Source organism: Dasypus novemcinctus, chromosome 20 (genome assembly GCF_030445035.2).
Source record: "Dasypus novemcinctus isolate mDasNov1 chromosome 20, mDasNov1.1.hap2, whole genome shotgun sequence".
NCBI classification, from domain to species: Eukaryota; Metazoa; Chordata; class Mammalia; order Cingulata; family Dasypodidae; genus Dasypus; species Dasypus novemcinctus.
Genome location: NC_080692.1, coordinates 30428988 through 30560300, shown reverse-complemented (window position 1 = coordinate 30560300; position 131313 = coordinate 30428988). Strand labels below are relative to the sequence as shown.

At 37.8% G+C, this 131313-nt stretch overlaps 1 protein-coding gene across 2 annotated transcripts; it reads left to right on the top strand.

Moving 5' to 3' along the window:
* The first annotated feature begins 34372 nt into the window (after positions 1–34372).
* Positions 34373–96971, top strand: LOC111762876 (ovostatin-like). 2 transcript variants are annotated; one of them, XM_058282765.1, is made up of 35 exons: positions 34373–34508; positions 35126–35309; positions 35771–35927; positions 38541–38593; positions 42443–42463; positions 42974–43142; positions 43812–43896; positions 46463–46580; positions 48884–48998; positions 51339–51448; positions 55610–55768; positions 56117–56350; positions 59996–60056; positions 60615–60760; positions 61097–61246; positions 61942–62109; positions 62739–62832; positions 66155–66269; positions 67429–67657; positions 70256–70382; positions 70753–70871; positions 71373–71424; positions 72631–72714; positions 75735–75911; positions 76106–76187; positions 77509–77665; positions 79836–79907; positions 80242–80407; positions 80579–80796; positions 82577–82792; positions 85430–85554; positions 86492–86582; positions 87090–87158; positions 87354–87456; positions 96410–96971. In XM_058282765.1, the coding sequence occupies exons 1-35, from the start codon at positions 34441–34443 to the stop codon at positions 96463–96465; spliced, it is 4350 nt and encodes a 1449-aa protein (XP_058138748.1). In that variant the 5' UTR covers positions 34373–34440; the 3' UTR covers positions 96466–96971. The 2 variants fall into 2 exon arrangements, with proteins under 2 accessions (XP_058138748.1, XP_058138749.1); XM_058282766.1 differs by lacking the exon at positions 72631–72714.
* The last annotated feature ends 34342 nt before the right edge of the window (positions 96972–131313 follow it).

Here is a 131313-nt window from a genome sequence, read left to right as displayed (position 1 = left end):
CATACACCTCTGTTACTTGCTCTTTTCATTGTAACTTTTTGGACAAAGAATCAAAGTTATTTACCACTTCCCAATTTAAATAGGAAATGAGACATAATAAATATTCTATTTAGGAGATTTGAATGGGAAATGCTAATTTTATGTAATTGTGTGAGGTGTATGTCTGTGCATATGTAGGTGTGTGTTTATAAAGAGGGCTTTAGTAAACTAGACAGTCAGGGAAAATTTCATAGCGGTTGTATAATTGATTTGGATGAAGCTTGTATTATCAAAGCATCATAGAGAAATTTTTTGTTGACCCTACCCTTTTCATGCAAAAGTATTTTTTTGAATGTATTTTTTATTCTTTCTAAGATTCTTAGTTACATAAAAAAATATAAGGGACTCCCACATACCCCACTCCTCCCATCTCCCACCCTTCCCCACATTAACAATTTTTTTCAATAGCGTGGTATATTCATTGCAATTGATGAACACTTTGGAGCACTGCCATTAAGCATGGACGATACTTTACACTGTAGTTTACACTCTCTCCCACTCAGTTCCATATGTTATGGCAGAATTTATAATGGTCTGTATCTGTCATTGCAATGTCATCTAGGACTATTCCAAGTCCTGAAAATGTCCCCAGGTTACACTTCTTTTTTCCCTCTTCCAGCAAGGGTATCCATGCAAAAGTATTTTGGACAAAAGGAAGAGTTCCTTCTTTGGTACATTTTTAAATAATAGTGCCGTGATCTGCACAGGTGAATTGACAACCTGAGGGGAGGCGATGAGAGCTGAAGAAAGACACATAGAGACAAAGACAAGATTAGAGGGGGCCAGGTGGTCCAGGGCTAGCTGATGGCAAAGCCAGGGCCCTGAGCTGGCACTACAAACTTTATTTAAATCAGTTAACTAGGTCATTCTTCTCAGAGCAGGGGCTATCAGGTATGAAGTTCTTTGAGGAGAGTTTTCGTAGAGTTTCTTCTTATCAGGATAGAAGCTCCTTTCTGTTTACTTACAGGTACAGTCATGTTTGACCACACCCTCACCACTCTGCACACATTGATTCTCCCTAGAAACATAGCTTGAGCCCTGCACATTACTTGAGGGACCCCTACAAATAGTCACAATTTTCTTTTGCATTTGACATGAATTATATATCCTTTTCACAAGTACTGGAACACTTAACACTAACTGACATCCATCATCTTCTAGAAATCTCATCCCAGTTGGCCTCCTCAGTGACCTCCTTCCATTAATTCCCCCAAGATGGCTCCCTCGTCTGTTTGCTCATTGTTTTTGCTTGTTGTTTGTGCTCATTTTTTTTCTCATCATCTGCTCATTGTTTTTCACTAATTGTCTTCTCATTGTCTGTTTTTTACTTTAGGAGACACCAGGAACCAAACCTGGGATCTCCCATGTAAGAGGTCAGAGCTCAACTGCTTGAGTCACATTCACTGCCTGCTCTTTTTTGGTGTTTTGTGTGGGGTTTTTTGTCTGTTGTATGCTCATTGATTTTTGGTTTTTGTTTTTGTCTTCTTTAGGAGCCAATGGGAAACGAACCCAGGACCTCCCATATTGGAGTGGGTGCTTAACTGCTTGAACCACATCCGATCCCCCACATTCTATTTAGTTTTGTCTTTTTCTCTTCTCTTTAACCCCAACCTCTTTCCTCTTATTGTTTTATTTTGGTTTTCTCCCTTGCATCCTAGCTTAAAGATGTAGAATTCTCTCCCATAATATACACTCTTTCCTTCTCCATTTTCCCTTCTTTTTTTCTGGCTCCTTTTTCTTTTCCTAAACATTAAATTTTTTTCTTGAAGATTCTGTTGCAAGCTGTTTCCTCCTCTCACTCTACACTAAAAACCTTGTGACTTAAATTACTCATTACTCTATGTTTATAATTCCTTTATATTGCCTCTCTATGTGCATTTCAGTCCCATACACCCCACTGCCTACTCTATTTTTATGATCAAATGTTCCACAGGCATCTCAGTCAGATCCATCATCTACCCCAAACCAGCTCCTCCTGCTGAGTTCTCTATCTCAGTATATAGTTATATAATCATGCCTTGCCTCTCTCTATTCTATTAACCACTAAGTCATGGTGATCTACCTCCTGAAAAATTCTTGGAACCACATGCTTTTATTTGGCACTGTTATACTGCTGTTGTTCAGACCTGCCATCTTGAGTGCCTCCATACGGCAAGCACTGCTCTAGGTGTTTGGCATATATCAGCCCTATGGAAGAAGATTCTAATGGGAGTAAACAAACAATACATATAATGCGACCGACATGGTAGATAAGTAAAACATAGAAAATTAGAACATAATAAATGCTATAGAAATAATTTTTTTATTTAATTTTTTTAAAAAAGAAGAGGGTAGGAGCACAGCCATTAACCAATTGCCTCCAGTTAAGCCATTTCCTTTGGAAAATATCTCTGTTCCCTGTAGATAATAACTGCTGACTACAAGGTTTTTAACTGTAAATGTTTAGTTTGCTTCTATTACATTCCTTGTTATCTTACATCTTGCAACATTACTGTAACTGGTAACTATATATTTACCCCACCTTGCTTTTTATGTGTCTTTATTTTTTTAATATTACATTCAAAAAATATGAGGTCCCTATATACTCCCCATACCCTCACCCCACTCCTCCCCCCATAACAACAATCTCCTCCATCATCATGAGACATTCATTGCATTTGGTCAATACATCTCTGAGCATCGATGCACCTCATGGTCAATGTCCACACCATAGCCCACACTCTCCCACATTCCCTCCAGTGGGCCAGGGGAGGACATACAATGTCCGGTAACTGTCCCTGCAGCACCACCCAGGACAACTCCAAGTCCCGATAACCTCACCTTGCTTTTGTCAGATCTTGTAGGCCTTTTGATTAACTTAGTTTCCTGATTTATCTTCTGTTAATTGAACTATTTTACCACTCTGCTGTCCTGTAACTACATGTTTGCCCAGATTGTCACCAGATTTTGTCTAGGTTCTTGACTATGCTACAGAAATGAATTTCAAGAACACATCAGGTTAGTTAGGCCGGTAATTTATTAAGGTAGGGAGGGAAGAGAAATGGGAAAAAATAACAGATCTTGGGTACCAGGTAGAGAGGAAGGAGCTGAAAAGTGATCAAGTAGGCTGACTGACAGACTAGAATGTCCCATTATAGATTATAAGTGCCCAGATTTTACTGTATTGATCCAGGTGGGGATGAAGAAGGCCAGAACGGGGGCCTCAAGGCAAGAGAGCACAAGAGCTAGGTTTGTCCTTTGCCCTTGCTTTTTGAACCATTAATTATCCTGTGCTTTTGCTAATGGCATGGGAGGAGTTTCAGCTATTTGCTGTTTTGATTGATTATGTCACCCATCAATCCCCCAGGAGGGCCCAATAATAAGGCCCCTGGAGAATACCCAGGGCTTCTCCTGCTTCCAGAGGAAATCTCAATCCACACTGGATTTCTCACAAGTATCTTCCAGCAGCCATCTTGGGGGAGGGGTACCAAATAATACGTGGATTTCCAGATCCATCTATTGATTCCCTATCTTACTAGCCTGCTTCAAGATGGCTTCGTTTTTTTGAGATCTCATAGCCCATTTGTTTAGCTTTGTTTCCTTACTTGTTCTCATATGTTAATTGAAGTATTTACAACCTTGTTGTAACCTGCAATGCAATGCTTATCCCAGCTGGCTTTTGTCAATCTTTTAGAGCTCCTGGGGTCTGCACTTACACACTTCCAATTAAACAAAATCAATCAATATCCATTAAAGTAACTATCTCCACCTCCTTTTGCTTAAATCCCATAAAAAACTCTGAATTCATTAGAATGGTAGAGACAGATTTGAACTTGTTCATTTAGCTCCTGTCTAATTAGCAGGAATGGAATAAATCTCTTTTTCTATTCAAAACCTTGGTGTCACAGAATTGATTTTTTTTAAAGATTTATTTTTTTATTTCTCTGCCCTCCCTCCCCCTTGTTGTTTGCACTCACTGTCTGCTCTCTGTGTTCATTCATTATGTGCTCACCTTTTTTATTTTTTAGGCAGCACTGGGAACCAAAGCCGGGACCTCCCATGTGGGAAGGAGGGGTCCAACTGCTCCCCAGTTGTGTCTCTTGTTGTGTCTTTTCATTGTGCTATCTTGTTGTGTCAGCTTACCACACCAGCCCATTGCACCAGTCCACTGTCTTGCTCATCTTCTTTAGGAGGCACTGGGTTCCAAATCTAGAACTTCCATGTAGCAAGTGGGCACCCAACTGCTTGAGCCACATCCACTTCCCAGAATTGATTTCTTCTGCATGCCAGGCAGTGAACTCATTTTGTCTGGCTGTTGTAGAAGTTGAGAGGTTTAATTATTTGTGTATAGAAAGGCCAGGACTCAGGAATAATTTTGGGGAAGGAAAAATAATTTATTTATGATTTTATTTATGAGTCAGGCTGGAGCTTCTTTCCAAAATCCGAGCCCTGAACAAGATTTTTGAGTTCCTTTTAAACAAAGGAAGGGTCAAATGTTATTTTGTTTCAGTGCTCAATAGGCTTGAATTAGCATATATCTTTCACATCCTCGGCAAACTTTTAGCATGGACTTTATACATTTTAGATAAGCTTTTGGCACATTTGGTTTGTATTTTCCCTGAATATTTAAAGTTTATAGTGTTTGCGTTGCTAAACTGTTTCTCTAGGACTGAAGTTGTTGTCATAGTTACCAAGGGCATTTCTCACTGTTGCAAACACACTGCTCAGAAAACACACAGCTCAGTTATTTACGAAAATATGAAGAGCGCCCTCCCCCATAGCCCAAATTATTGCCCCTCTTATGCCAAAGCTTAACAAGTTAACAAGTTAAGCTTTGGCATAATTATTGTTGGAGGTATGAGGTGGATGACTATTTTCATAGATTACTTCACTTATTAATATTTAGTGAGGACCTAAAGACAAAGTTTCTAGGTAGCATTCAGGGTTTATTTTGTTTTTAGAAGTTTTCGTCCTGGACAGTAGAATAACTGTGGAGGTGGACCCGCCTGCAGTAATTCTGGGGCCAGTAGCACTCATGTGGATTTTCAGTTAGGTTTTAGATTTATTAATTTTATTTTATTTTAAAAGTGTTTATACCTTTAATTTTAAAGGGGTGATGAACGGAGACGGTTTTGTTCGTAAGTATTTTTTGCTGGCCATGGGTTGTAGTTATTACCTAACAAGGTATAAAACCTTTATTTTATTTTGCTGGAGAAAGATGGATTTGGTATTTTGTACGAAGCTAGATGATGTTTTTATATGGTTAATTGAGGGAAGGCCCGACAGTGCAGCCATCCAAGCCATGAGACTTGCAGTACAAGACACAGGACTATGAGTAAACTCATGGATGGTAGTTAAAGTGCTGAGTCATGGGGCAAGGACAAAGCGCATGCGCCAAGCCACCATTTTGTCTAGTAAATCTATAGTTACCATATATAGACATATTGCTGTCCCAACCAAGCAGATAATGTTTCCGCATTCACCCTCTATAACTCCTGTCCACTACCCCCTCCCCGGACTCACTCGCAGACAGCACATAAGCCTGGGCGCCCTGGCTCCCCCGCTTCTGCTAATAAAGCTGTCTACTTCTCCTGGCCAGTGGCTTGCCTGAGTTTGTAGCGCAGTTCCCCTTCACTGACTAGCAGCCCCAGCCAGCAGTCCCCGGCACACAGCTGGTGAGGTGTGTCGACAGCCCGCTGCTCACGAAGACAGTGCGAGGAAGGCTTCTAGCAGCCACTGCAGCCGCAGCAGCGGAGAAAGGGAAACTAACATCCGTGCCAGCAGCACTCCACCCCCCGCCCGCCAGCATATGGCGCCCAAAGTGGGCCCCCCCCCACCTTCTGAACCTTCGCCTCCCATCCTCAGGACCTGGAAGACCCCATTGCCTCATCAATACCGTGTGTTTCGCGTGAGTTGCCCTGCCCGCATCATGGGCAATCTTTCTTCCTCTACTCTCTCTCCCTCTGCGCCACCTGCAGGAGCCTCCGCTTTCTCAGAGTGCCACCCTTCACCTCTAGATGATGATGCTGATTCAGAGACAGACAACACCGTCCCCCTCAAACCCCTGCGCCCAGGGCCTCCTAAGTATGCTTCTGCTGACACATTTGGCCCCCGCCGTCCGACTGTGCTCGTCCATCCGCCCCTCCGCGAGTGCCCCCACCCCGGCACCTGTAACTTCCTCTTCTTCCTCTTCCTCTGGGCGCCGCCTCACCGCCCCACACCGCCATGTCTATCCGGTAGTTACTGCTGTAGATGCTGAGCATCCTATAAAATGGACCCCTCACCACTCGGAAACTATTTCCACCCTGCGTAAGGCAGTTCAAGAGGACGGTCTACACAGTCCTTATGTTCAAATGCTTTTAGACAATATCGCTTTTCAAACTAATTGCCCTATTGACTGGAAAAATATAGCTCGTGCCGTTCTCCGCTCTAGTGACTTTCTCACTTGGAAGGCGCTTTTCTTTGATGAAATGGAGAGCCTTTTCCTCTGTACCAAAGGCAGCAAGTCTAAGATTCCTCTTAATGCACTCGGGGCAAACCTCAACCCTGAGGCCCAAATAAACCAGGATGATAATTGCTTCAGCAAGGTCTGTAATTGTGCTATGGCTGCTTTACATACAATTACTACTCTGTGAGTTCCCTGGACAAACTGTCATTTCCCTCAACATCGGCTTATTGCCAGCTTGCTCACCCTTCCTCTTGCCTCTTTGCCGTTTGCCTTCCCTGCTTCAAAACCCTTTCCCAACCAGCCCGTTGCATTCACAGACGCAAATTCCTCCCGTAGCGCATACATCCTCAAACGATTCGGTCACGAAGATGTTTCCTGGCTGTACCCTCATGTTGGGTCTGTCCAACTCCGAGAGCTCTATGCAGTCTACAACCTCCTCCTACATCATCAGAATATCCCTCTTAACATTTTTTCCGACAGTGCCTATGTCGTCCACACTGTAAAACTCTTGCTGCTTGCTGTCTTTGCCGCCAAACCAAATGCACTTGATTCTCTCCTCCAGGCTACTCAGCTTCTACTTGAAAATAGGAGACGCCCATGGTACATTCAGCATATTTGTTCCCACACAGGACTCCCAGGACCCCTATCCGCCAGAAACAGTGCTGCAGACCATCTCCTCATCGCTTCCATGTCACCTATAAGCCAAGCTGTCTCCTTACACTCTCAGTTTCACATGTCAGCTTCAGCCATTCGCACCTTGTTTCCCCAACTCTCTCATTCTCAGTGCAAACGGGTTGTTCCTGAGTGTGTGCCTCCTGTGCTCCTTTTCTTCCACTAGGTCTGCTCCAGCCCTCTGGCGTCAACCCTCGAGGTCTCAAGCCTAATTCTCTTTGGCAAATGGACGTCACCCACGTCACCCACTTCGGCAAACTAAAGTATGTTCATCTTCTAGTTGACACTTATTCCCACTACACTTATGCTGTTGCTGCTGCAGGCGAAACAGCCTGTCATGCCACATCGGCTCTATTACAGGCAATACTTGTCATGGGCGTTCCTTGGAAACTAAAAACAGACAACGGTCCATGTTACACTTCCAAACCATTGCGTACATTCTGTTCGTCCTGGAACATTTCCCATGTCACTGGCCTCCCTTACAGTCCTCAGGGACAGGCCATCATTGAGTGTGCGCACCTCACCTTTAAAGCCTTGCTTCAAAAGCAAAAGAATAACACATTGGGTATACCTACGCCTACCCCCCACACTGCCATTGCTCATGCTCTTATCACCATGAATCACTTACCCTTCTCAGTCCATGGACAATCACCTGCACAATTACATTGGGCAGGTCTCCAGCCCCCCCATTACTCCTCTCCCACTAGTCCACTGGAAAGACCCACTCTCAGGCGAGTGGAAAGGGCCTCACCCCTTATTAATACAGGGAAGAGGCTATGCATGTGTCTTTCCAGAATCTGCAGATCAATCAATCTGGGTTGCTGCACAGCTCATCCGACCTGCTCCAGTTCAAGCTGATGACCACCAACACCACACCAACCTACACCACGGCGACTCCTCCAACTCAGCAGCTGGCAGCACTGATGCTCAATGACACCAACGACACCACCACACCAGGAGGAGGCCCTGTCCGACAACGCAGATGCCCTTGTCAAAGACAACCACCCCCCTTTTGTCCAACGAGCCTTAGCGAAATTTGCTAGTATGTTCCACCCTGAAACCCTATTCAGTTATCTCATCATTGGTTGCCTTGATTATCTTAGTAATTATCATATGGAGATACTCCCACAAAAAACAAAAAACTCTCCACACCTCCCTCACCAAAATACAACTAATTCAACTTGCTTTATTTAATAAAAAGGAGGGAGATGAGGGAAGGCCCGACAGTGCAGCCATCCAAGCCATGAGACTTGCGCTACAAGACACAGGACTATGAGTAAACTCTAGCCCCCACATGCCCTTGAGTAAACTCAGGGATGGTCTTTAAAGCGCTGAGTCACAGGGCAAGGACAGTGCGCATGTACCGAGCTGCCACTTCATCTCCTTCTGCCATTTTGTCTAGTAAATCTATAGTTACCATATATAGACATATTGCTGTCCCAACCAATCAGATAATGTTTCTGCATTCACCCTCTATAACTCCCATCCACTACCCCCCCCCCAAACTCGCTCGCAGATCGCGCATAAGTCCACGCACCCTGGCTCCCCTGCTTCTGCCAATAAAGCTGTCTACTTCTCCTGGCCAGTGGCTTGCATGAGTTTGTAGCGCGGTCCCCCTTCGCTGACTAGCAGCCCCGGCCAGCAGTCCCGCGAAGGCGGTGGGAGGAAGGCTTCCAGCAGCCACCTCGGAGTCGAAGAAAGTGAAACCAACATCCGTGCTGGCGGCAGCCCCCCCTCCCCCGCCGGCAGTTAATAAGATGTTTATTTTGAAAGAAATAAACTTAATTAAAATTTTGGAATACCCATTTTTAAAAGAGGATATTGGATTACAGAGGTAGACAAGGTTAGGTGCCTATAAAGATGGCACCCTTTTTTAAAAGTTGGTGGGAACAATATATATATATATATTTTTAAGTTATTTATTTTAGAGAAATGGCAACAAATATTTAGCTTTCTTTTGAAGATGCATTTTAGGCTGTTTAAGGATTGGCACTTACGTGCTCTGTTAGATGTTCCTGGTGAACTGGTACCTTTTGGGCAGTTGGTTTTATTCAGGATTAGTGCACTAAGTTGGAATATTTTTTTTGTTTTCAGCTGTGGGAGTGATCAGAATTACAGAATAAAGTTTTTTTGCATTTTGGTTTTATTTGTACAATTTCTGGTAATTTTGACTGTCCCCTAGGTGACCCATTACTAGTAAGTAAGCTTTATTTTTGCTATGCAGTAGAGTATACTAGAATAGGAGGTTGGCTGAGTTTGGCACCAATTAACCAGCTACCTGCAAGGTACTGGTGACCCCATTGTTTTTTAGCTAATACTGTTACCTTATTTTATAGACATGTTTATTAACTATTTAGAAAATGAAGTTACCAGGAATTTAATATGTTTAATGTACTTTTGTACCTGATTCAGAATTGAAAAGATAACATTATAATTATTAGGTATATATTTAGAACAGGAAAATAGTATAGCACTTAATATTAATTAATGTATACTTAATGTGTAGGATTTGTGCTGCAATTAATAGTTTTAAGTTTTAGGTTTGTAATACCTTGTTATTTTTCTGTGGGAGCAGGCTGTAATGCCAATTGTGTTTCAGTTTTACTTACAGTATTTTGGTAATCATGGCTCCACTTAGTATGTTTTTTATACAGTGAGCAAGTTGCAGCATTGTTGATCCTAGGGAGAGTTTTCAGTATTTTACCAGCCTGGTGCATAGTGCTTTTTGGCACTATGGAACAGTGCTAGTCTGAAAGCGATATTTATTGTATGCTTGGATGTACCAAGTTATTATTGGCTACTGCAGGAGCTTGAATTGCAAGTAGTTTTCCTTGACTTTAGGAGCATAATTGGAGGCTGATATAGCAAATATTTTTCTTTGAGGGGTTAGTGACCAGCCTAGCCAATAACTCACATGGACAGGTAACCTGTAATGTATTTAAGGCCTGGTTTGAATGCACAAGACAGTTTGACAACGTTAAAGTTCATTTTTTTGTTTTTATATATTTTAAATATTTTAATGCAACATATTCTATATTAAATGACTTTTGGGTAGTGGACTTGGTGCAGTGGTTAGGGCATCCATCTACCACATGGGAGGTCCACGGTTCAAACCCCGGGCCTCTTTGACCCATGTGGAGCTGGCCCACACACAGTGCTGATGCGCGCAAGGAGGGCCGTGCCACGCAGGGGTGATCCCCACATAGGGGAGTCCACGCACCAGGAGTGCACCCCATAAGGAGAGCCACCAAGAGTGAAAGAAAGTGCAGCCTGCCCAGGAATGGCACTGCACGCATGGAGAACTGACACAGCAAGATGATGCAACAAAAAGAAACACAGATTCCCATGCCACTGACAACAAAAGAAGCTGACAAAGAAGAACATTCCACAAATAGACATAGAGAACAGACAACTGTGGGGGAAGGGGAGAGAAATACATAAATAAATCTTTTTCAAAAAATAAAATAAATGACTTTGTTTACTGATAAAATTTTACCATGAAGATAATAGTAGGTATTTTACTCTAGTAATAAAGGGGAAAGAATTATTTTTCATTGTTAAAATGAAAATGGAAGATTTACAATAGAATTAAGATAAATTTTAATTACCATTTATTTAAATATGCACCTTGCGGTGACCTTTAAATAGGTTTTATTATTATGAAGTTATTTTTTGCCACCTATACCAACCCAGATTTTCAGTTAACAATGACTTTTAGAACTAGAACCATTTAAATGTTTGGCAGATATTTTTACAAACTTTTTATAATTGACTACAACCACATAGACTAGTTACTTTATATTTAAATAAACATTAAATTACAATTACCAACCAAAGAAGTTCCTTTATTTAAGAGAGCATATTTACAATTTTTTAGCTTAATTTTATTAACATAAACTTACAATTTTCATTATATTTTGTACATATAATGTTAATTTATTTAATGGGTAATTTATAAACTAAGGGAGATTACACCTAAGCTAAACAAAATTGAAACCATTATAGTTTATGCAAGGAATTGTTTTTTTATACAAAGTTAAAATGTTTTATGTTGTTTGAGTTCTGATACTGTGAATAATTTTTAAAAGCCTACTGACTACCAGGTTCTGAAACACATTATAATTATATAATTTTTAAAAAATTATATAATTTGTTTAATCATAATCCAGGAAAGATTTTTTCATGGCTTTTATGGACCTTCCTTTTTTTACTTATTGAAATTTGGCAATAGAACTATGAAACACCCTTATTTGAAGGCTGTTAAAAGGTTTAAACTGGGGAATTACAGGGCAAACTGCTTTTTAATTTCCCAGCCTAGTAGATGGAAGATGTCACACCTAGTTCCACCCTCAAAGCTTTTGCAAAGGGAAGATCCTTTTTCAATAGTTCCTATAATCAGATTTTTATATGACCTTCTTATATTGCTTAGTTTAATTTGAGCTCCAGGAGTATTTATTCACATATATAACTGCATAATTAATTTTTAGCAATTTGAATAGAGCTCTTTTAAGACTTTTCATTTGTTAATTTGATATTATTGTCCTGATGTATGAAGATACGCACTGAGCAAGTAGGCAAACACAAATAGAGTTAGACACAAAAACATAATTTATTGATGTTACTTATAATTTGCATTATTTTATATACCTTTCAGGTTAACTTAGGTTTTAGAAATATATATTATGTATATAACTGTATATTTAACCAACAATTTGAGCAAATAGGCAGACATGAATAGTTTGACATAGAAACATAACTTAGTTACTAAAAACTCCTATTTTTTGCAAAACAAGTGTGACTGCAAAATAATTGAAGATTTTTTAAAGGTTTTTTTTTTTTTTTAATTTGCACTATAACTATGCAGTTTGCACAAGAATTTTGTTTTTTAACTAACGGTTTGTAACCAAAATGTTTCCAATGCTTTAATACAATTTTTATTTGTTTGTTTTAGAACCTTATATTTTACTTTGAATTTTATGAGAGAAAGCAGGGTTACTAATACCAATAGGACAGGAGACAGGGATGGTCATGTCTGCTTTCCCTTGGGCTGTAGGGGCAGAAGCTGTTATGAAATAACCATAAGCAAAGGCAAGGGTGAGGCTAAACTAGGCTGGAAGTGACCAAAAACAAAGGTAAGTTTAGTTTAGAATTTGTACTTGCAATGATAGTTTCAGGCTAAATTTATCCAATTATAATTTCAGTTATTATTCTTCTGCTGTTTTGTAATGTAAATGCATCTATAAATGATCTTAACTCTTAGTTACAGTTTTCATTAAGTTTTAACCTTAAGGTGAATTGGATACTTTTATTAATTAAGTTACAAGGATTTTATTAATAACAATCCTGTGAAGTTCTGCCTTTTTCTAGTAAGGGAACAAATTCTCATCTGCAAGTTAAGCATTTAATTCACAATCAAGAGAGTATTGGTATTTGAAGATTCATTTTGAACTATTTTTACCATGAACTTTTAGGCACCAGCAACTGATAAAAGCCAAATACAGATTTAAAAGTTGAGGTTTATCCGTTTTTTGTTTCCTCTGTAGTTTTAAAACCCTGACATTCCCAGTCAGACCACTAAAAAGACTATCAAGTGATTAGAAGTTTATAATTTTCAAGTGATAGCCTCTTTTTTTCTGATAAGTTTACAGTTTAAAACATTATAAAGCATTTTTGTATGGACTCACAGATTTGGAAAAGCAGAACCTGGGCAGGATGCAAATTTATGTTGGCCTATGACACTTTAGGGAGCGAACTTTATTGCATTTATTTCGATTCTGCTTTGCATCCCTTTCACCTCCCCACTTTCAGGCAGTTGGGTGCATAGCGATTAAGTAGGAATGTGGATTATGAATAGAAGGTGTGGACTCACTGGAAAGGGGCAAGCCACTCCCCGTTCCCAGCTTCTTGCTTCCACTATGCCCCCTCCTAAAGGGAGGAGGGGAGAGAAGCAATGGTGGCGAGTTCTAGATTGCTAAAATTCGTCCGAAATTTGAATCCTCCAAATTCGGCGTCTTTCCTGGGGACCCCCTGTCCTGGCAGGGCTATGATTCAAGCCACTGGCTCCATCAGCCACCTGACTGGGCCAGCTCCAACAAACCTGGTGCGTGGGGTGCACACAGACACAGACAATCCCTGAGTTCCCACAAATGGGCCGACCAAGAGAGCCAAGACAGCTGAGCCTGTGCAGACACATTTACGCTGCAGTTTTGCTTCACATACAATCAACTCCCTCCTCCGCCAACCACAAGGGAGGGTTCCAGCTCGACCAAATTCCAACATTCCACACAACCACACAACTCCAACACCAGCACTGAGCTGACAGGCAGAAGCACAAAACCCATTAATTTGACCCACAAGTTTTATATATTATTTTTTCAGCATAGCTGTCCCCACAGCCATTACAAACTTTAGAAAGAGAGATCTCAACATTAACATCTGATATGAAGTTAATTCATTTGAAATTCAGCACCATAACAAAATATTTTAGCTAGACTTTTTTCATTGTTTAACTTTATCTCCAGACCAAGCTTCAGTAGAAAAGCCGATTCATTTTCCTGTAACCAAGTTTTTTAAAATCCAGACCATTTTCCAGGATGTTAGGACTCGAACCTATTAACTTCCTTTTTTAATTATAATCAAGCCTTCACTCTTTTAAAAGAGACAAGACAGATTCTAATGTGCAGTTCGACAAACCAAAACTCCAGGCATTTTCTCTCTTTTTTTCCCTTTTTTCAGACCTAAAGAGAATAGCTTCCCCTCAGATTTCTCGAGGTAGTAGGGCTCTCTTTCTCAGGAGGTGATCGAGCTTGCATCCTAGCAATTAAAGCTGGGATTTTTCTGACTATGCTCCACTGGGAGTCTTAACATTTCTCCATATTTGGAGTCTTTTTGTTCCCAGAATTTTTTGTCTTCAGACCTTCCATTGCCCTTGATTTTTGTTAGGATGATTCTGGTGGAGCTCACATCTTTTGTGGATTAAATTTAAACCAGGGGCACCCAGATTGTGGTTCACCTGAGTTCTCCCAGCTTCCTCAGGGATCTGGAAGGAGCAGCAAAATGCTACCATTTCTGGCTTTAGTTTGCAATCCCAGACGAGCCCCCATTAATGTTGTAGAAGTTGAGCGGTATAATTATTTGCATATAGAAAGGCCAGGACTCAGGAATAATTTTGGGGAAGGAAAAATGATTTATTTATGACCAGCCAAGCTCAGAGCTTTTCATTCCAAAATCTGAGCCCTGAACAAGGTTTTTGAGTTCCTTTTATACAGAGGAAGGGCCAAATGGTTCTTCATTTCTGTGCTCAATAGGCTTGAATTAGCATATATCTTCCACATCCTAGGTAAACTTTTAGCATGAACTTTATACATTTCGGATAAACTTTTGGCACATTTGGTTTGTATTTTCCCTGAATATTTCAAGTTTATAGAGTCTGCATTGCTAAACTGTTTCTCCAGGACTGGAGTTGTTTTCATAGTTACCAGGGGCAGGGCTGCACTTCTCACTGTTCCAAATGCACCGCTCAGAAAACATACAGCTCAGGTTATTTACGAAAATATGAACAGCCCTCCCCCCCCCCCCCCCCCCCCCCGATAGCCTACATTATAGCAAGAGGAGATGTAGAATGTCCTGGTGGATGAGAAGAAAGAGAAGACTAAAGTATTAAATTGGACACAGTGAGACTTGAGCAACATTTTGAAGGAGGTGCAGGCATCAGCAACAGATATCTTAGGGAAGATATTTCTGGTGGAAGGAGCAGCTAGAACAGCAAGGAGCCAGATGATTCTTTGCTAGAGCAGAGAGAGCAAAATGGAGTATATACTGGTAGGTGTTGGGAAGACATAATTAAAAACAAAATCTTTTCACACCCCAGAAGAACCATTCTACAAGAAAGAAAAGCAGTTGTATTATTGAATAAACATTAAAGCAGAATATGATGTATCATAGGCAAGTCACAAACAGATGGCAAAGACAGAAAGAAATCTCACTTTTTTTATGTGGAGAGGCATTATATAACACATTCTATGGCCATTTTGAGGTAGGTTTACAATTTGGAGCCAGGAGCCCCTTGGAAGTAGGTCAATATCTTCTCTGATAACTGAGAGATAAGGGCAGTAAGTCCTTGATTACATTACAAATAAAAGATTTCCTTCCCTCTGTAGAACTTGTAGTGAAATTTACAAGAGGATTATTCAATATTTTGTGTACATTTAAATTTATATACATTTAAAAAGGACAAAGAAAAAGAATTCACAGCTACAGATTTTCTAAAGCAAATGCAAACAGATGGGAAGAAGGAGGAATACTCTTCCTTTATTGGAAAATTAAGGCCTTTATAATTATTATTAAAATTTGTATTTGCCCTTACATAGGTAAGCAGATAAAAATGGCAACAGGAAATAAGATCCTGCAGGGGCTTGAAGGCAGTTGTCAGGGTTTTAACTTTCACCAAGCTTAACTAGGTTCATTGCAGGGTTGGGGAAGGGGAGTTATCTGAAACTAAGATGATCATCTGGCTGCTGAGTTGAAATTAGCTGTAGCAGTGCAGGAGAGGAAGCAAGGATACCTGTGAGAGGTGATTGCAGTAATCCAGGCAAAGATGATGATGTCTTATATCTACTTATGGACTCACGCAGAGGCCCTTCTCAGGCAACTGTTGTAAAAATTTTAAGGGAATATCTACAGGTAGAATTGGAAGATAGAAAAGGAAGTAAATGATGTTTTCCCAAAGATGTTATGAAAGGCTCCAATCCAAAAGAACCACAGCAAAAATGTTGTAGAATTTGAGAGAAGTTCAATTATTTGAGTATAGAGAGGCCAGGACTCAGGAAGGATTTTGAGAAGGAAAAATGATTTATTGATGGCCGGCCGGACTCAGGAACTTCTGTTTGAATCCCGAGCCCTGAACAAGATTTTCAAACGTCTTTTATACAGAGAGGAAGGGCCAAATGGTCCCTTTGTTTCAGTTCTCAAAAGGCTTCAATTAGCATATATCTTCCACATCTTAGGTAAGCTTTTAGCATGGACTCCAGATATTCTAGATAAGCTTTTAGCATATTTACTTTTTGCATTTCCCCTAAATACTTAAAGTTTATAGCCCTTGCATTGTTAAACATTTCCTGGGACTGGAGCCTATTGCCATTTTCCCTAAGGGCAGGACTGCAGCCTCTTACCGTTCCACACTCACAAGTCAAACAGCTTAGTTATCTCTGAAGAGACAAAGAGCCTTCCACCCATAGCCCACATCATCCCCCCCCTTTTTGCCAAAGTTTAACTTGCTAAGCTTTGGCATAATTATTGTTGGAGCTATGAGGTGGATGGCTGTTTGTTGTTTTGATTGATTATTTATCATTCTTTAGTACAGCATCCAGGACTGTTTTTAAAAGGTTAGAACTTTTCATTCTGGACAGCAGAATCTTGGGCAGGGGCCTTCTGCAGTTATTCTGCTGCCACTGGCACTCACGTGGATTTCCAGTCAGGTTCCAGATCCATCTATTACTTTTTTTTACTCTTAAAGAGTTACACCTTTAATTTAAAAGGGGTGCTGAAGGGAGACGATCTCTTTTCTGTAACTGCTTCCTGCTGGCCATGGGCTGTAGTCATTGCCTAATAAGGTGTAAAACTCTTAATTTATTCTAACTGGAGGAAGATGGATCTGGCATTCCATACGAAGTTGGATGAAGTTTTCATATGGTTAATAAGGTGTTCACTCTGAAAGAAACAAACTTAATTAAAAATTTGGAATACCCGTTTTTAAAAGAGGACCCATTGGATTACAGAGGTAGACAAGGTTAGATGCCTATAAAGATGGCACTCCTTAAATGCTGGTGGGAACAGCACATATATTCTTTTTTAAGTTATCCATCTTTAGAGATAAATTGCAAGAGACACTTAGCTTTGTCTGAAGACACATTCCAAGCTGTTCAATGATTAACACTCATTCGCTCCGTCAGATGCTCCTGGTGAACTGGCACTCCTTGGGCAACTGGCTTCACTCAGGATTAGAACACTAATTTGGAAATACTCTTAGTTTTCACCTGTGGGAGTGATCAGAACTACAGAATAAAGATTTTTACACCTTGGTTTTCATTGTCCAATTTCTAGCAATTTGACTTGTTCAATAGGTGACTCACCATCAGCAAGCAAGCCTCACTTTTGCTACACAGCTGAGTACAGCAGAATATAGAAGTTGACTGAGACTGGCTGAGACTGCCACCTTATTCTATAGACATGTTATTAACTGTTTAGAAAATGATTTTACCAGGAATTTAACATATCTAATATACTTCTGCATTTGAGCCAAAATAGAAAAGATAACATTACAATTATTAGGCATATATTTAGTACAGGATAAAAGTACAGCACTTAATATTAACTAATGTATTACTTAATGCATAAGGATTCAGAGTTGCAATTATTAGTTTTGAGTTTCAGGTTTGTAATACCTTACATGTTATCTCTCCATGAGAGCAGGCCATAATGCCAATTGTGTTTAAGTTTCACTTACAGTATCCTGGTATCATGGCTCCACTTAGCATGTTCTTCAACGCAGTGAGCAAGTTGCAGCATCCTTCATCTTAGAGAGATTTTCCAGTATTCCACTAGCCTGGTGCATAGTGCTCTCTGGCACTATGGAACAGTGCCAGTCTGGAGGCGATATCCATTGTACACTTGGCTGTACCGAGTTATTATTGGCTGCTGCAGGAGCTTGAAACTGCAATATAGTTTCCATCGACTTCAGGAGCAGAACCAGAGACTGATACAGCACATATTTTAATTGAGGGGTCAGTGACCAGCCTAGCCAATAACTCACATGGAGAGGCCACCTGTAATGTATTCAAGGCCTGGTTTGAATGCACAAGAGTTTGACAATGTTAAAGTTTATTCCTTGTTTTTATATATATTTTAAACAACTTAACACAACACATATATTAAATGACTGTTTATTTACACAATTTTACTATGAAGATAACTGTAGATACTTTAGTAATAGAGGAAAAAATATTTTTCATTGTTAAAATGAAAACAGAAGACTTCCAATATAATCAAGATAACTTTTTATTACCATTTACTTAAATATGTACTTTGCAGTGGCCTTCAGACAGGTTTATTATTATGAAGTTATTTCTGCTACCAATACCAATCTAAGTTTTTTAGTTAACAATGACTTCTACAACTAGAACTATTTAAACATTTTCAGTTTGGAAGATGTTTTACAAACTCTTTATAATTGACTATAACCACATTGACTAGCCACCTCATGTTTAAATAAACTTACTAAATTACAATTACCAATGAAAGAAATTCACTCTTTATTTAAGAGAGCTTATCTACAGTCGTTTTCCTTTAGCCTAATTTCACTAATGTGAACTTACAATTTTCATTACTCTAAAGATTTCATACATAATGTTAATTTAGTTTATAAATTAACTATGGGAGATTACACTCAAGTTAAATGAAATTGAAACCATAATAGTTTATGCAAGGAATGTTCTCTTTTTCCCTTACAGGAAGCTAAAAACTTCTTTTCTTTAAGTTATGAAAATTATTAATTTAAAAGCATACTGACTACCAGGTTTTAAAACACATGCATACTGACTACCAGGTTTTAAAACACATTACACAATTACTTAATTTTTTAAAAATTATAACCCAGGAAAGATCTCTCCACAGTTTTTATGGACTTTCCTTTACTTACTGAAATTTGTTAATAGAGCCACTAATTACCTTTATTTTGTTGGAAAGAAATCTTCTGGAAGAAAATAAGGCTCACCAGATTGTGGAGAAGAAAATAATTTATTCTCAATCTTGCAAGAAGGGGTGCAGAGCCAGATATGGCTGGTGCCACGAACAAAGAAAAATGACACAATTTATACCCCTAAGCCTAGCATGCAAGCTCTTCCTCTGTTTTTCCATAGATTGGATACTTCAGAAGTTACAGCTTATCTGAGATTTAACTTTCCCACGCAAAAGTTTGATTTAACTGCTTCTTCTATCACATTCCAACTATTTTAGTTTTTACCTGCTCCCCTTTGTCAAATAAGGAATAGAATTAAGTGCTGAAATGGCACCAACTTAGTTAGCTCCTTCTTGGGCATCCTTCCACTGCCCATAGGACTGGCCTAAACTGGTCTCCTCCACTGCTGTCCAACCCAGGAGTGGGAGACTGAGGCAGCAGGCCACCAGGTCACATCAACATTTTTCTTATGTGAAAATTAAACTAATCTTTGTGGGGTTTTTTTGTTTTTTTTTTTTTGCATTTTATGGCTGACAAAGGTTTAAACTGGGAAATTATCAGGCAAACTGATTCTTAATTCCCTAGCCTAGTAGATAGGTTTAATCTGCCACACCTAGTCTTGCCTTAAAACCTCTTGCAAAGAGGAGGCCCTTTCCCAATTGTTTCCATAATCAGATTTCTATGACTTTTTCATCCTGCTTAGTTTAATTTGGGCTTTAAGAATATTTATAAATATAACTGCATATTTAATTTTTAACAATTTGAATAGACCTCTTTTAAGAATTTTTATTTGTTAATTTGATATTATCCTGATGTATGAAGACATACATTGAGCATTTTTTTTAAAATGGGCAGACACAAAGAGTTAGACACAAACACAACTCATTGATATTACTTATAATTTGCATTATTTTATATACTGTTTAGCTTAATTAATTAGGGGTCCAGAAATACATATTACTTATATAACTGCATATTTAACCTCAACAATTTGAGCAAATAGGCAGATATAAATAGTTTGAGACAAAAACATAACTTTAATTACTTTAAACTTCTAATCTTTACAAAACAAGTGTGACTGCAAACATTTCAAAGACTCTTGAAACTCTTCTTAATTTGCACTATGACCATGCAGTTTACCACAAGAATTTTCCTTCTTACTTAATGGATTGTAATAACCAAAATGTTCTCAATGCCTTAGCACCATTTTGTTTTAGAACTTTATATTTTACTTTGAAATTAGCAGAATTTTGGAAAAGCAACAAGATTAATTTTATATATATTTACTGAGGCTATTTGAAGCCTCAAGGAGACAGACTGCTTTCTCTCATGAACTGCCACTCTTAGGAACACTGACCGTCAAGGCAGGAGACTTCTCCCCTTCCACCCCCCTTTTTGATTTTGGAGATAATAAAGCTCCAGTGGTCATTTAACCTTATTCCATCAGGCAGCCATTTATTTAGGTTACACTTGAATTCATGAGAGAAAGGGTTACTAATACCAGGAGAGGAGACAGTGATGTCCCAGCTCTTCTCAATTATGAAATAACCATAGGCAAAGGCAAAGGGTAAGGTTAGGCTTGAAGTAACCATAAACAAAGGAAAGGTTAGTTTAGAATTTACACTTAAATAATAGTTTCAGGCTAAATTCACCCAGGTATAATTTCAGTTATTGTCTTTCCACTGTTTTATAATATAAATGCATTTATAAATGATTTTAACTCTCAGTTACAGTTTTATTAATTTTTTAAAAAAAACCTATTAATTTTATAACACCTTTAAATACCTTTCATTCGACTTATAAAATATTAAATGAACTTAACCATTACTTTAATTTTCCCTTTAAAGTAAAAGAATAAATCTCTTGCAGTTAGTTTGAAATAAAAAGCTACTTTTCAGGATTTGATTTCTAGAACATAAATGTGCTTTTAAAAGAGGTAAGACTCTTGTTTAAACACTGAGGAAATGATGAGGTTAAAGCACAAGAAGCTATTGATAAAAGATTTTCTTTCTATATTGATCTTACTCAATTTTAATCATAAAAATTTTCCTTCCACAAACCTTCTACACTTTCAGTATTCATTCAGGTTCTGTCCCACACTCTACTCTTTCCAATAATCAATCATTTTATCTTAGGACAAAATCATCTTCTGTTTCCTTAACAATAAAAACACACTCCATATATCCCACATACTAAGTTACCAGGCAAACTTCTTACAACATATAATTGCCATTAATACTAAACAAGCTTGTTAAAATAATGAACTTTTCTTCACTTTAAATACTTAGTAGCATGTAATACCAGAAACAGTTCTTTTGGAAGCAAGTTGGCAGGGGAGATTGGCTGCCGAATAAGTTTGTTATAAAATTGCCTTTTATTATTATTATTATCAATTCAGTTTTGTTAAATAATGACTTTCTGCAATTAGCCATTTAAATACCTTAATTTAAACAATGCTTTGTAAAACTTTTATAATTATTTATACCCTTAAGACAAATTTTACCTTCATTGAACACATTCTCTTACTTAAAGTTACTACAATACCTTCTAAGAACCTGAGCAGAATGCAAACGTATTTTGGCTTTGACACCCTAAGGAGGGAAGTTTACTGCATTTATTCTGATTCTGCTTTCCACCCCCTTCACTTTCCCCCCCTTCCAGGCAGTTGGGTGCACAACAAACAGGAATGCGGGTTATGAATAGAAGGGTGGACTCACTGGAAAGGGGCAAGCCGCTCCCCCCTTTCCAGCTTTCAGCCAAAATGGGCAGACAGAACCTACTCAAATTAGAACCTACTCAAATTTGGCAACTCTCCCAGGAACCCAGCCACCCTGACTGGGACATTCCCAACAAACTTGGGTGCTTGGCGCGGACACAGATGGCCTCCAAGCCCCGGCAAAGGGCCAGACCAGAGACAAGACAGCAGAGCATGCACAAACATCTAGACTCCGCAAACATCCAGACTCCTCAGCTTTTGCACCAGAATCATTTCACCCCCTTGCCAATGGCAAGGAAGGGCTCCAGCTCAGCTGTAATTCTACTTTACATAAGGACACAACTCCAACACTAGCATTGAGCTGACACAGACAGAAGAACAAAGGTCACTAATCGGACCCACAAGTTTATATATTTATTTTCACCATGGCTGCCCCCACAGCCATCACAAACCTCAGAACACTTAACATTTGGTATAAAGCGAATTCATTCACAAATTAGCACCATAACAAAAGATTTCAGCTAGACTTTTCCACTGTTTAAACTTTACACCCAGACCAAGCTCCACCAGAAAAGCCAATCCATTTTCCTGTAACCAAGTTTTGTTTTCCTTACTCTAGACCAATTTCCAGGACATTAGGACTTGAACCTATAAATAGCCCTTCCTATTAAAATCGAGACTCCACTCCTTTAGTGGATATAAGACCAGTACCAGATTCTAACATGCAGTTAGACAAACCCAAAACACCAGGGCTTTTCCCCGGTTTTTCTCCTTTTCCCAAGCCTAGAAAGAACGGCTTCCCCCCAGCCTTCTGGGGCTACTAGGGTTCTCTCGGGATGTGATCAGCCTCCCCTTCCTAGCAATTAAAGCTAGGGCCTTCCAGACTGTGCTCACCCGGGGAGTCTTACCTTCTTCCATGTTCGGAGTTCTTTTTCGTTCCCAGAATCTTTCTCTTCAGACCTTCCATTGCCCTCGATTTTTGTCAGGAAGATTCTGGTGGAGCCCACATCTTTTCTGGATTAAATTTAATCCAGGGGCGCCCAGATTTGGGGCTCACCCAAGTCCTCCCGGCTTCCTTGGGGATTTGGAAGGGGCAGCAAAATGCTACCGTCTCTGGCCTTCCTTTGTTGTCCCACCACAGTCGCCAAAAATGTTGTAGAATTTGAGAGAAGTTCAATTATTTGAGTATAGAGAGGCCAGGACTCAGGAATGATTTTGAGAAGGAAAAATGATTTATTGATGGCTGGCCGGACTCGGGAACTTCTGTTTGAATCCCGAGCCCTGAACAAGATTTTCAAACGTCTTTTATACAGAGAGGAAAGGCCAAATGGTCCCTTTGTTTCAGTTCTCAAAAGGCTTCAATTAGCATATATCTTCCACATCTTAGGTAAGCTTTTAGCATGGACTCCAGATATTCTAGATAAGCTTTTAGCATATTTACTTTTTGCATTTCCGCTAAATACTTAAAGTTTATAGCCCTTGCATTGTTAAACATTTCCTGGGACTGGAGCCTGTTGCCATTTTCCCTAAGGGCAGGACTGCAGCCTCTTACCGTTCCACACTCACAAGTCAAACAGCTTAGTTATCTCTGAAGAGACAAAGAGCCTTCCACCCATAGCCCACATCAAAACAACTTCAGTGATTGTTGTGTGTACATCTTACATACTGTAGAGAGCATTTTTTATCATCCAATTCTCAATTTTGAGTTACCAATGAATTTGGCAAACTGGTTTCCTCCTCCAAGAATGAGAACAAAAGAGAGGAAATCTGAAACATAATTTTGAAGCTGTAGGAGGATGACAGCAAAGAAAAAGGGAAGTGAAGCAGGCTAGTAAGATAGGGAATCAATAGACAGATCTGGAACCTCGCAAGAAGTCCACGTGGACATCAATAACCCCAAGACAGCTGCTGGAAGACCCTCCCCAAGATTCTGCCACTCAGGGGAAGACTTCCTCTGGAAGCCAGGAGAAACCCCGGATATCCCCCAAGGACTTTGTCCTTGGGCCCTCATGGGAGAATGATGGGACAGATAATCAATCAAAAGGATACAGCTGGAACTCCCCTGCCATTAACAAAGGGGTGGGATAATTACCAGTTCAAAAGTAGGCAAAGTGAGAACTGAGCTCTCTCTCTCCTGTGCACTTGCTTCTGGACCCCAACTCTGGCTGCCTTCTCCCCCACTTGGACTACTCTACAAATAAACAGGGGGATTTATAACCTATAATGGGGGATTAGAATCTGCAAATCAGCCCTTTTTCTCACTTTTAAGCCCCTCCCTCTCTACCTGGGACCCCTGGTTGTTATTTTCTCCCATTTCTCTTCCCTCTTTACCTTAGTAAAATGCTGGCCTAACTGACCCAACAAGCTCTTCAAATTCATTCCTGCAACATAGTCAAGAACATAGACAAAATCAGGTGACAGAAGCATAAGGACACTTACTCAACAGAAACATTTTTAGGTGAAGGAACAGAACAATATTTCAACAGTATCTTAGACTGACCATTTATATCGTCAGTTCTGCCTTCAGAAATTGAGTGACTTTCATCTTTGACCATAGATAGTAAAAAACTGAGGTGCTGGCTGCTCAGAGTGATTTGGAAATGTTAATGCTTGCATAAATGTCATACAATTAATTCCCGGTGGAGTATGTATTAAGTAAAAGTCTGTAAATATGTCAATGAGGCCACTTTTCCCAGCATTCATAATTTTTTTTCACTTCTTAGGAAGCTTTTGTTATGTATTTTCTGTTAGTAGTATGCGGTCACCCCTCCGGCTGAAGTGTGGTTTGCTGGCCTGGTGAGGGGAGCGGCCGCGGTAGGCCTAATTCCGCTGCCCCCATAATAGGGTGGTTGGTCGGGCCCACCGCCACCCCTGAAGGAAGCTCGGCATGGGTGCAGAATGCCCTCGGGTCTCCCCTTCTCGGCAGCCATGCTTCCGCGGCCGCCCCTCCTCCCGGATGGCGCCACCCGATGCCTTGTGGGGCGGCACCCTTCTTCTTCTTTCTCCCTGCGCAGGCACAGGGCAGAAAATTCCAGTCTGCCCTTTTCCCCTCCCCTGACAGCAGCAACAGCAAGGCGTGGGCGGAAAAATCCAGCCCGCCCTTTTCCCTTCCCCCGACAGCAGCAACAGCCAGGCGTGGGCAGGAAACTCAAGTCTGCCCTCCACCCCAGCAACAGCAGCCACCAATCCCTAAACCCTGCCCCTTCCCCCAGCAACAGCGACAGCCAATCCCTAACTACCACCCCTCCCCCGTCCAGTACCGCCCACTGACCTTTCGCCGGCAACCAATCAGAACAGGGCGTGGTTTCGACCAATCAGCCTTCCCCAGCCCCTATAAAACTGTTGCCTCTCCCTCAGTAAAGTGGACTTGCGTGTTTACCTCGTCTCCACGGTAGTTCTTCTGCCGTGCGCCCTCCAGTCCTGAGAGTCCCCGACAAGGGCCTGGCCTCCCTTGTCCCCAGTTCGTCGCCTGCTTCTCCGGGCGACCCCTTCGTCACCGGCTTCGCCGGGCGACCCCAACAGCCAAACCGCGCAACCCCTGTGAGACCGACCCCTCGTCTGCTGCCGGATCGACCCCTCATCCCAAGTGGGACCGACCCTTCGTCCCAAGCGGGACCGACCCCTCGTCCAGAGCTGGACCGACCCCTCGTCCGCAGCCAGACCCCACCTCTACCGACCGAGCAAGCCGCTGCAGTAGTACTTAAAAGTGCAACTTCTAAACACAAAATAAATAAAAAGAAAATATGTATAGGAAGAAGCAGTTAATTTGATATTCTTTAGTAAATTTGTATTAAATTCCTCAGAGTGTGATATGTTTCATAAGAACATTAAAGTATCCATGATTTAAAAAGAAGTTACCCACAACACATCATATATCAAGATAGATTCCATTTCGTATTCTAGAACCTTTAGCTCAACTGCACTGGATAAGTTATGCTTTCCTTGAGTGGAATGTCCTGGGGTGTTTTTTAAAAATATATGGATGCTGGTATGCTGCTTAGACAAATCAGAATCCCTAAAGCAGTGGCTTCCAAACTTCACCGCGCATCAGCAACTCCCAGATATGAGGTTGCTGGACTCCAAACCCAGAGATTCTGATTCAACAGGCCAGGATGGGGCTCAAGAATTTGCATCTGTAACAGGTTCCAGGAGACACTGACCTTCCTGGGCCCAGCTCCACGCTGGGAGAATTCTTACTCTAAGACAGTGCTTAGGGCATCAAGGTTATTAAAAGCTCCTCGGGTATCTGGTGTTGAACCAGGACTGAAAGCTGCCTCTCCGAGTGTGTGGGCAGAAGAGCAGCAGCAGCAGCCTCACTGGGAACTTGCCGGAAATGCAACATCTCAGGCCCCACCCAAACCTACTGAACCTAATCCACATGTTAACAAGACCCTCAGCTGATGCGCCAGTGAAGCACCGATCAGACCTCTGGTCACTGAACTTTGATAACTCTCAATTCTCTTTACTGAGCCAAAGAACCATATTTCAACATTTTACCTTGCTTATAATCTCCCAAATTTCTGTTCTGCCCCATCCTTCTGATACACTCCAATATTCAAAATAAAATATCTTGAAAAATACAAATTTCCCGGCTTTTACTAGACACTGGTTGCTCACCTAACAACCTTCCTCCTTTCCTTAAATTATAGAACTTGCGGTTTGCTAGACCAAGGCATGCTCTGGATACTGAACAAATGTGGGTCCTTTCCTCTCAGTGTCTTAAAACCAATCCATGGGACAGCTGGGTTTCAAAGAAAGAAAGGTTTCATTTGGTTGCGTAAGCAAAAGAGGTCAGTTGCCTTAGATGGCCCAAAAAGTGTCTCCCTGATCTGCAGACATTCTAATATTTTATAACATCGGGGTGCTAATGATAATTGGGTATAGGTGAACATAGGTTCCTTCATTGAAAAACATTAAGGGGCAGAGCAGCATCAGGATGGACCCCAAACTAGGGACTCACAGAATTACAAACCTTATCAGAGATCAAGGCTCTGGGATACAGCGCCGAGGTCAGTCACAAGGTTCTCCATATGGGTGGTTCTTGGGGGACCAATGAGAGGCCTATTTGAAGCTATCCGGGGCTTCCCCTTGACCCTGGAAAGAGTTCCAAACAGAACCCCATGGCCAGGGTCTTGGTGGGGTCTTTCGGGCTTTGTTTTCAGGAGCAGCTCTCCCCTCAGGGGGGTTCCATGTTCTCTACCAGTACCAGCTGTAACTTGTCTTCCCTTCACCCTGTACTAACCTGCCTGAATTCTTGCCTACAATATGCAAGCTTGTTTAGGAAACATTGTTATATATATAAAAATTGGAGGAAAAGTTATATGGGTATTATTTGGTTAATAGATCTTCTTGTTTGTTTGTTTTTAGCAAGGAAGATATATATAGGAAGCTAAGCTTTAAATATTTGACTTTAATTTAAGAGTAAAGCAACCCTCCCCCTTGGCCCTTTCATTCCTGGTGTCTGAGTTCCCACCTAGGTCTTCTTGCGGTTTTTCCAGGGAGCATCTATGGAAATTCCTTTTCCAGTGTCCTTGGCAATTCCCACATTGACTGGTTCTTAGCTCAACATTTTCCAGTCCCTGGAGGGGTGGAGGTTGACCCCAAGGGTCTTACCTTTTTGAGGCAGTCTTGTTCTGATTGTTTTCAGTCTATTAGAGCTTTGAGTAGAGTCATTCACCTTCTGAAGGGCAGGTTTTCTTTAACTCAGTCCCCAATGTTATAAACGTCATAGGCAGTGTTACCTAAAGTAGAGATGGGTGATGCTAGTTGAGGACCTGAAACTCAAACAGAATAGTACAATAAATAATAAATAAAATAAATAAAAAAGTAAAAGGTGGAGTGGTAACAGCAAGGGAATCATTCTGGAAGGAATTTAAGGGAACTCAAACTGTTGAACTAAATTCCTGATTTCTTTCGACCTTGGTGACCTGCTCACCCAGACAGATGTCTGGACTCAGGGCTGGAACTGTTTCTCTCTCTGAAGCTATTAAGCACTCTTAGGCCCTGGAGTGCCAGCAAGGCAGGAAAAATCGGATTGTCAAACTTTTAGACCAAGAGGGTCTAGCTGCCATAGAAAGCTAAATCACTGTGCTTACCTCGCTCGCTGGAGCCCCAGGACCTCAGACAGTTGGACTCATTCAGGGACCCCTTTGTCCTCAGTTCCACTAGAGTCTCCAAATTGGTACCAAATGAGCACAAAAGGACCAATGGGTCCTTTTCTCCCTATATGTCTTTAAAGCCAATTCTTGAAACACCAGGGTTTCCAAGAGAGGAAGTTTATTTGGTTGTGCAAGCTAAGGGGGTCCCTCTACTTAGATGGCCAAAAACTTGCCTCCCTGCTCTGTAGAAATTTTATAACACTGGGGTGCTAATGAATAACTGGGGTGGAGCTGAACACAGTACCTTCACTAATAAATATTAAGGGCTGAACGGGATTGGGGTGGGCCCCAGACCAGAGACTCACAGAGTTGCAATCATTACCAGAGATCAGGGTTCTGGAATAGGGATGTACAGAACAACGGCCGGTTACAAGGTTTCCCATACAGATATTAAACAGAGGAGGGTGGGAGGTTACCATCCCAATAGCAGGCATAGGCAAGGGTGAACCTAAACCATAAACAAGGATAAGGTCAACTTAAAACTATCATCTCAAAGAAACATACACAAGGGCAACTTTGAGTCTAGAGTAACCAAAAACAGGGGTGAAACCACTCTAGCTGGCTTCACGAATTTCAGGTATTAACCTTTTGCTTTTTCCTAATATAAAGGCATCTATACAAGGATTTAGTAATGCAAATTACTTGTTAATGCTTAACCCTCAATTATACTCATGAGTGAATTATGATTTTTTTAAGCCAATCACATAGTCACATTGTTGACAATGGTCAAGTTCCTTGGAACACAGACTCTTAGATGGAGATTTGTGTGTAGGAAGTTTTTTGGGCAAGACGCTCACCACTGACTCCTGTGAGGGAAGAGGGAAACCAAACTGTGTAGACAGTTCAACTGTAAATGTCACAGGGGATCCAGGGGGGTTCTGGTGCTGGAATGTTGTTCACAGTTGTCATTCCCTAAGGGAGGGGTTCTTAACCTGTTTTGTTCCACAGACCCCTTTGCCACTCAGGTGAATACTAAGGATTCCTAAGTCCACACAATACCGTGTATTATTCAATAAATATATCACACCTGCACCAGCATATCCCCACAGGAACAATGTTATTGTAAATTTAAATTCAAGCTCACGGACCCCTTGTTAAGAACTCTTGCCTTAAGGCAAGAGTGCCAGACTTTTGTATCACTTCAGCAACCATTCTTGGATGTTCAGCTGCCCCAGGGGAGGAGGTGGGACCTGGGGGAAATGTGTTTTCTGATGCCAAGAGCAATTTCTAGAGCTGAATTCAGCTGACGTTCAACAGCCACCAACACCCCCAGAGGCTAGGGTTTTGAGTACCTCTGCCAGGATGGGATATCTAAAGGATATACCATGTCATCCTCTATTTTGGTTTAGCAACAAGAGACATGAACCAGCCTGGCTAAGGAGCTATTTAGGGTTATCTCCTATCTATTGTCTGGAGATGTTGCTCCCCCCAAAAAAGAGAGAGAGAGATGAAGAAGAAAATTCTTTTTCTGCTGATTCCATTTGTATTAGTCAGTCAAAGGGGTACTGATGCAAAATACTATAAATCAGTTGGCTCTTATAAAACGTATTTATTTGGGGTAGATGTATATAATTACCAGTCCATAAAGCGCGAGTTAATACCCTCACCAAAGCCTACTACCTTGTGTGGGAACAAGATGGCTGCTGGCGTCTACCAGGGTTCAGGCTTCCTGGGTTCCTCTCTTCCCAGGGCTTGCCTCTCTTTGGGCTCGGCTGCTCTGCTACCTTCACAAGGCCAGCTGTAGATCATGAGGTGAACAGCTCTGTCTCTCTCCCTGAGCTTGATTCTCTCTGGACTCAGTTGCTCAGCATTCTCCCACGTGTTTACTTACTGGGCTCCAGCTCAAAACTCCAACCTCCCTCTCTGCGGTGCAGTTTCTCTGTCACTCTCCACACACCAAAGGGATGCTACAGCCTATTGAAGTGGCCCAATCAAAGCCCTACTCATAATCTAATCATGCCCAGAGGAACAGTCTAGTTTGCAAACATCATCCAATATCTATTTTGGAATACATAAACAATGCCAAAATGCCACTCTGTTCTTCCAGATTGTAAGTATAAATATCTTTCTTTCTAGGAATCTTTGGCACTTTGTGTACCAAGCTGTGACCAAAATGGGAAATGATGTGGATGCACTGTAGGGGTCCCTGAAGGAATGTGCGGGGCTCAAGCCACCTTGCTAGGGAGGATCAATGTGTGCAGAGTGGTGAGGATGTGGTCAGCCGTGTCTGAACCTGCAAGTAAGCAGAAAGGAGCTGATGTCCTGATAAGAAGAAATTTCAAAAACTCTTTAAAGAATGTCATGCCTGATAGCTCCTGCTCTGAGAACAATGACCTAGTTTACTGCTTTAAATAAAGCTTGTGGTGCCAGCTTGGGACCTTGGCTTTGCCATCAGCTAGCCCTGGCCCACTTGTTCCCTTCTAAACTTGTCTTTGTGTCTGTGTGTCTTTCTTAAGCTCCCGTCACCTCCCCTCAGGTTCTCTGTTCACCCACACAGTTCCCAGCAATGTAGAGTGAAAGGAATGTGAAAAACGCTTTTATGGCTTTGGTGAGCTGCTGCACCACTCCTGTATGAACTTCCTCAGAATCTGTGCTAAATAACATGATCATTGTCTGAATTTTTTTTTAAGAGATACTGATTATTGAACCCAGGACCTCGTCCATGCAAAGCAGGCACTCCACACTGAGCTACACACACTCCCCATTGTCTGATTGTTAAAATCTCAGTTAGGCCTTCCATTACTTGCAGCTAATAAATGTGTTCTTGTCATCAACATTTTTCTTTTTCCTATTTCTTTCTCTTTTCTGCTGTGTTACCTTCAAATAGAACCTGTGCTGTCTTCTTGCCTGAGTTCTTCCTAAATGACTAACTCTAGGAAATCATTTTTGAAAGGTGACAGGACAAGTTGCTGGGCTGTCAGGAACCATCCATTGTTCACAGTAATGTTCTTCATAATATAAGATTTTGGTGTATGTTTGCGTGTGTGTGTATGTGCGTAGTATTCTGTCTCTATAGGAAATTATCCAGTGCCAATTATGTATCAGGCACTGTGCCAATCACTTTAAGTATATTAACTTATTTAAGCTCTACAACAAACCTATTATCTTGTGTTATTAATGACAATTAAGGACAAGGCAAGAGAAACACAGAGGTCTTGAGGGAGAAGACAGATGGGCACAGCTTAACATCCATCTACTGCAGGAAAAATCTGTCTGCTGAGGTTGTGCAGAGTTCTTGTCATGAGCAGGTTATTCAGAGGGGAGGACAAGTTTCTACTGGCTACATTACTATGTGAGCAAATAATGTACCAAGTGAGTTCCTGGAACATTCCTCCAAATATCTTCAGTCTCCATCTAAGAAGAAACTCTATCTAACAATGAATGTTATGCAAAGTGATTTCAATCAGAGGTTTTAAAATGGTTAGAATCTTTCCAAAAGTTTTATATTTTCATAGTATGAAAAATTAAAAATACCACCCAGGCACCTCTTTGAAAGAAAATGAAGTAGGAAAGGTGTTAACAGAAACATATATAAGGGAAGATATCATAAATGTTAGGAACCAGTTGGCAACCCAGAGGATTCTTATTTGGGTGGGCCACTGTAGTAAGCCCAAACGTAGTCACAAACTTACTTACCATAGGGCTATGTATTGAAATATTTAATAATTATGGTTGTCTCCACTAAATCAGGTTGATCAGATTATATGTGTGTATAAATAGAAATTCAAATCACCTTACAAAAGCAAAGTGTTCTAAAAGTTCTTCCTACTCAACAAATTTATATATTTGTAATGATTTGTGTGTGTGCGTTTTTTAATTCCTCACCTTAATTTCCCTGTTCTTGATGATAGCTTTGAGTTTCCAGATTAGTTGATAGTCTTAGAAAGCATTTGACCTCCACTCAATATCACTACTGGTATTATTTATGCTTGGCAATTTGATTAATTAATACAAATGTTCTAAATATAGGCACATAATTGGACTGTGCTCTTCAAATAATAAGTGACCATTTAAGACTCCTGCCTTGGACTGGGTGTTACTGGAAATGGGCATATAACTCCAAAGAATCAGTAATGGACAAACAAAGAGAGGGAGGTTTTTTAAAATAAATTTTTATTGGAGTAGGTCATTTATGCATGAATATTCATAAACAGTAAGTATATAGCAAAACAAACATGCATGTCCTCTAACAAGGCTCCCAACACCACCCCATCACCAACACCTCACATTGCTGTGAGACGTTTGTAACAAATTATGAAAGAACATCGTCAAGGAGAGGGAAGTTTTGTTGTTCCTTTCCATAAAGGGTAACATAAGTGACCAACAATCTAAGACTGTTTCCCATCTGTGATATAAAGAAGAGATCATGGACTAAGGGCATAAAGTCCATATTCTCAGTCAAGTGAATTGGGCCAATTTTCTTTAGACTTGGAGGTAAAGAAGCATACTATATCAAGCTGACTTTTTAGAAAGGAGTAGGTAAAATGCAATACAAAAATACAAATTAATAATCAGTAAATTGACCATACACTGGAAACCAAATGATGATTTATTTAATCCTTTTTAATTCTCTAGAATACGTAAGAGTGGGAAACCAGCAATAGAAAAGTTGAAAGTATGCATCTATTTCGGCATCAAAATATCAAATTCCTTCTTTAGACAAGAGGAGGGCACTCCAGTAATTTTGTTTTCCATACAATTCTGAGGGCCAAGAGGGCTTACTTACCCTTCACATCATAAAGTGGGTTCGGAGAATGCAAAGAAGTCCTCGTCTAGCCAAGAGAGTTATTAAATATTTGAAAAAACATTAGTATTCATTAAGGACCTATATAAGGGCCTATTCCAGACACTGAAAGACCAAACATTAACAATACACACAATCTGTGTCTTCAAGGTTCTCACAGAGAAGTAGCAGACACAACATAAAATAAGTATTTATAGTATAACATGACATTGAATAATAAAGATATGTACCTGAATTATAGAAACTTAAAGGAGTAACAACTAATTTCAAGAGGGGATTCATGAAAGTTTGTGCTGAATCATGAAGAACAAGCAAGAGTTACTACCTGGCAGGAGGGAAGTCATGGAGAGAGACATGCTAGCCAGAGGATTTAACACCTAAATATGCAAAGAAATGAAAGTGTGGCACTTGTTGCAAATTCCTATCATTTTTTTTTAAAGAAAGAAAGAGTGGTTATAGGACACTTTCGACACTGAATTTGAAAGGTAGGTAAGGAATTTCTCAAGAAAAAACTTGTTAAAGAGTAGACAGTCATGAGGTTGTCTTCCAAGAGCGTTTTTATTTTATTTTATTTTTTGAGATACCAGGGCCAGGGATTAAATCGATGACCTCATATGTGGGAAGCAGGAGCTCAACAATTGAGCCTCATCAGCTCCCCTGAGTTGGTTTTTTTGATTGTTTTCTTGTTGTTTGTTTGTTGGTTTTATCAAGAGGCACCTGGAACCGAACCCAGGACTACCCATTTGGGAAGCAGGCACTTGAGCCACATCTGCTTCCCTACCAAGATCCTAACGGGAAAGAAGCACAAAATAGTCGGCAAGGAGATGAAGAAAATGAAATACAACGCAGAACAAAAACTAACAAACAAAAAATGAAAATAATGTTTCAATAAACTTTTCTTCCAAGATATTATTATTTCACAAGCCATGAGACCTTGATCAGGCTGACTTAAGTCTGCTCAGATTCACCTCAAGGAGTTTCGCTGTAAATGTTGGGGATATTTATCTCCCAGCAGTCCTCTTATGTTTCTAAAGGCAAATTGTTCCACCACTTTCCTAAGCTAAGTTTATCAAGGCATAAAAAGAGGTGTGATCTTGAAAAAGTAATGGAAGAGCACTGGGGACCAGCTTGCCTTATGTTTACATAAGTAATATTTCAAGGTAATGATCTATGGATATCTTTAAGATGGCAGCTTCTTTTAGTAAAGAAATTGATAATTAAGTGCCAATTTATTTTGTATCTCACTACAATTGTAAACCATTTAGAGCAATAAATGTTAAGTCTTTTATAATACAGGTTATTAGTTATTTTCTTATCTTTAGTGTTATATTAAATATTTCAGATTTTCAGTTAATTTTTTCTCATGATTTTGAGTTTTGCCAGGAATTTTTTGGCAAACAAAAATACATTATATGGAAAATACAACCTCAGCAATTACTAATAAGAGAGTGCATGAAAATATTTGAATCATTTTTTCAATCTGAGCTTCCTTAAGCATTTTTCTGTCATTATTTTTAGAATTTGCTTCCGACAAAGTAACTGTATGAAACTATTGTCAATCAGAAATGAGTATTGCATTTTCAACACAGATTTAGCTTTCAAGCTGGAAAACATTAGTATAATGAGATAGAAATTCATTTGCAATAACTGAATTTCTTGAAATGAGGTTTAATTTGGGCTAACAAAAACTCACAGCTTCATATTTTAAGTCTGGGAAGTATTGATACTAGACTTCATAAATGAGATGGTGATAATCAAATGACGTGTACAGACATGGGTACTGACATGACTAAAATTAAAAGAATGCGTCCAATTAGGTTATGTTCTGTGACTGGCTCAGGAAATCATGACAAAAACCACCACATGGATATATAGCTGCACAGTTGGCTTTACTGGCCGGTGAGAACGTTGGAGCTCCCAACACGCTGACCTGCATGTGGATCACGGATCATGATGTGGAGGAGACTACTTCTGGGCATTTTCCTCTTCCATCTTTCTCTTTCTCAGTCCCCTGGAGTGTAAGTGATGGCATGGTGTTTTTTTGTTACATGTGGAAGCCAAAGAGAGCTTGGGGTTAAAAATCAAACATTCATTGCGGTGATTTGATGTTTGACAGTATTACCACTTTACAATATGATCCAAAATATGCCGATTTGTACAGGAAATTCCATATTTGAGTGGCACTGATCCTCTCTGCCTAGTAGATATCCAGAATGCTCGTTAAGAGTTATAACCGTGCTGTATTTGTGTTGTGGAAAAGGTGTCAGACTGCTGCTGGGGAAGGAAGCTAGGTAGAGAGTAGACAAATGCCAAGTGACTTGTGTAGTATCAATTCAGGGGCAAATTGTTGGGAAGGCACTGACAGCGTCAATCTTTTTGGAACTAATGACTTAAATTAATTGCTGTTTCGTAATTGAGATTTTCCTTTTGGGTCCAGAAAATTCAATTCATAAACCAGTATCTTCCCATTTCATGCATTGCATGCCCTCAAATTTAGACTTTCGGTGTACTCCTAACATTTTATCATAACACATCTTTCTTAAACTCTAAGAGTCTGCAGTTAACAAAGCAATTGCTAAGTCACTTGACATTTCTTTATACTTTCATGTTTAATGCTCTTGCTTAATTTTTGTAGGCAATATGTTCTGTTGGTCCCTTCCGTTCTACAAGGAGGCTCTTTGGGTAAAGCGTGTGCCCAGCTTTCTAACCTTCCTGAACATGTATTTTTGAATGTCTCCCTCAACTACGCTGAAGTCCAGACCAAAATATTTGAAGAGAATGTTGCAGGAGAGAATTTCTTCAAATGCGTCAGCTTTAAGGTAAAGTACTTCATTCTTCTTTATACGCCAAAGAATGTTGCAGGAACAGAAAAACCACTACATCACTGATTTTATAAGAATGATGATTTTACTGTGTGTGTCAAAGTCTTTTAAGTCTTAAAAGAATAACAATCCTCAGTTTGAGATGATGTAAGTACAGTCCTAAGTGGTGATGTGGGCATAAACTAAACCGTGTGATTTTATGCACAAGTTTTTTGAAGGAAATGAGATACGAAAAGAGAAAGACTGTTATATAGAGGAGAAAAGGATTTTTAAGAAAGATGGAGGAGAATTAATGTAAAAGGTGCAATAAAGTGGCCAAGCAAGAGAATCAGGTTGATCATTCAATAAATAGATATGCTATGTCACGGATTAAAACTTTTAGTGATACCAACACACCGTTAATGGTTGGGATTTCTTGACAAACGCCAGTCTCGTAAGGTATTTAATTTGTTCTCTAGGTTCCTGAGGCCCGCTCTAACCCACTGGGGTTCATTACCTACTCCGCTACAGGAGCCACTCTCAAACTGGGAGAGAGAAGGTCTGTGGCAATCCAGTCCAAGGAAAGTGTGGTCCTCGTGCAGACAAATAAACCTATCTACAAACCTGGAGAGAAAGGTGAGTGTATGGAAATCACATGACTCTCAGCTAATATCATTTCTGAGATATTTAAATGGAAAGTATGCAATACAAGCTCAGCAAATTGAACAAAAAGAAACACAGATTCCCGGTGCCGCTGATAAACATAGAAGTTGTCACAGGAGAACACACAGCGAATGAACACAGAGCAGATGAGGGGGGGCGACAGGGTGGGGGGGGGGGTGGTTGGGAGGGTAAAGGGGGAGAAATAAATAAAAAATAAATCTTAAAAAAAAAATCCATTAGAGAGTTTGCTTACAGAGCAGATCATGTACTCTCAAAGCCAGAGATTTCATTTCTGTAAGTCTAGGATGAGGAGTTTTGGGCACTGTATTTTTAAAGTGCCCCCTACATGTTCTAATACTATCCAAGTTTGGAAATTACTAAGTTTTAGTTAAAGCAAGCTTATGAGCTTCTAGTTGAAATAGAGGTAAAAACGAATTAGAGGTAAAAACGGTGACAAAAATGTGTCAAGGCCATAAGACATAACCCTAGTGACTAGAAAATTTCCCAAGATAGAACGATCAGGATGACATTGAATTAAGCTGAAAAAGCCTCCTCCAATCCACGGGATTGGAAAGGATTGGTGGGCATAGGTACTGACAGTGGAAAGACAGACATTTCTGATCAGATGAACAGCACATGAGAACACACAGGGGTAGAATTAATTTTTAAAACTACGCCTTAAGACGAGAATTGACATAGTTGGTGTGAAGAAAAAAAAAATGAAAGGGAGGAAAATAAGTTGAAGTGAATAGAGTGGTAAAAAGGAAACCCTGGATATGGGGTCCTTTTGCATGCAATCAATTAAATAAGGTCCACCAGGAGTTACAGTAGGTTTGAGGCATAGAGCACGACAACAGTCTGAGGAAGACTATTCAAAACAATCTATTAATATTGCTGAAGTATCTCTCCTGTACTTTTTCTTTCTTTCCTTCATTTTTTTTAAAGAGGTATCAGGGATTGAAACTGGGACCTCATACATGTGAGGCAGACACTCAACCACTGAGCTATGCTCACTCTGCAGCTCTCTGCTATGCTTTTGATCAACAGTCCACCAAGGACAGTGGGCATGAAAATGAGGGGAAAAAATGATATCTTTCTCTACTCCTACTATTCATGGAGGCCTATTTTGGAAAAGAATGAATGAAATTATAAGTATTACTTCTTTTGATTAATGACATGACCAATTTTTTCATTCACTATGCAATTATCTTCAAAGATTCATAGCAACATATGCAATCTAAGAATGGCCACACTGGCTATCATATTCAGGTTTAAATGTTTATTGATGTGCAAAAGTCAATAAATCTGCATGTTTTACTTTTGAGATACATCTTGAAAAAAAACCCATACACTTACACTTTTAAAATTTAGGAAAACACACGAGAAAAGCTGTCTTTGTATAAGTAATTTACACATTTATTTTTACATTTGGTTGAAGGTATTTTTAATACTCGTGTATTAAACACACATACATAGATTACCAACAAAGATTTTAAAAAAATAAGTTTTGAATAAATGAATTGAAGCCAGGAGAGGGTCAATAGCCTGGAATAATGAAGTTAAAGAAAATAAACTTTAAATGAGTATGAAAAAACACATTTCAAGGGTTGTTAATATGTGTAGACAGATGACAAAATAGGATCTGATATCGATGAGTGATTTTTCTCTAAAGTGCAATTGCTCTGGTATAATGATGAACAGATTTTGACATGGATCTTCATTTTCCTTAAAAAGTAAAATGCATATAATATAAAATAGGACACTAACCAGAAAGTAATAGATGACATCAACAAGAATAAAAAGATATTTATTGAAACTGATAACTTCTAAAATAATAATTCCTCGCTTTTGAATTTAAGTGCAAGGAAAATATCTTTAGTCAGAGTTATGAACTTAAGTAGTTAAGGAATCCTCTTTTTGAGCCATGTGGAAGGTGAGAGGTCTTCCCTGGAGAGATCTGGAGGAAAATAGGCACCGTGGAGCAGAAAAGAGTTGGCAAGTGTGTTCTGTGAGAAAAAGAGGGAAATTGCTTCATAAGAGAAGACATTTCCTTGATGGCACAATGACATGGATTCTATAAGGACCATTGGGTTGAGAGTTATTTGGGCATGGGACATCGTAGATGCACCGGGAATGAGAGTGTGAGAGAAAATAGATGACTGCAGAGGATTACACTCTGGATTGGTTTAGGAAAGATAGAAAGGGATATACTGAATTAAGTAAGTAGAAGATTACTGTGGGAAATTATATTAAGAATTATATTATCTGAACTGCCTCCTCAGTCTTTTGCTTCTTTGGCTTGAACATGTTTTATGACCATGCATAGGAGGTGAAGGATAGAAGGAGATACAAACAAAAGAAAGCCAGGAGGTTCTTGACTGCAATCCTTCTTGTTGGCAACATAACGTGTTCAACATGGTAACCCCAATATTTGCAAAAAATGTTATGTAAAATATGTATGTAACTCCTCATCACATACTGCAAATTTATATCACTTTCTAAGTCATCTAAGTCCATCAGTTTAGTGTGAAGGCTGTTATGACACAAAAGATACTGATTTTGCCTCACCTTTATTTCCTCCTCCAGTGATGTTTCGAGTTGTATCTCTTGATGTTAATTTGAAGCCTGTTAAGGAATCGGTAAGTTATAAATGGGAATATGTAAAGGTTTATGGGTGACTTTGCTTTTCATGTCTTAAAATTAGTCAGTGAAAAGAGGCAGGCTGGTTGAAAGTATTGGTTCTGTGTTCCTAATGGCCTAATGACACATTGAACTCCTCACTAAACCAAATTCTTTCCTTTTCTCTTTTCTCTCTTTCTCTCTCTCTTTGATGAACAAACTTGAATGTATTTCCCAATTACATAAAAGTGTGCAATTATTAGTTACATAATTATACGTTATAAAGCCCCGTGCTAGTCACTGAGATCCAAAGATAAAGAAGAAACTCTTTTCAGCCCCTCTCCCTACCCATAGTGGTTGCATTCAAGTAGAGGTGGTTGGAGAAGTACATAAGTGGTTATGATAAAAGTGACATTAGAACATTATAAGCAAAGCACATCACTATATTCTGGACATTTGGAAAAATATCTGGCACGTAGAAGGCTCTTACCATTACAGAATGAGGGAATGAATGAATGATTGAAAACATTATAACCTCTTCATACTGGTGTTATCAGGGGATGTATTATCTTTCCCCAGAACCAGATCCTGAGACAGGGAATAATCAACGAGGGAATTATTAAGAAAGTGCTCCCAAGGGAAACAAATTAGAGACTGGGAAAGCAGGACAGGGAAGGGGAAAGAGCAATGTCATCCCAATGGTCTCCTTAGGATTTTTTTCCCTCTTGTTGTTTTCTAGTTTGTTTTGTTTTTTATTGTCAATAGTCCAGGTAAGATTGTCCAATTCCCAGCTTTAGTAATCACTGCATTTGCTTAGGTACAACAGTATTGATGATCTGTTCCTTAAAAATGTGGGCCTTGGAAAGATTGTTTTCACAGAATGTTTCTGGAGAGGAGTTTCCACAGTGTGGCAAAGTACAGCAGCTTATACACAGCAATCAAAATTGATACAGTATTTCTGAAATGGTGGCAGCTAACAGACTACATGTTTACATATTTCCAGACCCTATTTGTAAGGTCCACAGCTATTTCAGTTTTAAATCCCATTTAAGTAAATGATTCAATATATAATTGGTCTTTTACGAGATCTGGGGAATCAGTAAATTTAACTGAAAAAAAACAAACAACAAAATATTATTTTATGCAAATGGATCCAGCTATGGAGTATGTATGCAGGAGGGTTTTTATTGTCCAAATTTCACATCTTTCTTTTCTGTCCGGTGTACTTACCTTCACTGCTGACTCTGTCTTTCCTCCCCCTTAAGTCAGTTATGTAGCATATTCAAAACATTATTTTTCCAGACAGCTCCATTTATATTAGGAAGTTTCAGATCTTTCCTCAAACTTACCCATAGTCTGGAACTACCTCTCCTCTCAGAGGTCTTAGATATGATCATGTCCCTGATCAGAGAGAGATTTATGAATCAAACTACAGAAGAGCATATAAAGGTGTTGCTTTCTAGGTTCTTGACTGTTATGCAAGATTTAGCTATGGACAGAGTCATTAGTTACTAAGCAGAATCAGCCCTTTTCTAATCTTTGTTTTTGGAGAAAATAAAAAAGTTTAGATCAATGGTAATATAATTTTGCTAGATCCTTGTACACCATGTTTTTGAAGTAGGCTCATCTTTGTAAAACTAGAGGACAAATTTAAGTAACAAAAACTCAATTTGTTGCATGTGCATTGGAAATATCATAATAGATATGAAAAAGGTACAGTACTCTAACTTCATTTCTCATTATTAGAATATTTCCTCTTCCATGGCACTTGTAGAAAATATACTCTTGATTTCCCTCCTGTGAGGGGATCTCACAAAGATGCCTCACCTCTAATAATTGTTGAAAACTATTCAACACCATCTCAACAGTTTATCCAGGAGATGCCATGTTCCCGAATTTGGAGTAACAGATAGAGCTTTCAGTCCAGCTGTTATGTTTTTTTGTTTCAAGAATTCTGAACAAGGATTAAGAACCCTGATCCTATCCCTGTATGTGTGTGTTCTATCAATGAATGAATGTTGCTGTCAGTAGCAGCTTGAGGAGTGAGCAAAGGACCCTAGGGAACCTTTTTTTATCCTGACATACCAGGCTCTGGATTGAACCCTGAACCTTGTATGTGGGAAGCTAGTGCTCAACCACTGAGCTACATTATCTCCCTGGACGCCATTTTGAAAATTGTAATCACCCTGTTCAAGTAAGGATTCTTTCCTTGGGCTTCTGCCTAAATTTATTTACTTGTCTAGTAAGGAAATGTCAGGATATGTGGGAATGTTCAAAAAACAAAGACAATCGAATTAGTGCTGGATACAGAAATCATAGTTTGGAGTATTTCCCAGAAGGGGAATCAGCAATGTTAAACATTATAGCTGTGGGATTGAACACTGACCACAAGGTTTGTCAATAAAGAAGTCATTAATGATCTTTGGGGATAATTTTGTTATATTGGAGAGACCTAAGTTTAAATATCTGAAAAAGGAGAACCAGAGACAACACGTAGTTCTCCTAAGATATTTGGCATTAAAAGAATGATGGGAAATATTGTCACCTTTTTACTTTGCTATGAATTCTTTCTCCTTCTTATACAATTTCATAGCCCTTCACTCCTTCATTCCTTTTTCTCCCTCCCTCCCTTCTTCCTCCCTTCCTCCCTTCCTTCCTTCTTTCCTTCCTCTCTTCCTTCCTTCTTTCTCTCTGTATCTTTCTTTTTCTTTCTGAATTCTTTCTTTTTCCCTCATGTGCATTTGTTTTGCTGCTCCTCACCTGAACGATATAAGCTATTATATACTGCACAGTATTAAGCAGACTGATAGACAAATACAAGAGTATTATAAGATAATACCTCAAAAGAAATAAAATTATACCTTCTGAGGTGGAGGAGATGTCTCTGGGATGGAGCAGCCCAGTACCATGTAATTACATTAACAGTCTAATATTTCATCCAGGATTTAAGCCTCAGGTTGAATATATGCATCCTATTGATTGACCCCTTGCCTGTCTGTGAATGCATGCTTTCAGAGAAACGGTTGAGTATCTTCCACCAGCAACAAATCTAGATTTACCGAGTTCCCCAAATGCTCGACATTGGCATGGGATCAGAAACAGATCCCTTCTTCTTATCCTCGTTCAGTTTTCTTGATGTGTGAGTTGTTGTTGTTGTTTCATTTTATTTTCTTTTAGCAGTTAACTTTCACAAAGTAGTGACCATTTCCAAGGCAACCTTAAAGCAATAAGTGTGTTTGACTTCCTGCCTGTGTGCATTACCTAAAGTGAAGGAAAAAGTTTATTTAATCCACATCCTCAGTGTGCTGAAACCTGTGTTGGAAATCCAAGCAAACACATCAGGGGGTACAATATAATGTTGTCCTTGACTGAGTGGTACAGACCATACATGCTACAGAAGGGCGGTGGAAAAGCACGGCTCAGAAAGGAGGGCATTAAGTAAGGGAGTGGAATGTGGTAAAACAAAACAAAACAAAAACAACCTTGAATAAAGATAAATTAACAGAAACTGGAAGGTAAAAAGGAAAGCATTCTAAGGGGAGAGAGACAACTTGAGCAAAGTCCCAGGCCTGGAAATGAACATGGACTCTTTTAGGGACCATACTAAGACTTGCTTACTGAGACTCCTGGGTGTGTGTTGTGAAAGAGTGGTAAGTAAATGAAAATTCTTGAAAACTAGCCAGAAGATTTTAAGTATGAGCAATAGACATTCTGACTTTCAGTCAGAATCAATATTTCTTTCAAATATTCTAAATTATCTCCTTACGTTTCTTTCCTTAATAATAGATTTTGATCTCTTCACTCAAGGAGAAAACAAAAACAAAAAATCTTGAGGTCACATATTAACATGATTTTTATTTTTCTTTCAGTATCCAGTGATTGCCCTTCAGGTAAGACAACTGTTATTTCAACTATGGTTTTCTCATTTTTTTGACATTCCCTGAAACCTCAAAGTCAAAAATGAAGTTTACAGAGGAAGACAGGCTATATAAATTGTCTCAGAAATATTTATTTCATGTAGCCATCCTCAAGAGGATACAAATATTTTTTCAAACATTTCACAGTAACAGTCACATGTTAAAAGAACTGAACAATAGGCAAGTATGATTTCTTTCAATTGAATGTTTATTTATTGAACATATATTAATGAGCAGTTACTGTTTTATGCACTGGAGATAAAATGACTCACACTTAGGAAATCAGAGATGAGCACAGAAACTCGAATTGGAAAAAATAACTATCCTAAAATATAAGTACTACAGTATGAACCTATGTTCAGATGGGACAGGAATCAGAGGACACACCCATGTTTTGAATGAGTAGGTGAGAATCTCAAGAAGTGGAAAGTTTCTTATTGAAAAAATCCAGCATGCAACAATATGTTCTTTCTTGCTTCTCAGGATCCACGTGGCAATCAAATACAACAGCAGGTGAATGTGACATCTTCAAGAGGGATTTTGGAAGGTTCCTTCCAGTTAACCTTGGAGCCTGTCTTTGGCCAGTATCGCATCATGGTGCAAACCCTCTCTGGAGAGAAAAAGTATAAGTCCTTCCACGTGAATAAACATGGTAAATAAGTGCTATGAAGCTATTATCTGTTAGTGACAAGAAAAACATATTAAAATCTCTCTAGTTTTGCAAGGGCACTGTTATTAAATAGCATATTAAGTATGTATCTGTATGTCTTCCTTACCTTCTTCCTTATACTCTGTTTATTATCCCAGGATTCTCCATACTAATTTATCCCATAATTCTCATGCAACACCCTGATAACCTGGGACCTCTATCCTCTTCCTTTTGTGGCATCTGAAATCTGTTTGTGTTGGTTCCTGGTGTGTTAACTCTCATTTTTTGCCATATTTATGCTTTAAAGCACCTTTGATAATGGGGAAGGAATTAGAATTAGTTATATAAGTTAGTTTATATTAACTCATAAAATCCTCAAAAAATTCCCTTATGATATTATTATTCCCACTCTACTGTTGAAGATATTTAGGTACACTTTCCGTTGCTCAACACATGAGAAGGCACAGATTTAGAATTCAAATCTATATTGTTCTATTCAATTCCAAAACCTAGCTCTTATATATTCTTAATACTATGTATTAACAGCAAACATAAGCATAGAGTCATGATCTGTGAAAGAAATACATAGTTGTATTTATGTTAATACATGTCATACATAGGAATACATAGTTATATTTATGTTAATATGATTTTTTTTCTTTTTATTGACAGTGTTACCCAAATTTCGAATTACTATGGATGCACCAGCAACCATATTAGTTGTGGACCCTGAATTCAAAATAAATGTCTGTGCCTTGTAAGTTTGAATTATGCGCAATAAAATGATGGATTCATAGAAAGAGACTAGAATGGAGTGAAGATAGCTAAAAAGAAGTGACAATTGAAAAGTGTAGAAGGCAAGGGGGGGGTGAAAAGGATTTGCTGGCTTTTGAATTCTTGCTGTATTTCAGTAAATATCTGAGTGCATGTTAGGACATCAGGTTTTAAGTAAGAGTCTTCAGACTTCTGACTACTATCTGACATCACAAGTTAACTCAGTCTTTCATGCCATCCAACATGATAAGCACTAACCACATTTGGCTGTTTTAATTGATTAAAACTAAGCAAAATTTAAAATTCAATTCCTCAGTTGCACTAGTCACATTTCAAGTGCCTACTACTCACATGAGGCTAGTGGTTATTCACTTCTGAAGCGCACAGACATAGAGCATTTCCATCATCACAGAAAGTCCTACTGAGCAGTGCCGGATGAGGAGGAAAATCATATGCTCCCTCTGCCTCTTGATTCATTCTTCATATATTACATGATTAAAGAAGAAAACTATAGTTCAAAATGTATCCTAGGGAAAACTGCCATAAGAGTTGAAAGGAACTTTACGGTAATTCTAATGCACTGGGTGGAAGATTCAAGGGCAGAGGCAAAGGGGTGATGCAGATGTCCTTGGCAGGAGCAGCAGCCAGCCATTTCAAGCTGTCTTCTGCCTCCCTCCTCACTGAGTTAAGCAGCATTAGAGGAGCTCGTGTAATGAGGAGTGACAGCTAGAGCACTCATCAGAACATACTGTCTCCTCAAACCTGATGTGAGAATTGATTCTTTCCCTGGTCACAGGTCAAAGCTCATAGACATTATGTTTCATTGTTTTTCTTTTTCCTCTTGGATATTTTTTTTGGGAAAAAAAGGAAGGAAGGAAGGAAGGGAGGGAGGGAGGGAGGGAGAGAAGGAAGGAAGGAGGAAGAAAGGAAGACCAATAACCTAAATTTCCACACTAAAAGTCCCCCAGCATGTGTCTGCTTTGGACTGGAAGTCTATAATGGAAAGAAAGGGCGTGGCCAGCAATTTGATGCCCCTATCTTGTCTTCCACCTCAAGGTAGAATGGGAGGATGCAAGAAGGTAAGGGACCAGAAAGTTCCAATGCATTTTGGTTGGAAACACAGGGAATTTCCAGGGTAGCTGGCAACAGCCATGATGAATGGAAAGCCCCGAAGCCCAGATGAGCAGGTACTGCCATTCAGGTCCTGTGTCATATTCACTGGAGGGATACTGCTACAAGCAGAAGAGGCACTCTGAGTCAGAACAGCAGGAATCCCCCCTATATAAACATGAATCATCAAACACCTGAAGACTCCAACAATTTGAAACGAGTATTAAATTTTATTAATACTTTATTCCTGAAAAACACAATTAAAGGTCAACAGAATAAAAATTTAGAAAAAAAAGTCAAATTTAAATACTCAGAGGGAGTGAATAGTGCATCTTTTAAGATATAGTCAACGAACATGGAATTCAGCATATTGATTATTAAAATAAATATATGTAGAAGGTCAACTAGAAAAATAAATAGTTCTGAAGAGAGAATTAGTGATTTGGAAGATGAAATGGAGGAATTCTCATAGAATATAGCCGAAAGGAAAAAAGTACATAATGAAAGAAAAGTACAAGTATGTGGCTAGGAGTTCCAGAAGAGAACCCTGAATCAGTCAGATTTATTAATGTCTAGCTTAGGAATCCAAATTTTCAAACCTTTAAAGGAGAGGAATTTGCTGACAGGACTCCCTGGTGAGGTTTGAGAACCAGCATCAGAAGATGGAGCCAAAAGTCAGTTCTAGGACATAGCAAGGACTCCAGTCGAAATTTGCTAGAATCTAACATGCCAGCATATAGCTGCTACTGGCATATTACAAAGAGTATAATCCCTTTTACCCAAACACAAACAGAAAATGAAAAATTTATATATATTTGTATGTATCTATGTCTAAATATATATTGAGAGAGTGAGGGAGAGAGAAGAAAGTATGATTCTTCTCTCCCCTCACTCTCACAATTGGTCAAAGGGGATTTTAAATTTTTATTTGTTGTTTGAGTTTTTAACAATGAAAATGTATTTTTGTACTTCTGTTTAATTAAAAATAAATACAAGTTACCTTGTAAAAGTAAAATGAACAAAAAGTTAATATATGCCCATTGCACAGCATATTTTGAAAACACAGAAATAAATACTATTATATTTATAGACAATGTAAATATACATTAAATAAATATTAACATAAGAAACTAGTCAATAACTGCTCTATATCTTTCCTTTCTATTAATATTGTGTTTGTTTACATTGTATTTTAGTGACATAGATATGTGATTTCTTCTTGTTGATTTTCAACTTTTTAAATTAAGAGCTATCTTTGCTTAAAGTATGCACCTGAATTTTAGTCACTCAAGTTGTTTTAGACTTCCTCAAGAAAATGTTTAAGGATGGCAGTTTGCAGTTGTGGTTGTAGCCACTAAAGAAAGTTTTTAAAATAGCCTAGGCAGATTAAAAACGACATTGATCCCTATAATATTATTGTTGTTTCTCTCTCCCTTTAGGTATAACTATGGCCAACCTGTGGAAGGAAATATTCAACTTAGTGTGTGCAGGGCGTATGCATTTCAACCTGCTTGTCACACTGCTGTGACTTCACGATGTAAAAATTTTACCCATCAGGTAAGAGATGCATCTGCAACTTCATAAATACGCATTACTGTTATATTCACTTTCCACCCACTCTCCTTTCTCCTTGTTACCCTGTATACCTTGAAGATTTTTCCTTTTTTCTACGTTCCTAATCCTATTTGTAAATTCTCTATTTTTCTTTTGTCTTAATCATTTCAGTGGTAAATTTCAGTTCTTAATTAAATGATTCCAGATTGTAACCCACATACTACCAATGTACTAGAAATGTGGTATGTCTTCCATTTTACCTTATGCTTGTGATAGAAGATAAGAAAATGTCCACATGTATTTAAGAATTTTAAATGAGTGATTAAATTATTTTCTCTCAATCAATTCTGACTGGAAATAAATGAATAGGAGTTCCGGAAGGAGCATGCGTCTTGCAGAGTTCTTAACTACTAGCAAGAGGAATTAACTTTTTCAAACTGTCAAAGGAGAGGAATTTGCTGAAGAGACACATTGGGAAGGTTTTAGATCCATTAATTGAAAATGGGCACAAAAAGTCAGTTTTAGGATATAGCAAGAACTCCAGTCAGAATCATGCCAAAGGCTGACTGGCTACTATAGAGTTGCCATTACCATATTGCAATATTACAAACAATGTGATACTATTTATCAACACACATATACACACTCATATACACATGCATACTCATACTTGGCTCTCCCTGAAGATGACTTTTGAATAGAAATAATAACAAATATTCTGGCTCTTAAAATTTTAACTTTATTTATTTATTCAAACACTGAGAGCAACAGCAATAATGATAATAATACTTTTTAATAGATGCTTACCAGGTGACAGGCACTGGGCTAAGTAATTTATATACATTGAATTTTCAAAGCAACCTTATGCTTTGAATTTTTGTTTTATTATTATCACACTTTTACAGATTAAGTAGAGAGAGGTTAAGTAAATTGCTCAAGATCATATATTTTAAAATCTTGAGGGGCTGTATTCTCAGGCACTTCAGGGAACGGAAAATTTTCTCCATTTGTTCATTCGAAAATCAATATTGAGGTCCTTTAAGATGTAAGCATTATTTTATTTAGGGGCTACAATATATAACAAGACAGACTTGGTCCTAATCCTCATGAAGCTTATATTTTATGAAATATTTTCTTTCTAGAAAAAAAACGAACCATGCCAAGTACACAGTGTAGCTAGATTCCAGAATGTATTATCAAAAATATTATATAGCATAGATATATGCTATAGCATAGATTTGAGAGCTCTGACAATTGAGAATACATCGCGTAAAGTACACTGACATGTGGAAAGCAGGAATATCTATTCAATGATTCATCCAATCGTTCACCTTCAAGTCTAGTGAAATGGTTCTGGACCTTTCCACTTGTGGAAATGGCATCAGACCTTGGTGTAGTTTCAGGTGCACTCTGAAGTGGCCATAGGATCTTGACAGACCACCTAGCATCTCTAGGTCTTGTTCTCATCTCATCACAAAATGAAGGAGTTGAAAAAGAATTTAATTTCCCCCAATTTAATATGGACACTTTTCATGACCATACTAGATTGTTTTGCCATATTCACCAATTCCCTCTGCTTAACTTCATTAATTGCGAATTTTAAATATTCTCTCAATGAGGCATTCTAACTTGACCAAATACATTTTGATTGGCATTAAAGAGAATTAAATAATTATAATAATCATAATAATAGTAATAGCTACCATTTTTTTAATGTTTTCTAAGTACTGTGCACTATGCTAATACTTTCCAGGTGTCATCTTACATAATACATACAACTCTCCAAACTCTTTATTAACATCTGCATTTTTTATGAGGTAATAAGTGGCAATCAAGGTTCAAATGCTGGTCTTTAACTCTAAAGCCTGTCTCTTTAACTGCTGTGTAAATTCTAGTTCTGTAAACATCCAATGCATGGTGACTACAAAATAGAACTCAGTTTCAAAACTGAAAAAGAATGTGGAATCAACAAACTTTCAAATATTAGATGTGAATTAGGTGACTAGAGGTAGATTTATTCATTATCTTGTGAATTAACAAAACAATGATACTATGAATTTTTTTTAGTGGACAGTATTGTAAAGGTTAATACCTGTAAAAAAAAAATCAAGTAGAGTCATAGGTAAATACATTAACTGAAATTTTATATTATGAAAGTGCAAGAATTACTTTATAAAATTAGAACTTGGCTAATACAGCTTTATTAAAGTTGCTTCCCAGAAATTACACCTTTTCCCTAAAACTACTATCACAGTCTTTTTCAAATTTAACTTTTCTTTTTACGGTTATATTCATTTATTTTTCAGTTAGGAAACGATGGCTGTTTCTCCCAGGTTGTTGATACTGATGCCTTTGACCTAAATCGGGGTGGATACAGCAGGTATTTGCACGTGCACGCTCTTGTCACAGAAACTGGAACAGGTAATGAACCCAAAGCAGTTAGACCCCAAGGGCTATCGCTGTCCATTTGCATTGCTAGTGGGTGGGCAGCTACACAGTGTTAATCTAGTCATTGTTTTCTGGTGTTTGTCCTCAGTTTCTCAGATCCACAACCTGAATGTTTCACATCGAAATCAAAATTTATTAGATTCCTGCTGATGGATGGTCAAAGATTAACTTCAAAAGAGACTAAACCAGAAGTCAGAAGGCCAATCCATGGATTTGTAACAAAGGCCTCATTTTTCAGATGTCAGCATACTCATTTCCTTTAATGATTCCACCTAGAATTTGAGAAATTTCGTTTTTGACATAAAACGTTTTTGGTGAGCATAAAATCAGAACAAGAGTAGTATAATAGTTTGGGGAGAGTGTTTTACCGAAACTCCAGAAAAATCCAATAAAAATCTCATCTCACAACCAAGAACATTCTTGTAAAGACTGTGTCTCCCTGATCTACTATCCCTTCCTCTCCCTTAAGTACAAAATGATACACTTTATTCCTTAAAATCCTTTTTTTCTGTGCTGCCCACTCCTTTTCTGTGAACAGCATCTTTTTTAACTTATGCATATATTGCTGGTATTTCAGTGAAATTTCTGCTCATGGGATATTAAATTTAATGTATATATATCATTATTCAGAGTTTCAAGCATCTGTCACATCCTCCTGAGGAAATTCAAGTATTAAATAAACATTTAATTGATAAATATATTTGACACATCAAAGTAAATAAAGAAAAAAAGAATCCTTACTAAACGATGATATATACATTCCTAAAAGGACTACTATGCGGCCTTTAAAAATCAAAATGTTTAGAAAGTTATCACAGAATCACAACAGAATGTTAAAAATGATATAAAATTACATATGCATATATACATATAAATGCATGTAGATATGCGTATTTACAACTATATTAATAGAAATATATAGGTTAATAAGTATACCATTTATAGTATAAACATCTAGAAATAAATCAGAAAAATAAGATGCAAGTCTAAAATCATTACTAAATATAATGAATCATTAGTGAATGTATTTTAATATATATACTAAATTCAATTTTGATCAAAATCCAAGAAGTACGTTTATAAAATGCCAGTGTATTCTAAAATATATATAGAAATTAAAACAATTCAAAAGAGCCAGTTAATCTTGAATAAGGAGAATCACTTGGAAAACTTACAATGTCATATTGGTATATTAAAATCTCTAGTAATTAAGGCAGTATGGTATTGAGAAAAAAATAGAAAGAGGAAGATAACAGTCAAGAAATTAATACATGATTTATAACAAAGAATTGTGCAGTTGTGCAGAGTTGTGGAGAAATGATGATCTTTCAATAGATGTAACTAGGTCAAATGAGATGGGAAAAGGTACTCATATAGGTATGTAGTTTCCAACAAAAGAGAAATAATCATGAATATGTGAAGGCCTCATATATATCAGTAACAAATAGACAAAAGTCTTAATAGAATAAATTCAACTAAATTCATAATAATACTTCCATATTTGAATTTGTAACTACAGAGTTGAGTTAACCTCTTCTATAGTACCTACAGTTAACATAACATTTAAGATTAATTTTGAGAATGATTTTACACAGCTTTTGCTCAGCTTTTTTTTTTTTCCTGAGGAGAATTACTTTGAATCATGGCATTTTTTTACTGTTTTAAAGTATGCTAACCAAGTTCTCAACTGGAAATCACTGTATAATTAATATTTTAAAAAATAATTAGTTTATAAGAGTTTTCACTGGGCTTTAGAAATAAATACCATTCTACCAACATTGATAAATGTTCCTAATGAACAATGCAGTGGAATAAAAAACTTAACAAATTGTCTGTCCAATGAATTCATTTTATATATTAAAAAAAAAAACTGATAGGAAATAGCCTAAAGTGTTAATTTTTGTTATCTTTGGTATATCTGAAGTTTGGTCATTTAAAATCTTAAAACTTCTTAATTTCTAATAATGCACATATAATCCTTACTATGATTAGAATAAGTGTGTGTTTTAACCAAGCAGACAACAAAAGAAACATTGATAAACAATTGCTTAAGAATATTGAGAAATGAATGAAGTTACTAAGCCCTCAAAATGGCATGTGAGTGGATTGCGTAATTATCAGCATCACCAAGGGAATGAGAAGCTTTTAGTTTTTTTCCCATCTTTGTTCATTTTCTTTTATAAAAGATATGTATTCAAATTGCTTCGGATGTGGAAACTATTGAAAAGAATGGTGGACGTTTGTGGGTTTTTTCTGTAGCTCTCTTTGGCTGTTGTTTGGTGATATTTTCCTAATAATCTTATTGGACCCTAGGTGTGCAACATACACGGGCTGCATCCATATACATAGAGTCATCAATGGTGAGGATTAGCTTTGAGAATATGGATAGAACCTATAAGCAGGGACTTCCTTATTTCGGTCAGGTAAGAGAAGCAATCATTTCTTTACATGCTCATTCATTAATCCGCTTTCATTCATTTGTTCATTTGTTCATTCATCCACAGCTATTTCCTGAGAAGTTACTCTGTGAGAAGCGCTGGGCTAAGCATATTAGGGTATCCTACATTGTAGGTTTTCACAGGTTTGTCTAGGTTTATGCCTTTTGTCAAGGTGTCATTATTAATACACTGTAAAAATGTTCAGGCTTGGACAAAAGATTCTATGATCCCTGTAAGTATTGCAGATATAAGGGGTATAAGGGATAGCCAGGCACTGTCCATGCCCTCATGGAGTATAGAGTTTAAAAGAGAAAATAGACATAAACTACACAATTTCACAAATAATGATTTAATTCTAGTCATGATAGGTGATATGTCAGGGAAATATTGACCATTTAACGAATCTACATCCAGGTCAGCATTTTCGTTTCCTAGGCTGCTCAAACAAATACCATAAAATGGTTCTGCTTAAGCAATGGGAATTTTTATATGTTCACAATTTTGAGGCTAGAAATGCCCAAATCAAGGCGCCATCAATTTTTATTTTTAAAGCATTATCCTTGTTTCTATTATCACAAAAAAATAATTCCTTGAAGACATTGAAATTTCAAATTCTCCAGTTGTAATTATTAAATATATTTTCAGTTTATTGCAAAAAGATAGAATTAAGGCCCATACATTATATTGGTTGATATATCTCCTAACCCTGTTTAAAATAAATAGGATCTTCTTCCCTCTCTCTTTTGTTATCTTGAAACAAATTTATTGAAGAAATTGTGTAATTTGTTCTGCAGCATTTCTCTAAAGTTAGGTTTTTCTGACTGCATTCCCCTGCTTTCTTTAACACTTTCCTCTGTCCCCTGTATTTCCTGTAAACTAGTGGTTAGGTTTTGAGACTTGATCAAATTCAAGTTCAGTTACCTTGTAGGGGTTGAGATGCACAAGCATACAGGAATAGTGGTATGCACACTTTCTGTCACTCTTTTTGTGTTGTTAGTAGCCATTAAAAAAAAATTACTAAGATTCATCATGTCCCTAAGCCATCATTTCTCAACCTTGGCACTACTGAAATTTTGGGCTAGCTAATGTTTTGTTGTGAGGGCTACCCTGGTAGGATTTTAGCAACCTCCTGGTCTCTACCCACTAAATGCCAGGAGAACCTCTGCACATACACACACACACACACACACACACACACACACACACACGAGAGAGGTGGGAACCAAAAAATGTCTCCAAACATTGTCAAAGGGCCCCTGGGGCCAAACCTTATTAACCAATAAATTAAGAAGTAATAAAAATAGAATATTGCAACTCCTAGAATAGTGGTTCTTAACCAGGGGTGATTTTTGTTTTAAAACGCTACCTCAGTTCCATTGTTCCATCTAAAAAACTAACGTTAATTCCTTAAAATCTTCTAGCCATGCTCCAAACTCAACTCATTGAATTCATTTATGTCTTCTTCTCTAGCACAGGACCTGGGAGCTGGGAATTTATTTTTGTGTGAACCTAAACCCTAATCTCTCAGGCTCAGATCCTTCCCACCTCTTCTGAGAGCTGCTGAACACATAGAGGTGGAGTACTATTTAATCCATGGTCAGGGACTTCAAGACACAGCCTCCTGTAAAGGAGAACTAGGAAAGCCGAATGAAGGGGTTCTAAGTTGTCCTGGAGGTAGGGGGAGAAGGTACCTACATGAATCAGGCATCCTTGGATAAACTAGTCTGCTCTGTCGTAACACAGGTGCAGATACCCAGCCTGGACAGATCTCCGTTTTTAGCCTTTGTGAAAGTTAGATCTTGACAACCAACATAAAGGCTCCAATCTCCTGGATTATTTTAGGGGGACCAATGTCAGCCTTAGGCTGCTACTTTAGTTCAAAACTATGGTAGGTTCTGGATTTAGGGTCTTTTTGTGGTGGCAAAATGCCATTATCACCTCCTGGAGCTGTGCCAATATAAACAAGGCAGTCTCTTTCTCCTTCTGGAAAGGGGGCTGGTTACTCTGCAGTGAAGGAGAGCACTTTGCTAGCTACATTCTCAGAAATTACCGATAATGTATGTGGCCATGAATTCTGTGATAAGGTCAATAAGCACATGGCTCAGCATTGCTAGGTCTTTTGAAGGTTAAGTTTTATTCCCAGAATAGAGGGACTTTCAAGACTCCAGGGGTAATGTCTCCAGAGGTAGCTGTGGACTAACAGGAAAATTTCTTCCTACGTGATAGACACAGCATCAGTGGACGGCTGAAATGATCGTCCATGAGAGTTCAGGACACACAACAAACACACATGCCGCAAGGAACATCCACAGAGTGTGGCATATCTGGTCCCTAAAGACTATCCTGGGCTGGTGCCACTGGTCAACATTATTGGGTATGGGGACAAAGAAAGAAAGGAAAGCCCTTGGGAACCTTGTGGATTTTTCTGTTTCCCAAGATTAGAAAGGGCTCAAAGGAGCTGATTTCTAGCCAAGTTGCAGTAAAATAAGAACCTCTGCGTAGCAGGCTGTCATGACTCCATGGCATGTAGATTGCTGACATATGTCAATTTTTTTTTACAAGATAAGGTCTTGAGATAGAGGTGAATTATTAAGCTAGAAAGATAGTACAAATGAGGCATTAGGCTAAAGATGCCAACCACAAAAAATAAGGGCTTACTCGAACCAATGGGGAAATGATGGGGGTGGGGTGGGCAGGAATAAGAAAGCAGAAGGCTTTCAGCAGAAATCAGCTGAAATGCAAAGAGGGCGTCTAAAATAGCTCTTTAGGATTACTGAAGCCTCAGGTGTTATAAAGAAGGATGCTGTTAAAAATTCCAAACTGGCGCAGACACGGATGCTGATGTGATATTTAGTGCAAATATGCCAATCTGGGGAGGCAACTTTAAAGACTAGCATTGCCTGTACTAGTAAAACAAGGTGAAGATTTCTAGCAAATACCCATGATTTATTACAGTATTCAACAAAAGTTTTAGGGAGAAGAAAGATAAATTAAGCTTTGCATTTCAGGAAATTTGGTTAGTCACCAGTATGGAAAAAGAACAGACAGGGCCAACAGAGAAAAGAGTCATTGGATAGGAGGCAATTAAATGTGACAGGAAACAAACAGGATGACAAATGGACATAAGACAATAGCAATGGCAATTCTGGATAGTTTGCTAGGGCTGCTATGACAAATACCATAAAATGGGTAGGCTTAAACAACGGAATTTATAGTCTTGTGGTTTTGGAAGCTAGAAATTCAAAATGAAGGTCTCATCAGGCTGTGTTTTCTCCCAGTGGGGTACATTCTGGTGCTGGCTTGCTGTAATCCTTCCACTTCCTTGGCTTGCCTCTCTGCCTCTGCCACGTGGTCGCTTCCTTTGGCTTTCTCTAACTGTGTTTGAACTTCCTCTGCTTTATAAGGACTTCAATGATGTGATTTAAGGTTCACCCTGATTCAATTTCACCTAATAGTATCTTCAAAAATCCTATTCACGTAGAAGTCCATACCTTAACAAATAATAATATCTTCGAAGATCCTATTCACAAATAAGTACACACCTTAACAAATAATATCTTCAAAGAGCCTAATCACAAATAAGTTCTCACCCACAGGAAGGCAGATTAAGACTAGAACAAGTCTTTTAGTGGGGTACATGACTCAATCCCAAAGGCAATGAATATGGTCAATTGGAAACAGAAGATGTTAAAAATAATAATAAAATTGAGAGTACTTTTTCAACAACTAAAAATGTGGTGAAAGAAAAGAACTAGGATATCCCTGAATTGTTGAATTGGTAGCTAAATGAATGAATGGTTGGGTTAATCCCTGAGATTAATGAGAAAGAAAGAAGGGACGATTGAACAGATAGGTAATTCAATTTTGAGGATTTCTTAAATATTTTTATTATAAAATTTTGAGGATGCAAGTAAAGATATCAGCCTGAGTTTCAAGAGAACTTTACGGGTGTGAGAAATAAAGTTAGGGCCATTAATATTTTTATAGTATCTTAACTGTCACATACTTGACAACAGTAGATGAAACTAGCCAGAAAGTACACACACGACAAGGAAAGAGGAATGTTGACACCAGAACCTCGGCTTATGAAGAAAAAAATGATTCCCAACTTTAGTAAATGCTTCAAAAATTTCTTTTCTTTCTCAGATTAAATTGCTTCTTCCAGATTACTCTCCTGTCCCAAATCAAGTTGTCCAGTTGCACCTGAAGAACAAAATTGTTGGCAACTATACCACAGATGTAAATGGCATTGCCCAGTTTTCCTTGGATACATCTGAGATGACATGGCCAAATATGACTTTGGGAGTAAGTTAGCTAAAAGCAAGTTGAAAAGGAAACACTGTATTTTGCTATCTAATATTTAGGTCTATGTTAAAGGATATTTATGGAGCAAAAATGGAAATTGTAGGACAGAAAAGAGTAAAAATTTTAGAGAAATAATATTAAGTGATAACTTTGTGAAAGCCATATACTGGTCACTCTAGAATATGACTACAAAGTAGGAATGGGGAATTAGGTTAAACTGAATGTAGAAGAACCAAGAAATTTTCATGTAGAGAGAGAGCAGCATGATGATAAACCATCTTCTAAAATATTGTTTGACTTCTCTTTCTCTTTATCCCATAATGTCTCTAAATTTGACACTTTATCTAGGCAACCTACAAAACCAGGGAATACTGTTATGCTCATGGCTGGGTGTTGTGGCCTTATTACCCAAAGGCAGAGTTCTTGGTTCGCCGATTTTACTCCAAGTTTAATAGCTTCCTAAAGATTGTCCCTGTAACAGAAAAACTGAAATGCAACCAGAAGAATCACGTGGCAGTGCACTACCTTATGAATACGAATAACCTTCAAGACAAAGCCTACACAGCAACCTTCAATTATCTGGTATGTGCTAAAAATATTCTTCCACAACAAAAATAATTTCTTGATTTTCAAACTTCTTGGAACTTAATGTAAACCTTATATCATGGTAAATTTCAAAGTAAATGCAAAACATATAACTGACAGAACTGAAGTTTCTGTTTAAAAACTATACAAGACAGGCCAAGTCATCATACTCTCATCCACTTCATTTTTCTCACCATACTTTTTCCATAGTCTGTCATTTCCATTTTAACATATCTGAGATCAAATCATGCTTTAACCTCTAGAGAACTTTAATTTTTTAGTCTAATGAAAATAATCTAATCAGAGGGATGTTAAGAGAATTAAATGCAATAATACATATAAAAGCCCTTTGGACAATGCCTTGTCCATGAAAAGTGCTCATTAATTATTATAATGAAGTATATTTTATTATTTTATGTTGTCTAACTGGATGCATGGTCCTTTATTAAGATTGATAAGGATGATGTAAAATTTAAGAAACATGAATTAATTCAATCAACAAACATCATTAGAAGCTTTTCATGGCTCTGGGAATAGAAACAGAGAAAGTGCAGTTGGAGACAAAACATTAAATTATAATGACATAAATGCAACAAATGAAATGTGTGCAGTCAGAAGGGTGATACAGAAGAATCAATGCTTAACTCTAGCTAGGACAATGATCCCCAAGTTAGGGCATCATCCTGAACTAGGGATGGGTTTAGAAATGCAGATTATCAGGTCCCACCCTGGACCTACAGGCTCAGAATCTCTGGGGTGATACCCAGCAATTTTGTTTTAACAGATGATTCTAATGTATACAAAAGTTTGGGAATTACGCTTAGGAAATATGCATAGATTTCCTCATACATACGAGTGAGGATATGCCTAACCAGGGTTTGGTAAGGAGAAGTAGGAGTCTCCCTAGCTGACATGGAGGCAAATTTAGGTTTGTTGGAGAAAATAACATATGAAAGGTCATAGAGGTCTGAAGTACATTGTAGTTCTGGGAACTAATAGTGTTTGGATAGATCTACATGCAGTGTGAACGTAGTACAACAAAATTTCTCCTGTTTATCAAACTTGGAATCTTAGAAAAACCTTTGACACTTCTCTTTTCACCCTATTTACTGAATCACCATATCCTGCCAAGTTTTCTTTATATTCCCTCTCACTTTTTTGCTGTTCATTCATCAAGTCCATATATAATAAAATACTTCAAATCAGTTTGGTATGGGCACCAAGCAGGCAAAATAGACCAGTCATAACTCCATTAAAGCCCTTTGCTAGGCCTGGTGTGGCCTATTTAGCTTGCGGGACAGAGGAGTCTATTGGGGTGAGTCCAAGGGAAGTAGGGTGTGGGTCTGGGGAACTAAGGTTCTTTACCACCAATACTGAAATACTTCACTATTTTAACAACACTATTGCCATAGTGCTGAGTGAGGAGCACCAAGCATCCTTGGGAAGAGAAGCTGAATCTAATTAGTCTTTAGAAGACATCCAGCCTCCCAGAGTTAGGTTCCTCCCCTCCCCTCCTTCTACCCCTGCCCACCTAGGTATCCCATATCTCCCACTTCTGAGCAGAGCCATTCTGCAGTTCCATGGGCTGAATTGAGTTGTCATCAGCTTCCTCTTGAAATAGCTTATGTTTATTTTTTCTCTTCTCCTATAAGGGCTTAACAATTACTTCACCTGATTTCTATTTTAAAAGATAGCGCAGGGTTACCTCTGTTTCCTAATGTAATTAAACAAGGAGTTTGTCCTTCTTTCCCTCCTCTACCTCCCTCCCTCCTTCCTCACTTTCTTCCTTTCTCTCTTCCTCTTCCTTTCTCACTTTCCCTTCCTTCCTTTATTCTCTCCTTTCTTTCCTTCTTTCCTCCTTTTCTTCTCCTTCCTTCCTTTTAAGTTTTTGTTTTTCTTGCTCTTTCCAAGGCCTTTTATAGAAAAGAGAACACAGAACTCTTAAATCTGGAAATCTAGACTAATTTCTTCCCAAAGCAACAGGGATTATTTCACTCCCCTAATTGAAATACATTCAGTGGCTTCCTATTACTATTAAAATAAATCCCAAACTCCTTGTCCTTGCCTGCCAGGCTTTACCTCTCTGTCTCTTGGAAAACTTGCCAGTGCCATTTGGCATTATTCTGCACTGTGACTTTCTTCTTTGCAGACACAGTGGTCTTTCATGTTTATGGACAGACAAGCTCTTTTCTGTCTCAGGAGCTTCCCACATTCTTTTCCTTATGCCCATCATACTCTTCCTTCCCAACTGCACCACTACCACCCCAACTGCCTACACTCTATTTGCTTAGATGATCCTCTTCATCATTCGATTCTTGGCTTCAATGAAACTCTCTAAGGAAACCTTCTCTGCTCACCCAGACAATTCAAGTCATTGTACTGTTCAGCTCTACATATCCTTTCCTAATCAATTGGCTTGTTTCTCCTCACATTACTTATCAAAGTCTGTGCTCATGTCTTTGTTTATGTGATTGCTTGCAAATTGCCTCTCACTCTTCTGTAACCTCTAGGAGGTCAAGGACTGGGTTTGGAGAGTGCACAACATCAAGGACATAAAAGTACAGTATTTCAAAATGAATTCTTTATTATGCTTTTAAAAGGCAGCATAACTGTGTGAACGTGGGTAAATACCTTTACCTCTTCGTTCTTCCTCAGTTTCCCCATCTGTTATAATATCTTACTGTTTTGAGGAGTCAAAGAGTTAATATACACAACAGTATTCAGAACTGTGGCCAAAAGGCTTATTAAATATTGAGTCTCCATTCCTCTTTGCACTCTTACATTACCAAATACAGTATCTTACAATTAGCAGAGACTCAATTTTCCTTTAGGATTTAATTACCAAAACAACGCACTCCAGATAGTTAAAGCAATTTGAGAGTTCAGTGAAATATTGACAATAGTAGGATTACCTGGTCCTGCAGTTTCAGGTTATATGATTTTATAGAAATTTAAATTTTCTCCGAATTTCAGCATCTCTTTAGATAATACTCTGAGACTTTACTCTGAAATACAATGGTTTTCTTAACAGAGGTCACATCTCCAGCCTTTGTTTGTACTTTAGAGATTACAAGTAAAGCGTGTTGATGTAAATTTGCACAAGGTTGTTGATAAAAGCGAAGTGAGAGAAGCTTTCTTCTGTGACACCCCCTCCTTTTTTATTTTTCTTCTTAAATTTTGATTGGAGATGGATGAGCATTCCTTACTTACACCGTTTGGGTCAAACAAATCCATCACCCAGAAAGACCTTTCAAGCACTGGGAGACTCTTGATAATGTATTTGTGTAGTTTTGTTTTATTAAAGTAAATGCATTTAATTATTAATATAATTCAATACTTTCAAATATGAGTGGAAATTTTTTCACGTATAGGAAACAAACCAGTATATAACAAACATAGGGAATTGTTTGTTTTGGAATGTGGGATATTAAATTGCTTTAGAGAAATGTATCCAAGATGCCTAAATTCTGTTGAATATAATTATTAGGGTTATAAGCTCATTTACAGGTATCCTATTTCACACATGAACTTGTTCAATTTTATTGTTCAGACCAAATAAAGAGGTAAATGACAGAAGTCTATAATGAAATTAAATTATGTTACTTTTGCCTCAAGTTTATTATAATATTTTCATTCTTCTAGGTAATTGCGAAAGGTGTAATCGTGCTTCATGGACAATATAAAGCCCAGATCAGTGATAATGGTGAGGTCCATCATTTTAGCATAGAATTTAATGCAACTAGAATGTTTTAATGTGGGTGTATATTACATTTTTCTTTAAAATCATAGCCCCTCATTTTTAGGGTTGTTTACTGCCCCAAATCAATGTTTGAGAATGTGTAAAAACATATGAATATGAATAGGCTTAATTTCAAAGAAAAAATGTATTAGTTAATAAATATTTATATTAATTATAACTAAAGCACTATTGTAAGGGACAGGGTCACTGACCCTTTCCTTTCTCTTCCAAGAAAAACAGTATCTTTACATTGAAACAAGGAAGAATTTTAAAAGTGAAACAAAGTAAGACTTTGAATTTGAAACATTAAGGAATGCCCAGCTGTCATTTTCTTTTATAATTTATTAAAGAGTTGGGTGACCTCCTTCTGGAAATGCTTTATGAATTAGTTTGTTAGATTAGGTATCCTCTTGTTCGCTGGCAGTGGGTGAGACGGCTAGAAATTCATCGAGGGTTTTGCTAGCTAAAGGAGTCGGCAATTTTTCTAAGACACTTTTCTAATTTGATCTTCTCTTTTCACAGCCAAAACTGGCACATTTTCCATCTCTATAGAAGTTAGCACTAAGTTATTTCCCTCTGCAGTTATGCTTGTCTACAGTTTACATCCTGGAGCAGAAATGATGACCGACAGTACCAGACTGAAAATGGAAAAATGCTTCAATAATAAGGTGAGGGGGAAAAATTCCCCTTCAGAATTGTTCAAGTGTTGGAAAACTGAGGAGAATTTGGAACATGTTGGCTTGAGAAAATTCCCAATTTCTCTGAGAACTGGAAAAGAAAACTAGTATGGTAAAGTTAATACACTGGGGGATTAAAGAATACCAGGATTACGGCCTCCACTTTGAAAGTTGTTCCCTTTCTTCTAAGTTCCAGATGCCATTTGGAGGGTAACTCGATTAGAAGACATACCTAAATGGTATGTGCATTTGAAAAAACTAAGGGTAGTCTGAAAGAATCTCATATGGCTTCCCATCCCTTGTTCTTTGTTCTATTATCATTTTCAGGTCGACTTAAATTTCTCTGAAGAAAAAAGTTTACCGGGATCCAGTATCAGCCTTCAAGTCTCAGCTGCGCCAAACTCTCTTTGTGCCCTTTTGGCTCTAGACCAAAGTATATTGCTACATAGGGCTCATGATCAGCTATCAGAACAAAGTGTAAGTGATTGAAACTACTTTTATTTACCATCCACTCTAAGTTTTATGTCTTTACCTCAGATAAAAATGGGAAAACTTAAATAAACGAGGGAACCAAGAAATTGGCAAAAGTCCACTTGGAATAAAAAGTATTTTAGGTTGGAAATCATGTGAAATGAACTACACTAATTCTCTTGTGGTAAAAGGAAGCAACACTTTTAAAAACAAATATTGACTGAACGTTTTCTATTCATAGCCATGCTACTGAGTATTCTGAAATACATTATTTCCTTTTATTTTTATATTAACTCTATGGAGTTGAAATTATATTTCCACTTTGACTAATGAATAATCTTAGGCTCAGGGAGATTTAATAAATTAACCAAGGGCGTTGTATGACAATGTCCTTGAATGATGACTCATCAAAGAATGTTGTGCTATCCCTTTATATGAAGTTCTTAAAATCCAGTTGATTCTCATCATTCTTTATTGGTTTTAATATGATTAAGCCAGTAATTGTGCAATTGATTATATGACAAATCAAAGTATTGATAGCCCTGTGATCCTATACTTTCCGAGTAGGTATTTTGTATAGATAAGATGACAATTTTCCTTAGGAATTTTACGATTGTATAGAAGATATATATATTTCTTGTGGGAAGAAAGGTAAATTATTATCCATTAAAAATACATCATTGATTTTTCTCTACCATTAGATATATAATCAGCTATATCATAGGGAACTGAGTGGCTATAATTTCAAAGGACATAACTTAGAAGATGTCCAAAAAGAACCATGTCTCGATGCTCAAATCCTTTACAAAGGAATTTATTATGAACCAACATCAGCTGACTTTGGAGAAGATGCCTATGACCTTGTGAGGGTAAGAAAATCATTAGTTAAAATGGTTAATACATGTGACAAAATCAAAATAAGAATACTAGAATGAAAACAGCAAGGAAATATTTAGAATGTGTCTTCATTAATCTAAGAATTCTCAGAGTATTGGTTTACAATGCAAGATAAAGAATATCTAAGAAAATTACCAGTTTTCCTGACACAATGTTGCCTGCATTATGTACTGGGTATCTAATATAAATTCCCAAACACTTTTCTCCTACCCCTACTCCCCAAATTGAAATTCTGTACTATCAATATATATATATGTTTAAAGTGTTTCCAAGTGGGCTTTTGTTCTAGTCCAACATAAAATGCCAAATTCAAGGCAGCAAATGTACAGTATAAGATTTTTTTTCATTCTTTCTCATTTAAAGATTTTCATCAACAGATGTTAGTATTAAGGAAAAAGGGAGCAAAAGTCATTATAATCGGAGGAAATAAAGGAATTGAAAACATGGAATTTGGAAAATGCCTGTGAATTATGTCTAAATATATGACAATTAGAATTGGAAAAGTAAATAAAAGGGAATAAATATGTAAGGAAAACAAAAACTTGGTCTAAACTGCTAGTCTGTATTGTCATATGATCTAAAACTGATCTTGCTTTGCAAGGCAATGGGATTAAAAGTCTTTACCAACTCTCATCTCCGGAAACCAGTTCTGTGCAAGAAATCCAGATATCGTTATGATGGTCAAAGTTATTCAGGTGAGTCTTGATATAACATAGAGGACAGGTGATAGATTGTAATTTCTTAATTTTGCAAAGCATTTTTGGGAAAAAGGAGAGGTTTTTTGTTTGTTGTATTTATTTTCCCCTGATACAGAATATTGGTGACATAGTGACAATATAGAGTATATGTAAAGGATATATTGAGACTATAGCAGGAGAATCTTTATATTCAGGAAGTTTACATTGAAGTGGGCTACAGACAATTCATAGAAACATAATTTCAGGTGGTAATAAGTGCTCTGATCATTGGTATTTCTTAAATAGTTACTCCAGTTTAATGATGAGGAAAATGATGCACAGAGATTACCTAACTTGCCCAGTGCAGCAGATAATTATTGGAAGAGACAGGATTGTAATCAAGGCACTCTGACCCCAAAGTACATGTTTTTTACCATTATATTGTACTCTTTCCAAAGAATTGCTATGGAGAAAATAAAACAAGAAAAAAGAAAAGAGCAGAACATGAGCATGCCATTTTAAATAAGATAGTCATAGAACACCTCTATGAAGAAGTGATTTTTGATTAGAAATCTAGAAGATGTCAAGGACCATACAAAAAAATTTTTGAAAAAATTGAAAAATAGAGAAAATATATGAAGGCATGATACAAAGGAGGGGAAACAAATAGGTAAAAACTGTATGAAGAGATATTTAACATCACTAGTAATATCATAAAAAAATAAAGGAACATCAAGAAATGAATTAACATATACACCAATTTCAAAAGGTTTAATTTCCTAGCTGCTAAAATAAATGCCATGTAGTGGATTGACTTAACAGTAACTTATTGGCTCATGGTTTCAGAAGTATTTTAGTTTGCAAAAGGCTGCCATGGCAGTGTGCCAGAAATGGGTTGGCTTTTACAATGGGAATCTATTAACTTAGAAGCTTACAATTTTGAGGCTGAGGTAAATGTCCAAATCAAAGTTTCATTAGGTGATGCTGTTTACCCTGAGGACTGGCTTCAGTGGTCCTGGATTCCTCTCTAATCTGGCAAGGCACCAGATGAGGCAAACAGCAGCATCTGCTGGTCTCTGCCTTCTGCTGTAGGCGTGGTTACTTTCTGATCAGTCTGTGGCTTCCTCTCTCCTGGGTTCCAATGATTTCAACTTCTGGCTTCCAGGACTTTCTCTCTTAGCTTTGTGGAGTTTCTCTTTGTCTCTGCAGCCTTGCCAATTCTAGTGTATAAAGGACTCCAGCAAGAGGATTAAGACCCACCCTGGGCTACAGCTTTCCTTAAGTAACCTAATCACATGACCCTTAACCAAATCTACCATAATCTAAGTTCTTACCTACGATAGGTTCACACCCACAGGACTGGACCAATTTAAGAATATAATTTCCTGGGATCCACAAAAGACTCAGACCATCACAAGAAGCTAGAAGACCTGCTCCTTTCCAGGGTGGTATCTTCTGGCTGGCTGACAATATTTGGGATTCCTTGATTTTTCTGTCACATGTCCTTTCTCTTCTGGGTTTCATTGACTCCTAGCCTCTGGTCACCCTCCATGACTTCTTTCTCCATCTGACTTTCACTCTGCTGATAAAGGACTCCAGTAATCCAGATTAAAGCCCGACAGGCTTTAGTTGGGCCACACCTTAACTGAAGTAACACCTTCAAGAGATTTATTCATGATAGATCCACATTAAGGAGCCACCCCCATGTGAGAAAAGTGTAGCCCACCTAGGAGTAGCACCACACACGTGAAAAGTTGTCACAGCAAGATGATGCAACAAAAAAGAAACACATATTCCTGGTGTCACCGAGAATGCAAGCAGACACAGTAGAACATACAGAGAATGGACACAAGAGAGCAGACAACTGGGGGAGGGGGGGAAGGAAGGGGAAGAGAAATAAATAAAAATTAAAAAAAAAATTCACCAAAAAAGAGACAACATGAATAAGATTTAAGCACAAAGTTATACATAGAAAATCTAAGAAACACAGTGAGATCTAAATTACAGTGTCATTTATATGACTTTAAAATAGATAAACACACTAAAACCATATTATATATCTGTGAAGGATATATACAAATTGCATTAGAGTATTAGACAATGTGTTGCTTTTAGGAAAATGGGGAGAGGTAATATTTTAATATGCTATATGGACATTAATACATATTATTTTATATTAGTTTATTGACATAGGGAGAAATTCTTTGCAATGTATTTAATAAAAACAAAGAAAAATTAATTACTAGAATATACATAAAACTCCTACCAATTAATAAGAAAATGTCTGACAATGCTCTAGAGAAAGTTAAAAAGCTAATGAATGAACAGTGCACAGGAGAGGAAATACATATGATTAATAAACATAATGAAATTTGCTCAATCCTGTTAGAAATTCAGGAAATATAAATCAAATGTGGTACAATTTTTACTTCATAAAAATTTTTATTCTGGTAATGTCAAATAACAGATGCTCTCATGCCATTTGTTTGTGAAAATATAAATTGGTCTCCAAGGAGCTTTTTAATGGTATTTTTCATAAAGAAAAATGTACATACCCAATAATCCAGAGAGTATACATGTTGTGTTAACTGCAGAGAAGTAGTCGTACATTAGAATATCAATGAACAAAGATACTGAATAAAACAGGAAATAAATCTGAAAATTTGCCCATCAAGAAAGGTATAGGTAGCACCGTAAAACAGCTAAAAATAATGAAATAAATATATTTATATAAACATTAGTATAGCTCAAAAATAAATTGTTAAGGGAGAAAAACAATTTATTGAATGATAAATATACTACCATTTTAAAAATAAAAGAGAATAGAAAATAGACCTATATTTTCTACGGATACGTGGAAGATTACATACAAGAGGGGAAAAAATGCAAGGTTGGTGGTGAGGTCAAAGGGGGCCTCACTTTATTTGTAATGTTTTAATTATTTTATAGAACAGTGTATTCCCATATTACTTGTGTATGTACTTATAAGTACAATCTGTCAAAATATCAATGATAGATGATCACAGGGATGAATAGTTAATATTCTCTTACTTTTTTAGTAAGCATTATAAAATATTCATAGAAAATTCACCAAACCTAAGGTGAATCCTTTTATCTAGGAAAAGGATCTTAAAGCATCATAAAAAAATATTGTGAGGATTAAATGAATTAAAATATGTGAAAAGCATTTGTATAGCGAATGGAACATAGCAATAATTCAATGAATAATAACTTCTTTTATTGACTTGTGCTCAAAATATAAGTTCATTTGCCAAAAAGTTGAATTTGACTTTTTTCTATATGAAATAGTTTATTGTTCATAATGTGTTTTGTCTTCTAGGAATACATTCAGAGGTAGATGCACGTTCTCAGACTTCTGAAAATGCTAACTCTTACACTGAGACTCTGACGACATCATTTCTTGAAACTTGGCTTTGGAAACTTGTCACAACTGAGTGAGTTTTTTTATTGTTTTCCTGTACTTAATTATTTTTTTCTTTTTACCTGAAAAACTGAGGAAAAATATCCATAAATACTTCTCAGCCTTAACAAAATAAATGTGCCCCAAAGTAAGAAGCTTAAAAGAGCATGTTGAAAACTCTTCAGAGCCTCTGATAGGCTTCTACTAAGTCCTCTCTTTTCATCCTTTTAAATTCTCCTTCTTTCATTTTTACTTACTTCTTTTCCTTATTCTGTTACTTTTTATTGTATATTTTTATTAGAATCTGATATTGTGGGAAGAAAAGTTGTATGGGAGATCATGAAACTGTTTTCTCTTATATGAATGGTAAACATAATAATCACAAAATACATATGGCTGTAAGGGAGAAAGGAGAGAGGAAACAAAATGTGAAGTTAGCAAGAAGAGGCAAAGAATGGAAGAAATAATGAAAAAGAGGTAGAAAAGGGAGGAGAGAGGTTGGGGAAAATGAGTTTCTAAGTAGGGACTGTAATAAATTCAAATATATGACATTTTAAAATTGTACGGCAGGGCTTATACTTCTAAAGTTGTCAGTAAAGTTGGATAAATGTGGCAAAACAAGTTTATGAGTAAATTAATCACTAATGCATGTATCCCAAGTAAATTAATGTCATTAGTTCATGTATCCCACCTATTCCAACATTTTTAAATACTTTGCTTCTAAGATCCATCAAAGCATCTATCAATAATTAAAAAAAGAGAAATATACACAGAAAAAAAGTATCTCTCTCAGTATTTTATAAGTAAGTGAGAGATCAATCCCTATGTCAAGTATTTCAACAATTTGTAATTTGGTAAAGATTATAAGGAAAGATAGATGATCAATAGAATTTAGAGTAAAAAGATACCTCAGAATTAAGAGACAAAATAGAGTCTAAGGAAAGTATAAATGAATAGAGGCTAGTACACCAAACACAGGGCTTGCCTTTGAGCTTCTTTAAAGATAAGGCATAACAAGAAACTAAAGAGAGGAAAAATGGGATTTATTTAAAAAAGAATTCTCCTTTTGTAGTTTAGCTGAGTGTTGACTAGTTCAAGAGAGGGATGCAAAGCTTTGAGTAAATGAATGATCCAGTTATTTCTTATGTGGTGACTGATCCTTTCTCCAGTGTTGTCTCAATCTTCTCCCTTAGCTCCACAGGTGTAGCCAAAATTCCTCTTACTGCTCCTGATACCATTGCACAGTGGAATGCCAATGGATTCTGCATTAACGATGAAGCTGGATTTGGCATCTCCGAAAACACCTCCCTCAATGTTTTTAAGCCCTTCTTTGTAGATCTTACTCTACCCTTTTCAGTTGTTCAAGGAGAAACATTCACTCTGACGGCCAATGTCTTCAACTCTATGAAAAGATGTATTCAGGTACTACCTTGAGTCTTTTTAGTAAATAGACATTTTTTTGTCAATAAATTGAACTTTGGGGGTACTTTATGTTTCCTAAATTTGTTTTGAAGAAATTTTATCAATCAGGATTCTCTAGAGAAACTAAACCAATAGGATATTGATTAGATCACTAAGTAGGTTGGTAGGTAGGTAAGTAAATAGATAATAGATGATAGATAGGTAGGTAGGTAGGTAGATAGATAGATAGATGGTATAAAGATATTTATTTTGAGTAATTAGCTCACGATTGTGGGGGCTAGCATATCCACAGTTTGAAGGGCAGGCTGGCAATCTGAAAACTCACTCAGAAGTTGACGTTGCAGTCTTGAGTCCAAAATTTGTAAACTGGCTTCTGGAAACCCAGGCAGAATTTTATGCTGCAGTCTTGAAGCAGAATTTCCTCCTCTGGGAAAGCTCATATTTTGCTCTTAAGGCCTTCAACTGATTAGATAATATCCATCCATGTTATGAAGGGTAATCTCCTTTACTTAGTCAACTAATTGTAGATATTAACCATACTTTACAAAATACTCTCACAGCAACATTTAGATTAGTGTTTAACTAAACAACTGGGTACTATAGCCTAGCCAAGTTGACACAATGAGACTAACTATCACAGATATTGTCGAGCTTTACACAGTCATGCCGTGGGGACTTTAGAAATATAAATTAGTATATCTGGATGGATGGATGACCAAAAGAGAACTGAAGACAAACTCGGAGGCATAAATTATCTTTTCCGTTTGTGTGTGTGGTGTGAGGAGGAATGATTGGATGAAGAGCTATCTAGCGCCTTCAATTCTTCAACATATCCAAGAACTTAGTGGAAGGATTTGTTAAATAATCAAGCTGAATGTTATTAAATTAAGTTTTAAATCTGCTTACATTTCCCCTTGAAATTAGCTGAAGATGTGTAGAATATATAAATGACTTCTTAGTGGTTTCATGGGCTCTTGACCATTGGGCAATAACTGTGGAAAAGCAGCAATTTCTTAGAAGAAAAGCACAGACTTTTCCCTCTGGGTTAAGATCTTGGTTTTTACACTTCCTGGCACTACTGCTTTGAACAAGGTACTTAATCTTTCTAAACCTCAGTTTACCAGTGTGTAAAATGATGTTACTATACATATTTGGCTGGATTCTTAAGAGCATTGAATAAAGTAATGTCAATGATGAGCCTTTCATAACATATTGCAAACACAGGCATTTGGATTATTTTCCCTTCTCTGTAGTCTTCAACTAAATGAAAAATTTTAGTAATATCTATAATGAAAGTATGGCCTTTTGCTATCTTATTGCTCACCTTTTATTTCAGTATGGTTTCAGCATGGTATGATGCTCAAACCCAACCCTTTATTGACATCCAATTATTTTATCAACCTAAGTAAAAAGCAATTACAGATTTACATAACCAAAATATCAAGTAAGATACTTGACCTATTAACATATTCTTGATTTAACTGAAACAGTTTATTGAAAAAAACCAGGTGTGTAAAAATCTATTAAGTTAACTGGGATTCAGCATTCAAGTAGCTAGTTTTTAGGGAAAAAATAATTTCTCACATTAAAGGAAGTTTTGTTCATTTGCTTCCTTGCTTGCTAATAAAAATTTTATTTCTAAGCCTGAGATGAATGCACTGTTCTAGATATTTTATATATGCTACCTGCTATAACAGACATAACAACTGTGAGCAAGAGAAAATAATGGGGGAAGTGGATTTGGCTCAACTGATAAGAGCATCCTCCTAACATATGGGAGGTCCAGGGTTCAAACCCAGGGCCTCCTGACTGGCGTGGTGAGCTGGCCCACATGCAGTACTGATGCGTGCAAGGAGTGCCATGCCGCACAGGGGTGTTCCTTGCATAGCGTAGCCCCACATGCAAGGAGTGCACCCCATAAGGAGAGCTGCCCCATGCAAAAAAAGTGCAGCCTGCCCAGAGTGGCAGCTGCATACATGGAGAGCTGATGCAGCAAGATGATGCAACAACAACAAAAAGAGACACAGATCCCTGGAGCTGCTGACAAGAATGCAAGCAGACATAGAAGACCATACAGCAAATGGACACAGAGAGCGGACAATGGGGGAAGGAGGGGTTGGGGAGAGAAATAAAATAATATTTTATTTTATATAAATAATAAATATTTATTATTTATTAATAAATAAATAATAAGTCTTTTAAAAAAAGAGACAATAATGGCCCTAATTTACAGATAAGTGAAAGGAAACTGAGGCTCACAGTATGATAACTTGATCTACCCAGATTGATCAAAACATCTGCTTATTTTGTGATACTTTTCTAAAGTAGTATATTATTCTATGTGACTTAACTATTGTTTTTGTTTTTTTTCCAAAATAATAAGTCATGGGTCAATAAGTGCCAAAGGTCAGATTATAGTAATTATGTAGCAGAACTTTGAAGGTTTCTCCATGGCTGATAAGCTATTTTTCCCATGGTAGGAAATATGGAAGGTGAAGAATTCCTTTAGAACCTCTGGGACATGCCTGGCTATATTATGTAAATGTATGGAAAGAACTGAATCTTCTCTTTTTCTCTTTTTGTATCTGGATCTCACAGATTAGTAATTATCTGGAAGCATCTAGCACCTTCCAAGCCACACTTCTCTCAACTGGTGATGAAAATCATTGTATATGTGCCAATGAGAAAAAATCCGATGCTTGGCTGGTTACCCTGCAAACAGTGGGTAAGATTGTCAATTACTATGTATTTTTACATTCCTTTTAAATCTTCCTCAGAGTTTATGTTAGTCTATTTCTCTTTTACAGCTAATTCACACATTGCTGAGTACCACCTCACCTGTCCCTTCTTCTATTCGGACTATAGTCTTCTCTTTTACAACTCAGGTCTACTCTGTCTTCAGACAGGGGTCAGAGTTGGAATCAAATGCTAGCTTTAAGAGCTCTCATACTGTCCATGTCAAGTTCTTATCTCTCTTCTGTAAAATGTTTAATTTATAATTTAACTTAGAGCCTAGAATGATCTCTACGTCCTTGAATTACTTTCAGTAGAAGGAACCACTGAAACCCTGACATTTGTATTTCCTGCCATTCAAGGTACAGTCAATCTCACTATCAGTACTGAAACCCTGCAGAATAATAACTGTGGGAGTGGGTCACCCATGGCCTCGGATACTGCCTGGAGGGATACACTGATTAAGCCGTTGCTGGTAGAGGTATGGCCTCAAAATAAAACTTATCAGCCTTGAAAATCTGTCTGTACTTCAAAATGCCATTTCATAGCTGACAGAAATAGGAACAAGCCATCTATCCAAAGAGACAGTACTATAATTTCATTCAAATTGGCAGACCAGGAAAAGAAATTTAGTCTCCCCCTACAGAGAACCTTTGTAGTCAAAGGTAAAACATTCTTGAAAGAGAGAGTTGGAATTTTGTAGCTTGAAGGATATTTGAGAAAATCCTTGCCTTTAAATTTAGAAACACTCAACTTATTCTATTATAGCATGCAAAATCCAACTTATTCTATTACAACATGCAAAATCCATTAGTTCTTTCTGCATTAATTCAGGTTTAAGAGTTCATGTACTCATTATCTGGGATAGAATTTTATAGCTGATTTGTTCTTTTCAAATATTATCATTAACTTATGAATATTCTTATTTACTTGATGTATGAAATTGATGACATCTTCCCTCTTTTCTTCTTCCAATGATTAGCCCGAAGGCACTGAAAGGGAGATAACACAGGGCTCCCTTATTTGCACACATGGTAAGTAGACACTTTTACCTGGTCTTGCTAATATGACACTATTGAATGAAACTTCTGTCTCTGTTTTGGAATTAATTGCTTTATTATTGATCTTTAGCAGCATGCTGCTATGAAAGATTAAACTACTTTCAAGTTTAAATATGCCATGAGCAAAATCAAAAGAACTTCCTCTTATTCCCTTCTCCCCAGTTTGGAAATACAAGTACACTGGACTTTCATTCAATTCTTATCTTACCCCTTAGTTCCTCTTCATTCAAGTCTTGATTTCTTCATTTAAAAATTTACTGTGATTACAAATATTCTGTCAAAAGACCCTAGTCAAAGTAGAACTGTTTCTATCTGCTTAAAACATTCATTTCAATGGGGCTTTTTCTTGTCATCCATCTCTGAGACAGATTCTTCCAAATCTTTCTTCTGAATAGCACACTTCAGAGGCCCACCCCTATCCAGGGCACTGACCCGTATCCATTGCCTACAAATATTTCTATTCCCAAAACTGCAACAACTAGATTGCCTTATATATAGCACCTGGCCACAACTTGATTTTTCTGTTATCTAAATTACTTTGCAATTACTCCATCTGTAGTATTTTTTTTTTTCATTCTAGAATTCCTTAGGCCCCTACAGTTGGAGAGGCCAGAGAGCTCATTTCATTTTCAATATATTATTACCTTAAGGAGCACACTCAGGTGTGGAGTTATTTCAATACTATGTGGAAATTATACTGACCTTGAATTCAAAACACCAGGGTCCAGAGTCTGTGTTCCATTACTGTTTGTGATCTTTTGTGATCTTCCAATTCCCTTATTTAATTCTGGCTTGAGCATTCTTTTCTACGTGGGGGGCGGGGGCTGGAATAGAGGAGATATATCTGACCTATTCATCCACTAAGTTATTTTGTGAAAATTCAATTAGATAATATGTGTGAAAGTATACAGGACATTTTAATGTGATCTCCAAAGTCAAAGTTTTGTCATGTGTTCTATTTTAATTGAATGTGAAATTTTTACATTAAGTCTGATTAATTTTTATCATAGGAATCCCTCAGCCCTTTTTTCCCCTGATTATTTTAAAAGTAGGAATGATTAATAAGAAGATATTAAGTGTTTTATCGATAGGGAGGATAAATTACAATCACAGTCAGAATCCTGGTCTTTACGATAAATGAGAGTTCTGAATTAATAAATTCTCTTTACTATTTCTTAGACTCTACAGTGTCTCAACTAGTAGAACTAACTTTACCAGAAAATACTGTGAAAGATTCAGCTAGAGTTTATTGGTCTGTCCTTGGTAAGTCTGCAATATAATGCAATATTGGGGAGTTATACAGACTGGGAGGAAAAAGAAAAGTTTTACTTTTATCTGCTTGGTCCTACTTGTTGGTTTTGTCATTTGTTTGGGGTTCCATTTCTATCCTTAGACTTTGAAGACTGAGGTTTGTGTATTGACCTAACCAGTAAAATACACTAAGAAAATTGCAGATTATGAAATCATATTATCTCATAGTCTGTAACAAATGTTCCTTCATGGTGTGGTGTGATGATAGAGGGGTATTGTATGGGAATTCTGCACATGTGCATGATTGTTTTGTAAGTTCACAACTTCTGCCATAGAAATATATTTTTAAAATAATAGGGTGGGTTAGGGGAAAAAACCAAATGCAGGATATGAACTATAGTTAGTAGTAAGATTTTGATGCTATTCTTTCCTAATTTGTAACAAATGTCTCACAACAATGCAAGGAGTTAGTGGTAAGATGATGTGTGGGACCCCTGAATGATGTGATGCATGTATGCCTTGTAAGTTCACAACTTTTACTATATACTTATTGTTTATGTGTGTCTATGTATAAATGACATAAAAATAATATTAATAATAGTGTGGGTAGGGGGAAAATAGGCCAAATGTAAGATACTTTGGTTAGTAGTAATATTTTGAGGATATCCTTTAATCATTAGTTAAAAATGTTTCACGACAATGTAAGATACTGGTGATAGGGTGAGGTATGAGAGCCCTGTATGATGTTATGTGTGTTTGTTTTATAAGTTCACAACTATTACTATACACTTATTGTTTATATATGTTTACATATGAGTGATATACTTCAATAAATTAAAAAAAGAAAAGGAAAAAAAGAGAATATAAGTATCGGAACCAAATTTCTGGCTCTTTCTTTTCTCAAATACCATTTTAACTCTCTCATAAAAATTAAGTTCCAGTGTTAGCCCTCCTGGGTTGTGTCTCATTCCAGACTAGCCTGTAAAGAAAAGTTCTGACCTTTTTTCACACTCCAGTGATTTTGAGAGCGTGCATTCTAAGCCAGTTAACTGTCGAATGTCACTCTTTTTTGCACAGGAATTGGAATAGTCAGGGATGCACAAACAACACTACCCAAAGATCATTGTTCTGTGGGTCAATGACCAGAGCAACGTAAAGCTTTTTACTCCTAACTTGCAGGCCCTATAAAGCCAGAACCTCAGTAGTCCTGCTCAAAACTGAAAAAACTAAAAATTAACCAAGAGCAACTACAGAACACTTTCTTCATTGATTCTCTTTTGAGATGTTCTGTCCAAAGACAAAAAAAGAACTTCCAGAAGTTTTAACATTGATATAAAAGCAGTGATCACCAAACGTTCTGACGGGAAGGAGAGAGAATAGGTATAACACGGGGCATTTTGTGGACCTTGGAATTGTTCTGCAAAACATTGCAATGCAGATATAGGCCGTTATACAGTTTGTCAAAACCTATAAAATTGTACGGTGTGAAGTGAAAACCACAATGTAAACTATAGACCACAGTTAGTAGCAATACTTCAATATGTGTTCATCAGTTGTAACAAATGTAGCACACTAAGGAAAGATGTTAATGGGGAAAAGTGTGGGACGGGGAAGGAATGGGATCTATGGGCATCCCCTATATTTTTAATATAACTTTTCTGTAATCTAAAACTTCTTTAAAAATAAAATTTTAAAAATGTTAAAAAAAGAGAACACTTTCTAACACAGAAAGGGCCATAGAATATATCTGCTAAAATTAAAGACAATATTTACCTATCCTTGTTCCCCTGTTGCAAACTAGAAAACTGCTTTCTTGGTCCACTTAATATTTTAAAGTATTTCCTGCCTGATTTACTTCTATCTTTAAAAAAAGAAAAAATCCTGGACTGTTTAGCCCTTTCCCTCTCCCTACCACCTATGGGCAACCCAGGGTAAAATTTTATGATAGAAATATAATGAATTCAGGGGAAGAGATTCTACACTCTGTGATGTCACAGTAAAGCCTGTTTGTTGCAGTAGGCAGAGTGTGGGCCAGGCAAAGCTCATGGGGAAAAGAAACAAAAACATTTCATATCAAGAACAAGTCCCAAGATCAAAACTAAAGAACACCTGAGTTTACCTGAACTTTTGATTTTAAGCAAATCAGTCCCATCCATACATCACCAAAATGATGTCCTACAAGGCATTTTCAGGACAATCATTGGAAGGTGTTCTTATTTTTTGTGATCTTATTTCCAATTTCCATCCAGATGGTAGAAGTTCCTTACAGTAGCTAAGTATAGGGCATAAGACAACTAGCTCTACAAGCAGATCGTCTAGTTTTGAATCCCAGATTCACCACTTCCAGTATTGCTTCGGTCAAATTGTCCTCTGCCTCCTTTCCTCATCCTTAAGTGGAGGTAATAATAGTACTTATTGCATATGATTGTTATAAAAATTAAACAAATTAAGATGCTTGGAACAATTCCAGTTGCATACTAAGTGCTATATGAGTGTTAGCCATTGGTAGAGAGTGTGTAGGGAAGTGACAATCTGTCCAGACAATCTGAAGTCTAGTCTGTGATCTATTCCTGACTCGCTCTGCATTTTTCAGTTTTTACATCTATAAGATAGAAATAATAATAGTGCCAATGTACATTACTGCTATAAGGATTGAATGAATTAATATAAATCAAGTGCTTAGAACAATATCTGGTACAATGTAAATGTTTCAGAAATGTTTATTTGGGATCCTCTCAAACTGATGATTGAGCTTTATCTTGAGAATTGTACAATAATTTTGATTCCTATAAACTTTTTTAGCTCTTCTGCTCTTGGCTGCTTTGAGTACCACATCTCTACCTTAGTTCAGGAAACAAAGTAATTCTATGGTCTGGGCCCAATAAGTAGGAGAGGGAGGAAGATTCAGATAATATAGACAAAAAGTAATTATTTTGAATATCTGTAACATAGAGTTCTTAAACACAATTTAATATTATTAATACTTACCAATTTTGATAAATTACATCATATCGACTTGATTGACTTTTTAGGAGACCTTCTCGGTTCTACCATGCAAAACTCACAGAACCTTCTCCGAAGGTCTTTTAGTCGTGGAGAGCAGAATTTGGTACTAATCACTCCCACTATTCACCTCTTCGACTATCTGACTCAGACTCAACAAATGACAGAAGAAATAAAATCCAAGGGTATTGGATTCCTGTCCACAGGTAGAACTTTTAAAAGTCCTTCTTTTATCTCAAGTAAATCCCTGAATTCCACCTGGTTTGTTTATTATTAAGTACATGAATTTCTTTTTTTTGTATGTATATATTCACTTATAACTAATACAAATATTCAGTTTATACAGTTTTTATGCTAGATTAGTATGTTAAGTTTTAAAATAGGTCCTTTCCTGTTCTAGGATATCAAATGCAATTGCCCTATAAACGCTCAGATGGATCTTACAGTATCTATGGACGTCCCAATCAACAAGGAAACACATGGTTTGAATTGCTTTATAAGTTTTATCAAGAGTTATTAGAGGTTTCTAAACATTTCTTTCTTTTACAGGTGAAATTTTGACAATTTCATAAAAGCTATGGGCATTCTCTCCTAAACCTTTATATACAAGGCTCCACAGGCATATACACAGAGATGTGCTTTAATAGGATCTTTGCACTGTCAGATTAAAGATTCATGATGTATGGCTTTGGCTCTATGCCCCTCTTTTACTTAGGAAAAATGCATGTTCAGTAAACAAATCATAAGGGGGGAAAGCAACTCAATTGGGCAGTATGAGTTCTGTGACACTCCAATTATTATGCAAGCAAATTATTCCATTTGAAACATAAATATTATCCCAATGCAACCCCAAAGGTAACTTCAATAGCACTTATACTCATTGGTGATATAACGCTGTGCAGTTATGAATACTCTTGATGACATATTTAAGCAGAATGGACTTCCTATCAATAGTGAAATAAGTACTAAAATCAAATTAAATTAAGCATAGATTGTGTTATTACTTAAAGCCTGAAAGACTAGGTGATCAGTTAGATGCAAGTTAAATTTTAAAAATTATTCTTTATGTTCTTATCATTTATTTATAAACACATATTTATTCCTGAGAATAATAAGCCTTTGAGATACAAAAGGACAAATGCTAATTATGATCATTCTTACTGTATCCTCATAATAACCCAACAAGGTAGCTAGCACTGTATACCAGTTTCATAGATTAAAAAAACAGAGACACAGAGACATTAAGTAATTTGTCCAAGATCATGCTGCAAATTATGGGGCAGAGATTTTATCCACTATATGATTTTGCTTCTTGATAACACATGATCTTTGATCTTAGAAAGTTCAGAGTATAGTAAGGAAAGACAAGTAAGTAAAATATTATAGCATAAATTGATAGAAGACGTAGTAAAAATAAGCACATGACACTATCGAGCAGATAGGAAGGACCACTTTTCCAGAAACATTTGGTATAGTTAGGGGTTTTTTGACCTTTCTAATGGCAGTATAGTGGTGTTTCATCATGGTTTTAATTTAAACTTCTGTGATGACTAATAAGCTGGAGCATGTTGTTATATGCTCATTAGCCACTTGGATACCTTCTGTGGTAACTTCTGTGTTCAAATCTTTTGCCCATTATTTGAGTTATTTTCTTATTATTGAGTTATAGGATTTTAAATATATATATATTCTGAGTAGAGGTCAAAAGAACATATGATTGTCCCAAGACACAAGATTTAAAGACCATTCCCTCTGCTTCTCAGCATTTACTATACATGTTCATGCTTTGTTGCATTTTCCCAGGATCACTGCATTTGTTTACAAGTCATTTGCACAAGCTAAACGCTACATTTATATTGGTGACGAAGTCCAGTCCCAAACCCTTGTTTGGCTCTTAAATATTCAGAAATCAGATGGCTGCTTCCCATATCTGGGCACTGTCTTCAACAGCACTTTGAAGGTACTTAAATTTACCTTACAATTTCCTGTCCTTTCATCATGAACATTTAATAAACACCAAAGTACCAGGGTAAAATTTAGTAGAAATCATTGAAGTGGCATTCCTACCATAATAAATTAATTCTCTTGAAACACCCACAAAGCCTTTCTTCTTAACATATGGAACATTTTCTTTCTTTCAGTCAGATCGAAACCCCTACAGTTCAGATTTCCTAACATCAGTTTGGTGACGGTAGTGGTGGTGGTTATGGGAAAGAGTAGGGGACAGTGGCAGGAGTATTAGTAAAATTATATGAATGAACCAGAATAATTACTAATATTTTAAAGATTTAGCATTTAAGAAATTCTGTTAAAATTGTTTGATTATTAGAATTCAATTTTTTTAGCTTTTACTTGTTAATATCCCCAAGGTAAGTATTTATGAATGAATTTGCCAATTAGTTCTCAGTTTCTCTAATCTCACTTTTTCTTCCTAATTGTTATGGTAATGCTCATTAATTGAAAGTAGCTTGGAGACTTAATATAAAGAATGAACCAAAATATCATTCCTATGTCAACTACTCAGAGATAACTACCATTAAATTTTTGACATTTTTTTGTTCAGTCTTTTTTCCTGATATATAAGCATGCTTTTCTATAACTGGGATTATCCTCTACTACTGAGTTATTAGTATGCTTTTTATGAAATCCTAACATTATTTATAATGACCTTGCCATGCATTACATTAAAATGTTTAAAAACAATCTTAAAAGTCTTGTAATACTCCATCATATGGATCAACCATACATGTTTATTACTCTTTTGTTGAACTTACAGTAATGTTTTATAAACTCAAAGAAATATTGTTTAAGCATTCTTACATATAAATATTTGTTCCAAGATCAATATTGACTTAGGACAGATATATCAAAAAGTGGACTCTTTCTAAGATTCTGAAAAATGTCACTACATTGTTTTCTAGTAAAATTGTGCCAATTTTTACTGTCACCATATATAGACTATCTGACACATAGAATTATCGTTAGCATTGAGTAATACAAATAAGTACTGAAAACAAAAATCTTCACAAATGTAGGAGCAAAAATATAGTGCTTCACTTCTATTTTTGTTTATAGGACACGAGGTGTTCTGAAGATAAATATTTTTCAGGTGTTGACTTTCAATTTCTATTTTCTCCCTTTTAATTTCCTTTTATCTTTTGGGGTTAGTTTGAATTCATTAATAGTTAATATTATTGATCTGCTAGAATGTATTTCAGTATATTGTATAATCTATATATGATTTATTTCTATATTCTAAATAAATCGCTACTTATAACACCTTTTGTTAATTAATGCTGTATGCCCTACTGATTTTTAATGCCAACTTTGTTACATTGCTTTCTATACTTGCTAGGATTTCTTTCTGCTTTACCTAATCCATTCCATTGACCAACCTTTCTATTTTATACTACACTATTGTAATTACTGTAATATTATAGCATGTGTTTTCTTTATTATTTCTGGAATTCTTTGCCTCCTTTAATTCCAAATACCCCTTTTGGCTCACAAGTTCCTTTTTTAATTAAAGAAATTATGGGTTTACAGAACAAACACATAAAATACAGTATTCCCATGTACCTGTTATTAACAACTTACATTGATTTGTATATTTGTTACAATTAAGGAAAACATGTTTTTATAATTGTATTATTTACTATATAGTCCATGGTTTAATTTATAATTCACTGTTTATATAGTGCAGTTCCATGGATTTTTTAAAAATTTTTATTCTATTACCATATATATAACCTAACATTCCCCCCTTTAAACCACATTCAGATACATATTTCAGTACTGTTAATTACATTCACAATGTTGTGCTACCATCACCACCATCCATTACCAAAACATTTCTATCATTCCACCATAAGTTATTTTTATAAGTGATGATTCTACACTGTGAATTCCCTGGATTTTCATTCAATACTCCCTGACTTTATAAGTAGTACCTTTTGTGGAAATGAAAAACACTACCCCAAAAAAAAGGAAGGAAGGAAGGGAGGGAGGGAGGAAGGAAGGAAGGAAGGAAGGAAAGAAGGAAGGAAGGAAGAATATAATGCATAAACAAAGAAATGTATTCGTCCCTCTGAATTCTACGAGACTGACATATTACCCTTTGTTTTGTTCAGAGAGAAGACTATGAGCTTTCTCTCACTGCACATGTTACTGCTGCACTGATGGAAGCCGGTCACCCAGTCTCAGTACGTAGCCCACTGGTGAAACCCCTGACTTAATTCTTATGAACTTGAAACATTTTATGCCAACAACAACAACATTTTATACATTATTAGGAACTAGAACTATGCTTGTAACTACCACAAAATAACATTGAATCACTATCCTTCTTAATTAGTCAAATCAAACCTTGCAGGTAGAACCATACTGAAATTTAAACACATGTGGCATTTGCCCTTTCAACGTTTCAACACAGAAAAGATCCAGCCCTGACTTTTTTCCTGGATTGAACATTTACATGTGTTCACACATATGCGTTTGAGGGCACGAATAACTTTTTTTCTTTCCTTTCCTTTGAAGTTTGAGGCCGTTCAAAAGGGTCTCCAGTGCTTAGAGGCTACGTGGAAGAAGAGAGCCATCACTACCTATGAACAGGCGCTCCTGGCCTACACTTTTGGTTTAGCAGGCCAGGAAGACAAAAGGGCATTCTTCTTCAATGAGCTCAGCAAAAAAGCAAAGGAAGAAGGTGAGTGCATGTGACTTTTCCCAGTCAAACCCTGAAGAAGTAAAGTGACCGGCAGTGGTATAATTATCATGCCCTCATGTTTCTTTATTTCCCATTGGCCCCCACCTGAGCCTACACATATCCCATGCTTTGGCACAGACACTCTGTAACTCCTTTTCCTTTTATGGTCAGGTGGCTCCATTTACTGGGATGTAGAAGAGAGTATCTACTGGGTAGCACCAATTCTCTTCTCTCGGGCGTCACTTGCACATATAGAGACGACCTGTTATGGCCTGCTGGCTCTTCTCCACAAGCCCCAGCTGACTTCAGAAGAGCTGACCTATGCTTCTCAGATTGTGCAGTGGGTGGCAAAGCAGCAGAATGCCTACGGCGGGTTCGCCTCCATGACGGTAACTCTTTGTCTATTTCAAGTTTCTCAGAGCAAGAAAATTGAGCACCTGCCTGGTACTGGTCTTTGGGCTTATATGTTAACTTTTTCCAATTAGATGGGTTTGACATCACTATTAAACTTGCTGTCACTTTGTGATTTGCTATCTTTTAGGCTTTTTGAAGAGAATAGTATTTTATCTAGTAACAATCTCTGATTATTCAAAAGCTAATTTCTTTTAATTTTTAATACGAGAATTTAAATACCAACCTGCAAAATTTGCGGTATAAAGGAATACTCAAAATGAAACATTACAATACATATTGGTAAACTTTTTAGGGGAAGTTGCAGCAGTTTGCATTGTTATTAGCTGTGTGTGTGAGTACCTTTCTCTACATAACTTCAAAATCATTTGTAAAAATCTTTTTAAATCTGATACAATAAAAATAGTAACATTCTGTATAAAAATAATTCTCCATGGTTTCTACTTGGGTAGAATGTGCCTTCATTTTTAAAAGTCCTCCTTTATTTCATGCATTATGAATTACATGGTCATACCATCTGCAGATTTCCTAATAGTGTTATTAATCTTTTTCTTGATTGTTTATAAGATTTTGAATACAGTAAAGATACTATCCTTTGAACATGCATGTAACATATCCTTGCCGAATTTTCATTTTCTTTTCAGCATTTTTTTAAAGATTTATTTATTTATTTATTTCTCTCCCCTTTCCACCCCATCCCCACCCCCCAACCCTGCCCCAGCTGTCTGCTTTCTGTGTCCATTTGCTACTTCTTTGTCCGCTTCTGTTGTTGTCAGTTTCACAGGAATCTGTGTTTCTTTTTGTGTGTCATCTTGCTGAGTCAGCTCTCCGTGTGCGGCGCCATTCCTGGGCAGGCTGCACTTTCTTTCACACTGGGTGACTCTCCTTGTGCATGGGGCTCCCCTACGCAGGGGACACCACTGCGTGGCAGGGCACTCCTTGCGCGCATCAGCACTGCACATGGGCCAGCTCCACACGGGTCAAGGAGGCCCGGGGTTTGAACCACGGACCTCCCATGTGGTAGATGGATGCCCTAACCACCAGGCCAAGTTCGCTTCCCTCTTTTCAGTTTTTATAATGCTTTAAATATACGGATTATTTTATTTTCATTTTCTCTGAGTGTAATCATTCCGTTCAAGCTTTTTCTCTGTAATGCTATGATAACAAAAGCGTTCAACACAAAAATATATAAATATATAGCCATACTTTCGTATACTATTATGGATAAATGTATAACTTTTCAATTAATCCATCTGCAATGTATTTTTATAGAGATGTGTTGTAGATACTCAACTTGATTTTTTAAAAATGTTCAGCCAGTTGTCTCAATGTAATCTAATTAATAATTTCCTCAATGATATGAAATGCCTCTCTTATTGTCTAACAAAAAGATACAAATTTTGGTGTCGTTTTAGGTTTTCTGTTCTTTCTCTGTGATCCCTTCGCTTTTTTGTGTGCTTTAATACCTAGTAGAACAAAGCCACTCAGTAGGCAATTTAAAAATTTCCTTGGCTCTTCTCACATTTTATTCTGTTAGAGTTAAGTTTTCCCGTAATTTTAAAGAGTTGATCTTACAAATGAAAATGTCATAAATCCCATTTATTTTCAATAAATTATACAGTGCTCAAGACACAGTAGTTCATAAAAGAACGGTTATTGCATTTTAAATCATTTTTAAGCAATTCACAGCTATATTGAGCTTAAGATTTCTAAATCACGTAGTATATTCTAATAAAATTTATGACATTATTATTTCAGGATACCGTTGTGGCTATCCAAGCTTTGACCCGGTACCAAAGCCTCACCTTCACTAAAAATAGACAAAATTCAGTGAGGATTTTCAAGGACCAAACATTCAGTAGGGACTTTAGAGTGAATGACAGGAACCGTTTGCTGCTACAACAGATTCCGTTACCAACAACTGAGGGGAGATATACTGTGGAAGTGAGCGGCAAAGGCTGTGTATACGTACAGGTAAATCAGGACTTTTTTATCCTAGCATCAAAAATTAGAAATAAAATATAATGAATACGTTCAGACTTTGCAATTTTTGCTTTACCATTTTTTTCTGGGGGGTGAATTTTAAAGTAAATTTAAGACATCATGGTGCTCCTAAATATATCATAGTGCACCTTCCCCAAAAAGAACATTCCATCGTGTAACTGCAATGTCAGTATCACACCTAACAAAAATTAACAATAGTTTTATAATATAATTTTAAGTGTCAACCCTCTGCCCCCAAATATATTTTATAGTTGTTTCTTTCAAACCACAATTTAATCAAGGACCATGCTTTACAATTTGTTGTTATGCTTTTTAAGCTTTGTAAGTGTCTTTAAACTAAGAGTCCTATCCATTTGTTGTTTGTTTTTGTTTGTCTGTTAATTTGTTATAGCATCAACTTTGAAGACTTCAGGCCAGTTGTCTTAGGATGTTCCTCATTCTGGAATTAACAAATTGTTTTCTTTTTAGTGCCATTTAATTTGTTGTCCATTCCCTATATAATATTCTTAAAACTGAAAGTTAGGCCTATATTCCTATTTCATCACATCGCCTGGCACCTGACTATTAGTCAGATTTGATCATTGGATTTAGGTGGTGACAGCCATGGTTCTTCAATTATGGTGCTGTTTTCAGCCATTGCCACTAGCAATTAATATATGAAGTGATCCATCGAACCATGCAAATATGGAGTCTACAGCAATTTTCACTGAGAAATTTTAGTATGCCATTAATGATCTTTTAACATAGCATTCATCTTTGGATGCTTCTTTCTCTCTGGGAAAAAAGGGATAGGACTGGTTCCATCTTGCACTTTACCTGTCCTAGACCTGGAATCATATTTTGCCAAGGAGTCCTCATCTTTTCAGGGGAGTATGGTATTTTTCACTGAAGCCTGGTGATGGTATTCCTTTTACTACCGAGAGGCTGATAGGTTTTTGCCCTGGGGCAGAGCTCGGAAAGTTTTAAATCTTTTGAATTCTTACAAATAGTCCCACTCAAATTTAATACTACAGTATTTGACTAAGAAATTATAATGATATTAACAAAAATTTATTTGCTTAGCCTAAAATATAGAGAAAATAGTGCTTTTGTTTTTTTAAAAGATTTATTTATTTGTCTCTCTCCCCTCCCCCCCACCCCAGTTGACTGTTCTCTTGTGTCTATTTGCTGTGTCTTCTTTGTCCACTTCTGTTGTCAGTGACACAGGAGTCTGTGTCTCTTTTTGTTGTGTCATCTTGTTGTGTCAGCTCTTTGTGTGTGTGGTGCCATTCCTGGGCGGGCTGCACTTTCTTTCATGCTGGGCGGCTCTCCTTACGGGGTGCACTTCTTGTGCGTGGGGTTCCCCTACGCGGGGATACTCCTGCGTGGCACAGCACTCCTTGCACGCATCAGCCCTGCGCATGGGCCAGCTCCACATAAGTCAAGGAGGGCCAGGGTTTGAACCACGGACCTCCCATGTGGTAGACGGATGCTCTAACCACTGGGCAAAGTCCGCCGCCCGAGAAAATAGTTTTAAAATAACAAACAATGTTACTATTAAATGGAACTAGTGAATGAAATGGAACTACTGAATTTTAAAGTCCATTTTTTATTTTAGAATACATACTCCTAAAGATATATAGTCAAATAACTATATTCTGTACTTTCCTTTGTGTGATTATATTGAAAATGTGATATGGTTAGGTTTATTCATTTCATTTTCTCTTTAATTTCAGGATTTGTTTTTTTATTTAAGTATGACAATATTTTGAATTTGTAAAATAATTACATGGTTTTCATTTTTTGAAGTTTTGGTTTGTTCTTCCAGTGTTTGTTTTTGTAAACGTATACTAGTATTAATCTTATAGTTTTCTTATTTCTCATCTGTTTTTATACCTATGTTAGCATTCAAGATAAATATTTAATATACACTATATGTATAATTAGTCAAATATTGATGGACATTTGCACTGTATATAATTTGGCCATTACATAGTGCTGTAATGAATGTGTGCACAGATTATTGCATAAATGGACAGGGATTCCTTCAGGCCATATTTCTAGAAGTGGGGTGATTAGTTCAAGTTAAATCTTTAACCACACTTATTTGCATTATTCTGGATTTAGAGTCTACAATTTCCCTTTCAGTTATTTTATTGCAATCATGCTATTCATCTTGATTCTTGCAGCACTAACATGATCTATAGTAATTTTATTTCTTACAGGTGAAAATTAGGTAATTGTAATTATCCAAGAGACTATATAGGTATACTCTGGCTTTGTTATTTTTTTACTATATGAGATTTGACAAGTTATTTTACCTTTGAAAAGTTCTTCACCTCTCTACCTGGGTGCCTTTCCTGTAAAATAGTGGCTATAAATAGTATCTACATCACAGGGATGTTGGAAAGTTTAAATGAGTTATTACATAAAAAGCACTTAAAAATAAGTGCATTGTATGTGCTCAGTTAGTGTCAGCTATTATTACTATTGTTGCTAATGGTATAGAAAATAGGAGACACAGAAGTCAAATTTGACTTTTAGTTTCAGTTGAAATGTTTATGTGCAGGTAATAAATTTAAAAGTAATCTTGTGGCTAATAAAGAATATATTTTGTATTGATTCTAGTCATCTCTGAAATATAACATCATGCTCCCCAGGAGTTCATCTGGGTTTTATCTTTATGTGACGACAGCCAATGCTATCTGCAGGGGATTATCTGATACAAAGATTGACCTTATTATTTCAGCCAGGTAATAGCTTTTTTTTCTTGGCTTAGACATGTCTCTATCTCTAAAGCAGGTATCCTAGTCACTCTCTCTGCTGCCTTATGAAACCACATCCCAACCATTTTCTGTAAGAGGTTGGCCTGTCTTGATTCCCTAGGGATATACATTTCATGGTACTTAAATTGCCTAAGGGGAATACTGGGTAGAAAAAAAATGTGAATTGAAAATATGAAATAGGAGGGAAAGAAGGAGACTATAGGAAAAACAAATTCTACAAATTCCTCAAGAAGTATATTTCCTTAACATTCCTACTTCAGAAAACAACATATTGCTACCTCTTCTTTCTGGAAATCAAAGATCCAAACCAAGAATATCAGTCAGGTTCAACACTCTGGGTTCAGTTAGGAATGGATTGAAATTTATGTTGCTTCATTTTGGAGGACCATTAATTTCAGGTTATTATGAGATTATTCCAGTCCCACTACAAGAAACACTATATAGTTTATAATAAAATGGACAATTAATAGCTAACAAAACTGAATTTTGCCTTTGCTTTGGCCCAAAAATTGTGCATTGACTCACAATTAATAATGCTTATAAATTGTCTTATTTGGTAAAAATAGTCATGTTTTTTGATCTTATCAAGAAAAATTTAATTGATTGAAGCCTTTGCTTTTCACGGAAATTTGAGATTCTAGAGATCATAAAAATACACAGAAATAAGTCAAAAGCACAAGTTGGAATCTCTGCTAGATATGCTTTTATGTTTTATTTCCATTATACAGATGTCATTTACTCAATTTAGCTTTGGGAATATGGCAAAACACAAAACCCTGTTCAAGATTGTACCATAACTCATTGAAGAGTTTTGCATGCAAATATATTTTTTGTTGGTAATTTGATTTTCTAAATAATTTCTAAAGTTTATCTGTATTTTATATTTTGTACTTTTTAAAAAAAGGTATTATGGAAAGCACAAAACTTCCAACATGGCAGTCATAGATGTGAAGATGCTTTCAGGCTTTGTACCTGAAAAATCATCTATTGAGAAGGTAAATAATTACATGATTTTAATTAAATAATTTTCACAGATGACTGTTTGTGTTAGGTCCTGCGTTATACATTGGGCACAAGTTGGTAAAAAAAGAAAAGACACATTTTCTCTTTTCAAGAAATGAAATTTCAGTCTCCAATTTCAATCTCATATTTCATAGTACAACATTGTTTGAGTTTTTCAAAGTTATATTCTTACATTGTTAATACAATATAAGAAATTATCAAAAAATAAAACAGGTAGATGACTTGGTGTTCAGTTACTATTATTCTATTCTATTATTCTATTTATTGAAAATTTAGCAGCTAATATTCTACAGACAGATCTCTCAAAAATGTTAAAGGAATGAGTTTCAAAGATTAATATTTATTTCTGAGGTTATCTGGAAACAATGCTGTTATTTATAAAGGAAGCAAGAAAACCACCGAATTGGATATTTTTGAATAGATATTTGTATTACAGGTTCCCTGTATTTAAAGCACAATTTTTTTCTTCTCATTTTTAGCTTCAACGAGATGGCCGAGTACAAGAAGTAGAAATCAAAAGCCCTCGTATCTATTTCTATCTGGAGAATGTAAGTCTATCTCATAATTTGTTTATTGTCATTGTTTATGCCAGAGGTACACTGTGGGATTGTTTGTTTTTTAAAAATTTTCCCAAGAACACAAATGTCAAAAGAGCACTGTTAAAATAATTCTGAATATTTGAAATGGAGAGAAATTAAGGAACTAAATTTCAATATGCCTAACAATATTGTTTTTTTTCCCAGCTTACTAAAAAGTCAAATCAATTTTCATTTTCCATTCAACAAGAAGTACTTGTGTCTGACATCAAGCCAGCATCCATTCAACTCTATGATTACTATGAAACTGGTAAGAGTTTTCTTTAATTTTTGTGTTCTGTTTATATCCTACATTAAATGAAACATATATATACACACACCAATTTTCATTTTCTCTGCTGTTGCTACAATTTCTATTTCTGAAATCTTCTTCCCTTATTTGACTTCTTTTAACTGTTAGTGCCATCTAACCCAAAATGTTTCAGAATGTTAACAGCAAACAATCCTTGAGATTTATATCTCTCTCTATAGGCACAACCAGGTCTATAGATAGGGGCACAATTGATATGATTTTTTTTTTTTTTTTAGTCTGTAGAGGTAATGTTTATTTTCAAGACAAATAGTACTGTCAGTTTGACTTGCATTTGCTAAAATTTACAAGATAATATTAGATGTACTTATAATTTTGAGATTGTAGCTATGTTAAGTTAATATGACAAGATAAATTTATTTTGAAGTAGGAACATGGTATCTATGAAACTATTTTATGAACAGTCAGTTCTTAAAGTACCATGTTTACTCCAATTTGCATTAGCCAGAAGTTATTTTATCATACATTCTGCCTAAAGATTAACATTTGTAAATTGGCATGGGTTTTTTCGTGTTTTACATAAAGTCCCTGTTACTTTTTAGCTTTGCTTTTAGTAATATACATAAACTTGGACTTTTCCTGTCAACCACTGTCATACCCACACTAGTTACAAACATTATGATATACTTTAACCATTTCTATTCATTTCCAAAGACATACAAACCACCTTTTTACCAATTCTGCACAGATTAACCCCTAGCCTTCCATTCTCCACCCTCCTTCCATCTTCTGGTGATCTATACTGTAATTATTAACTCCATGAGTTTACACAATGTATTTAGTTCATAAAAGCACAATCATACAGTATTTGTTCTTCTGTGTCTGCCTTGCTTCACTCAACATAATGTCCTCCAGGTTCATCCATGTTGTCATATGTTTCATGACTTCATTTCTTCTTATCACAGCATAATATCCCATTGTGTATATACACCACAATTTGTCTATCCATTTATCAGTTGATGGACACCTGAATTGTCTCCCAACTCTTGGCAAGCATGAATAATGCTGCTGTTAACATCGGCGTGCAGATGTCTGTTCATGTCTCTGCTCTCAGTTCTTCTGGGTATATTCCTAGCAATGGTATTACCAGGTCCCATGGCTAGTCTATATTTACCTTCCTTAGGAATTGCCAAACAGGCCTCCACAGTGTTTGTACCATTCTACATTTCCACCAAAATTAAATAAGCATTTCTATCTCTTCACATGCTCTCCAATATTTACAGTTTTCCAACTTTTTAATAGTGGCCAGTCAAATAGGTGTGAAACTATATCTCATTGTAGGTTTCATTTGCATTTCCCTAATAATTAGCAATGTTCAACATTTTTTCATGTGTTTCTTTTTTTTTTTAAAGATTTTTTTTAAATTTATTTCTCTCCCCTTTCCACCTCCCACCCACCCCAGTTGTCTGCTCTCTGTGTCCATTCACTGTGTGTTCCTTCTGTGACTGCTCCTATCCTTATCAGCAGCACCAGGAATCTGTGTTTCTTTTTGTTGCGTCATTTTGTTGTGTCAGCTCTCTGTGTGTGCGGCGCCATTCCTGGGCAGGCTTCACTTTCTCTTGCACTGGCTGGCTCTCCCTAGGGGCTCCTCTACACGGGGGACACCCCTGCGTGGTAGTGCACTCCTTACACGCATCAGCACTGCACATGAGCCAGCTCCACATGGGTCAGGGAGGCCCGGGGTTTGAACCGCGGACCTCCCGTGTGGTAGGCAGACACCCTATCCATTCGGCCAAGTCCGCTTCCCTTCATGTGTTTCATTGCCATTTGTATTTCTTCTTTGGACTTTCATGTTTTCAAGACTTTTGCCCATTTTCTAATTGGGTGGTTTGTCTTTATATTGTTAAGTTGTCTGATCTCTTTGTATATTATGGATATTAAACCCTTTCGGATATGTGATTCCCAAATATTTTCTCCCATTAACTCAGCTGCCTTTTCATCTTTGGACAAAGTCCTTTGGACTACAAAAGTACTGAATTTTGAGGAGGTCACATTTAATTTTTTTCTTTTGTTGCTCATGCTTTGGGTATAAGGTTTAAGAAACTACTGCCTACCACAAGATCATGAAGATATTTTCCTACATTTTCTTCTAGGAGTTTTATGGCTATTGTTTGATCCATTTGGAGTTAATTTTTGTATAAGGTGTGAGATACAGGTCTTCTTTCTTTCTTTCTTCTGGATATGGACATCCAGTTCTCCCAGCACCATTTGTTGAACGGACTGTTCTGGCCCAGCTGGGAAGGCTTGACATCCTTGTCAAAAATCAATTGTCCATAGAAGTGAGGGTCTATTTCTGAGTTCACAATTCTGTTCCATTAGACTCTATGTCATTCTTTATGCTAGTACTATGCTGTTTTTACCACTGTAACTAAGAAATATACTTTAAAATCGATAAGTGAGAGTTCTCCAACTTTGTTTTTTTCTAAGATCTTTTTGGCTATTCAGAGACACTACCCTTCAAAATAAATTTGATAAATGACTTTTCCACTTCTGCCTAAAAGGCTGTTGGGATTTTTATTGGAATTGCATTGAATTGGTAAATGAATTTGGATAGAATAGACATCTGAATGATATTTAGTCCTCCAATCTGTGACCACCTAATATCCTTCCACTTATTTAAGTTCTATTCAGTTTCCTTTATCAAAGTTTTGTAGGTTTCTGAATACAGGTCCTTTATGTTTGGTGAAGTTTATTCCTAAAATTTGACTTTTTTTTCTGACTTTCTCCTCAGATTGCACATCAGTAGTGTATAGAAATGCTATTGATTTTAGTGTATTGATCTTGTATTTTGCCACTTTGTTGAACTCATCTATTAGTTCTAGTAAGTATCTTGGGGATTTTTCAGGAGATTCTAGATATAGGATCATATCATCACCAAATAGTGTAAGTTTTACTTCTTCCTTTCCTGTTTGGGTGCTTTTTATTTCTTTATCTAGCCTAATTGCTCTAGCTAGAACCTCTAGCACAATATTGAATAACAATGGTGATAGTGGACATCCTTGTTCTCTTCCTGATCTCAGTGGGAAAACTTTCAGTCTTTCACCATTGAGTACAATGCTAGCTGTAGGTTTTTCACATATACGCTTTGTCACATTGAGAAAACGTCCTTCTATTCCTAACTTTCGCAACGTTTTCATCAAGAATGGATGCTGTATTTTGTCAAATGCCATGCCTGCATCAATCGAGAGGATCATGTGATTTTTATTCTTCAATTTATCCATGTTATTTTTTACACAAATTGATTTTCTTGTTTAGAACCACTATTGCATATCTGAATAAAATCCACTTGATCATAGTGTATAATTCTTTTAATGTGCTTTTGGATTCTGTTTCAAAGTATTTTGTTGAGGATTTTTGTACCTATATTCATTAGAGATATTGATATGTAATTTTCTCTTTTTTTTTGAAGTATCTTTATCTGGTTTTGATATTAGGGTGATGTTGGCCTCACAGAATGAGTTTGGTAGTATTTTTTCTAGTTCAATTTTTTGGAAGAGCTTGAGCAATATAGTTATTAGATTGTCTTTCAGTGATTGGTAAAATTCATCTCTGAAGCCATCTGGTCCTGGGCTTTTCATCTTTGGGAGTTTTTTGATGACTGTTTCATTCTCTTCATTTGTGATTGGTTTGTCAAGGTCTTCTTTTTCTTCTAGGACCAGTGTAGGTGGTTTGTTTTTCTTGGAATTTGTCCATCTTCTCTACATTGTCTAGCTTCTTGACATATAGTTATTCATTCTATCCACCTATGATCTATCTTATTTCAGTGGGAGCCTGGGTAATGACGCACCTCACATATCTGATTTTATTTCTTTCTTTCTTCTCTCTTTGTTTCTTTGTCAGGCTAGATAAAGTTTTCTCGATTTTGTTGATGTTTTCAAAGAACTAACTTTTGGTTTTGTTGATTCTCTATTTTGTTTTTTGTTCTCAATTTCATTTATTTCTGCTCTGATCTTTACTATTCTTTCCTTCACCTTGGTTTGGTATTAGTTTGCTGTTCTTTTTCTAGTTTTTCTAGGTGTACAGTTAGATCTTCAATTTTAGCTCTTTCTTCTTTTTTAATGTAAACATTGAAGGCTATAACTATTCCTCTCAACTATCTTTGCAGTGTTCCATAGGCTTTGATATATTGTGTTCTCATTTTCATTTGTCTCGATATTTACTAAATTCTCTTGCAATTTCTTCTTTGTCCCACTAATGATTAAGAGTTGTTTAATCTCATATATTTATGAATTTTCCCTTTTTCTATCCATTATTGATTTCCAGCTTCATTCTGTTAGGATCAAAAAAGTGTTTTATATAATTTCAATCTTTTTATATTAATTGAGACTTTTCATGTGACCCAACATATGGTCTATCTTGGAGAGCATTTGTAAAGAAAGTACATCCTGCTGTTTTGGGCTGCAATGCTCTACAGATGTCTGCTAGGTTTAGCTCAGTTATCATATTATTCAAGTATTCTTTTTTTAATCCTATGTCCAGATGTTCTATCCATTACTAAGAGTGGTGTATTGAAGTCTCCAACTATTATTGTAGAGACAGCTATTTCTCCCTTCAGTTTGCCAGTGTGTGCTACGCATATCTTGGGGCATTCAGGTTAGGTGCACAAATATTTAGCATACTTATTTCTTCTTGGTGAATAACCCCTTTTACTAATATGTAATGACCTATTCATCCCTTATGACAGTTTTGCATTTGAAATCTATATTGTCCAATATTAGTATGCTAGTCCAGCTCTTTTTTGGTTACTATTTGCATGGAATATCTTTTTCCAGCCTTTCACTTTTAACTTGGTCATGTCCTTACATCTGAGATGGATGTCTTGTAGATAACATGTACACAGTTCATATTTTTTTATCCATTCAGTCATATGCATTTTGATTAGAGTTCAGTCCATTAACAGTCAATGTTATTACTGTAGAGGGCATTACTTACTTCATCCGTTTAGTTCTTTGGTTCTCTGTTGTCAAACTGTTCTATTATCTGTCTTCTTAAACTTTAGTTTACCCTTCCTAATAATCTTCATTTTGAAACTTTTCTCCAAAACTCTTGTCCTTGTTTCTTTTCCTTTCAGGCAGCAGCACACCCTTTGGTATCTCTTATAATTCTGGTCTTTTGGAAACTGACTCTATCAGTTTTTGTTTCTCTGTGAAGACTTTGAACTTACCTTCACTTTTGAAGGATAGTTTGGCTGGATACAGAATTCTTGGCTTACAGTTTTTTCTTTTAGAATCCTAAATACATCATACCACTTTCCTCTTGCCTCCATGGTTTCTAATGAGACATCACATTTAATCTTTTTTAAGATTTATTTATTTATTTATTCCCCCCCCCTCCCTGCCCCAGTTGCCTATTCTCTGTGTCTATTTGCTGTGTATTTTTCTTTGTCCACTTTTGTTGTTGTCAGCAGCACGGGAATCTGTGTTTCTTTTTGTTGCATCATCTTGTTGTGTCAGCTCTCCATGTGTGTGACGCCATTCCCATGCAGGCTGAACTTTCTTTTGTGCTGAGTGGCTCTCCTTACAGGGCACACTCCTTGCACATGGGGCTCCCCTACGCAGGGACACTCCTGCGTGGCACGCACTCCTTGCGCTCATCAGCACTGTACGTGGGCCAGCTCCACATGGGTCAAAGAGACCTGGAGTTTGAACCACGTACCTCCCATGTGGTAGACGGATGCCCTAATCACTGGGCCAAGTCTGCTTCCCACATTTAATCTTATCAATCTTCCCTTGTATGCGATGTTTTGTTTTTCTCTTGCTGCTTTCAGAATCCTTTCTTTATCTCTGATATTTGTCATTCTGAATACTAGGTGTCTAAGGGTAGATCTATCTAGATTTATTGTTTGGGGCATGTTGTCCTTCTTGGATATTGATATCTATGTCTTTTATAAGGACTAGGAAGCTTTCACTCATTATTTCTTCAAATATTCTTTCTGCCCCTTTTCCATTCTCTTCTCTTTCTAGGACATGGATAACACAAATGTTCGTTGATTTCTCATTGTCATTCAATTCCCTGAGACTCTGTTCCATAATTTCCATCCTTTCTCTTTCTGTTCTCCTGTCTTTTCCAGTTTAGATGTTCTTTCTTCAAAATCACAAATTCTCTCTTCAGGCAATTCAAATCTGCTTTTATGTGCCTCTAATGTATTTTTTTTCCTCTTCCCCTCCCCCCATTGTCTGCTCTCTGTGTCCATTTGCTGTGTGTTCTTTATGTGACCCCTTCTATCCTTAGCAGCAGCAGCGGGAATCTGTATCTCTATTTGTTGAGTCATCTTACTGGGTCAGCTCACCGTGTGTGTGGCGCCATTCTTGGACAGGCTGCACTTTCTTTTGCACTGGGTGGCTCTCCTTATGGTACACACTCCTTGCACGTGGGGCTCCCCTATGTGGGGGACACCCCTGCTTGGCATGGCACTCTTTGCGCGCATCAGCACTGCGCATAAGTCAGCTCCACATGGGTCAAGGAGGCCCGGAGTTTGAACTATGGACCTCCTATGTGGTAGGCAGATGCCGTTTCCATTGGGCCAAGTCTGCTTCCCTCTAATGTATTTTTAATCTCAGTCATGGTGTCCCTCATTCCCATAAGATCTGTTACTTTTCTCTGCAGGCTTTCAAATTGTTCTTTATGCTCTCCCAGTGTCTTCTTAATAGCCTTCATTTCTTTAGTCATATTTTCTTTAAATTCTTTAAAGTGATTTAGAAGAGTTGTGTAATTATCACCATTTACTTGTCTCAAATCCTCTCTCTCTTCAGGATATTTGGTTAGTTCCTTTGGTCGGGCCATCTCCTCCTGTTTCCTAGTATGGTTTGGAAGTTTTTGCTGATGTCTAGGCATCTGAATTGGTGAATTTACTCTGATGGCCAATTTCTCTCTTGCCTATTGTTTTTCACAGCTCTTCTTTGATATTTGTTTCAACTTGTTCTAAATCTTTAAAATTGCCAGACTTAAGTTATCAACATGGGAACAGGAATTCACTAATGGTGTACAGATTTTCTCCCAGGGACAGGATACAGAGTTGAGATTTTTGTCCCTGCCATTTCAAGATCAGACAGGAGATGGCACTTGTCAGCACACCTTTCCGTGGAGGTATTCCTGTCTTGGCTTTCCTGTGTTCCTGTGTTGAATCTCCAGAGCAGAGATTCAAAGCAGGCTCTGCTGGTCGAGTTCACTGAAGAAAAGCCCCCTGACTCTTCCTCCCTTTTCCCTTGAAAGCACTGACAGGCAGGATGGTGTCTGTTCCCTTCTCAGTTGGCTGCAGTGAGCCTGGGTTTTACCCCAACTTAATACCTTGGGAGTGGGTGAGGGGAGCCCTTACCATCCACTGCAGGGTCTTGGTAACTAACATTTGGCATTCAGCCTCCTTGTCTCTCTGTCTGTCACCTCCTGGGAGTTGTATAGCACCATACAGGTCTGCTGTCCCCCAAAACAGGTGCCTCAGACAGATTTTGGCTCTTTGACTGAAGTTTTTGTGAAAGCATTGAGCTCTGTCTGTTAATCTAGCACCATCTTCCCACAATCAACATGATTGTTTATAACCAGGGTTTTCACAAAAGTGTTTAATTAAACTTACTGGAAACAAAATCTTTGGTCCATTACATAAGTTGTGGATTCAGGCAAATAAATTGCAGATTCAGGCAACATAAAACTAGGGGCTGCGAATGTTGACATAGAGGCTGTTAAAGCATTAGCGTTGATTAGAAGACAGACATTATGTGTTTATCTGATTAGAGAAAGAAATTTATGTACTATTGAAGATGACAGAAATGTCTTAGTGAAAATATTTAGAGGAAGGTTATTTTTTTAAAGTCACAATTATTTATTATTCCTCATAATAGTATAGACTGGCCAGGCTGGCTGGCCTGGACTGGCTTGGCTGAGCTCTGCTCCAAATCCACCCATGGCTGAGGTCCACTGGGGGCCACTGGCTGTCTTACCCAGAGTGGCCTCACTCAAAGGTCAGGGGCTTGGCAGGCCCTTGTTTGGAGGCTGGCTGACTGATGAATCAACTTGTTCTGGCTGCTCACCTTTAGCAGACTGCTTTAGACATCTGTATCTTTATCTACTTAGTGATCATCTATCTATCCATTTATTGCCAAGTATAAAGGAATTTTTGAATAATATATATATGTATTTACATGATAAGAGATATTTTGTCAGGTAATTTGGGGTTTCTGTTTTATTTTGTTTAACCATGTTTTATTGGGGTTGTGTTGTTGTTTTAACCAAGGCTGAAAGTCACTTATGTCACAACATGAATAAGAGCAAGGAGGATAAATTGTGTCTCTTTACTTGTAATTGAGGCTTGCCTGAACTGTAGCACTCTGCATTCCTCAGATTCAAATATTATGCATATTAATAAATTAGAATATAGATCTAATCATTTTATTAACCAAAAAATGAAAATAATTTTCAAGTCAGATTATGTCAGCCAATAAATGACTCAATCTTAGTTTTTAAAAAAGACTGTTCTATCTATGATATAGTGATAAATATTTCAGCCAAACAAGGAAGTGCTTAACTACTTAACAGTAACTTACAAACTTTGGGTACCCAAACATTTGGTAAGTGTAGCTTTACCTGTTGCCAAAGACTCGATTGATTGTTTTCACTGTCTCTCCAGCACTTGTGATACTATAGACTTTCTAACCTGTCATGTTTCACATGTATTATACACTAAATGTATACCCGAAACACTTAAAGTGATTATATATGTATGCATGCAATGTAATTTGGAGGAGTATCAATATATATGAAAGTTGTGGTGCAGAGAAACTGTTTTAGTAGCATAAATTACTTAGCATAGAGTTTGTTTCTGAACAGACTTAAGAAGCAAAGATGCTTATTTCTTGAACAATACTGTGAGACTGTTCTCATAACAATTTTTCTCTTCCAGGTGAAATTGCTGTTGCAGAGTATAACTCACCATGCAGGTCTGTTGAAACCTCCTAATTCCAGGATAAGGGAAATGAGACGTAAAAGAAGACACCTTGGATCGGGGGTACATATTGAGTAACTACTTCCAGAGTTACAACCAAATAAAAGCATTCGGAACAGTTAGATGACAGATGTTCAAGTTCATCTTCCACCAACAGCATCTCCGCTTGGGTAGACCACCAAGGACTTCTTGCTTTCTCCCCTTGACCTTCCCTGGAGCCCTGGAAGGCAGCTTGACCTGTGTGCAAACGCAACTGAGAAGAGCAGGTTTAAGGCCCCCAGGGACAAACTTCAACCAATGAGTAAGCAACGCTCCAGCCTCTTGCCTTTGGTCAGAGAATTTGAGGACGCGTTCCAAGAGCTTCTGCTGAAGTCCCCTGGACTGGAGCTCCCTGTTTCTCAGGGAGGCAACCTCATAATAACTAGTCCTTAAATTAGCCTCTTTCCTTCCATGTCACAAGCTCCCTGCTCCCCAACTCCTGCTCCCTGGATCATCTACAAAATAAATTCTTTGCACCCAATTCCTTGCCTCAGATTTGCTTTCAAGGCAACCTAAAGAAGACAACATATCACATCAATTCATGAAAAATAATGAAAAGGTTTAATTAGATGTGGACCATTCTAATATGTTGATAATTTAGTTCAGGTATATGCTTTGGAACAAATACTTCAGGAACAATGAAAATGTAGAAATTTCATAATTAAATGAAAGCAAATTTAGTTTCCTTGGGAACTATTTTTGGAGTTAGATGTGACCAAAATTTATTTTTTTTAGCTTCTATTTCAAAATAAAATTTTCTTCCTAAGGATATACCTGGCATGGAACAAACACACCCAAACCTACAGACACACATGATTGCTTGAGGATCTCATTTGAAAATTGTATCTGTAATTTTTTTGATGTAAAATATTCTGAAGAGACTTAAATGCTTCATTTAAAGATAAGATCAAACATTCATTACCATATTATTGTTGTATACATCCACATATATGTATAATTTAGAAAAGGTTTTAAATCTATGCCTACAGTGTCCGTGCCCCAGGGCCTCCTTGTGAAGGCAGGCTCACCCGCCCGCTGCGGAGAGCCCCTGGCCCAGGCACCGTGGGGTACTGCCCGGCCCACAAGTGCCATGGAGAGCTGACTCAACAAGGCGACACAACAAAAACAGAGACAAGCAAAAAAATGCAGAAGAGTGCACAGCAAGCAGACACAGAGAACAGATAGCAAACAAGCCACAAGAATGGGGGAGAGGGGGGTAAATAAAAATAAATACAGACACAGAAGAACTCACAGTGGAGGGACACAGAGAGCACACAGCACGCAAAAAGCTGCAAAGGGGGGAATAAAAAACAAACAGGAACCTGCAATATCTGTGCCAATATGGCTCTCTTGAAAACTATAGGTCTTTTATTAATTAATTTCAGCAAAATGCAAGTGCAAAAAGCCAAAAACCCACAATCCTTTTTCAGATGGCTTTTCCCTCTTGATTTAATTATAGGTAGCTTCAAAGTACCAAGGCTCTTAGTAGGTCAACCTCCTCACTTTCCTTTCTGAAGAGGGAAGTTGGGAAAGTGAAAGGAAAAACACCCATAAAAACGGTGGACTGAATCAGCTTTTCAAACAGGAAGGGGTTCAATTTCTCTATATGGCTCTCAGTTATGTCTACAAACATCTTTTCCTCCTTGGAGCACCAAGTCTCTGAGCAGAAAGACTTGATTTGCTGTGTGTATTGAGGAGGGTAGCTATGTGAACCACAGCGTAGTGGACTCATATTTCATAGAGGGATACCGCTTAAGTAAATCTTACAACTCATTGTCTTTTGTCATCCTGAATATTGCATACAATTCCTAAACTCAGTTTCTGGATGTGAAAAATACTCGTGCCACCTAAATGTTCCTTCTTTAGCCAGCTTATAATGTATTTTATAACATATTTTTATTAGAGACCACGCTGTGAAATCACAAAGCCATCATGCAATTTAAGTAAGATTTCCTGAAACAACGTTGTATTAGGAACGATTCTTTCTGTGATCGCTCATCCTTAGCAATATTTTCAAACTTGTCCATAATTATATTTTGATTCTGAAGGGTTAGAGAATATCTAAGCTATGTTCAAAATAAATTCTAAAATCAAAAAATGTTAGCCCATTAGACCTGTACTGATGGAATTAACCCAATCTTTAGGCCAGCGTTGGACCTGATCACAGAGGGAGGAGGGTATTGCTTAGGTTAACTGCCCCAAGGGCTTCTTGCCCCACTCAGTGTCAGCCCCACCACAGTCCTCTGACAACTGCACAACAAGGGAAAGGCGGGAACCAGGAGATGCTGAGGAGCAGCCAGGTTACACACCTTAGGAAAAAAAGTCTTGAAGAGAAAAGATGTTGGAAATAATTTGATGCTTTTCTCAAATTAGGGTGCAGGAGGGCCTTGGAGTCTCAGGTCAAATCAGTTTCAATCTTTCTTTTAAGTGATACAGAAATTTGATGGCATCAAACAACAAATACCAGCTGCAGTATTCTACAAATCTATAGTAAGCACTATTCAAAATACAATATAAAAAAAAATGACATTATTGTAATTAGAAATGCTTTATATTCTACCTAAAGATGGAAAATTTCAAGTGTCCAAGCAATCCTCAGGCATGAGGTAGCCTACTCTTCTCTCCAATGGCAGGAATTTTCAGGACTACCATGGATGGAAGATACAACTTAAACTGTAGTCCTCTGATGGACCTTCAGCTAATCTTCTGCAAGAAAAATAATGTCTGTTGCACTGAGAAAGAAAAACTCACTTAGCAGAGTGAAAAAAAGATACTTTGTTGTTTGTTTGTTTGTTTGTTTGTTTGTTTGTTTTTAGGAGGTACAGGGGAATGAACCTCAGGACCTCATACATGGGAAGCAGGCACTCAACCACTTGAGCTATATAAGTTACCCAAAAACATTGGGTTTGGTAAAAAAATTTGCAACCACCACCTAGCGCCACCATGTTTAACCACAACACCAAAATTATATTTTCTCTCTGAAATCCAAATACTAGAATGAAAGCTATATTTTTTAATAGGAAAGTTCATTTCTAGTCATCCCTTCAATGTCATTATACTTAATCTCACTTGACACCACTACAATCTTCCTATGTTTTAGGTGTTGGATAAATATGAGTGATCTTCAGCGATTATATAATCACCAAGAAACTTTATATGCTAATTCAAATGAAAATAAGAATAGGAATATTCTTGGTTAAGGTGTCTGAAGTTTTATTAGATTACCTGCGGGACAAGGGGTTGGGAGGTCACTGAGATCCAATCACCTGATTTGCATTGATCTAATTTGCTTGTCCTTATGATGTTCATTCGCCTGGTGAGTTTTCTCTCTGATTTCAGACGTGGAGTCCTTGTCATCCCAGGTAAGTTATCATTCATGTTCCCGAAAATAAAGGAAATTGGGAATAGCAGAGAATTATTATCAAGCATGTGGAATTCTTTAAGGGAAAACAAGGATTACTGAGGGGTTGGGAGAAAATTTCACTTTCAAGTCTTGAAAGTGCTAGTAATTCCATGTTCAGAAAAGTCTTAAGATGGATTAAATGTTTCATGAAGAAGATACCAGTGGTTTAAACTACTTCATCAACTAATAGCACTCTGAGCTCTAAAAAACTCCATATGACTGAAAATGTGCCTGTGACAATTCAGTGACAACAAATGAAGCTATATGGATTTTATAAATGAGCTTGTCAGGATCATGGTCAAATAAATATTGGGTTCAGAACCCCTAAGGCATTGAAGCAAAGCTACAGGCCATGGAACTTTCCCCAATTTGTTTCAATGACCTAAATGCATGTACACCTTCTAACTGAAACCCCTTACACACCTTTTAAGCAGGAAAGGTTCACCTTAGATTTAGTTTCACTTTATATCCTGTGAAGCAATATTTAGCAAAAAAAAAAAGGCACACACAAAAAGTCCAGTTTTAGTCACCTACCACGTCTAAAAAACCAAAATTGCTCCCTTAGGCTCAAAGACCTCACTATAATGCAAATCTTCCCCTGTCTTTTTCAGAACCATTCATTGGACTTTCCTTTGAACATACTCCAGAAAGAGGACATCTCCCAAAGAGGTATGCCTTTGTCAACATTGTTTCTCTCATCAAAACCTCTGTTCTTCTCTTCTTTATGTGTTGTCTTCTGACACTTACCTTGGACATTGCAAACGCCTTTCTATACAGGTTAAGGTAGCAGAATATCAAAGGCTGAAGACAATACAATATCCTTCTTCACTAAGCTCATGCGTTTAGGTCCTTTCTACTTCTCTTTCAGTCTGAGACCCAAACACCTTGTGTCACTTAGCTTCTCTCATATTCCGAGTGGCAATCTCTCTCTCTCTCTTTCTCTCCCTCTATGTCTCTTAAGGTTAAAATGACATCCACACCTTTGTTCTCCAGTGCACCCACTGTTGCCATCAATATGATCAGTGAAGTGGGCTGTACTGCATGCTGAATACAGGGAATGCTCTGGTGAAATAATGTTCACCTGGAAGCCCCAGGTTTCAGCAATTTTTAAAATAATTTCAGGTAAAGCTGTTGTTGCAGATGAATTCCAAAAGAGGTTTTACAAAGCTGTGAAATGGAAGAAGACATTCAAATGCTGTTGGAGATGCCAGTGAAGAGAGAAAAACAAATGGCAGGAAGGAATCACGAGCCTCAAACTACTTTGCCAGGTTGGTCTCTCAAAAGAGTTTTGAAAGACAGTCTGGGTGGGGTGAGGGGCTAGAGATGGGATGTGGGAGACAAGACACTTTATTGTATTTGCAAGGATCTAATTCAGGGATTCCCTTGCTTCTGTCATTTTCGTGCATATATTCACCTCCTTCGTATTTATAGTCCTGTATGCATGGAACACTCAGACATAGACTACTATTTAAATCACTAATTCTGAGTCATGAAAGAACATTTAGCAATTTCCCCACAGGCCTGTTTTGTTTGAAGGGGCAATTTTGAAGCTGGATGATGAGAAAGTAGAAAAGAAATCTTTGGTGTCTGAGAGAGCAAAGGATGGTGTGTGCAAGTCGAGAAGAGAAAAGATACCAAGGAAAACTCACCTCAATGCTAGCAAAGAGGTAAAGCCAATAGTAATCCTGTGAGGCAAAGTCATCTTGTTAATTCAAGCTTCTCTGGTACTCAAATAAAGCACCATTTGACTCCCCATTCCTACATCCTCTGTGTAAATGGGACCCAAAAATCCTATTCAGGGCTTGGGTTTTGGACAGGAGTCCCTGAGCCTGGCTGCTCATAATAAATCTTTTTCCTTCTCAAAAACATTCTTGTGTCCTGGCCTTCAATACATAATCAATGAATCTTTCTGCTTCCACAACATTTCTTGGGGGCTCGTCCAAGTTCGCAATGAAGGCCAGAGAGGCAGCACTTCCCTGCCCCTTTCAGACATCTCTGAGGAACCTGGAAGGGCTCAGGTGAAGCCCAAATCTGGGTACCCCTGGACTCTTTTCAGTCCAGAAAGAGGATGTGGGCTCCGCCGGAGTCCTCCTGGGGAAAATCGGATGCATCAAAAGGTCTAAAAGGAAATTCTGGGACTGAAAAATCGCCACATACCAGACAGGTAGGACCGCTCAGAAGGTATAGTGTCGGAAAAACCTAACTTTAAACGTTGGAAGGGGGGCCTGATCAGCTCCCAAAGAAGACCCTAATAGCCCCAAAAGTTTTGGGGGAAGCTGACTTCTCCTGGCCTGAAAGAAAAAAAAAAGCCTGATGTTTGATTTTAGCTAACTGTGGGTTGGCATCTGGTTTTGCCTTCATTAAAATAGTTACAATTTGTTTACAGTGGGAGAGGCAGTGATGGGTTTAAGTCCTGCTCACTACCTTCCTTTAAAATTTTAAAAAAGGGGGAAATGACCTGCTGCCACTTGTGCCCTTATTTGGCTGCTCTCTCTCTCTCTCTTTCTGCCACCATAGAAAATGAGGTGTCAGTATCCCAGCGCTTTCATCTAGAATGTATCCTGAAAAAATGATCTGGATTTGGAAAATCTTAGTTACAAAAAAATGGATTGGTTTTTGTAATAAAACGTGGTCTGAATATGAGTTAAACAGTGGAAATGTTTTGCCAGAAATAAGTCTTTGTTTCAGTGCTGGATTGCAAATGAGCTTATTTTGTAAACAACAAGAGTAGGCAAAAACTCCAGTTAAAAGTGTTGTTAGAAGTTTCCCCTCGCTAAGGTTGCAATAATTAACAAGCTATAGATTAAAAACAGCCATACCAGAAAAATGGAAATTATAAGTCAAATCAATGGACTTGTGTTTCTGTCTGTGTGCCATGGCTCTTTAGTGGTTGTTGGTTTATTCAATGCAGTGTATGTTTTCATGCCTCCAGATAGTGGTATTGAATTTTGTGAAATAATGAACTTTGGTTAAGCTGCAATCCCTCCCCTGCCATTAGCAAAGGAGTAGAATAATGAATAGTTTATAAAGCAGAGCACAGAGCCAGAACATGCGCGCACTCCGCTTTCTTGACTCTGAACCCATTCCTGCCCTTTGTGCGCTGCTCTCACCATTTGCCGGGGCTTGGGAATTCTCCATGTCCACCTCCATGCCGCGGACCCAGGCTTGTAAATTCTGACCCCAGTCAGGATGGCTGGGTCATAGGGCAGTGGCTTGAATTATGGCCCTGCCAAGACAAAAGTGACAGGCCCTGCAAAGCTTCTTCAACCCATTTTCCTAGCGAATCTTTGTCCTCGGGCTTGCAGGCCATTGTCTTCTCCCACCCTCACCCTTAGGGGCTTGCGTGGCAATGGCAGAAAGCCAAAAACTTACCCCTCCCACTGGGCCCACGCCATTACAAGCAACATTCTTATCTAATCACACCCAGATACCTGGCAAAATGAAGTCAGAAGGCTGTGGGCAAAAGCCAAAATGGATGCCATGGAAGTTCCTTTCCCAGGGTGGTCACAAGCCAGGATACCCTTGCATAATTTACCTTTACCCATGTTTTACCTTTGTACTTCTTGCTTCTGAATTTCTCTTTGCAGGTTGGTGTCAGAATGTTTTGGAATATTTTTAAAACTGTAAAAGTAAAAATGCCTTTGTCTAGCAAGAAGGTTCTTGTCTCAGAACCCCAAGGCCTGTTGGCTAGAGCAATTAACCTCTGATCACTTAATAGCCTTTTGGTTTTGTGGTTTTTTTATTTTTAAGATTTATTTATTTCTCTCCCCTCCCCCAGTTGTCTGCTCTCTGTGTCCATTCGCTGTGTGTTCTTCTGTGAACACTTCTATCCTTATCAGTAGCACTGGGAATCCGTGTTTCTTTTTTTGTTGCGTCATCTTGTTGTGTCAGCTCTCCATGTGTGCGACGCCATTCTTGGGCAGGCTGCACTTTCCTTCATGCTGGGTGGCTCTCCTTATGGGGCACAATCCTTGCGCGGGGGCTCCCTTATGTGGGGGACACCCCTGCATGGCACGGCACCCCTTGCGCGCATCAGCACTGCACATGGGCCAGCTCCACGTGGGTCAAGGAGGCCTGGGGTTTGAACCGCAGACCTCCCATGCGGTAGGTAGATGCCCTATCCATTGGGCCAAGTCTGCTTCCCACTTAATAGCCTTTTGATAGCTGGTTTAACTGGAAAACTAACAGACCGTAAAGTCATAAAACTGAAACTATATCTAAGAATTCTCAAAAAATAGGAGAAAAAGCACAATTCAGCTTGGCAGCTTCAAGTTAAAATCTAGTCAGCCTGTCTCCCAAGTCTAAGACTGCCCAGGAATGCCTAGTGGCAGGAACTTTATGATTCCCTGGAGTAACAGGAAGCAGAGATCAGCCTCTGTATAGAACCCTGAATTCCAGTTAAACCAGTGTAAGAGAAAAAAAATATATCTAGATCAATCTGAAACCCCAAAACCTCATGTCATGTCTCCTTAAAGAAATAAAAAAAAAAACAAAACCTCATGTGCCATCAATTAAGGTCAAAGAATTCCTAGAAATGCTAAGTATATAAAATTCTTCTGTTTTGATCTGTGCATAAGCTTGTGTTTAACTTTAAAATCTGTATTTAACTTTGTCTGTTTGCTTGAGCCTAGAAAATCAGATTTGGGGTTCAACTCTTATGCATTGTATAACAGTAAAAGGTAACCTAAAAATGAGTCTTTACATGCCAACACTGTCTTGTTAGTGAATTTACTGCATAACTAACAAGTAAAATTCATTTAATTGCTGGAAAAAGCAGAAAAAAACTGCAGGGTTGTTACTAATAAAATTGTTTTAACTGCGTAATTAATAAATAAAGGTACCCAAATTAATTTTAAGTAAAAACTTTCTAGAAACTAAGAGTTGAAATCATTGTATAAGTACCTTTATATATATATATATAATAAATAACTGAAATTATTATAGCAGAATAGATGTAGCCTTAAATTTCAGCTATTGCAATAGTAAGCTTAAACTAATTTACTTTTGTTTATGACTACTTCATATTTATTTAGTGCTTACTATAGTAATAGTAATTATAACTAAAATTTATCTTTAATTATAGTTATTTTATAACCAACCTCACCTAACCCTAGACTTGAATTATTGTAGTGGTAATCATAAACTGAGCTTGCTTTTGCTTACAGTTACTGCCAATCTAGGCTTACTCCTTGCCTCTGCTTATGGTTCTAAATCAAAGAAAACTTGTATCATAGCATTAGAAACATTTTGGTTATAAGCCATTAACTTAAAAAAGCCACAGAGGGGGGAAACTGCGAACCCCTAGTCTGAAGAAGCCAGCAAAGAAAAGCCTTCCAGAAAATCTTTCAAGTGTTCTTTTACAGTTAAAATTGTTTTGTAAAAAGAAAAGTTTTAAGTAACTAAGTTGTGTTTCCAAGTCAAACTATTCATGTCTGCCTTTTTGCTCAAACTGTTAAAATTAAATATGCAGTTACACATGTGATAAATATTCCTAGAACTCAAATTAGACTAAGCAGTATGGAAAAGTCATATAGAAATCAGAATATAAAAACTATTGGGAAAGCTATGAAAAAAATCCTTACAAATTATAATTAAAGCAAATTAAATAATTATTTTATATTCCAAAGCCTAGAAGTCAGTATGCTTTTAAGATTATTCACAGTTTTAAAGTTTTATCAAAGACAAGAAGTTTTAAACTCCTGTAAAGAAAAAAGAAAAAAAAATTCTTTGTTTAAACAATAATAGTTTCAACTTATTTAGCCTGAATGTTATCTCTTTGGTTTATAAGATACCAGGTTAATAAGTCAACATAATATGTATTAAACCTTTAAAATAATAAAAAGCTGTAAGTTTGTGTTTAATAAAATTGAGTTTAAAAAATGGCAATGTGCCCTCTCCTAAGTGCATAAAGTAAAATCCATCGGTTGCCAATTATAATTTAAAGTAAATTAACCAGTCTATGTAATTGTGTTTAAGTATAAAAAGTTTGTAAGAACATCTTCCAAATTAAAGCATTTGAATGGCTAGCTCTAAAAAGCCATTATTAATTAAAATCTAAATTGGTATTAATAACAAAAAGTAACTTCATAACAATAAAACCTGTCTGAAAGTCATCTTAATGTGCATATTCAAGTGGTGTTAGTAAAAAGTTACCTTGATTCCATTAGGAACCTTCAGTTTTCATTTTAAAAATAAAAAAAGTGATTTTTCCTGTACTGCTAAAATGACATACTGTGTAATTAATGTCTTTGTGGTAAAAGTATAAAAGTAAAAACCAAAGTACTAAAAGTTCTTTTAATATATGATACATTGCATTAAGAGTGTTTAAAAGATATATAAAATTCAAAAGATAAACTTCATCATTGTCAAAATCTCTTGTGCATTCAAACCAGGTGTCCAATACTTGCAGGGTTTTTCTCCATGAGAGTTAGTGGCTAATTTGGTCACTGACTCCTAAAACAATAAAAGTATCTGCTACATCTCTGGTCATGCTCCTGAAGTGGTTGAGAACTACTTTGCAGTTTCAAACTCCTGCAGCAGCCAACAGTGGCTAAGTATAGCCAAATGTACAATAAATATCATCTCCCAACTGGCACTGTTTCATAGTGCCAGAGAGTGCTACGCACCAGGCCAGTAAAATCTGCTCCCTAGTTTCTCTCTAGAGTCAATGGTGCTGCAGCTTCTGTGAAGAACATACGAAGTGGAGCAATGAATACCAGAATACTATAAGTAGAACTTAAACACAATTGGCACTATAGCTTGCTCCCATGGAAAAATAACCTGTATGGTATTGCAAACCTGAAGCTTAAAGCTATTAATTGCAACTAAAAAAAAAAAAACTTATACATTAAGTAACACATTAATTAGTATTAAGCACTGTATCTATATCCCATTCTAGATATATTTCTGATAACTATGATAATGCTTCTAGTAAATCATATGCAGAAAAACATTGAACAAGTTAAAAGTCATGATCAACTTCATTTTCTGAATAGTTAATAAACATGTCTATAAGATTAAAAATGGCCACCTTACCTAAAAGCAGTAAAGTCAACAGCATTTTAATTTAAAAACCACCAAATTAACTTGGGGGCAACCTCTTACCGTCTTCACCCCACACCAGGTAAAAAATGTACTTGAGCCCAGGGCCACTAGTGGCTTACAAGTAGGCAATTAACTAATGCCAAGCTCAATTACTAAAACCCCCCAAGTGCAAATAAGGGTGTATCAAACTTATTCCAGCACTATTATATTAATACTTAAAGTTCCACAGTGTAACCAGGGCAATTAGCTTGGGGTTCACCCTGGAAACTGATAAGTAGCTTCTTAAAAATGTTCAAGTCTACCTGCCAGGGACGATACAGTAAAAAGTCTTTATAAACTTCACCAAGCCACTCATCTGGGGAGGAATACCCTAAATAGCTTAGCAAAATGGGTTTTCAAAAAAAAAGCCTGGTAAAAATACTCAAAAAATTTATCAGGAGTTGCTCGATTAAAGCCAAAATATAAAACCTTTACTCTACAGTTCTGATCACTCCCCCAGCATTAAAGTTAAAAAAATGTCCAGCTTGGTTTACTAATCCTGAATAAAGACAGTTACCCAAGAGTGCCAGGTCACCAGAAACACTTGACAAAACATATAAGTGCCAGTCATTGAATAGCCTGGGATGCATCTTCAAGAAACAAAGTTAAATAGTGTCTATGTCAGTATCAACTGTTTCCTTTAACTCTAGCCCAAAGGCCAATTGCTAAGAAAAAGACAAACCAGACTTCCCTTTAAAAATATTGCCTCTTTTCATCTGCTTTGGCTTAACGGAAAGGAGAAATGCTTCTTCTCATTTCTCTCCTCTACCATAAAAACTGATATTAATGATTTATGCCTAATCCCATTGTCTATTGCAGTTTCTCTCTGGGATTAGCCAACAGCATAAAATAACTTAAAAATGTGTGTATATATATCTCTTTCTCTCTCTCTCTCTCTATATATATATATACTGTTCCCCACCAACTTTAAAAAGGTGCTGCCTTTGCAGGCACCTAAACTTTTCTACTTCTGTGGTCCAATGTCCTCTTAGATAAAAAATGTATTCTCAAAATTCTAATTTTTGAGTTTGTTACTTCCAGAATGAGCATCTTGTTGGGCATGTGAGAACTTCATCCAACTTCATATAGGATGCCAGATCCATCTTCCTCCAGTCAAAATAACATAACAGAGTTTTTACACCCTGTCAGGTAGGGACTACAGCCCATAACCAGCAGAAAGTACCTACAGAAAAAGATCATCTCTCTTCAGCACCCCTTTCAGATCAAAGGTGTAAACTCTCTGAAGGGAGAATAAAGCAGGCAAATAAAATAGGGAATTAATAGATGGATCTGGAACCTGGCAAAGAGTCCATGTGGATATCAGTCACCCCCAAGATGGCTGCTGGAAGACCCCCACCCCCAGGATTCTGCTATCCAGAACAAAGACTTCTTCTGGAAACAAGAGAAAAAAACAGATAGTCCCTAAAAACTTTATCATTGAGCCCTCACTGGGGAATTGATCTGTGGGGTAACCAATCAAAACAGCCAAAACTCCTCCCATGCTTGCATCATAATTCCCTGTTTCCTCCCCTTAATAATAACTAGAGTATGCACTTTAATAAATGAAGCAATAAGAACACAGACAGTCACCCACCTCATGACTCTAACAATAGTGATGCCAAAGCTTAACAAGTTAAGCTAGCATCAAAGGGGGGAATGATATGCACTATGTGTGGGGGCTGTGTGTTTCTTCATGAATAACCTGGGCTGTGTGTGTAAACTTGCTAAGACTTAAAATCCAGCATAAGCCATGTGTGCATGCAAATAAGAAGAACTGCAGCCTCACCTTCTGTAACCATGTCAATCACTCCAGTCTGCCTAGTTCCTGGAAAACCAATTAAGTGATATATGCTCCAGATGCTTTGGATATTCAGGGAGGATGCAGACTAAATGTGTTAATTCAAGTTTACCTGGAATGTGGGGGATATGTGTTAATTCAAGCTTTTCTGGTACTCAAACAAAGCACCATTTGACTCCCCACTCCTACATCCTCTGTATAAATGGGACCCAAAAATCCTTTTTGGGGGCTTGGGTTTTGGACAGGAGTCTCTGAGCCCAGCTAGTCATAAAAAATCTTTTTCCTTCTCAGAAATATTCCTGAGTCCTGGCATTCAATATGCGATCAATAAATGTTTCTGCTTCCACAACAATCTGTTCAACTGCTTGACTAATTCTGAGGGTACATACACAGGCACATTTTTCAGGGATACAAAATGAAAACTAAACTAAACTAATTTTCTTTTAGATTAAATATAAATAAATAATATGATTTAATTATATTTTAATTAAGTTTATCCTGGGCAAAAGAACAAGAGACAGTATCTCAGAATAGTTCATCAACTCATGAAGAAGTCAAGAGTTGTGTGAGTACTTTTCTGAACCTGGCCCCATAATCACCATAGAATTCTCTTTTTCCATATCTTCATTTATTTCTTTGCAAGCTTCTTTACTTGACCAGCAGCTGTGTCCTTGGTTTCAGATTGAAAATCACACTCTTGAGACATAATAGGCTTAGCTATGGCCAGTGTTCCTCTGTAAGAAAATGCACAGGACAGGCAAAATCACAGCATCTTCTCAAAGAGCACAGAATAATTCTCCCAAAGTGACATTCTGATATCCCCAAATCACACACCATTTGGGACACTCATGGCTATGTGGTCATGATAGTTGAGGTTAGTTGGCAGCCATCAGCTCTGAATCATTTAACGTTTTATGCCTTTATATTCATACAGCTAACCCCCTACTCCTAAACTTCTGCCCCCAGCATTGTGGACAAGCCTTCCTTCTGCGTTGCAGCTCCATCATCATTACAAGGTACTCTTTGCTCAGTAAACTTGATAATGAGATTTAAGTGTCGATTCTGGGATTGCTACACCTCATCTAGACTCATTTATCTTAGATCTGATATACTCTTATGAATTATTTGTTTTAGTGTTTCAAGTTGCATTCCATCATGTAGGAAAGCTTGGGTAGCCCTGAGATTGCAAAGAAAATAAAAATACCGTAGTATTTCCTCTATTCACCCTTTACTTTTCCTGCTGCTTCCACTTTGCCTCCTTCTCATCCTTCTCCTTCTCTCTCTCTCTTGCTCTCTCTCTCCTTTTATCTCTCTGTCTCAGAATTGTGATAGGAAAGTCATCTAGTAAGAGTTGTTCTTCAAAATTATGGTCAGTTTGACAAGAACATATTCTTCTGAACAATTATGAAAATATGACTTTCCATGTCTTCTTGAAATATCTAAGCTCTCCAAGCCTCCAGATGCCACCAAATATACTGAATTGTACAATTTATTTGAACTTTTTCTTTTCTTTTTCGTTCAGGAAGAAATTGTTTCAAATATGCTGCACTCTGAAATGACTACTTCTAGAAAATCATGCAATGAATACCTCAGCCATTTTTGTTTCATTGACTCATGAGCCATTTTTATTAATACATTTATTGTTACTGTCAAATACTGAAATCTTTTTGATGTATGTTAAAGCTTTCCACAAAGGATCTTGTAATTACATGACGCCTTCATAATTAGAAATCTGATGGAACATTGGAGTTTGAGATGCCATTTTCTAGGAAAATTTAAGCTTTACAGTTGAGGAATGCAATGAGAATGTATTATGAATGTATACAACTCATAAGTAGGGGGTTCTGCCACAGTGGCTTCCTGCCCTTATAAGCATCCAGGGCTGCTACTTCAGGGTTCCAGAGTTTAAGGGAAGGTCAAGCCTGTCACTAGGTTAGACCTTATTTCCCCCAGACTTCCAAATGGAAACCGTTGAAGCATCTGCACACAATAGTAAAGTAAGAGGGGTAGACTAGGGCTGGGAGATTGCTGCTAGGTGTGTCTCTCACTTCTCCAGTAAAGGCTGTATCAAACTAATGACGATTTTATTTCTTCATGGTATTTTTAAAAACAAAAATCTGATACATTATTTGAAAAAATGGCTCTTCAACCAGTTATCTGTAACCTACCTTAGCTATAATAATAAGGGGTGGATGGCAGGGCTTGCATAGCAGGAACTACTTATTTGTCCTGTGACCTCTTGCCCTGAATGTCAAGTAACTACTTTCTATAAGTTTCTTTGTTTGTTTGATTTTCACTTTTAAGCTATGTCTAATAAGTTCAGGAAATATTTTTAAGTATGTAGAATTATTTCTTAGAGCATAAACATTTTTTAGACTATTTCTTTCCCCCTGCTTTCTCATTGTCTCTGTAGATCACTCTCAGACCATACCAAAGAGAGAAAAGACTCCAATAACTTGCCTTAATTGCAGGGCTATCAGATTCTCTTGCAAAGCCAGATTTTTCTTTCCCAATGTCTCAGTTAGAAAGGAGGCACTAGAGTGACCAGCTGTCTGACTTCCCAGTCCCATTTTAGGCATGAAAGTCCTATATCCCAGGAAATCACTCCCCAAGAAACAGAAGGTGTCAGTTTTTGGAGACGGTTGGGAAAGATTGGGTATAAAGCATAAAATACATACGGTGACTCAAAATACAGAGGCAGAAAACAACAGATGATCAGCCTCCTATAGTTGTAGCTGTTTCTTCCTCACCACCACCCCCAAATCTGATCACTGATTTAGGCAGCCATGGTTGGCATTTCCCAAAAATGGATCATCTATGTTTGCATCACTCCAAGTGATATTGTTGTAGCAGTTGTGAGAGGTTCAATTATTTGCGTATAGAAAGGCCAGGATTCAGGAATGATTTTGAGAAGGAAAAATGGTTTATTGACAGCCAGCCAGACTTGGGAGCTTTCTGTTTCAAACCTGAGCCCCGGACAAGAATTTTGAGTTCCTTTTATACAGAAGAAGGGCTAAATCATTCTTTGTTTCCGTGCTCAATAAGCTTCAATTAACTTATCTCATCCATATCCTAGGTAAGCTTTTAGCATGGACCTTATACATTCTAGATAAGCTTTTAGCACATTTGGTTGCCAAGGGCAGGACTGCAGCCTCTTACTGTTCCACACCCACAAGTCACAGATAGCTTAGATTATCTACAAAGAGATGAAGAGCCTCCCACCCAGAGCCCACATCAATATGGCTTAAATTAAAGCTTATATGCATTAGCAAAACCTCTTTAACTTTCCCTGTGAATAAATGCTATGCTCTGTATTGAGATAGTTGAATATTTGAATATTTTGACACTGTGAATGTTATGATTATGTTTTCCAGTCCCAGGAAACAGTTTAACAATGCAAAGTCTATAAATACTCAGGGAAAATGCAGACCAAATGTGCTAAAAGCTTATCTAGAATGTATAAGATCCAAGCTAAAAACCTAGGATGTGGACAATATATGCTAATGCAAGCCTATTGAGCACTGAAACAAAGAACAATCCTCTGTGTATAAAAGGAATTTGAAACTCGTATTCAAGGCTCGGGTTTGAAACAGAAAGGTCCTGAGTACAGCTGGCCTTCAGTAAATCATTTTTCCTTCACAAAATCATTCCTGAGTCCTGGCCTTTCTATACACAAGTAATTGAACCTCTCTCAATTTCTACAACAAGTCCACTCAGTGGCCATGGCAGGACATACAATGTCCAGCATCTGTCACTGCAGCACCACCCGGGACAACTCCAAGTCCTATAAGGAGGTTTGAAAGTCAGTCTGGGTGGGGTGAGGGGCTAGAGATGGGCCGTGGATGACAAAACATTTTGTTTTATTCTCATTTGCTTGTACTTCCTAATTCAGTGGTTCTCTTGCTTCTATTTTCATGCATATAATTCATCTCTTTCATATTTATATTCCTATATCTGTGGAACACTAGGACTTGCACTGTATCTTAAAATCACTAATACCGAGTCAGAAAAGAGTAACATTTAAAAATTTCCCCAGAGTGCTTGTTTTGTTTGAAGGGCCAAATTTGAAGCCAGATTATCAGAAATTAGTGAAGAAATCCTTGGTGTCTGAGAGTGACAAGGAATGCTTATGGAAGTCGAGAAGAGAGAAGATACCAAGGAAACTTGCCTCCATGCAAGCATGTAAGGCCAACAGAGATCCTGGGAGGCAAGTTCACCTGTTCAACTGCTTTCCTAACTGGGAGGGTCCATATGCATGTACATGTTATAGAGTTAAAAGTGGATTCTAAACTAAAATAATTTCCTGTCTTTTAGGTTAAATATAATTACACCATAGGATTTAATTATGTTTTAATTAAGGTTATCCTGGGCCAGAAGAGTAAGAGAGAGTTACTCAAAATCGTTCATCAAATCAATGGAGAAGTCATGAGTTGTGTGAGTAATTTTTCTGTATCTGGCCCCATGATCACTGATAATTCTCTTTTTCCTACACCTTTTAATTCTTTGCATGCTTCTTCGGCTTGATCACCAGCTGAGCCCTCATTTTCAAATTGAGAATCTTACTCTCTGTAAGAAAATACACAGGATAGGCAAAAGCACAGCATATCCTCTAAGAGCATAAAATAGATCTCCCAGAGTGACATTCTGATATCCCAAAATCACACCCCATTTGGGACACTTATGGCTATGTGGCCATGATGAGGTTTCTTGGCAGCCATCACCTCTGAATCGTTTGAGTCTTTACACCTTTGTGTTCATGTAGCCGATGCCTCCCCCTCCACCCCCATTCCCCTGGACATTTTGGACTAGCCCTCATTCTGTGCTGCAGCTCCATCATCAGTACAGGATATTCTTTAGTCAATAAACTTGACAAGATTTAGGTGTTGGTTCCAGGATTGTGTTACCTCATCTAGATTTGTATTTATCTTAGGACTAATATACACTTACGAATTATTTACATTAGTGTCTCAAATTGCGTTCAACCATATATTAAATCCTTGGGTATCCCTGAGGTTATAAAGGAAGTAAAAAAACACCTGTTCTTCCTCTTTCCTCCACATTTTACATATCTCCTGCTTCTATTTTGCCTCCTTTTGTCCTCCTTCGCACTCTGAACTCGCTCTTTCTCTCTCTCTGTCTTTCTCTCTGTCTCTCAGAATTGTGATGGGAAAGTCTTCTAGCATGAGTTGTTCTTTAGAATGATGGACAGTTTTACAAGAGCATATTCTTCAGAAGAACTATGAAATTGTTTTTCCTGAAAAATCTAAGTTATCCACGCCTCCAATTGCCCCTAATGCACTGAATTGTACAATTAATTTGAACTTTTTCTTTTCTTTTTTTTTCAAGAAGAAATTGTTTCAAATGTGTTGGACTTTCTGAAATAACTAATTCTTTTAGAAGATCACTCAAAGGATATCTCTGCCATTTTTGGTTCAGTGACTCAGGAGCCATTGATTATTTGTACATTTACTTTTACTTTCTCACACTGGAAGCTTTTGGTACATGTTGAGGCTTTCCACAAGGATCTTGTGCTCATTTGACACCCACACATTTAGAAATCTGAAGGAAAATTGAAGTGTGAAAAATGCCTTTATCAAGGAAAATTTAAGTTTTATACTTTTGGAATTCAGTGAGAATGTGTTGTTAATGGAATATATTACTGGGGAAGCAGATTTGGCCCAATGGATAAGGTGTCCGCCTACCACATGGGAGGCCACGGTTCAAACCCCAGGCCTCCTTGACCCACGTGAAGCTGGCCCACGTGCAGTGCTTATGCACGCAAGGAGTGCCCTGCCACGCAGGGGTGTCCCCCACGTAGGGGAGCCCCACAGGCAAGGAGTGTGCCCCATAAAGGGAGCCGCCCAGAGCGAAAGAAAGTGCAGCCTGCCCAAGAATGGTGCCACACACACGGAAAGCTGACACAAGATGACACAACAAAAAGAAACAGATTCCCTGTGCTGCTGATAAGGATAGCAGCAGTCACAGAAGAACACACAGCGAATGGACACAGAGAGCAGACAACTGAGGGGGGTGGGGGCAGTAGGGGAGAGAAATAAATAAAAAATAAATAAAAATTTTAAAAAATGTAATATGTTACATTAAATAGCTGCTGTTTTTGAAAATACAAGCTCTCCATTCAATGACTTTGAGTCTCCGTACATCTCTTAAATCAAGTGTGCTGCCAATTGTGTTGACTTTTTATCATCCTACTCAATGCTGTAACTTAATTTTAGTAATTCCTATGTTTCTAATAATCTTCTATATTGACAGTGTCATCCTCTCATATAATTTCTTGAAAAATTACATGTTTTATTGCTATAAATGTTTCTCATCAATTTTTTTTTTTTACATTAAATGACATTTTGCATATTGTTTATCTTAGAACTCCTAATTTGTTTGGGTACATTTTCCAGATCCCTCTTCCTTTGACCTTTCCTTTCTTTAACGTTTTGTTTTCTCTATTTTTCCTTGAAATTTTATTTTTAACCAAAGTGATAGTTGGATAGTAGTGAGAGAACTGATTATGTTTTCTATATTAATTATGTATTTGATATTATTTCCTATTTACTTCATATAAACAATTTACTTTCCTGTAGGATCACCTAGTAGTTAAAAGCAAAATTCTGGAATTATACTACCAGGGCTCAAATTTCAGCTCTATCATTTTTAAGCTAAGCACAATATTTAAAATCTTGCTTTAATATACTCATCTGTAAATGTATACTATCTACCTTATGGGAGTGTAGTGAGAATGAACTGAGTTACGATATTTTTAAAAACTCTATAACTTCTGGGAATCTTTATTATTTACTCTTGTTTTCTCTTTCATATTTTGCTAATTTGATCATTTACTGTTCATTCTTATTCTTCTTTGTCCATTTGGAGCCTAATCTATTTTTTCCCTATTTAGTGTTGTATTGGTTTTCACAGGTTTAAGAATATTATTCATTTAAAACTAAATATTTCCCCACACCCAAATATTAAATTCCTCCTTATTTCCCACCCCATCTCATAGATTTCATATTTTTAAATATTTATATTTGCTCTGCACTGCTCCTTTGATGCTCAGTCCAAACTTTGGGTGGCTCGTCCTTCCTCTCACTCAACCAACAAGGAAGTGTATTTTGCTTATGTTTACAAACTAATGTAAGAATTATCTTACTATGTTCCTCCTATTTTTAAGAATTCTGGATTATAATATATTACAAATTCAAAAAGTCCTTACACAGTCTACTTAAATTTAAATATATATTTGTGCACACATATTTAAATTATAAAGACAGATATGTCAACTGCCCATCCTATCTTACTCATTATTTCTCTTATCTCAAAATTTCTTTTCCAGTTTATTTAAAATTGGATAGCATCCTTTTAAATAATATTTATCAGACAGGAAGGATGCATGTTTTTATACTGCAACAAATTCCCTGTTCATATTTTTAGAAGGATACATGTTTTTATACTGCAACAATTTGCCTGGTTCAAGTTTTAAGAAGGTTTCACCATTCTCCATGAACAAAATTGCATAAGGTTAAAATTTAATAGAAATGTACACCGCAGCAAGTAGAAATAGGGTGCAGGCAAGCACTGGGAGTCTGAGAGTTATCCATGTGGAATTTCCCCCAGGGTCATTTATTTCTCATTTCCCATGCCTTGTCTCCAGATTGATCCACCAAGATCTATTAAAAAATCCTGTCTTCCAGCTAGCTAAAAGGATAAGTTCCCAAGGAGGATTCTATCCCATTTGGACAAGTCTGTTTAACAGTTTAGTCCATTGAAAACCACTTCAATGAACTCTCTCTGGGCATCAGTAAGGGAGTTTCAGTCTCATCACATATGCCATGGCCCTTCTGTACCCCACTTGTAAAAATTGGACATTCAGACTTCTCCAGAGAGAAAGACAGTTTCTCCATTCCTGCCCTGATATTTACTTTTCTCCGAAAACATAGCTTTCCTCCTGACTGGTCACTGGTAATTTACCTGGGTGAATTATTCTTGAATTTCACACCTGTTCTCTCAGTGGTCCATAAATAGCTCTTCCTTGTCATCTGCTTTCAGGGGTGGGTGCAAAGGAAAATCTAGTTCCTGGTACCTTTTCCTTTATAAGTTACTCCATATTTCTCACTGGTCATTTAAAGATTGTGCCTTTAGTCTTGTAGTTCAAATATTTTAGTGGCGGTATATGGTTTTAAGTATTTTTTTTCTTCATTGGCACCAATATAACTTCTGAGTGTTTAAATCTGTAAGCTCAGAGATTATTTGTTAACTGCTAAGAAAAATATTCTACCTTCTTTTTTTTCTAATTTACTCCTCTTTCTATCTGTGTCTCCTCCTGGGGCTCCTCTTATTTTCTGTGATGCTGGTATACAGGTTTTGTTTTCTTGCATAGAGGAGAAAAAGTCATGCATCAGTTTTCTTTAGCCATGCTATCAAGATGCTCACCTTTCATTCTAGACCTTTTGATTTTTGGTCCCAGCAATCATACAGCTCTGAAGGGTTACACTGATTCGTAGAAGAACAGAAAGGAAGTCTGAGTTCCACAGACACCTGCTTCCTAGGATTCTATCAAAGCCACATGCTGACATAGTGGAGAAAATGGTGTCATCTCAATTCTCAGAGGGTGTGCAGACTTTACAGGAAATCTAGCACCCAACCCTGTGACACACCTGCAACAAAGCTTCTAAGTTTATGGTTTTCAGTTTTAACTTAGTAAGAATGAAGAATTTGGATACTTCATGGCAGTATTTTTCTCCTCAAGTTGAAGGTAAAATTTTTCAAGCAGAATATTTATATTAGGAAGATAATATACCTACAAACCAGTATTTTAAGGGAATAATTATTGGAGGATCAGAAAGCATTGAATAAAAGTGCTTTTTTGTACCTGCAACCTTCCCAGATTTGTAAGAACTCCTCTCTTAAAACACAGTGCACTCACTTGACATAGGTGTGCAATGGACACAACCAATCCAATGTCCACAGAGAAAATGTGGATTGGGTGTGGGAACGGTAGCCATGGGGGCTGCTGGGTGTGGGGAACGGGAGGAAGAGATGAGATGTGGAGGCGTTTTCGGGACGTGGAGTTGTCCTGGATAGTGCTTCACAGACAATTACGGGACACTGTAGATCCCCCCAGGGCCCACTGGATGGAACGTGAGAGAGTCTGGGCTATGATGTGGACCATTGACTATGGGGTGCAGTGATGCTCAGAGATGAACTTACCAGGTGCAATGGATGTATCACGATGATGGGAGAGAGTGTTGCTGTGGGGGGAGTGGGGGGCGGGGGTGGTGGGGTTGAATGGGACCTCATATATATTTTTTAATGTAATTAAAAAAATAATAATAATAAATAAATATTTAAAAAAAAAAAAAAAAACACAGTGCAATTTCAGAGATAAATCAATCTTTTACCAAACAATGTAAACTTACTTTCTAGCAATACAGCAGACATGTTATGAAATACTTCTTGGTACAAAACATCCAGAAATAAAGGAAAGAATATTATACATGATTAAATATATGGTATGATAGCAAGGAAAATAAATTAATAAGATCAGAGGCCTAAATAAATGAAATAGAAAGAACCAAACGTATTCAGAGAAAACAAGCTATTGTAGTGATGTGAGTTCTCCAGAAGCTCCTTAACTGGAGGTCAGTGTAGCGCCAGACCCTTTTACCCCTGAATATGAGGTCCAAAAACTCTCCCTGGAATCCAGGTGCAAACTAGGGGGAAAGAATGGAGTTGGGGAAGAGTCCCAATAACCTTGACTTTAAGAGAGTCTCCAAAAGAGATTAGATAAGTCCCAAATAGGTCAGAAAACCTAGAGAAACCACTGTACTGCTAATTGCCAGACAATGCCTCTCCTACTAGCCTGCACCTCATGCTAAGTAGCAGGGTGAAAATTCAGAAATATTGTGTATTTTATAAAACATAAATTGCTTTTCATGACGTTGTTTCTAAATAGACTGTGGGATTAAGTTTTTTAAAGTTTTAATTAATTTTTTAAAAACTCACTTTTTTCTTTTTTAGATTCACCTGTAAAAGTCTGGGTGCAGACAGGGATTATTCAATAGAGTTCAGGTTGTTGTTATGGGAGGAGTGGGGTGAGGGGGGTGGTATATGTGGACCTCATATTTTTTTTAATGTAACATTAAAGAAAAGATAAAGACAAAAAAAAAAGAATTACCCTAATTTAAAAAAAAAATAAGTCATTTTACTTGCACTTTATTTGAATGGTATAATTTGACTCAAGAATTAGAAATTAATTTTGGCATCCTGGCGGCAAAGGAAGCTATACCATCTCGGGTGCAGAAGTGGGGACAATTTCTGGCGAGGTAAGTAAGGACTCGGTGTCCAGCGGGACTTAGTTCCTGGCCCAAGGACTTGGGACCTATGGCAAAGGAGGGGTAACTGGACATCCAGGCTGCCATGGGCAACAGAATCCCTGCACAGGCTCCCCTGGCTCCAGCTAAGCCTCAGCCGGTTCCTAAGAAGTTCCAGACAAAAGGCCTTGTCATCCCCAGGGTGAGGCCCATGGACCCCTGCAGGACCTGCGTGACCCCAACCTCCCCATACCAAGCCCAACTGGAGAGCCTGGGATGAGACCTGCCCCTGGTCGTGGTGAGGGGATCAACTGTTTGGGCTTAGGGTCACCCCAGGAGGGCGACTCAGAAAAAGCCTTCTGCACACTTCCCGGAGGCCTCTCTCCACCTTACAGTACTTCCTGGCACCCATTCACACTTTTGCCATTCTTTAGATTATCTCCATTCTAAACACACAAGTGTGACTTTTGAACAACCAAAACAAAAAACAAAAAACAAAAACTAAGAATAACATGTGAAGAACACAGCCTCTCTGATCATCTTTATGATTATAAATTAATTGTTTACCAAAGACCCAGTAGTTCTTCAGAACATCATTTTCCCTCATCCTGGTAATAACCTGCAAAACTCTGAGAATAATTGTAAATAAAGAGACTATTCTGGAGACAGTATCTTAGATGTGACTCATGGCATGCTCCACTAGTCATCTCACAATAAGAAATTGTCTTATCGTTGTTTCCTTAGATAAACCTTTGTGCAATACAATTTTTTAAAATCTCCATTCCTTACAATTTTTAAAAAGGAAAACCAGAGATGAACACTCTTTTATTTATTTATTTATTTATTTATTTATTTATTTATTTTTTAATTACATTATGAAAAATATGAGGTCCCATTCAACCCCACCGCCCCCGCCCCCCACTCCCCCCACAGCAACACTCTCTCCCATCATCATGACACATCCATTGCACCTGGTAAGTTCATCTCTGAGCATCACTGCATAGTCAATGGTCCACATCATAGCCCAGACTCTCTCACGTTCCATCCAGTGGGCCCTGGGGGGATCTATAATGTCCCGTAATTGTCCGTGAAGCACTATCCAGGACAACTCCACGTCCTGAAAACGCCTCCACATCTCATCTCTTCCTCCCGTTCCCCACACCCAGCAGCCACCATGGCTACCGTTCCCACACCCATTCCACATTTTCTCTGTGGACATTGGATTGGTTGTGTCCATTGCACATCTATGTCAAGTGAGGGCTTAGATTCCATATGGGTACTGGATGCACTCCTCCCGCTTCCAGTTGTAGACACTCTAGGCTCCATGTTGTGGTGGTTGACCTTCTTCAACTCCATGTTAGCTGAGTGGAGTAAGTCCAATAAATCAAAGTGTAGGAGCTGAAGTCTGTTGAGGCTCTGGGCCTGGGTGTCATATTATCAGCCCAGAGATTCGAATCCCCTACATATATCTTAAACCCAGCACCGACTACAATTCCAATAAAGTAGCATGCAAGTCTTGTGAAAAGAGATCCCCTCTGAGTCCAATTCCATCACGCAGAGACACCAGCTCCAAAGAAGGGCTATCTGTCATGGCAGTGAACCCCTTCTGCCATGACCATAGAACCCATGGGTCTCTTTATCCTTCAAAAGAACCAATACCTGGGGTTGTATCTACCTTATCTGTCTCTTAGACTCTGTTCAGTTGTACATAGGGGTATTCCTTCTGACAACCTCCAGACTCTTTTTTAGAGACTCACAGCCTTATAATCTCATTTCTCCTTTCCATTTCCCCCTTACATTAGGTCAAACAGCTTCCCGAAGTCATGTCATTATAGGTAGACAGGTATATTCTGCTGTTCCGCATTGAATCTTTAATTCAAGGTCATTTTCTAGTTGCTTCTTCAGCTGGTATGTGGTAGTGATCCCTCGGTGCCAGGGAGGCTCATCCCCGGGTGTCATGTCCCACGCTGGGGGGAATGCATCGCATCTACACGCTGAGTTTGGCTGTGAGAGTGGCCACATTTGAGTAACATGCAGGCTGTCAGGAGGAAACCCCCAGGCACAATGCTACTCTAGGCCTTGTTCTTATTGCAGGTGTATAGGCTCAAAAGTGTAACCATTAGTATCACGAGCCCACTGTTGGGCCCTCCTTCCTTCCTGGTTCTTGCCGTTGCACCTGGAGGATTGCCGCTGCTCTCCCAGGGCCCACAACAGTGACCCCCCGGCCAGGAGCCCAGTACCCCCCCAGCTGTTGTTTTTGTTTCCACTATGAGTATATATAGACATTACCATATACCCTGGGCATATGCCCTGTATAACTCCCTGTCAACCATATATATCCTGTCAATAACATCCCATATCAGTATTCCTCCGCTGCCATTGTTGAACCACTCTGTGATCCAAAACTTCCCGTAAAGTGAATCCCAACATAATGTCAGCTTCAGAAGAGTCTTAGATCACCGAAATTCATATATACAATATACAGTATTTCCCCAGATCCACCATAAAACCTTTTCCCTTGCACAGCAATAATCTTTTAACTTATTCATATCATATGTCCTGAAACTGATGTACAGATTCCAACACTATAGTTTTCAAACAAGGTGACATTTGTGCTTACTATGTGGTCCATATTTTAGGCTGTACAGTTTTCTAAATTTTTTAGTTATCCTATGTTTTGTCTTATGGTTTTCATTATTAGTCTGTCGTCCCCTATATGTTTTTGGTGTAATATTAGCTGTTTTATATTCATCCTCGTGTACTCTGACATAACTCCTCTTTTGCCCCCTTATTTACCTTTGTTCCATCCATTCCACATCCATTTTCCCCTCCCCTTAGGGCCCACAACGCCTGCCAATCTAATACCCTGGGAGCCGTCCTTTCTCACGAGAGATACAGTTCTCTCTATTCAACGGCATTAGTCTTCCCCAGGATATGGGTCCACCCTACCCAATGGTAGAACCCACCTTGGCAAAATGAGCCTTCAGCTATTCCCTCCGGAGTCCGTCACGCATCAGAACATACCCTCTGAGCGTCCTAACCAGGTAACCCTCCTACTTATACTGATACGTTTTACTCAACATTTAGTTCTCAACGAACTTCTGACACTCTCCCATATTCGTATGTTGCCCCTCCCTCCCACCTATTTCTTGGACAATATTACCCCTCTTCCCATCCCCAGCCCCCCTCAAACCCAGAAAACCCCACCCGAAGGTAACCCCTTGCCCCCATTTTGTCCCTTCTTTGTGCTCATACTTACCACCAGCTCATCACAGATTCCACCCCTGCAGACATTAACTCACATCCGTCCTCCACCCCCCGATTTCCTGTAAGCCACTTTTCCAGACTCTAGCTCTCTGAGGCAGTTAACTTATTTCATATCATTGAGGTCATATAGTATTTGTCCTTCAATGCCTGAGTTGCTTCACTCAACATAAGATTCTCAAGGTTCATCCATGTTATCACGTGCGATTGTAGTGTATTGGTTCTTACAGCTGAGTAGTATTCCATTGTGTGTATATACCACATTTTATTGATCCACTCATCTGTTGATGGACATTTGGATTGATTCCAACTTTTGGCGATAGTGAACAATGCTGCTATGAACATTGGTGTACATATATCGGTTTGTGTCCTTGTTTTCAGATCTGATGGGTATATACCCAGAAGTGGTATTGCTGGGTCATATGGCAAATCTATGGATAATTTTTTGAGAAACCACCAAACTGTCCTCCAGAAGGGTTGGATCCTTCTGCATTCCCACCAGCAATGGATGAGTGTTCCCCTTTCTTCACATCCTCTCCAGCATTTGTATTCTACTGTTTTTTTCATGGCTGCCAATCTTATGGGAGTAAGATGGTATCTCATTGTAGTTTTGATTTGCATTTCCCTGATTGCTAGAGATTTGGAGCATTTTTTCATGTGCTTTCTAGCCATTTGTATTTCTTCTTTGGAGAAGTGTCTGTTTAAGTCTTTTTCCCATTTTTTAAATGGGTTGTTTATCTTTTTGTTTTCAAGATATATGAGTTCTTTATATATGCAAGTTATAAGTCTCTTATCAGATATATGGTTGCCAAATATTTTCTCCCATTGTGTGGGTTCCCTTTTTACTTTCTTGACAAACTCCTTTGAGGTGCAGAAGGCTTTAATTTTGAGGTAGTCCCATTTATCTATTTGTTCTTTTGCTGCTCGTGTTTTTGGTGTGATATTCATGAAGCCATTTCCTATTACAAGGTCCTGTAGATGTTTCCCTACACTGCTTTCTAAGGTCTTTATGGTCTTGGCTCTTATATTTAGGTCTTTCATCCATCTTGAGTTGATCTTTGTATAAGGTGTGAGATGGTAATCCTCTTTCATTCTTCTACATATGGCTATCCAGTTCTCCAGGCAACATTTGTTGAATAGGCCATTCTCTCCCAGTTGAGAGGATTTGGTGGCTTTATTGAATATTATATGGCTGTATACATGAGGTTCTATATCTGAACTTTCAATTCGATTCCATTGGTCTGTGTGTCTCTCCTTATGCCAGTACCATGCTGTTTTCACTACTGTAGCTTTGTAGTATGTTTTGAAGTCAGGAAGTGTGATTCCTCCTATTTCGTTTTTCTTTTTCAATATGTCTTTGGCTATTCGGGGCCTCTTTCTATTCCAAATAAATTTCATAGTTAGTTTTTCTAGTTCCTTAAAGAAGGCTGTGTTGATTTTTATTGGGATTGCATTGAATGTGTAGATCAGTTTTGGTAGGATAGACATCTTAATAATATTCAGTCTTCCTATCCATGAACAGGGAATATTCTTCCATTTATTTAGGTCTTCTTTGATTTCCTTGAACAATCTTGTATAGTTCTCGATGTATAAGTTTTTTACCTCTTTAGTTAAATTTATTCCTAGGTATTTGATTTTTTTATTTACTATTGTGAATGGTATTTGTTTCTTGATTTCCTCCTGATCTTGCTCATTATTGGTGTATAGAAATGCTACTGATTTTTGCGCATTGATCTTATAACCTGCGACTTTACTAAACTCATTTATGAGTTCTAGGAGCTTTGTTGTAGATCTCTCAGGGTTTTCTATATATAGGATCATGTCATCTGCAAATAATGAAATTTTGACTTCTTCCCTTCCAATTTGAATGCCTTTTATATCTGGTTCTTGTCTCAGTGCTCGAGCAAGTACTTCCAAGACAATGTTAAATAGGAGCGGAGACAATGGGCATCCTTGTCTTGTTCCTGAGTTTAGAGGGAAGGATTTCAGGATTTCGCCATTATAAACAATGTTGGCTTTCGGTTTTTCATATATGCTCTTTATCATGTTCAAAAAGTTTCCTTGTATTCCGATCTTTTGGAGTGTTTTTATCAGGAAGGTGTGCTGTATTTTGTCAAATGACTTTTCTGCATCTATAGATATAATCATGTGGTTTTTTTCTCTCAATCTTTTTATATGGTGTATTACATTGATTGATTTTCTTATGTTGAACCATCCTTGCATACCTGGAATAAATCCCACTTGGTCATGGTGTATAATTCATTTAATGTGTTGTTGAATACGATTAGCAAGTATTTTGTTAAGTATTTTTGCGTCTAGGTTCATTAGAGAAATTGGTCTGTAATTTTCCTTTCTTGTGGTGTCTTTGTTTGGCTTTGGTACTAGGGTAATGTTGGCATCATAGAAGGAATTAGGCAGTGTTCCTTCTGTTTCGATTTTTTGGAATAGTTTCAACAAGATTGGTGTTAGTTCTTTCCGGAATGTTTTGTAGAATTCACCTGTGAAGCCATCTGGCCCTGGGCTCTTCTTAGTTGGGAGATTTTTAATGACTGATTCTATCTCTTTGCTTGTGATTGGTTTGTTAAGATCATCAATTTCTTCTTTCGTCAGTATGGGCTGCTTATGTATTTCTAGGAATTTGTCCATTTCCTCTAAATTGTCATTTTTGTTGGAATATAGTTTTTCAAAGTATCCTCTTATGATAGTCTTTATTTCTGTGGGGTCAGTGGTGATATCACCTTTCTCATTTCTTATTTTGTGATCTATATAATAATGTGATCTTATTTAATGATCTATATATGTCTATTAGATCCAGCTCTTCTAATATACTGTTCAAATGTTTTGTTTCTTTTAGTGATTCTCTTTTGAGATGTTCTGTCCAGATTTGATAGTGGTGTATTAAAATCCCCCACTATAATTGTAGATGCATCTATTCTTTCACTTAGTTTTTCCAGCATTTGCCTCACATATTTGGAGGTGCCCTTGTTAGGAGCATAAATATTTATGATTGTTCGATCTTCTTAACGGATTGTCCCTTTTACTAAAATATAGTATCCTTCTTTGTCTCTCACAATTGTTTCACATTTAAAGTCTATTTTGTCTGATATTAATATAGCTACTCCTGCTTTTTTTTGGTTGTTGTTTGCTTGTATGATTGTTTTCCAGCCATTCACTTTCAACCTCCATGAGTCTCTGGGTCTAAGATGTGTCTCTTGTAGGCAGCATATAGATGGGTCATATTTCCTTATCCAGTGTCCCAGTCTGAATCTTTTGATAGGTGAGTTTAATCCATTGACATTCAGTGTTATTACGTTTAGAGAGTTATTTATGGTAGCCATATTTTGGTTGGATTTGTGTTTGTTATATTTTGTTTGTATTATTTTATTTTCCCCTTCTATTTTTGTCTTTCTTGTTGCTTTTACACTCTCCTCCATCTCTGACTGTCCTGTTTTTCCTTTCTTCCTGCAGAACTCCCTTAAGAATTTCTTGAAGGGGAGGTTTCTTGTTGATATACTCTTTCAGTTTCTGTTTATCTGTGAATATTTTGAACTCTCCATCATTTTTGAATGCTAGTTTAGCTGAATAGAGTATTCTTGGTTGGAAATTTTTTTCCTTTAGTACCTTGACTATATCATACCACTGCCTTCTTGCCTCCATGGTTTCAGATGAGAAATCAGCACTTAATCTTATGGAGTTTCCCTTGTATGTGATGGTTTTCTTTTCTCTTGCTGCTTTTAGAATATTTTCTTTGTCTTGAGCATTGGATAATTTGACAAGTATATGTCTTGGGGTGGGCCTGTTGGGGTTTATGACCAGTGGAGTGCACTGTGCTTCTTGGATATGTACATCTGTCTCTTTCAGTAGATTTGGGAAGTTTTCATTCATTATTTCCTGTAACAGTCCTTCTGACCCCTTTCCCTTCTCTTCTCCTTCTGGAATGCCTATAATACGTATGTTTGAGCCTTTTGCGTTATCATTCAGGTCCCTAAGTCCTATCTGGATTTTTTCTACCTTTTTATTGACCACTTCTACTATCTGTTTGATTTCCAATGCACTGTCTTCCACATCACTAATTCTCTGCTCTGCCTCTTCTAGTCTGCTGATATTTGCTGCAAGTATATTTTTGATTTCTTGAATTGTGGTGTTCATTTCCATCATATCTGTTATTTTTTTGCGCATGTCTGCAATTTCCCCTCCAAGTGTTGTCTTCATGCTGTTAACCTCATTCATTACTTCATCAAATTTGTCGGTGATAAATGATCTGAGATCTTTCATTGCTTGTGCGAAGTCCTGCCCCCCTTCCTGATTGGATTCAGCCATGTTTTCCTGATTACTGGTTAGGTTTGTAGATTTTTGTTGCTGTCTTGTCAACATTTTTTCTTGACGGGTTTAATCAGTTCCTTAGCTTCTTTGTCTAGTCTTGGAGATTAATTAGCTGTTGTTTTTGCGTAAGTGTTATATCTTCTCTTTGTCACTTTGTTCTTCTTATTCCAATTTCTTATTGCTAGTTAAGCTCACTTTAAAGGAAAGTATTAGTGCTGGGGAAAGGCAATTGTGTAAGGGAGGAAAAAGTGTGAAGTAGTATTGGTGATATATGTTAACAAAGCAACAATATGAGTTCTGGGAGGATGGAGGTTTGATCATGTAAATTGTGTAGAGTTATAGTAGTAGGAAAGTACCTATAATGAGGTAGACGACTGAATATGGGAGGAATGTGGTACGTACTAAGAGGCTATTTTTTCCGTGAGAGAGGGAAAGAGAAAAGAAAGGTAATAGTTTCAGGGACGAATACCAGGTGGAAAACTAAACAAAGGTATTAGAAATTAAGAGTTAGACACTTTGCGGATCAAAGAAAGGGAGATGGAATATAGGAGAGATAGTAGATGGTGGAGGATATCAAGTTGTAGGGGAAAGGGGATAGTGTAGATAGGCTAAATCTATTCACAGAAAAATGAGGCAGTGGAGGGTGAGGCAACCCAGCAAATGTGAGGTATTTCCTGTAGGACCTATTGTATTGTTAAGATAAAATAGTATAAGAAGAATATTGGGGACAGGAAAGAGAGGATTAAAAAAACAACAACAACAACAACAAAAATAAAATAAAATAAAAAATAAAAAATAAAAAAAAAAAACAAAAAAAAACACAAAAAACAAAGAACAGAAACCCCGCCGCCAGGCTCGGCTGGGCTCGGCTGGGCTCAGCTGGGGTCCGGTCCCCTGCCCTCCGCGGCTCGGCTGGGCTTGCCTGGGCTTGGCTAGGCTCGGCTGGGCTCGGGTCCCCCGCCCGTCGCGGCTCGGCTGGGCTCGGCTTTCCCGCCCGCCGCCTGCCGAGGCGCAGCGCGGCTCGGCTCTCCCGCCCGGCGTGGCGGGGCTGGGCTCGGCCGAGCTCATCTGTGCTCGGCTCCCTCGCCCGCCCCGGCTCGGCTTGGCTCAGCTGGGCCTGGCTGGGCTCGGCTTCCCTGCCCGCCACCCTCCGCGACGCAGCGCGACTTGGCTCTCCCGCTCACCGCCCTCCGCGGCGCGGCTGGGCTTGACTGAGCTCGGCTGGGCTCGGCCCCCTCGCCCTCCACGGCTCAGCGGGCTCAGCCCGGCTCGGCTTCCCCGCCCGCCGCCCGCCGCGGCGCGGCTAGGCTCGGCTGGGCTCGGCTCCCTTGCCCGCCGCCCACCGGGGCACAGCGCGGCTCGGCTCTCTCGCCCGCCGCCCGCCGCAGCTCGGCTGGGCTCGGCTCCCTTGCCCGCCGCCCGCCTCGGCACAGCGCGGCTCAGCTCTCCCGCCCGCCACCCACCGCGGCCCCATCTAGGCTGGGCTCGGCTCCCTTGCCCGCCGCCCGCCGCGGCACAGCGTGGCTCGGCTCTCCCGCCCGCCACCCACCGCGGCGTGGCTCGGATCCCCCGCCCGCCGCCCGACGCAGCCCAGCTAGGCTACCCTGGCTGCCGCCCGCCGGGGCTCGGCGTGGTGCTAGCTGCCTCGGCTCTGCCTACCCAAGGAGGGAATCCTCCACACATACCTGGGATCTCCGTGTATATTTCACGGATGGATCCTCTCTGTTACCTTCCCTCCAAATCGATGTCTAAACACCTTGGGACCAGGAAAAATCCCGAAACAGCCCGGTCCCAAGGAGTCTCCGACGCCTCCCAGCCGGTTCCCTCCAGGAGCTAGTAACCGGGAAGTCCACTCAGCCGCCATCTTGCCTCCCCTCTCGACCACACTTTTACAATCCATTAAGTGATTAAATAGGGCTCCAAATTTCTTTTTACTATGAATCTTAATTTTTATTCTGTGTGTGTGTGTTAGTGTGTGAGTGTGTGTGATAGAGTGAGAGAGAGAGACCATTTAGATGGATCTAATGTGTACCAAACACAGTTCAGCTCAATTTGGACTAAGAATGCTTCTTCATTTTCCACATGACTTGCAAATGTGGATTGATTTTATGCTTCTACACATAATTAATTAAAAGCTGAAGGGGAACTTCATGAGTTCCCTGCTTTTACTTCGCCAGGCACAGAGAATTGGAATCCATGCCAAGCTTTGGTAACACAAGGAAAGGTGTTTATAAGGTGACAGAGGTCTGGCAGCAGACAACCTCTCCATTCAGCCTCCCCGAATAGCCGAAGTAGCAGTGTTAGACTGGCTTGTGGAGGGGAGGAGATCAAAGGGTTTGAGTTACAAGATTGACAGGTAGACAGGGTTTGCATCATGTACACGCTCTGTATCAATATATGCTTAAAATTCTTGATCATATATTGCATGTACAGAAAATGGCATCTAAATCCTTTTTGACTATTATGTGAGCTAAAGTTCTGCTAAGTTCATTCTCCTACCCTTCTGAGTCTGTCAAAACCTAAAAAGTCCTAGTTGGTGAGCATCTTGATTTTTGGATTTGCATCAGATCACAGCTAAGAACTGTACTCTTTGTTTTTTGTTAGCTGTAGCTGCAAGATTAAGATAAGTTTATTAGGTCTAACAGAGGAAGACGGTAGTTGGTTAGGGTTAGCTCTTACAAGTGATCTCTACAATTGCAGGACTCCCGAGTTTTGCCTTCCATTTGGAATTTGTTACTCCCTGAAAGCAAAACATTCTCCAATGTCAATCCACCAGCACAGAAAATAGATTTTATTTTTGACATTGTCAATGTTGTGAATATGTTTTCTAAGAATCCAAATAAAGAAAATAAGAATGATTACAATCCCAACAGCAGCATCACCCATAAATCATGAGAAAAAGTTGTGCAACAGACAAAATAACCAGAATGAAAGCTACCATTAGGAAGGAGGAAGAATGGCAGGCACAGAGGAATCACTGGTCCATAATAACCTGAAATCTGACTAGACAAATAATGTTGGGTTTCCCTCTCTGATGGCAGAGAAGCCTCAATGCCAGCCCTCTTTGCAGCTTCTTAGTCCACTCTTTGTGAGTTACTTCACTCTCTGGAAGGTCCTACCTCATTTTTCATATCACAGGTCCTCAACAGGAGTGGATATTGGAGAAAATTCCCTTCCTGACATCTGAGCAGCTTTCTCAACTTCCTGGTGTGTGAAAAGCTGGGGTTGAAATTTTTTGCATCTTCAACAGTCAAATTATCATATTCCTTTTTTTTTTTTTTTTTGAAGCAGGGACCTGCAACAATTATGCCAAATTTGCCCGTAGGAAAACTATAGGTCTTTTTTTAATCCATTCCAGTAAAATGCAAGTGCCAAAGCCGCAAAGCTTCACCCACACCCTTTTTGATATGTGCTATTTCCTTTAATTTAATTACAAGTACTTTTGCAGTACCACAGCTCTTATTAGGTCAACCTCAATTTCCTTCCTAAAGAGATAAATGCACTCAACTAACAGGCAATACTAAAATCTTTTTTGAGGTCACAAAGAGTATGAAAGCCACACCTCTAACTCAGGCTTTACCAAGTCTATGCGTTAGAGTGCAAAATTTTGATTTGGTCTGTAAACCTGGAAAGGACTTTAATTTCTCCAAATAACCTCTCAATTATATCTGGAAACATCTTTTCTGACTTGGAACATCAAGGCTCTGAACAGAACACTCCACTGGCTGTGTGTTTAGATGAGGGTAGATACATGTGGCCTTGAGCAGGGGGCATACCGTATCAAAGAGAGAAACTGTTTAAGTAAATATTACAATGTCTTTTCTTTTGTTGTCCTGAATGTTAAATGTAATTCCTAAACTCAGTAACTGAAAATTAAAAACAATGGTGCTACTTAAACCTTCCTCCTTCAGCCAATATCTTCATGTATTTTTAATTAAACTTCTTTGGCATCACAGCTGATGTCCATGATATTCTAAGGAAAAAAAAAGGGATGATTCACAGAGTGAGGTATGGCATAGAAAAATTGATTACCAGAAAAATGCATGACTGAATAATATTTCTGAGTCTTGATATTTTCAGCCTGTCATCCATAGCTGCTGACAGGTTACCATTTGAGAATTAAACAAAAAGTCATCATTGCTGGAGGGACAGCGGTAAGAATGAAAATTTTCAATAAAGTTCATCTTTCTGTATAAAAGAAGAAAGATTTGGAGAGAGTTAGCAAACAGAAAAAATGACTGTTTGAGATCTTGAAGGAGAGGAAGGATTTACCTCTGAACGGCATAGAAATAAATCATATATTGAGGTGAAAGTCCAGTATAAATTTACACACATCTCAAATGGCTACTTTTTGATTGATAGAGGAAGAGAGTCATAGTGTAGAACAGATAATTAAAGAAATATAATTTAAGGGAGTAAGATTTCCTGAAAAAGGAACTATTCTTTTCATGATCTGTCATCCTTACCGATAACATTAACCTTGCCCACACTTATATTTTCATTCTGAAAGGTTAGAAAACTTCTAAGCTATTTTTAGAGGAAATGCTAACATCAAAAATGTAAACCCATTAAGACCTGTGCTGTTGGAATTAACCCTGTGTTTAGGGCAGTGTCTGACCTGCTCCCTGAG

Bases quoted from the DNA above. Each gene is read 5' to 3' on its own strand.
- LOC111762876 (XM_058282765.1), top strand. From the start codon at position 34,441: ATGATGTGGAGGAGACTACTTCTGGGCATTTTCCTCTTCCATCTTTCT. The intron at 42,464-42,973 runs GTAAGACAACTG...CTTGCTTCTCAG, and splicing joins ATCCAGTGATTGCCCTTCAG to GATCCACGTGGCAATCAAAT. The intron at 51,449-55,609 runs GTAAGAGAAGCA...TTTCTTTCTCAG, and splicing joins GACTTCCTTATTTCGGTCAG to ATTAAATTGCTTCTTCCAGA.